This window comes from Castor canadensis, chromosome 5 (genome assembly GCF_047511655.1).
Source record: "Castor canadensis chromosome 5, mCasCan1.hap1v2, whole genome shotgun sequence".
NCBI classification, from domain to species: Eukaryota; Metazoa; Chordata; class Mammalia; order Rodentia; family Castoridae; genus Castor; species Castor canadensis.
Window position 1 is genome coordinate 100,990,628 of NC_133390.1, and position 115,382 is coordinate 101,106,009.

The 115,382-nt window shown below is 36.7% G+C and overlaps 1 pseudogene; it reads left to right on the plus strand.

Annotated features, from left to right (window-relative positions):
• Nucleotides 1-7,551: 7,551 nt before the first annotated feature.
• Nucleotides 7,552-113,965, plus strand: LOC109674483 (dnaJ homolog subfamily C member 14 pseudogene; annotated as a pseudogene).
• The last annotated feature ends 1,417 nt before the right edge of the window (nucleotides 113,966-115,382 follow it).

The following is a 115,382-nucleotide window of genomic DNA, read 5'->3' on the forward strand; positions in this document are numbered from 1 at the left end:
GAGTATGGCTCCGGTGGTAGAGCACGAGCACAAGGCCCTAAGTTAAAACCTCAGTACCACCACCAAAAAAAAAAAAAAAGCCATTTTGATTCTGAACCTAACCACTAAAGATAGTTGATTAACAATTTAATGCTCTCCTCCCCACTAAACACAGACTGAGAGTTATGTATTTCTTGCTGTGGTTTTTCTGCATAGCTGGCTTCACAGTCTAGAAGTCTTGACACACACACAGCTGTGGTTCTCATGGATCTGAACACATATCTGGAAAACTCCTTGCATTGTCCCGTTCTCTCAGTCCTTTCTTGGTTCTCATGTAACTTTGCTTTTTCTCTGTTTCCTTACCCTCTCCTCTTTATTCACAAGTGTGCAAACATTTCTTCTGCTTTGTTCACTGTTCTGCTTTCTGTCCTGGTGCAGAGAAGAGTACCTGCCTCATCCCACTCTTTAACCATAAACTTTAAAGAGTCTCAAATCAAATATCTGAGCCTCAGATCTGCATCTCCAACTTCCTACTTCTGAACGCTGTTTGGAGATTCTGTTATTCATACAAAGGAGAAAATGAAAGCATGCTTGGAACTTTGTAAGACACATGGGCGAAAGGGAGCTTTTCCCTGAGTGCTGGACAGCAGGTTTGCAGATTAGATATGCCAAAAATTACAGTTGTGAGAACCAACAGAGAGGGTTTTAATTCGAGCATACTTGGAACTGACTTTGGATGCAAGAAATACAGCAGGCAGCTTGGGTCAGCCCCTGATTTGACTATCTTTGTCTGTTTTCCATTGCAATAGACACTGTGGTCTTTCAAGAAATCAAATAAGGTTAATCAGAGAGTTAGGGTTTAAAAACTACTAGAGGCTCCTAGTGGTTGTGAGATGTTGATTTTTTCCCCCCTTTTCACTTTTATTCCTTTTCTTTAGTCTCCTGCCTGCAGCTGTTAGAAAACTCACTCTGTCTAACAACTCCCTAGGTATCCCACCTGCCAATGGAGATCTTCAATTAATAAACTACTTTATAAAATGCAAGTACACGGTGTGCTTTGTAAAATTTCTTGGCTATAGCATATCTTTTTGTCTACTTAGTAAACTTTATGGAGAATTACTTGACTTTTAGACATTACGATGGTGAATTAATTATTTCATTTTCATGAAACAAATCACTTAAAAGAATGGACCACAAGTAATTTCCACTTTTCATTATTTTTAAAGCTTCTCTAGAAAATGCCCTTCTCTCCTTAGGCATAGAAGCTCTCTGTTTAAAGCTACAAAGTGAATGATTTTATTTTCACTGTGGAATTGCTCCTGCAAAGCCAGATATTGATTCTTTTGTTAAAAATACAGAAAAGTCATTTTTAAAAGCTTGTTCCTCCTTTTCCCTTAAAGATGAGCATTTTAAATGCATGTTCTTGCCTTTTCTGATAAACCACTGCCTACCTTAAGTCCTCCACAAAATTTCATACCTTCTTTTTCTGACTGTGGCCACAGTAAGATAGAAAAGGAACTTGGAAAAGTGAATATGAAGAAGATTTCTCTTGTGTCAAACCTTATGATTTTTTCCCTAAGAGTTTTGTGTGAAACTATTTTGCACAAAGCACTCTAAGTTAGAATAAAGTTGCAGAGAGATTTGTAGTTAAGGGAAGCTTTGCATTTAATAAAGGAATGGCTTTCTGTATCTATCCTGCATTTACTGAAGAATAATAGAAAACAGTATTTATCTCACACAGAGAAGAATATTATATTGGCTGTGTGATAAAATAGTTATGCATTTAATTATAAATGTTTTCTTCATATTCCCCCTGGAAGTGTACCTTGAAGCATTTATGGAGGACAATTTGACATTCTTTACCAAAACTTAAAACAACTCCATGCCTGTAGATGTAACAATTCTACTTCTAGGTGTTTATTCTGCAAATATGCTGTTTCATGTGCAAAGTGACCATTGAATTGATTGCTGCATATCACATCTCCTAAACTGAAAAGCAATCTACATGCTCATACGCTGAGTTAAATAAAAAAATTACAGCCTACAGAATGGGAGAAAGTCTTTGCCAGTTATCCATCTGACAGGGAATTAATATCCAGGATACACAAAAAACTCAAAAACTTAAACACTAAAAGAACAAATAATCCAATCAATAAATGGGTGAATAAATTGAACAGACACTTTTCAAAAGAAGCACAAATAGCCAATAACTGCATTAAAATGTTCAACATCTTTAGCCATTAGGGAAGTGCAAATCAAAATGACATTAAGATTCCACTTCACCCTAGCCAGAATAGCTAACACCAAGAAAACAAAAAGCAACAAATGCTGACAAGGATGTGGGGAAAAGGAACCTTCGTACACTGTTGCTGGAGATGAAAATTAGTACAGCCATTATGGAAATCAGTTTGGAGGTTCCTCACAAAACTAAAAGAAGAACTACCATATGTTCCATAAATACCACTTCTGGGAATATATCCCCAAAAATCTAAATCACCATTCAGTAGAGACACCTGTACACCATCACAGTACTGTTTGCAAAGTTCAAGTTTATAACCAGTCTAGGTGCCTATCATCAGATGAATGGATAAGGAAAAATTTTATATGTATGTATACGACAGAGTATTATTCAGCCATAAACAAGAAGGAAGTCATGTCATTTGTGGGAAAATGGATGTATTATCATGTTAAGTGAAATAAGCTAGACTCAAAAGATAAGAATTGCATGTTTTATAAGTAGAATCTAAGAAGGAAAAAGGTAGAAGTAGAAGGGAGAAGATTAGAGAAGAGGAAGTGGCTAGGGAAGGGGAGAGAAAGGGTAAGGGGATGAATATGACCAAACTACTCTGTATGCATATATGAAATGTCATAACTAAAGCCATTGTTTTGTACAACTACAATTAATAAAAACTATTAAAAACTGAATGAAGATTCGCTGGTAAATGGATGGAATTGGAGAACATCATTCTGAGTGAGGTTAGCCTGGCCCAAAAGACCAAAAATCGTATGTTCTCCCTCATGTGTGGACATTAGATCAAGGGCAAACACAACAATGGGATTGGACTTTGAGCACATGATAAAAGTGAGAGCACACAAGGGAGGTATGAGGATAAGTAAGACACCTAAAAAATTAGCTAGCATTTGTTGCCCTCAATGCAGAGAAACTAAAGCAGATACCTTAAAAGCAACTGAGGCCAATAGGAGAAGGGGACCAGGAACTAGAGAAAAGGTTAGATCAAGAAGAATTAACCTAGAAGGTAACACACATGCACAGGAAATTAATGTGAGTCAACTTCCTGTATAGCTATCCTTATCTCAACTAGCAAAAACCCTTGTTCCTTCCTATTATTGATTATACTCTTCCTTCAACAAAATTAGAGATAAGGGCAAAATAGTTTCTGCCGGGTATTGAGGGGGTGGGGGGGAGAGGGAGGGGGCAGAGTGGGTGGTAAGGGAGGGGGTGAGGGCAGGGGGGAGAAATGACCCAAGCCTTGTATGCACATAGGAATAATAAAACAATAAAAAAAACTGAATGAAGAAATGCTATGTGCACCAATTATGAGATGAGCTGAGTTAAAACTTAAAGTGCAGAGAAGCATGTACAGAGCATTATGGTTTGCATCACAAAAGGAAAAATAAACAAATGTATATTTATGTAGTGAATGCCAAACTATTAGTTGTAAATGAGGAGCAAAGCTAGGAAGCAAAGTGAAAAATGGGGAAAGACCTTCTTCCAGTGGGTTTCTGATAAATGTTTAATAACTAACAAATTGGAATGAGGGTAGACTTGGTTTACAGCCTTTGAAAATTTCTGTGATGTAAATACTCCCATGATGTCCATTTTTTAGATACCAATGTGATATCATTGCAAGCAGAGTTGTGACAATGGCTCTTGTGAACCATGCAAGCCACATGCAACACACTTTCACTCGATGGTGTTGTAACTTTTGAATGTTGAACTATGTGACATACCTATTAAGAAACAAATAAAACAAAAAAAGGTTCATGCTGAACTATTTGTAATTTCATAACCAGATATTTAAACAGCAAAACCAAGGCATTATGGTATTAATAAAAAATAATGGACCTAGGAAAAACATGTATCTGAGGCAGACATGGTGATGCATGCCTGTAATCCCAGCACTAGGGAGGCTGAAGTACAAGGAACATGAGTTTGATGCCAGCCTGGGCTACAGAGAATGTTCAAGGCCTGCTTAGAAGAGATCCTACATCAAAAAAGAAAAGAACAGAACACAAAAAACAAAATATATGTATCTTTTCACCAAGTTTCAACTATTACTATTAGTGCTGCCAAAACAAACAATGGAAATCTCAGCAGAAGTTTGGAAAGTTTGTGAGGTTTCTGATTTTAAAATATTTACCATCATCTTTATTAAAGTTTTTATCTATTCACCCATGTTTTCTTGACAATCTAAACAACAATCCCTGCCCAAATGGAGAGAGTTATCTTATGGTGGCCAATCAATAGGGTTGCCTTTCGTGTGTCTTTCCATCCATCTCCAGGCCTGAAGATTGGCACTACCTAAATCTAATTAATAGTTCCCTTTTACAAAGATATTAATTCTAAGTTTCACATATTAGGGATAAACAGATTCTGGGGTCTGTCCTGCACCCCACCCATAGCCTCCTTTTCTCCAATCCATACTTTGTTTTTTATTATTGCTGTACTGGGGGGTACATTGTGACATTTCCAAAAGTTCTTCACTGTATCATAGTTGAATTTATCCCCTCCATCATTGTCCTTTATCCTCTCCCCCATTCCTGGAACAGTTTAAACAGGTCTCATTTTTCCATTTACATACATGTATTCATAATATTTTCACCATATTCACCCTCCTCCACCCTTTCCTTATGTCCTCCCCAAACCCACCAGTACCAACTCCCAAGACAGATCTGTTTTGCCTCCCTGTTTTCCATTTTTTGTAAAAAATAATGACATTTTTGTTTAAGATGGCTCTACAGGGAGTTTCCTTGTGACAGTTCCATTATATATGTATTATAACCCAAATTGGTTCATCTCCTCTATTTTTCTCCTTTCTACCTTAGACCCTTTCTTATCATGGCCAATCCATATTTAATGAATGCTCTTTACAAGCTTGAGGATATAAATATAGTCACATTTTTTGCAACATAATCATCTCCACCCCTCATATAGATGTCCAGGAGATTCACTAGCCCTTTGTCCAACTGATCAAGAATGCTAAGGGTTTACTCAGTGCAAGGAAGCCAGTCTTCACTCTAAATGCCTCCAGGAAAGACAACTGGTGAAGGTGATCAACCCAGTTGTCTCCAGGTGAGGATACCATTGTTTCTGTTGTTGCCACACTGTATCCCCTTAAAACTACTTCTGTGCAATATCCTGCATCCTTGTACACTCCCACAACAATGCTATGCCAATCTGAATCCAACCCAGGCCTACCCCAGAGTTGTGCCATTTTTGTGTTTCCAAGATTACAACTCATTTACATCTTGTAGTGGAAACCAGTAGCATTCAGGTACCTTTTATAAGGCTGGGGTGCCATCCCACAGCTGTTTTGAGTGTTGGCTGTGAAGAGCTCACAGCTGCAACCTTCTCTAATTAATGACCCTGACAACACAGGTTCATCTTGTCTAGAAGGTTATACTTGAACCTACCAATCCTGTAGCAACCCACAGCAAATCACAGACCAATAGTAGAACAAAGAAGAGCCTCCCACTGACCTTGAGATGGACTAACACTAGAGCTAGCACAAGGCCTAGAACATAGCAGAAATTCAATAAATACAGGGTATGTGCTTGAGTATACATTGTAACATATGGAAGCAAAAATTTAAGGAAGACATTGTGACAATATTTTCTTCTTTGCTTTCTAAGTTGTAAATCATGGTAAGAAAGATCTTTTGACTTTACAAAAGTACTTCTTCAAATGCTTTTAAGATTTCTTTTCTTACAGTAAACATGTGACTTTTTCACTACTATGGCTAATGCAGGTCATTACACCACCACAGGCTTATGTTTAAACTGTTTTGTCTTCCAAATTTAAAGCCAGCTTTAGTGTAGCATAAATGGAGTTAGAGGCATTTTTTTTCTTTTCCCCTGAAGGTGGCATAAGGGAAGATGTATGTTGCTAGAGCTGGGCACAGTAGCTACTTGGAAGGCAGAGATCAGGAGGATCATGGTTTGAAGCCAGTTCACACAAAAAGTTTGAGAGACCCTATCTTAACTAGTGGTATGTGCCTGTCATCCCATATACTTGGGAGCCAAAAGTAGGAGGATAGCTATCCAAGGCCAGCCCCTGGCAAAAAAGTGCAAGACCCTATGAAATAAATAAATAATGATAGCACTCATTCCTGTACTCATAGCTAGTTGGAAGGCAAAGAGAGGAAGGATCACCATTCAAGATCAACTCAGGCCAAAAAAGTTAGAAAGACCCCATCTAAACCAATAAAAGCCTGGGCTGCTGATGCACCCTTATCATCCCAACCATGCTGAAAGTGTAAGTAGGAGGATCACTGTCTCAGCTGATGCAGATATAAATTTGGGACCCTATTCAAAATAAAACAACCAAAGCAAAAAGGACTAGTGGCTGGGGAAGGGGGCAAGATGGCAAATTGTTGAAATTCCTATAGCTTAGTGGCAACCAACTACCCAAAAAAAGGAAGATAAGAGGACCCCAAAAGACACCCACAGGGTCCCATAACCAGCAAGAAGCAAAATTCTCTCTGACTCCTCAGAGAAACAACTAACCATGGGAAGAATGGGAAGAAGGAACTGCAGCTCAACACTCCCAATCTCCCACCCTGAAGTCACCATGCAGCTACAGCCTCCATTACTCAGCAGTAAGTCCTGTTGCCTGCCACACCCAGGAACTCAGAACTCCACACTTCCCCCCTAAATGTGCAACCTACTACCTTCACTCTGAAATGCAAGGGAAACCAGCACCCCTGTGTAAACAGGTTCCAAAGCTCCCATTGCTTCATGGTAACAGAAGGCACAAGCCAGGAGTCTTGGTTCCTGGGCAACAGAGCCACAGAACTGAGCTCCCTGAAGCCTGTGCAGGAGATTGTCCCAGAACTCTGGCTGCAGGTAGGCTTTGTTCTAATAAGACTATGGCAGCACCATGGGACTGTGCTTCCAAAAGCCTGTGCTGGAAATCGGGCCCCCAAACTCCCTCTGCCTGCTGCTTTGTTCTCCTGAGTGGGCAGCAGTCCCACAGAACTGTGTTCCCTGAGGCCTGTGTGGGAAATCAGGTCCTGGAACGCTCAATGACTGCAAGCTCTGTTCTAAGCCAGCAGCAGCTTCTGGGAAGCCCACACCACAATGCAAATAGACCCCAGAACCTCCGCTTCCTGGTGGGCACCAGATGATTCAAGCCCACTGGCATTGCTACCCCAGGGTACCTTCAACTTGCTATACACTGCCAGGGGCCTGCCACTACACACCCAAGAGAACCCCAGGCTCTAGATTTTGCTAATTTGCTGGCACCCAGGAGGCTTACCTCCCCACAGGGAGGCCCAGCACTCCCCACTGTCCCTGACAGCAAGAGCCCTCACTCTCCCATCCAAGAGATGAATGCAAGACTCCCCAGTTAGGGGAGGAACGCTAAAACCTGCTACTCTGCAGGCAGCACCAGAAGCCCTGTTCCCCCAAGGCACACAGAAGCCCAGCATTTCACACTGCATCTCCATGCAGGTGAGTCATGTCTTTCCTGTTCAAGAGCTGAAATCCTAGTTCCTCCACTGAGTGGCAATCTGCTACCCTGCTGGTGCTAGGAGGCCTACCCCCCACAGTACACAGAGACTTAACACTCCCCATTATGACTGCAGGAGAGTCCTTGTGCCTCCATCAAAGAGCTTGAACTACAGCTCCCTTAGTGTGGGGAGAAAAGAGGCAATTGGCACCACAACAAGAGCCCTTCAAGGGGTAACATATCCAACATACCCCTCTCTGAAGAGCACTGCTGGAGCTCCAGGAGGAAAAAAAAACTCAAAGCACTAACTACAGGAACACAAGAGATTGAAAACATAACCAAAAACAACTCCAGATGCATAAATCTCAACATAGAATGAAACAGCAAGGCAACTGCTCTCCATCAAAAGCCAATTCCACCACTAAGGATTCAAACATCTGTGTAGAATAAGAGCAATCAAATAATGAATTCCAAAAAATAATAGTAAAATTGACTAATGACCTCAAAGAAGAAACACAAAAGTTAGTATTTGACCTCAAAGAGTATGAGAATAAGCAATTAAATGAGCTCAAAGAAAATACAAACAAACAGATGAATGAAATTAAGCAGACTATCCAGAATATGAAAGAGAAAATCAATAAAGATATGGAAACCTTGAAAAATAATCAATACAAAATAAACAATGCAATATCCCAAATAAATATCACAAGCAAAAGCTTAGCAAACAGAGTGGAGAAAGCTGACAATAGAGTATCAGGAACTGAAGACAGAGTAGATGAATTAGACCAAATAGTGAAAGGTCATGAAAAAAGTACTAAGAAAATATTAATGGAACATGCAAGAAATCTGGGACACCATGAAAAGACCAAACCTATGAATCATGGTTATAGAATAAGGAGAGGAGATACAAACTAAAGGCATTGACAACTTATTCAACAGAATAATAACAGAAAACTTACCTAACCTCGAGAAAGAGAGAGTCACTCAGGTGCAAGAAGCTTACAGAACACCAAACCATCATAACCAAAAGAGGAACACCACCCAGACAATTCATAATCAAAAAACTCAGTACACAGAACAAAAAAAAATTCTGAAAGCTACAAAAGAGAAAAGACAGGTCACATATAAAGTCAAACCCATTAGAATAACAGCAGATTTTTCAACTCAAACTCTAAATGCAAGAAGGTCACAGAAAGACAATCTAGGCCCTGCTGTCAACCCAGACTAGTCTATCCAGAAAAACTATCCTTATTAATTGAAGAAGAAACTAAAACCTTCCACAACAAGGAAAAAACTAAAGAAATTTGCAACCACCAAGCCAGCACTACAGAAGATACTTCAAAGGACTTTCACATATAGAAGAAGAAAAGAGAGTAAGACAGGTAGACTCAAAAAGAATAAACTCTTTTGAGCAAGCAGACCAGTAAATAAGGAATAGGTAACACTAAACATCAGGGAAACAAAAATGAGTGGAAACAACAGGCATTTCTCAATACTAACACTGAATATAAATGGCTTCAATGCCCCAATCAAGAGAAATAGAAAAGCAAATTGGATTAAAAAAACAAGACCCAACTATATGTTGCTTGCAGGAGACTCATCTCACTGAAAAAAAAACAAACACTGGCTTAGAGTCAAAGGGTGGAAAAAAGTTTTCCAAACAAATGGACCCCATAAACAAGCAAGAGAAGCTATACTCATATCTGACAAAGTAAACTTCAAACTAAAATCAATCAGAAGAGACAATGAAGGTCACTTCATATTAACAAAAGGAACAATTCACCAAGAGAAAATATCAATGAATAAAGGTACCCATCTACATTCAAAAAATTCTAATGACCCTAAAAGGACAGATAGACAGATAGTGGGAGATCTGAATAAGCCACTGTCACTCATAGATAGATTATCCAGACAAAAGATAGACAAACTTCAAAGCTACTCCACACATTAGACCAAACAGACATGGTTGATAGCTCAGAGTATTTCACCTAAAAACCAGGCAATACACATTCTTTGCTGCAGCTCATGGAAGTTTCTCCAAAATAGATCATATTTTAGGACAAAAAGCAAGTCTCAACAAATTCAAGAAAATCAGAATAACCCCCTGCATCATATCAGATCACAATGGAATAAAACTAGAACTTGACAACAAAGGAATCCCCAGAAAATACTCAAACACAGGGAAACTGAACAACATACTACTAAAAAAACCAATGGGTGACCCAAAGTCATAAGGGAAGAATTAAAAAAATTCCTAGAATCCAATGAAACTGGAAATATAACATAACAGAATGTGTGGAACACAACAAAGGTCATGCTAAGGGGAATATTTATAGCTATAAGTACCTACATTAAAAAACCAGAGATGTCTCAAATAAACATCCTACAGATATACGTTAAGCTCCTAGAAAAACAAGAACAACCAAACCCAAAACCAGCAGATGGAGAGAAATAATAAATCAGGCCTGAGATTAATGAAACCAAAACCAATGAAAAACTGTACAATCAGTGAAAGAAAAAGATGGTTTTTTGAAAAGATTAACAACATAGCCAACATGACAAAATGGAGAAGGAATATGATCCAAATTAATAAAATCAGAGATTAAAAAGGACAAGGTAGCAGGATATAAATTCAACATAGAAAAATCTTTAGCATTTCTATACACTAATAAGGAACAAACTGAGAAAGAATATATGAAAACAATTCCATTTACAATAGCCTCAAAAAAAAATCCAATACCTGGGTGTAAACCTAACAAAGGGGGATGTGAATGACCTCTACAGGGAAAACTATAAAGTTCTGAAGAAAGAGATTGAGGAAGACTATAGAAAGTGGAGAGATCTCCCATGCTCATGGATTGGTAGAATCAACATAGTAAAAATGTCTATACTCCCAAAAGCAATCTACATATTTAATGCAATTCCCATCAAAATTCCAATGATATTCATTAAAGAGATGGAAAAAATCTACCATAAAATTTATATGGAAACACAAGAGACCATGAATAGCCAAGGCAATACTCAGTCAAAAGAACAATGCTGGAGGTATCACGATACCTGACTTCAAACTATATTACAAAGCAATAACAATAAAAACAGCATGGTACTGGCACAAAAACAGACATGAAGACTAGTGGAACAGAATAGAGGACCCAGATATGAAGCCACACAATTATAACCAACTTGTCTTTGGCAAAGGAGCTAAAAATATACGATGGAGAAATAGCATTCTCTTCAACAAAAAGTGCGGGAAAACTTGTTAGCAGTCTGCAAAAAACTGAAACTAGATCCATGTATAGCACCCTATATCAAGATTAACTCAATATGGATCAAGGATCTTAATATCAGACCACAAACTCTAAAGTTGATACAGGAAAGAGTAGGAAATACTCTGGAGTTAGTAGGTATAGGTAAGAACTTTCTCAATGAAACCCCAGCAGCACAGCAACTAAGAGATAGCATAGACAAATGGGACCTCATAAAACTAAAAAGCTTCTGTTCAACAAAAGAAATGGTCTCTAAACTGAAGAGAACACCCACAGAGTAGGAGAAAATATTTGCCAGCTACACATCAGACAAAGGACTGATAACCAGAATATATAGGGAACTTAAAAAGCTAAATTCTCCCAAAACTAATGAACCAATAAAGAAATGGGCAAGTGAACTAAACAGAACTTTCTCAAAAGAAGAAATTCAAATGGCCAAAAAACACATGAAAAAATGCTCACCATCCCTAGCAATAAAGGAAAGGCAAATTAAAACCACACTAAGATTCCACCTCACCCCTGTTAGAATAGCCATCATTAGCAACACCACCAACAACAGGTGTTGGCCAGGATGTGGGGAAGAAGGAAATCTTTTATACTGCTGGTGGGAATGCAAACTAGTACAATCACTCTGGAAAAAAATTTGGAGGCTACTTAAAAATCTAAACATTGATCTACCATGTGATTCAGCAATACCACTCTTGTGGATATAACCAAAAGACTGTTACACAGGTTACTCCAGAGGCACCTGCACGCCCATGTTTATTGCGGCACTATTCACAACAGCCAAGTTATGGAAACAGCCAAGATGCCCCACTACTGACAAATGGATTAAGAAAATGTGGTATTTATACACAATGGAATTTTATGCAGCCATGAAGAAGAATGAAATGTTATCATTTGCTGGTAAATGGATGGAATTGGAGAACATCATTCTGAGTGAGGTTAGCCTGGCCCAAAAGACCAAAAATCGTATGTTCTCCCTCATATGTGGACATTAGATCAAGGGCAAACACAACAAGGGGACTGGACTTTGATCACATGATAAAGCGAGATCACACAAGGGAGGTATGAGGATAGGTAGGACACATAAAAAACTAGATAGCATTTGTTGCCCTCAATGCAGAGAAACTAAAGCAGATACCTTAAAAGCAACTGAGGCCAATAGGAGAAGGGGACCAGGAACTAGAGAAAAGGTTAGTTCAAGAAGAATTAACTTAGAAGGTAACACACATGCACAGGAAATCAATGCGATCAACTCCCTATATAGCTATCCTTATCTCAACTAGCAAAAACCCTTGTTCCTTCCTATTATTGCTTATACTCTCTCTTCAACAAAATTAGAGAAAAGGGCAAAATAGTCTCTGCTGGGTAGCAAGGGGTAAGGGGGGGTAAGGGAGGGAACAGGAGGAAGGGGGGAGAAATGATCCAAACATTGTATGCACATATGAATAAAATAAAAATTAAAAAAATAAATAAATAAAATAAAAAGGAGACATCACAAATACTAATGAAATCCAGAAAATAGAGAGTACTTTGAAAACTTATATTCAAGTAAACTGGAAAATCTAGACAAAATGGATAAATTCCTAGATGCATGCAACCAATCAAAATTGAACCTAAAAGATATTAACCATCTAAGTCATCCTAGTGCATGCAATGAATTTAAAGTAGTCGTGAAGAATCTCCCTACAAAGAAAAGCCCAGGACCTGATGGATTCACAGCCAAATTTTACCAAACCTGTAAAGAAGAACTAACACCAGTAGTCCTCAAGCTTTTCCAGGAAATAAAAAGGGGGAAGAAACACTACCAACTCTTTCTATGAAACCAGCATTGCACTCATTCCAATACCCAATAAAGATATAACCAGAAAAGAGAATTATAGACCAATATCTTTAATGAATATAGATTCAAAGATTCTCAACAAAATACTGGAAAACAGAATTCAACAACACATCAAAAAGATTATACACCACAACCTGGTTGATTTTATTCCAGGGTATAAGGATGGTTCAACATACATAAACCCATAAATGTAATACAGTATATAAACTGATGCAAGGATAAAAGTCACATGAGCATCTCAATAAATGCAGAAAAAGCCTCTGACAAAATGCAACACCCTTTCATGATAAAAGCTCTGAAGAAGCTAGGAATAGAAGGAACATTCCTCAACATAATAAAGGCTCCATATGACAAACCGAGAGCCAACATCATACGTACTGGAGGACAATTGAAACCATTCCCCTTTAAGTCAGGAATGAGACAGAGCTGTCTGCTTTCTCCACTCCTATTCAGTATAGTGTTGGAATTCCTAGCCAGAGCAAGAAGACAAGAGCAAGAAATAAAAGCAGTTCAAATAGGGAAGGAAGAAGTCAAATTATCCCTATTTTCAGGTGACATGATTCAATACCTAAGAGACCCCAGAAACCCTACCAACCTACTAGAAATCATAAACTCTTTCAGCAAAGTAGCAGGATACAAAATTAACATACAGAAATCATAGTTTTTCTATATACTAACAACACAAAAACTCAGAAAGAAATCAGGGAAACAATCCCATTTACAATAGCCTCAAAAACAATAAAGTATCTTGGAATAAATTTAACAAAATAAACCAAAGATCTTTTTCATGAAAATTATAAACCACTGAAAAGAGAAATTGAAGCCTTCAGAAGATGGAAAGACTGTCCATGTTCATGGATTGGTAGAACCAACATTGTAAAAATGGCCATAATACCAAAAGCAATCTATATGTTCAATGCAATCCCTATCAAAATCTCAATGACATTCTGCACAGAAATAAAAAAAGCAATTGTGACATACATATGGAAATGCAAAAGACCTCAAATAGCCAAAGCAATTCTTAGCAAAAAGTCCAATGCTGGAGGCATCACAATACCCAACCTCAAACTATACTACAGAGCTATAACAATAAAACAGCATGGTTTTGGGCACAAAAACATACAGGAAGACCAATGGATCAGAATCGAAGATCCAGACATAAGCCCATACTTCTATAGCCAGCTGATTTTTGACAAAGGAGCCCAAAATATATGATGGAGAAAAGACAGGCTCTTCAACAAATGCTGCTGGGAAAACTGGATATCCATATGTAGAAGACTAAAACTAGATTCCTAAAACTAGATACCAAACTCAATTCAAAGTGGATCAAAGACCTTAATATAAGGCCTGAAACTTTGAAACAACTTCAAGAAGCAGTAGGAAATACACTAGAACAGATAGGTATAGGGAAAGTCTTCCTAAACAGAATACAAAAGGCTCAGCGTCTAAGAGAAACAATGAACAAATGGGACTGCATCAAACTAAAGACCTTCCACACAGCAAAAGAAACAATCACCAGACTCAATAGACAGCACACAGAATGGGAGAAAATCTTTGCCAGCTAATCATCTGATAAGAGACTAATATCCAGAATCTACAGGGAACTCAAAAAAATTCAGTCCCTAAAGAATCAACACCCTAATCAAGAAATGGGCACATGAATTAAGTAGGGAATTCTCAAAGGAAGGGGCACAAATGACAGGTAAATACATGAAGAAGTGTTCAACGTCCCTGGTTATAAAAGAAATGCAAATCAAAACAACACTGGGATTTCATCTCACCCGTTAGAATGGCCAGAATCAAGGGTAATAACAACAATAGCAAATGCTGGTGAGGATGTGGCAAAACAGGAACATTTATATACACTGCTGGTGGGAATGCAAATTAGTAGAAGCATTATGGAAAGCAGTATGGAGATTCCTCAAAAAACCAGAGATAGAACTGCCATATGATAACAACAAACACCATGGAAGTCCAGGAAATCATCAGAGACTACTTTGAGAACCTATATTCAAATAAATTTGAAAATCTAAAAGAAATGGACAGATTTCTAGATACATATGATCATCCAAAACTGAACCAAGAGGAAATTAATCACCTGAATAGACCTATAACACAAAATGAAATTGAAGCAGCAATCAAGAGTCTCCCCAAAAAGAAAAGTCCAGGACCTGATGGATTCTCTGCTGAATTCTATCAGACCTTTAAAGAAGAACTGATACCAACCCTCCTTAAAGTGTTCCATGAAATAGAAAGGGAAGGAAAACTGCCAAACACATTTTCTGAAGCCAGTATTACACTTATCCCAAAACCAGGCAAAGACACCTCCAAAAAGGAGAACTATAGGCCAATCTCCTTAATGAACATTGATGCAAAAATCCTCAACAAAATAATGGCAAATCGAATTCAGCAACACATCAAAAAGATTATTCACCACGACCAGGTAGGCTTCATCCCAGGGATGCAGGGGTGGTTCAACATACGAAAATCAATAAACGTAATAAACCACATTAACAGAAGCAAAGACAAAAACCACTTGATCATCTCAATAGATGCAGAAAAAGCCTTTGATAAGATCCAACATCATTTCATGATAAAAGCTCGAAGAAAACTAGGAATAGAAGGAAAGTTCCTCAACATTATAAAAGCTATATATGACAAACCTACAGCAAGCATTATACTTAACGGAGAAAAATTAAAACCATTCCCTCTAAAATCAGGAACCAGACAAGGATGCCCACTATCTCCACTCCTATTCAACATAGTACTGGAATTCCTAGCCAGAGCAATTGGGCAAGAAGAAGGAATAAAAGGAATACAAATAGGTAAAGAAACTGTCAAAATATCCCTATTTGCAGACGACATGATCCTATACCTTAAAGACCCAAAAAACTCTACTCAGAAGCTTCTAGACATCATCAATAGCTATAGCAAGGTAGCAGGATATAAAATCAGCATAGAAAAATCATTAGCATTTCTATACACTAACAATGAGCAAACGGAAAAAGAATGTATGAAAACAATTCCATTTACAATAGCCTCAAAAAAAATCAAATACCTAGGTGTAAACCTAACAAAAGATGTGAATGACCTCTACAAGGAAAACTATACACTTCTGAAGAAAGAGATTGAGGAAGACTATAGAAAGTGGAGAGATCTCCCATGCTCATGGATTGGTAGAATCAACATAGTAAAAATGTCTATACTCCCAAAAGTAATCTACATGTTTAATGCAATTCCCATCAAAATTCCAATGACATTCATTAAAGAGATTGAAAAATCTACTGTTAAATTTACATGGAAACACAAGAGGCCACGAATAGCCAAGGCAATACTCAGTCAAAAGAACAATGCAGGAGGTATCACAATACCTGACTTCAAACTATATTACAAAGCAATAATAATAAAAACAGCATGGTACTGGCACAAAAACAGACATGAAGACCAGTGGAACAGAATAGAGGATCCAGATATGAAGCCACACAACTATAAGCAACTTATCTTTGACAAAGGAGCTAAAAATATACGATGGAGAAATAGCAGCCGCTTCAACAAAAACTGCTGGGAAAACTGGTTAGCAGTCTGCAAAAAACTGAAACTAGATCCATGTATATCACCCTATACCAAGATTAACTCAAAATGGATCAAGGATCTTAATATCAGACCCCAAACTCTTAAGTTGATACAAGAAAGAGTAGGAAATACTCTGGAGTTAGTAGGTATAGGTAAGAACTTTCTCAATGAAACCCCAGCAGCACAGCAACTAAGAGATAGCATAGATAAATGGGACCTCATAAAACTAAAAAGCTTCTGTTCATCAAAAGAAATGGTCTCTAAACTGAAGAGAACACCCACAGAGTGGGAGAAAATATTTGCCAATTATACATCAGACAAAGGACTGATAACCAGAATATACAGGGAACTTAAAAAACTAAATTCTCCCAAAACTAATGAACCAATAAAGAAATGGGCATGTGAACTAAACAGAACTTTCTCAAAAGAAGAAATTCAAATGGCCAGAAAACACATGAAAAAATGCTCACCATCTCTAGCAATAAAGGAAATGCAAATTAAAACCACACTAAGATTCCACCTCACCCCTGTTAGAATAGCCATCATCAGCAACACCACCAACAACAGGTGTTGGCGAGGATGCGGGGAAAAAGGAACCCTCTTACACTGTTGGTGGGAATGTAGACTAGTACAACCACTCTGGAAAAAAATTTGGAGGCTACTTAAAAAGCTGGACATAGATCTACCATTTGATCCAGCAATACCACTCTTGGGGATATACCCAAAAGACTGTTACTCCAGAGGCACCTGCACATCCATGTTTATTGCGGCACTATTCACAATAGCCAAGTTATGGAAACAGCCAAGATGCCCCACCACTGACGAATCGATTAAGAAAATGTGGTATCTGTACACAATGGAATTTTATGCAGCCATGAAGAAGAACGAAATGTTATCATTTGCTGGTAAATGGATGGAATTGGAGAACATCATTCTGAGTGAGGTTAGCCTGGCTCAAAAGACCAAAAATCGTATGTTCTCCCTCATATGTGGACATTAGATCAAGGGCAAACACAACAAGGGGATTGGACTATGAGCACATGATAAAAGCGAGAGCACACAAGGGAGGGGTGAGGATAGGTAAGACACCTAAAAAACTAGCTAGCATTTGTTGCCCTTAATGCAGAGAAACTAAAGCAGATACCTTAAAGCAACTGAGGCCAATAGGAAAAGGGGACCAGGAACTAGAGAAAAGGTGAGATCAAAAAGAATTAACCTAGAAGGTAACACCCACGCACAGGAAATCAATGTGAGTCAATGCCCTGTATAGCTATCCTTATCTCAACCAGCAAAACCCCTTGTTCCTTCCTATTATTGCTTATACTCTCTCTACAACAAAATTAGAGATAAGGGCAAAATAGTTTCTGCTGGGTATTGAGTGGGGGAGCGGGAGGGGGTGGAGTGGGTGGTAAGGGAGGGGGTGGGGGCAGGGGGGAGAAATAAACCAAGCCTTGTATGCACATATGAATAATAAAAGAAAAATGAAAAAAAAAAAAGAACTGCCATATGATCGAGTGATACCACTCCTGGGCATCTACCCAAAAGAATGTAAAACAGGATACAGTAGAGACACCTGTACTCTGATGTTCATTGCAGCACTATTCACAATAGCTAAGCTCTGGAGACAACCCAGATTCCCTACAACTGATGAATGGATCATGAAATTATGGTATTTATACACAATGGAGTATTACTCAGCCACAAGGAATAATGACATGGGTTTTAAAGGTAAATGAATGCAAAGACATGATGTTAAGTGAAATTAGCCAGGATCAGAAACACAAAAGCCACATGTTTTTGAGTATGTGAAACCAGCAGTGGTCAAGTCACACAAAGCCAAGTTGTAGAGGCTAAATTGCAGATGTGACATGAGCCTGTGTGAACCTTGCAGAGGTTCCTCTGGGTTCTTTATGAAGACTGAACTGCAGTAAGAAGAAATGAATGCCTCAATCAGGGAATTTGCAATAGGAACAAAGGAAGAATGGAAGAGATAAATTTCTTACACTTGGCAGCCCCCTCACTGGGACCAGAAGAAAGAGGAGTACAAGTATCTTAGATTTTGAGCTTAAGTTAGCTGTATAAGAAGATGGGAGGAGATACAGTTTGAGGGGAAACTGGTGAGTACATCTGGGGGCACATGGTGTTTGTTGGGCTATAGACTATCTGAGTAATTTGTAATTTGTTGCTATAATTATGAAAGGATAAAGAGGAATACAGAAATTTGTGAGCCACCAATATAGATATTATCTTGTGGTAGCAATAAAGTGGGATGAGTTGTCCCAGAAAGCAGATAGAAAATAGATTTTTACAGATTGTTCATAAGCAATTATAAATTGGAATTTCTGTGCCTTTTTTCTGGTATGAGTAACTGATGATGTCTGAATATTTAGTTTCCAGCTTTCAATTTAGGAACAAACAATTATTTTGTGGTGCTGGCAGCTTGAAACCTGATTAGAAATTAGATATTGTATTTATGAGACATGGACCTTTGTTTTAAGGAATGCAGAAAGCAGATGAGATACAATAAATATTGCTACATACAATAGGCAATCCAAAAGCATCCTGATTTTGTAAATAAAGCCATCAAACACCTAATGCTTTTGGCAAGAAGAGAGGAAGCTGCAGCCAAATGAGAATTGTAAAGAACAGATGGCTGTCCTCAGGTGACAAATAGTTAACATGAGCCATGGCAAGCATTTCTCACTGGGCTGAAAATATCTTAATGACCCAAAATTTATTTTAACTGTCTCTGCTGCAGTGAAAGAGGACACCAATCTTCCAAGGACCCTTAGGCAGTTAACTGTGATAGCTACACCTCTGAAAATAAAACATTGACCTGAGCCAATTGTCAAGGTAGAAGAAGGCTACAGAACCTTGGTTCCCAAGCTTCTTCCACCCATGAATGTCTATTTATGCTTCTCCACAGCATCCTTAGGCCAAAGGAAATATCTGATAGTTTATTACATTAAGTAGTTAGGTCAAAATATTTCAGTATTAATGTCTTAGGAACTTGGTTGCTATTTGAAAAAATAACATGCATATGTTGAAAGAAAAAAAATTATGTCATTCTTAAATAATCACAATTACTTTCTATTGGCATTGTGAAACCATTGTCACTGCATTTCTCAAACATTAAAATCAAATTGAGCTCCATCACCCTCACTTTCTACTCCACATTAATTTTTGTGTAGTCATTGCTTTTTATCATAGCAACTGTGGAAAAACCCAGGTCCTAAGAGACATGATGGCATCCAAAAGAACGTCATGCAATCTCTGAATTCTTAGCCTTATCATCAATTCATGGGTCATTTGACAAATAAGCACCATTGTATTTCTCTTAAAAATACCAAGCACCACATATTCCCTTCTATGAATTTTCTACATAACCTTGAATTACCTTGGCACATAGTTGGAGAACTGAAGCATTAGAGAACTTGGGGGTATCCAGAAATCAAAATAGGATCAGGGAATAGGAAAACATCTGGGACATATCTCTTTGGATGACCAATTGTTTAATCACCATAAGAAATTAAGATTCATTGAATTCATAAGAGGCCTTATTATAATTCATTCCCAGCAAACATGAGTTTGCATAATTTGCTTTCTAAAGAATATAATTAGATTTCAAGATAAAGTGAAAACCTTTTATCTAAGATCCCTTCAGAATTCTTAAGTATATAAATGAAGCCAGAATATGTCACTATTTTAATGGACAGAATCCAGAATCATGTTGTTCTGACAAGGTGTGATTTGTTTTCCTCTTGGAGTGTATTGAGCTGTTTCTTTGGCACTTTGTTACAGGACACAGTGTCAGAGCCATTATCTATGAGAGGGGATAGGAAATGATTCTGTGTCTAATCATTAGCAAGCTTAGAGATGTTTTATTAGATGAATGAAATATCAGGCTTCTATATCACCTTAATTGTGTTCCAAATTAGATCTCAAAATTAAATCATTGCTTCCTGTGTCTTATTGCTTAACTTGCTTTATTTATGATTTTTATTGCTATGACAACATATTCATTTTAAGTTATAATTTATCAGATATCTAATATAATCATCAGGTTGAACTTGAGTACCTTTAGCTGCTAGGACAATTAGGGAGAAAACTCATCTCTTTTTCCACATTTTACCCAGAATAAACCTGATTCTAGAATATGCTACTTGTGAAAGAGAGCAGAAAAGGAAATAATTCCTATATACCTTACCTGCCTTAATGAATGTAGAGCTCAAACTCTATCATGTAAAAAGAGTAGCTTCTACTTTACTGGTGAACAAAATGTTCCGAAGAATTAGTAAGTGTTAGCATGCAAATTCAAACAATAACATTCCATATTCTCTTTCCTACAAACAGTCTTTTCCTTTCTCTAGGACACTTGGACTAGAAATTTAGTCTATGCAAAGCGTACATCTGAGAAGAACCACTCTGGTCTAGTATGGCAAACCCAGGATTAAGCAGAGTTAGGATTATAGTCAGGGCCACTGGTTTGAATACCCCAAGATTGATATTCAGAGAAATGAAGTTGTGCTTCCTTACATTCCTGGTTGAGACCAAGAGGGGACTTAGAATTTGTTGAGAAAATGCAAAGAAATGTAAGCTCAAAAATGGTTGAGTTTCTTAAAGTGACAGAAGTCAATATGAGAAGGGGTTCAGGAACTAATGAAAAGGTCAGTTAGAGATGAATCAACTTGGGATGTAACACATTTGTACATGGAAGCAATGCTGGGAATCTCTCTGTATAGCTATCCTTATCTCAACTAGCAAAAACTCTTTGTCTTTCTTATTATGCTTATGTCTTCTCTTCAACAAAATTAGAGATAAGGGCAGAACAGATTCTGCCTGGAAGGGAGGGGTGGTAGAGGGGAGAGGGAGGGGATGGAGGGTAGGTGGGGAGAAATGGCCCAAATAATGTATGCACATGTGAATAAATGAATAAAAAAATGGTTGAGTTTGAGTCTGGGAGAGACATTAGAGGCTAGTTAGTTCAGCTCCATGTTGCTGTGGAAGAGGAAAGTGGGAACAGAGAAGTTAAGCCACCACATCAAATTAGGGAAACCTGAGTTTAGAACCCAGGTCACCCTGACACCATGTCTAGAGTTCTTTTAGTTATGTCATAAAGCCTTTGTCTACCATGGGCTTTTATTTTTTAAGCAACAATAATATATGTTCATTATAGAAACTTAAGACTTTTGTTCATATATATTCATACACATTCATGCAATGTGATTCAATTATACATACTGACTACTAATCACCTTAGTTAATATTAAGTGTCTTTCCATCTAAATAAATATACCTATATCATAATTTTTATATAATGACACAGTATGATGTACAAAGTCTTTGTGGTGGGTGTTTATATTCTTCTTAAATTGTTGCTATTATAAATAATATTTCCACAAACCTTTCCTTATGTATTTTATATATACATTTTCTATCTGCCCATATATTTTGTATAAAGTTTGATTTATTTCTCAAATTATATTCCTGCAAGTATAATTATAAGAACAAAGTATGTGTAATAATCAGGGTTCTCCAGAGAAACAGAGCTAACAGGATACCATATGTATATACCTGATGTGTGTAGACATATCATATAAATATGTGATAGATATGATGTTTTGAATATATATATGAAGAAATAATTATAATACTATATATATGATGTTATAGTCTAAATCCAAAATCTTGAGAACCAAGTGAGCCAATGTAGTTATAATCTGAAAGCCAGCATACTCAAGACCCAAAAGTTTCAGTTTAATTCCAAAGGTAGGAATAAAATTGATATCATAGTTTGAATGCATTCAGGCAGAAAGAATTCTCTCAGAGGTGACTCAGTCATTATTTTTCTTTTTTTGGTGGTACTTATGTTTAAATTCAGGGCCTCATACTTACTAGGCAGGATGGGGTCTCATTAACTTTTTTTCCAGGCTGTCCTTGAACCACAATTCTCTTAATTTTTGCCTCCCATTATTACAAGGGATTACAAGGCCCAACCAGCCTTTTTGTTCTACTCTGGCCTCATAATGATTGAATGAGGCCCATCCATGGCAGGATGTCAATCAGTCTATCAGTGTAAACGTTAACTTCAGTCTGAAATACTTGGCATTGAAACAACCAGAATAATGTTTGAATAAACATCTGAGCAATCCATGACCCAGTCCAACTGACACATAAAATTCACACCATGTGATGAATTTTAAGGCTTCTGATTGATATTTCCTAGATTCTGTACTTTCTCAAAAGATACACTCTAGCAGTGAATTATGCTCTCCTTCCCTCTTCCTTGTTAACTCTAGTTTTCTCATTCTTTTCAAATCTATATCAATGTATAGTCAATACTCATTATTCATGAATCAGCCTACTCATTAAAATGTATTTTTAACTCTAAAATCAAGACCGGAGGCACTTTCCTAGTCATTTTGTGAACAAAGGAATGGCAAAAAAATCTGAGTTGCATGTTCCTAGCTAAGGTTAGATGAGACAACTTTTTACCTTTTTGTTTCAATGTTCATACTCTAAGTAAATATCTTCTTCATGGTCAATGTACTGACACAATTTTTGCATTTTTGTGCTTTTGTTGGTGGTATAAAATGGCTCCAGTACTGTCCAGTGTTCTTATGTGTAAGAAAGCTGTGATGTGCCTTCTAGAGAAAGCATGTATCGGAGGTAAGCTTCACACAGACATGAGCTACAATACTGATGACAGTGGGTTCAGTATTAATCAATAATATGGTATGTCCAGGAAAAAAGAAGAGGAAGTTTGCTGATCTCTAGGTGAGGGTGTTCTTGGAAGTGCTAAGACAGTCTGTGATGATGCTCTGGGAAGTGCAGAAAAATAGCAAGTCTGTGCATTCATGAGATGATGATCAATCATATAGTGAGTACACTCATTGAGAGGCTGAAAGCCAATAAAATTTATGTCCATCTTACCCAAGGTTAGCTAAATATGAAACTCTTCTTGGCTAATGTTCTACTAAAAAGTGTTACTTCATAAAATTAGAGAGTTATTTGTCTGACCCAAAGTTTTCAGGAAACTTATCCTATATTTCCCTTAAAATCAATAACTCAGAATTCACTAATTCAGTGTTCTCAGGGTCTTTGTGGAACCCAACTAGCATGAATGAGAATCAACTACACGTGAAATACGATCTCTTCTTATTGTTTTAAGTTACATATATTTTGTTATTATTATTAAAATTAAACTTCCAATGTTATTCTTTGTTGGGAAACATATCTCTCCTCCTCATTTACTTGTCAAGAAATTGGTGTTTTAAAATCTTTTCTGTCATACATATGTGATTGCTTTTACTTCCTGAAATTTTCTTTTCACATACAAAATTAGTGTATAGTTATTTTAAATTTTAAGATTTTTAGTTCTATAATCTGTAAAATGAAGGTGTTAAATTCTACAGTAACTAAATCTATTTCTACCATGTACATTTTGGGAATCAAAGACTGTTACAGTCTTTCTCAGAGTCAAACATGATTGATGGCATGCTGCCTTTAGATACCTAAGATCTAGGATTCTGTCTTGATGGATTGACATGTCTGAAGATTTTTGAAGAGATAATGTTCCTGGTAGCTGTTAATAGATGCACAAATAGATACTTACGTAGTTGGGTTAGACTCATTTCCTGGTGTTAAGTTGTCTCAGATTAGCAAATGGAACCAGGACTCTTCTCTCATTAAGTAACTATTCCATTTTTTCTTCCACATTGCAGAATAGATTTGGACATTTTTTTCTCGTGTTCTTTGTCTTCATCTGTCTCTACTTATGCATAGATGTTTACCCTGGAGACAAATTGATGCTTACCTCTTCCTATAGTTGAATATCATATAATCACTGCTAAATGAGTAGTTTATAATAATTTTAGCTAAAGAAAAATACAATCAACAAGACTCGAATTTAAGTGCCCAATCGTCAACTAATGTCAACATAGTCTTTAGTGTTGAAGAGATAATGCTATCAGTACAAAGCCATTCTTATGCCACAATTCATAACTATTTTCCAAAGGTGCTAAGTTTTTTTTAATCTGGTCTTTTGTACCATTCCACATGACCATATGTCTCCTACTCCTCCTAAGCCATTTTTCAAACTTGCTTTCTTATAAGTCAGCCCAAACTCAGTACTCATCCCTTGAATAGGTTGTGCTTAGTTAGCAATGTCTAGTTTACTAAGACACTTAATAGATTCTTATAAGTTGCCAATTCAGAACTTTAACCTTTCCCTCCTTTGTGAAAAGGAATTATCAATGATGCTTTTCAAATTCTCTGTCAGATCACTCAAATGCCCACCACCTTTATTTTTCATATGTTTAAATAAATGTAATAATTTAGAACATTTGCATCTTCCTATAGACTGAATGTTTACATTTTTCCACAATATGTATGTTGGAACCTAATCCCAATGTGAATTTATTTAGAGGTCTTTGAGGGAATAAGTAGGTCATAAGGGCAGAGGGAGCACCCCTATATGATATTAGTGCCCATACAACAGTTCCATAGAGCTCTCTAACCCTTTCTACCATAGTAGCTTATAGTTCAACAACCTGCAAAGGTGACCTCCCTAACATTGAATCAGCCAGTGCCTTAATGTAGAATTTCCCAGACTTCAGAACTTTGAGAAATACATTTTGATGTTTATAAGTAACCCAGTCTATGATATTTTTCAATTCAAATGAAATGTGACATCCCTGTATCCTTGCTCATCATGCTTCAGTATGCACTACCTACTTTCTTACCTAAGGCATGGCTGCCCTCAGGGGACTCCACTTGCAGTTTTCTTGGTTTTGGTTCTCTATTTTCTAGACACCAGTCTACTTCTTCACACTTTATTGTCATATTTTTCTTGAGCTTATCTTATAGTAGCTTCCTGAAAATGTATGTATGGGATTTTGAGTCCTGTATTTTTGTAAACTCTCTATTCAATTTTCATTTACTAGAGATAAAATTGAGTATATTTTCCCCATATATTTCTTTTTTATTCATAAGAAAGAGTCAAGTTTCCCTGTTAATTTTCTTTTAATTTTCACTTGATTATTATCTCATGGCCATTAATAAAATGAAGATAATTATTGCCTATATTTTTCATGGCCATTTTCATATCCAAAAATATGTTAGCATCACTATAAGGAGCTAAATATTTTGCAATGTCAAATTTGTGAAATAAAGTATATACCACCCAATAATTTGAATAAGATTAATTGATAGGCCTTTCATTATCTTCTTCAAGACTCCCCCAAAATTTAGCGACATCTTCAGAACTATTGGACACATGACTTGTTGCCTATTGCCGGTTGTGAGGATTGGGACAGTTTTGGGATATTACTATTTTTAACACAGATAAATGATGAGGTTCTTATGTGTCATTATGACTTCTTTCATGGTCTGTTCACTGACAGAAATCCTGGCTTCCTTTATTAGTCCAAAGACTTCTTTCTAAGATGAAAAAAATTCAAAACATGAATACTTAGGTTTAAATGTTAAGATGGAAAAAAAAGATATAAAAAGTGCCAAGTGAAATTTAAGAGTTATTTCTATGAAATTAAGATTAAATTACTTAGAAAACTCTAAGCCAATAAGAATCTCTCTGAAGAATTAAGTTGCCAACATTTTTAGATGAAACAAAATCTATAACAAAGCTCACTGAATTTATTGTAGTGTAAAACATGTGATTATGTAAATTCTGCAAAATGGTAAATTAGGAAGTTTTCTATATGTAAAAGTTTTCCTTCTCTATTCTTTCTCAACATCTTACTCAAGCATTAAATTATGTGTCTTTTCACGATCTCTCCCATTGGGTTGTATACTCTATGAGAATTGGGTCTGTGATTAATTCAGCTGTGTATTTATCCCAGCAGCTACCATTTTACTTTGCATACAGAAGATGTTTAATCAGTGTCTGTAAAATTAAGACATTAAGTGAAACTTTGGTTGGCTATCTACTTGGTTCAATGATGTGCTTAGTACCTTTCCAATAAGGGGATAAAAATGGAGTTGCATAGGAAAAGATATTAATGTAAATAAATGGACAATCATGAACAGAGAGAATGAGTAAATAAGGACACATCTTTTAAGAAATTAAAATTTCATAATAATGTAATGTCTGAGGTCTTTGGCAGACACCTTTGAATGTTAGAATGAAGACACTGATTTTTTTACCAATAAGGGATTTGATTACTGCCCTTTTCTTCTTAGAATTAAAGAAAAAAATCACAATATTTTCTTTCACAAAAAGCTTGTTAAAGAAACAGAATTTATAGAACTTTTAAGTCCAACTATGAAAATACTTTGAGGTCAAAAGCATTAGGAAATTGAACAGGTAACTTTTTTATGGTTAGAGAAAGGATGGAAAAAATGAAAAAATGAATTTGAATAGAACTAGTTATTAGGAGAGAAAATTAAAAACCAAAATACAGAAAGATAACTAGATCCTTAATCAAGCGTTAGAATCAAGAATACAGAGGAGGAAGTCATTTCATGTGGAAAACCAAATTGAGTTCTGTCAACTCTCACTATCTCATGTGTCTGCTCATGGAACAAAGGCACCTGGTCATTATAATGTCTTGCAATAACTGAGATGAAGCATCATGAAATTCAATTTGAGACACAATGTCTACTTGAATGACTGTGCTTTAAATTTTTGAATTTTAAATTACACTTATTTGCTGGGATCCAGATTTTGTAAAATCCTGTCACTCCTAAGAAAGCTTTAAGCTGCTTTATGGTATGGGGGAGTGGGAAATGGAGGATTGGGTAGATTTGTTTATGACTCAGAGAGTAAGCCTGTCCCTTTAAGACCACACCTAGGTAGGTGACTCAGGGAGTGAGCCTGTCTTTAAACCCTTGTGGTAAAACTGTTTAAGTTAGTTGCTGTGACAGGTTTGTGGGAACTTTAAGGGCAAGCAGGGGCTGACTCTCAGGATGTAGGTTAAATATAACATTTTTGGATAAAAGAGAGCTTTAACTCATCATTTTACATAAATTGACATTTTTAACTTTGTAAAGTTTGTATCATATTTAAATAAAGTATAGACACAGAACACAGTTATAAGGTGGTCATTTAAGAGACCTTTGTATGAGCAAATACATAAATGAACTCTGATTTGGTAGTAGTTAAGCTTGACAAGATTAACAGAAAACACAAGTAATTTCTTTGATAAAATCCTTTTTTATAACAGTTTTTTGTAGATGTTACTCAGAGCAGAACAATATTAAGATAGCCTTGTTATTTTATGGACATAGAGAATTAGATTTTAGTTTTATATGACTACAAAAAATCTTTTAGGCAACTCTTAGATTATAGTCAACTTTAATTTTGTCACTTTGTAACTTGTATTTGAAATAACTTTTATAAGAATTTTAAATTTAAATTTAAATAAATTTTTTAAATTAGCCTTATTTTTATTATATAGACCCATGTAGAAAGGCAATTTTAGAGGATTCCAAGAAGGCAACAAGAGGGAGGAAGCAGAAAGCATGCTTCCTAAAGTAAAATCTTGGAAAGACACTGGAGATACACCTGGCAGGAAAAACTACCAAGAAGAGGCAAAACTCCAACACCTCCACACCCCCAGCCCATGCATAGCATCTCTACTCCACATTAAATGGAGAAACCAGGAGGGCTCCCATGCCACCAGATGCCAGCTCCTAACCTGATTGGCAGATCCTCAGGTGAGCAAATAAGTGGCATGCAGTACTCCCACAGAGAACCCTGGGACAAATCAGCATAGCCTGCACAGACTGACCCCCCACCCAGGGGGGAAAAAGGAAAAAAACAAACTGAATAATAAACAAGCAGCTGGAAAAAAAAAAAAAGACATGTAGCAAAGAGGGCAGAATGCCTTGAGATCCTGAGAGTGGGGAAGGGGCACTCCCTCATGTGAACTGTAAATAAACAAGCTGGCCAGAGACAGCAAGAGTGATGGCTCATGCCCAGCAATCTTGTAGTGGGGAAAGCTTGTAACAGTGGCTGTCTTGTGGCACACTCCACTGGAGAGTGAGGGAGGGGCACTTCCCCACACGAACTCTAAATAATAAAAGAAAAAAGACTGCAACAGGCAGGTAGAACTGTATACTGGAGGAAACAAAAAGGGCATGCATCCAGGAGAACTCTAAATAAACAAAACCTGTGGGGCTAGGTGAGTGTAAAGCTCATTCCTGAGATCTGTAGTAAATAAAGCCTGCAGGAGCAGCTGGCTGACAGTAGGTGGCAGGCGAGCCACAGCCTCAGATAAACATTCACAAAGCTGTCTCCAGAACCTTTTTTTTTTTTCCTTTGATAAGAAAATGACAAAACTGTGACTCAAACACCAACACCAGGACTGGATGCTGAAGGACTAACTGAAACTGTATTGCATTTGAACATAGGATATTTTTTTTCTCCCCTTTGATGAGACAACAACAGAACTACTACTCAGACACAAACACCAGGACTGGGTGCTGAAGGACTAACAACAAAACTATTAAGACTGAAACTTTATTGCATTTGAACTTGGGGATTTTTTTCCTCTCTCTGTCTCTCTCTAATGCCTGTTTAGCTCACTGTTGATTAGTATACTATCTCTCCCTGTTTATTTCTTTGGCTCTTTTTTCCCCTTTTTTCTTTACCTTCTTTGCTTTCCCTCTCCTCTCACCCTTCCATTCTAGATATCATCACAGTTACTATTACAAGCCAGACAATACTGAATTACACACAGTACAGGGACAGTAACAGTAGCAAGGGAAATGATGGGAAGACAAAAAAAGAGGGAAACCACATTCTCCCCAATAATAAATTAGTACAGGAACCAGAGGGAAATGAAGAAAACAGATACCCCAACAAAACAAGGATAAACTATGCCAAAGAACCCAATGAAGCCCACAAGAACACTCTGAAAGAAGAAATCCTGCAAGTAATCAATAACAATTTTATAGAGAAGATACTGGATATGGTCAACCAAATTGTGCAGGAGACACTCAAGAAATTCCTAGACAACAAAAATAGAGAATTTGAGAAAGCATGAGAACAAATAAAAGAAATTAGAGAAGCACCGTATAAACACCAAAGTGAAACAAAGAACACGATAAATAAAGAGATAAAAAAAACTCAGGACAAAAATAGACAATATTAAAGAGGTTGTGGAAAACCTCAGAAAAAAGAACTAAACAGAAATGCAAAAGAAAATGGAAGGCCAATCCAGCAGACTAGAACAAGCAGACAACAGAATCTCAGAACTCAAAGATGAAATGTCAATTAAAGGAAAAACCAAAGAACTATTAGTTAAACAACTCAAGACCTGTGAAAAGAAAATGCAATAATTCACTGACTCCATCCAAAGACCAAACCTGAGAATCATGGGCATTGAAGAAAGAGAAGAGGTGTAAGCAAAGGGAATGCATAATATATTCAACAAAAAAAATGCCCAAATCTAGAGAAAACTATGCCCACACAGGTACAGGAAGCCTCCGGAGCACCAAACAAACCAGACCAAAATAGAACTACCCCATGACAAATTATCATTAAAACAAGTACAAAGGTACAGAAAGAATATTGAAGGCTGTAAGAAAAAAAACAAATAACATACAAAGGTAAACCCATCAAAATCACAGCAGACTTCTCAACAGACACATTGAAAGCAAGAAGAGCTTGGGATGAGGTCTTCTGGGTACTGAATGAAAATAACTTCAACCCTAGGACACTCTACCCAGCAAAACTATCATTCAAAATAGATGGAGCAATAAAAGTCTTCCATGATAAGCAAAAACTAAAACAATAAATGACCACAAAGCCATCACTACAAAAGATTCTCCAAGGGATTCTGCACACAGAAAGTGAAACCCAACATAACCATGAAAGGGCAGGCAGTACCAAACTACAGGAAAAGAAAAAGCAAGAGAGTAGAGAGTAACATCGATTTAGGTACACACAATCAAACTTTCAAACAACTAAGACAACTAAATGACAGGAGTCACCACATACCTACCAGTACTAACACTTAATGTTAATGGACTTAATTCCCCCATCAAAAGGCACTGTTTGATGAACTGGATTAAAAAGGAAGACCCAACAATTTTTTGCTTACCTGAGACCCATCTAACTGACAGAAATAAGCATAGGCTTAGGATGAAAGGCTGGAAGAAGATTTACCAAGCCAATGGCCCCCAAAACAGGCAGGAGTAGCAATACTTTTCTCTGACAAAGTAGACTTCAAACCTACATTGATCAAATGAGACAAAGAAGAACATTCCATACTAATAAAAGGGGCAACAGACCAAAAGGAAATAACAAATATCAACCTATATGCACCCAATGTCAACGCACTCAATTTCATAAAACATACCCTGAAGGACCTAAAAGCATATATCAAATCCCACACAGTGGTAGTGGGAGACTTTAACACCCCATTATCATTAATAGATAGGTCATCCAAACAAAATATCAATAAAGAAATCCAAGATCTAAAATATACAATAGATCAAATGGGCCTACTTGATGTCTACAGAACATTTCATCCAACTGCTACACAATAAACATTTTTTTCATCAGTCCATGGAACCATCTCCAAAATAGATCATACCCTAGGGCACAAAGCAAGCCTCAGCAAATATAAGAAAATAGAAATTATACCATGCATTCTATCCAATCACAATGCAATAAAACTAGAACTCAACAACAAAAATAAAGACAAAAACCATGGAAACAGCTGGAAACTGAATACTTCATTGCTTAAAAACAATGGATCATTGATGGAATAATGAGGAAAATAAAAGGTCCTGAAAGTCAATGAAAATGAAAACACAACCTATTGGAACCTATGGGACACAGCAAAGGCAGTCCTGAGAGGAAAGTTTATAGCCATGAGTGCATATATTAAAAAGACTGAAAGATCCCAAATCAATGACCTAATGATACATCTCAAACTCCTAGAAAAACAGGAACAAGCAAATCCCAAAACAAATAGAAGGAGAGAAATAATAAAAATAAGAGCTGAAATCAATGAAATAGAAAACAAAAAAACCATACAAAAAATTAATGAAACAAAAAGTTGGTTCTTTGAAAAAATAAACAAAATTTATAGACCCCTGGCAAACCTGACTAAAATGAGGAGAGAAAAAAATCCAAATCAGTAAAATCAGGAATGCAAAAGGGGAGATAACAACAAACACAAAGGAAGTGCAGGAAATCTTCAGAGACTACTTTGAGAACCTATATTCAAATAAATTTGAAAATCTTGAAGAAATGGAGAGATTTCTAGATACTTATGACCATCCAAAACTGAACCAAGAGGAAATTAATCACCTGAATAGATCTATAACACAAAGTGAAATTGAAGCAGCAATCAAGAGTCTCCCCAAAAAGAAAAGTCCAGGACCTGATGGATTCTCTGCTGAATTCTATCAGACCTTTAAAGAAGAACTGATACCAACCCTCCTTAAACTGTTCCACAAAATAGAAAGGGAAGGAAAACTGCCAAACACATTTTATGAAGCCAGTATTACACTTATCGCAAAACCAGGCAAAGACACCTCCAAAAAGGAGAACTATAGCCAATCTCCTTAATGAACATTGATGCAAAAATCCTCAACAAAATAATGGCAAACCGAATTCAACAACACATCAAAAAGATTATTCACCACGACCAAGTAGCCTTCATCCCAGGAATGCAGGGGTGGTTCAACATACGAAAATCAATAAACGTAATAAACCACATTAACAGAACCAAAGACAAAAACCACTTGATCATCTCAATAGATGCAGAAAAAGCCTTTGATAAGATCCAACATCATTTCATGATAAAAGCTCGAAGAAAACTAGGAATAGAAGGAAAGTTCCTCAACATTATAAAAGCTATATATGACAAACCTACAGCCAGCATTATACTTAACGGAGAAAAATTAAAACCATTCCCTCTAAAATCAGGAACCAGACAAGGATGCCCACTATCTCCACTCCTATTCAACATAGTACTGGAATTCCTAGCCAGAGCAATTAGGCAAGAAGAAGGAATAAAAGGAATACAAATAGGTAAAGAAACTGTCAAAATATCCCTATTTGCAGATGACATGATCCTATACCTTAAAGACCCAAAAAACTCTATTCAGAAGCTTCTAGACATCATCAATAGCTATAGCAAAGTAGCAGGATATAAAATCAACATAGAAAAATCATTAGCATTTCTATACACTAACAATGAGCAAATGGAAAAAGAATGTATGAAAACAATTCCATTTACAATAGCCTCAAACAAAATCAAATACCTAGGTGTAAACCTAACAAAAGATGTGAAAGACCTCTACAAGGAAAACTATACACTTCTGAAGAAAGAGATTGAGGAAGACTATAGAAAGTGGAGAGATCTACCATGCTCATGGATTGGTAGAATCAATATAGTAAAAATGTTGATACCCCCCAAAGTAATCTACATGTTTAATGCAATTCCCATCAAAATTCCAATGACATTCACTAAAGAGATTGAAAAATCTACTGTTAAATTTATATGGAAACACAAGAGGCCACGAATAGCCAAGGCAATACTCAGTCAAAAGAACAATGCAGGAGGTATCATGATACCTGACTTCAAACTATATTACAAAGCAATAACAATAAAAACAGCATAGTACTGGCACAAAACCAGACATGAAGACCAGTGGAACAGAATAGAGGATCCAGATATGAAGCCACACAACTATAAGCAACTTATCTTTGACAAAGGAGCTAAAAATATACGATGGAGAAATAGCAGCCTCTTCAACAAAAACTGCTGGGAAAACTGGTTAGCAGTCTGCAAAAAACTGAAACTAGATCCATGTATATCACCCTATACCAAGATTAACTCAAAATGGATCAAGGATCTTAATATTAGACCCCAAACTCTTAAGTTGATACAAGAAAGAGTAGGAAATACTCTGGAGTTAGTAGGTATAGGTAAGAACTTTCTCAATGAAACCCCAGCAGCACAGCAACTAAGAGATAGCATAGATAAATGGGACCTCATAAAACTAAAAAGCTTCTGTTCATCAAAAGAAATGGTCTCTAAACTGAAGAGAACACCCACAGAGTGGGAGAAAATATTCGCCAACTATACATCAGACAAAGGACTGATAACCAGAATATACAGGGAACTTAAAAAACTAAATTCTCCCAAAACTAATGAACCAATAAAGAAATGGGCAAGTGAACTAAACAGAACTTTCTCAAAAGAAGAAATTCAAATGGCCAGAAAACACATGAAAAAATGCTCACCATCTCTAGCAATAAAGGAAATGCAAATTAAAACCACACTAAGATTCCACCTCACCCCTGTTAGAATAGCTATCATCAGCAACACCACCAACAACAGGTGTTGGCGAGGATGCGGGGAAAAAGGAACCCTCTTACACTGTTGGTAGGAATGTAGACTAGTACAACCACTCTGGAAAAAAATTTGGAGGCTACTTAAAAAGCTGGACATAGATCTACCATTTGATCCAGCAATACCACTCTTGGGGATATACCCAAAAGACTGTTACTCCAGAGACACCTGCACATCCATGTTTATTGCGGCACTATTCACAATAGCCAAGTTATGGAAACAGCCAAGATGCCCCACCACTGACAAATGGATTAAGAAAATGTGGTATCTATACACAATGGAATTTTATGCAGCCATGAAGAAGAACGAAATGTCATCATTCACTGGTAAATGGATGGAATTGGAGAACATCATTCTGAGTGAGGTTAGCCTGGCTCAAAAGACCAAAAATCGTATGTTCTCCCTCATATGTGGACATTAGATCAAGGGCAAACACAACAAGGGGATTGGACTATGAGCACATGATAAAAGCGAGAGCACACAAGGGAGGGGTGAGGATAGGTAAGACACCTAAAAAACTAGCTAGCATTTGTTACCCTTAACGCAGAGAAACTAAAGCAGATACCTTAAAGCAACTGAGGCCAATAGGAAAAGGGGAACAGGTACTAGAGAAAAGGTTAGATCAAAAAGAATTAACCTAGAAGGTAACACCCACGCACAGGAAATCAATGTGAGTCAATGCCCTGTATAGCTATCCTTATCTCAACCAGCAAAAACCCTTGTTCCTTCCTATTATTGCTTATACTCTCTCTACAACAAAATTAGAAATAAGGGCAAAATAGTTTCTGCTGGGTATTGAGGGGGGGAGAGGGAGGTGGCAGAATGGGTGGTAAGGGAGGGGGTGGGGGCAGTGGGGAGAAATGAACCAATCCTTGTATGCACATATGAATAATAAAAGAAAAATGAAAAAAAAAAAGAATTTGACACGGATATGAATTATCAATATGCCATTCTGTTCAAGTAACATACTTTGAATGTGATGTGCATATAAATAAGATACAAACAGTCTATTAATACAATAACCTCACAAGTCAACATTTCTTTTGATGATAAGCTAAGGTATTTTGTAACATAATGAATAAGCCTTCCTTTCAAAAATCCTTCAAAATATTATTTCAGGACAATAAAAGTAAGAATTCTCTTTTTCACTTTTTATCAGAATAAAATAATTGTAAAGAGGTTTTATTGTGATATTTCTATACATGTATATAACATACTTTGATCAAATTCATTCCGTCTATTATACTCTCAGCCCTCTTCTTTTCCCCCCTTTTGGAGTAGTATTTTTTTCCTGTTATGTTCTCTCTCTTTTTATTAGTTATTTATATTTTCATTAGCATATATTAGTTGTACAGAGGGATTTCACTTTGACATTTACATATGTGCTTACAATGTATCTTAAATACATTCACTCTCTCCATCATTCTTCCTTGACCTCACTCCCCCCTTCTACAAACAATTCCATTAGGTGTCATTGTTCTGTTTTCATATGCATATACAAAGTATGTGCACCTATTCACCCTCCTTCACCATCTCCATTTCCCCTTCCCCTTCCAATGACACCCACCCCTGGACAAGACCTGTTTTACTTTCCTATTCTTCATTTTTTTAAGTGTATATTGATTGTCCAAGGGGGATTTGCTTTGGTGTTTCACACATGTATGTATTGTGATTTAATCAGATCAACCCTCTACATTATTTACTCTTTCTCTATCACCCTGCCCCCCCTATTATTTAATAGCTTTCAGTGCATTTCATCATGCTATCTTCATACATTGTGTTTCAATATTATTCACTCTCTGTCCTTATGCAGCCATTATCAATAAAACAAAAAACAAATGTTGGTGAGAATCAGAGTGTGTGTGTGTGTGTGTGTGTGTGTGTGTGTGTGTGTGTGTGTGGCTGTAGGGTGGGGAGTAGGTATTTTCTTAGGGTTTGAAATGACTCTTGGAAGTTAGAATGGACTTATGGCTATGGTGAGAGGACTTGAATAAGGCTTTAAATAAACTTTAAAATTAATTTCTTTAGGTAGAGGCTCATGTTATCAAAAGTTGTCTATCAGGGGCAGGTATCTGATGCCTTGGTTAATGACGTTCTTATTTTCTGAAAATTATATTCTAATATCCTCTAAAACAGTCACACTGTTTAATGCAGGTAAACTTTGTTAAAAATGTATTTTCCTATCTCATTTGTATATCATTTTAATTTCTGTAGCTTTATTGAAGATCTTTGGATCTACCTTGGAAGCTATGCCATTCACTATTGCTGTGATCACTTGTTGGCATGTTTTTGTTCATTTGGAATATTTTAAAATACTGGTATGTTTCAAATTTTGTTTTAATTTTGATAAACAATGAGGATTAAAGAGTAGGTAAAGTCCTTTCTGCTAATAAGAAGGATGAGTCATTGGTTATTTTGGTAATATTTTGAAACATAAACAAAAATTATGGAGTGTCTAAGGTCAGACTAGCCTCACCAAACATTATAAGGTTTAGCAGTTCCTTTCCTTCATTGCTAAAGATGACTAGCACCTGGGAATAAGTGCTCTGTTGCTTCAGATATGCACAAGGGCATGCTTACAATACGTCAATTTCAGAATCCAGGGTATAGGCTATGCTGAGCATTAGGATGTAGCTGGTATTAGTTGATACAAAACTCTTCTGTCCATATCCTATTGGTGACTTTATTCTAGGTGGTTTCACCTATCTATCTCATGAATACCACACTGATCCTTTTAGTTGGCAGAAGAGTTTTATAGTCAATTTATAAAATTTTAAATGCCATATTCAAGGGACATTTATAAGATGCTGTCTGCATCATTTTTCCACCCATCATCAAAATTTGACAGGCAGGCTTGTGATGAATACATTAAAGAACAGAGAATGTTACCTTTCACTAAGAAATGCCACCGGTGAGATGAATCAGATTTTGCATAAAACTCCAAGCTTCATCTGTGAAGCATGCTGCTGAGGTGTGCCAAAATATTCTGGTTGTTACATTAATGAATAAATTAAGTTTATTATGGATTTACTGGAAAAATCCTGATTTATTTTTGAGAATTTGCTTTTCCTGTTCTCATTAACAATATTAATAATAATTATAATGAGAACTAACTGAATTAAGTATGCACTATACAAAAGACTGATTGTTTTACTTAATAAGGATACAATATATTATAAAGCAGATAGTGCTTTTATTCTCATTTTATATGTGAGAAAAGACATTCTGTTAGTTCCCTATTTTTTCATGGCAAGCCACCACAAACTTTGCAGATTAAACAACATACATTTATTAGCTCTCACAGTACTGTAGGCCAGAAGTCTAGGTGGAAGTTTGTGACTTGGTTCTCTATTCAGTATGTCATAATGCTAAAATCAAGATGTCAGCTGGGCACTGTTGTGACATAGAGCCTCCAAGGAAGAAGCTACTTTCTAGCTCATTCAGGTTATTGGCAGAATCTAGTTCTTTGAGACTATAAACTATGGCTTCCTTGCTTGCTATCATCTGGAGACCTTCTTAGCTCCTAGAAGGTGCCCACATTGTTTGCCATATGGCAAACATGTGGCCTCTTCTATTTTTACAGAAGAAAATGGGCTTTGGGCTTTGTCTCAAATCTCTGGCTTCTTAGTTTCTGACCACTGTACTTATATTTTAAAAAATGGAAGTTTATCTTTTTTTTTTTTTTTTGGCAGTACGGTAGTTTGAATTTGGGACCTTGTGCTTGCTAGGCACATGCTTTACCTCTTGAGCCATGTTCCCAGTCCTTTTTTGCTTTACTTATTTTTGAGATAGGGTCTTGCTTTATGCTCCATCCAACCTGGACCGCAATCCTCTTGTTTGTGCTTCATACATAACTGGAATGGCAGGGGAAAATATTATGCTTTAAGCAAGAGCTAGCTCGTTATATGTGATCTTAAAATTCTGCTAATTTTACCCCATAATGGCATAAGTAGTTTTCCCAGGTAACAGAGTAAAAACTGGGAGCATGAGGATTTGAACCCTTGGCTAACTCTGGAGCTTTGACCGTTTTACCATGTAGGCCCTGTATATTAAATTTAAAGCTACAGAATAAGCAGAGGCTGTCTGTCCTAGAATAATACTAAACAGACTATGCCTTGCTTCATTCTAAACCCACATCTTTTTGACTATATAACTTTATTTATTTATTTATTATTCATTCATTCACATGTGTGTACATTGTTTGGGTCATTACTCCCCCCTGCCACTCTCCCCCATCCTGTTCCCTCACTCCCCTCCTCACTTCCAGACAGAACCTGTTGTGCCCTTATCTCTAATTTTGTTGAAGAGAAGGTATAAGCATAATAAGGAAGACAAAGCGTTTTTGCTAGTTAAGGATAGCTCTACAGAGAAATTCCTAGATTGCTTCCATGTACAAATGTGTTACAACCAAAGTTGATTCATCTCTAACTGATGTTTACACTGGTTCCTGATCCCCTTCTCATATTGACCTCTGTCACATTAAGGTTTCTGTATTAGTTCTTCTGCAGTGGGGACATCAGACACTTTCATGTTTTGGGTTTTCTACCTATTCCTATATCTCCCATATGTGCTCTCCCCTTGTCATGTAATCCAAGTCCAACCACTTTGCTGCATTTGCCCTAGATCTAAAGTCTGCATATGAGGGAGAGCATACGATATTTGGTCTTCTGAGCCTGGCCAACCTCTCTCAGAATGATGTTCTCCAGTTCCATCCACTTACTTGTGAATGTTAAGATTTCATTTTTCTTCATGGCTGAGTAAAATTCTATTGTGTATAAATACCACATTTTCTTGATCCATTCATCAGTAGTGGGGCATCTTTGTTGTTTCCATAACTTGGCTATTGTGAATAGCTCTGCAATAAAAATGGGTGTGCAGATGCCTTTGGAATAATCTGTGTTGCATTCTTTTGGGTATATCCTTAGGAACAGGATTGCTGGAGCATATGGCAGATCTATGTTTAGATTTTTAAGAAGCCTCCAAATTTTTTTCCAGCTGCTGGTGGGAATGCAAGCTGGTGCAACCATATGTTTTATGTTTTACATTTTATTGCCATGATACATGTATTTGAAATGTCAGATGGTACCATGAAGCTTATGGTTTTTTTTTTTATTTTGAAGTACACTTAGCTTGTGGGAAAGCCTCAGAACTTATAAGTTATATATTTCTATCATTCAGGTTCTGTAATTAAAATTATATTACACTTACCTAATCATTTCTACCTAATAATATGTACATAAATAATATACATAATACATCTTTATATACATATATAAATAATGTGTACATGTTATTTATTAACAACTTTATTGCTACATAATTAATATGCCATAAATGTGTACCTATTAAATGTGTACAATTCAGTGGGTTTTGGCATATTTATAGAGTTGCAAAACTGAATTTGTTTTCCAAAACAGATGTATTGTTTCATACTCTCAGCCACCTATGTGTGAGAATTCTGATTCCCTAACTCTTCACTAACCCTGTGACTGTGTGTGAAATGTTATCTCATTGGAGAATGCTTTGATTTTCCTTTCCCTCATTACTAATGAGCTAAACATCTTTTCATGCTCTTATTGACAATTTGAATATCTTCTTTGGAGAAATGTGTATTCAAATCATTTTCCCATTTTTAAATTATGTGATTTGTACTAGAATAATAAGGTCTTAATATAGGTATCAAGGAGGTCCTTTGAAGCTCTTTCTAAAATTTTGACAGAGTCCAGTTTCTTTACCTTTTTTCTTGGTGGCTTTTGTTTTCAGTATTGTATCTAAGAAAATATTGTCTAACCCAAGATCATAAAGATTAAACTTTCAAAGTATATTCTACTTTAGTTATTACATTTAGGTCTTTGATCTATTGTGAGTTAATTTTTATTGTATTGGTTAAAGTCCAACTTCTTTGTCATATAGATGTTTAGTTGTTCTAACACTTGTGTAGAAAAGACTATTCTTTCCCCCATTAAGTTGCTCAGCACCTTTGCTGAAAATCAATTTTCCATAATCATGAGGGTTGATTGCTGGACTCTAAATGCCCTACCATTTATCTACACAGCATTTATTATTGTGGTGGAACCACGCACTCTTCATTACTGTAGTGTTGTAGCGAGTTTTGAAATTGGAAAGTGCATCTTACAACTTTGTTCTTTTTCAAGATTGTTTTAAGGGGGAATTCCAAGATGGCAACTAGACGGAGGAAGGAGAAATCCTGCCTCCTAAAGTAAAATCTTGGACAGACACTGGAGATACAGCTTACAGGAAAAACCACTGAGAAGCAGCAAAACTGTGACTCCTCCACACCTACAGCCTGCACATAGCATCTCCAAATCACGGGCACTGAATGAAAATAACTTCAACCCTAGAATACTCTACACAGCAAAACTGTCATTCAAAATAGATGGAGCAATAAAAGTCTTCCATGATAAGCAGAAACTAAAACAATATGTGACAACAAAGCCACCACTACAAACGATTCTTCAAGGGATTCTGCACGGAGAAAGTGAAACCCAACATAACCATGAAAGGACACGCAGCACCAAATTACAGGAAAAGAAAGAGCAAGAAAGTAGAGAGTAACCTCAACTTAGGTACACACAAACAAACTTTCAAACAACAAAGACAACTAAATGACAGGAATCACAATATAACTATTAGTACTAACACTTAATGTTAATGGACTTAATTTCCCCATCAAAAGGCACCATTTGATGAACTGGATTAAAAAGGAAGATCCAATAATTTGTTGCTTACCTAAGACCCATCTCACTGACAGAAATAAGTATAGGCTTAGCATGAAAGGCTGGAAGAAGGTTTACCAAGCCAATGGCCCCTGAAAACAGGCAGGAGTAACAATACTTATCTCTGACAAAGTAGACATCAAACTTACATTGATCAAATGAGACAAAGAAGGACATTCCATACTAATAAAAGGGGAAAAAGACCAGAAGGAAATAACAATTATCAACCCATATGCACCCAATGTCAATGCACCCAGTTTCATCAAACATACCCTGAAGGACCTAAAAGCATATATTAACTCCCACACAGTGATCGTGGGAGACTTTACCACCCCATTATCATCAATGGATAGGTCATCCAAACAAAAAATCAATAAAGAAATCCTAGATCTAAAATATACAATAGATCAAATGGACCTACTAAATGTCTACAGAACATTTCATACAACTTCTACACAATATACATTCTTCTCAGCAGCCCAAGGAAACTTTGCCAAAATAGATCATATCCTAGGGCACAAAGCAAGCCTCAGCAAATATAAGAAAATAGAAATTATACCATGCATTCTATCTGGTCACAATGCAACAAAACTAGAACTCAACAACAAAAATAAAAACAAAAAACATGCAAACAGCTAGAAACTGAATAGCTCTTTGCTTAATGATCAATGGGTCATTGATGAAATAAAAGAGGAAATTAAAAAGTTCCTGGAAGTTAATGAAAATGAAAACACAACCTACTGGAACCTATGGGACACAGCAAAGGCAGTCCTGAGAGGAAAGTTTATAGCCATGAGTGCATATATTAAAAAGACTGAAAGATCCCAAATCAATGACCTAAAGATACATCTCAAACCCCTAGAAAAACAAGAACAAGCAAATCCCAAAACAAATACAAGGAGAGAAATAATAAAAATAAGAGCTGAAATCAATGAAATAGAAACAAAAAAAAAACATACAAAGAATGAATGAAACAAAAAGTTGGCTCTTTGAAAAAATAATCAAGATTGACAGACCCCTGGCAAACCTGACAAAATTAGGAATGAAAATACCCAAATTAATAGAATCAGGAAAGCAAAAGAGGAGATAACAACAAACATCATGGAAGTTCAGAAAATCATCAGAGACTACTTCGAGAACCTATATTCAAATAAATTCAAAAATCTTAAAGAAATGGACAGATTTCTAGACACATATGATCATCCAAAACTGAACCAAGAGGAAATTAATCACCTGAATAGATCTATAATACAAAATGAAATGAAGCAACAATCAAGAGTCTCCCGAAAAAGAAAAGTCCAGGACCTAATGGATTCTCTGCTGAATTCTATCAGACCTTTAAAGAAGAACTGATACCAATCCTCCTTAAACTGTTCCATGAAATAAAGGGAAGGAAAACTGCCTAACACATTTTATGAAGCCAGTGTTACACTTATCCCAAACCAGGCAAAGACACCTCCAAAAAGGAGAACTAGGGGCGAATCTCCTTAATGAACATTGATGCAAAAATCCTCAATAAAATAATGGCAAACTGAATTAAAAAACAAATCAAAAAAGATCATTCACCATGACCAAGTAGGCTTCATCCCAGGAATGCAGGGGTGATTCAACATATGAAAATCAATAAACGTAATAAACCACATTAACAGAAGCAAAGACAAAAACCACTTGATCATCTCAATAGGTGCAGAAAAAGCCTTTGATAAGATCCAACACCATTTCATGATAGAAGCTCTAAGAAAACTAGGAATAGAAGGAAAGTACCTCAGCATTACATAAGCTATATATGACAAACCTACAGCAAGCATTATACTTAACGGAGAAAAACTGAAACCATTCCATCTAAAATCAGGAACAAGACAAGGATGCCCACTATCTCCACTCTTATTCAACATAGTACTGGAATTCCTAGCCAGAGCAATTAGGCAAGAAGAAGGAATAAAAGGAATACAAATATATAAAGAAACTATCAAAATATCCCTATTTGCAGATGACATGATCCTATACCTTAAAGACCCAAAAAGCTCTTCTCAAAAATCAATAGCTATTGCAAGTTAGCAGAATACAAAATCAACATAGAAAAATCATTAGCATTTCTATACAGTAATAATGAACAAACTGAAAAAGAATATATGAAAACAATTCCATTTACAATATCCTCAAAAACAATCAAATACCTAGGTGTAAACCTAACAGAGGATGTGAATGACCTCTACAAGGAAAACTATAAAGTTCTGAAGAAAGAGATTGAGGAAGACTATAGAAAGTGGAGAGATCTCCCATGCTCATGGATTGGTAGACTCAACATAGTAAAAATGTCTATACTCCCAAAACTAATCTACATGTTTAATGCAATTCCCATCAAAATTCCAATGACATACATTAAAGAGATGGAAAAATCTACCATTAAATTTATATGGAAACAGAAGAGGCCACAAATAGCCAAGGCAATACTCAGTCAAAAGAACAACAGAACAATGCTGAAGGTATCAGGATACCTGACTTCAAACTATATTACAAAGCAATAACAATAAAAACAGCATAGTACTAGCACAAAACCAGACATGAAGACCAGTGGAACAGAATAGAGGACCCAGATATGAAGCCACACAACTATAACCAACTTGTCTTTCACAAAGGCACTAAAAATATACAATGGACAAAAGAGAGCCTCTTTAACAAAAATTGCTGGGAAAACTGGCTAGCAGTCTGCAAAAAACTGAAACTAGATCCATGTATAGCACCCTATACTAACATTAACTCAAAATGGAACAGGGACCTTAATATCAGACCACAAACCCTAAAGTTGATACAGGAAAGAGTAGGAAATACTCTGGAATTAATAGGTATAGGCAAGAACTTTCTCAATGGAACCCCAACAGCACAGCAACTAAGAGACAGCATAGATAAATGGGACTTCATGAAACTAAAAATCTTCTGCTCAACAAAAGATATGGTCTCTAAACTGAAGAGAACACCCACAGAGTGGGAGAAAATATTTGCCAGCTACACATCAGACAAAGGACTGATAACCAGAATATGTAGGGAACTTAAAAAATTAAATTCTCCCAAAACTAATGAAGCAATTAAAAAATGGGCAAGTGAACTAAACAGAACTTTCTCAAAAGAAGAAATTCAAATTGCCAAAAAACACTGAAAAAATGCTCACCATCCCTAGCAATAAAGGAAATGCAAATTAAAACCACACTAAGATTCCACCTCACCCCTGTTAGAATAGCCATCATTAGCAACACCACTAACAACAGGTGTTGGCAAGGATGTGGGGGAAAAGGAACCCTTTTGCACTGCTGGTGGGAATGTAAACTAGTACAACCACTCTGGAAAACAATTTGGAGGCTACTTAAAAAGCTAAACATTGATCTATCATATGATCCAGCAATACGATTCTTGGGGATATACCCAGAAGACTGTGACACAGGTTACTCCAGAGGCACCTGCACGTCCATGTTTATTGCAGCACTATCCACAATAGCCAGTTGTGGAAACAGCCAAGATGGCCCACTACTGATGAATTGATGAAGAAAATGTGGTATCTATACAATGAAATTTTATGCAGCCATGAAGAAGAATGAAATGTTTTCATTCGCTGGTAAATGAATGGAATTGGAGAACATCATTCTGAGTGAGGTTAGCCTGGCCCAAGACCAAAAATCGTATGTTCTCCCTCATATCGGGACATTAGATCAAGGGCAAACACAACAAGGGGATTGGACTTTGATCACAAGATGAAAGTGAGAGCACACAAGGGAGGTATGAGGATAGGTAAGACACCTCAAAAACTAGATAACATTTGTTGCCCTCAACGCAGAGAAACTACAGCAGATACTTTAAAAGGAACGAGGCCAATTGGAGAAGGGTACCAGGAACTAGAGAAAAGGTTAGAGATAAGGGCAAAATTGTTTCTGCCGGGTATCGAGGGGTCGGGGGGCGGGGGAGAGAGGAAGGGGGTGGGGAGAGTTGGGGAGAGGGTGGGTGGAGGGGGAGAAATGACCCAAACTTTGTATGCACATATGAATTTTAAAAAAAGATTGTTTTGACCATTTTGAGTCTCTTACAGTTCCACAAGAATTTTAACACTAGTTTAGCACTTGTTGCAAAAAAAAGAGCACAAAGCTAGAATCTTGATCAGAGTTGGATTTGTGGATCATTTAGAAAGTACTGCTATCTTAAGTCTTTCATGAACATGGGATGCCTTTCCATTTACTAAGTCCTCATTAATTCCTTTTAATAATGTTTAAGTATTCAGGGTACATATCTTGCACTTATTTTGTTACTTTTATCCCTACATATCTTATTGTTTTTGATGCTATTACAAATGGAATTGTTTTCTTAATTTCATTTTCAGATTGTTCATTGTTAATGTATAGAAATAGATTTGATTTTGCATATTGGCCTTGTACACTGTAAGCTTTCTGAATTATTAGTTCTCATAGATTTTGCTGGATTCTTTAGGATTTTCCATTTTATCTACAAATATAGTTTACTTATTTTTCATCTGGAAATGACCAATTGACTTGTTTATCATTTTCTAATAATGCTTTCATATCAAGTATATTTCTCTTCTGGTCCAAGATTTAATTGGAGCATATGTAGTACATTTATATAAAATGACTTTTTAGTCATTTTTAAACAAGCAATTTTTATACATTTTTAAATCTTTTGCAATGTTGATATTTTATTTTATTTTATTTTATTCATATGTGCATACAATGTTTGGGTCATTTCTCCCCCCTTCCTCCCATCCCTTCCCTTACCCCCCCAGCCCTTACCCCCCTTACCCCTTGCTACCTGGCAGAGACTATTTTGCCCTTTTCTCTAATTTTGTTGAAGAGAGAGTATAAGCAATAATGGGAAGGACCAAGGGTCTTTACTAGTTGAGGTAAAGATAGCTATACAGGGAGTTGACTTGCAATGATTTTCTGTGCATGTGTGTAACCTTCTAAGTTAATTCTTCTTGAACTAAACTTTTCTCTAGTTCCTGGTACCCTTTTCCTATTGGCCTCAGTTGCTTTTAAGGTATCTGCTTTAATTTCTCTGCATTAAGGGCAACAAATGCTATCTAGTTTTTGAGGTGTCTTACCTATCCTCATATCTCCCTTGTGTGCTCTTGCTTTATCATGTGATCAAAGTCCAATCCCCTTGTTGTGTTTGCCCTTGATCTAATGTCTGCATATGAGGGAGAACATATGATTTTTGGTCTTTTGGGCCAGGCTAACCTCACTTAGAATGATGTTCTCCAATTCTATCCATTTACCAGTGAATGATATAATTTCGTTCTTCTTCACAGCTGCATAAAAATCCATTGTAAATAAATACCACATTTTCTTAATCCATATGTCAGTAGTGGGGCATCTTAGCTGTTTCCATATCTTGGCTATTGTGAATAGTGCTTCAATAAACATGAGTGTGCAGGTTCCTCTGGAGTCACCTGTGTCACAGTCTTTTGGGTATATCCCCAAGAGTCATATTGTTGGATCATAAGGTAAATCAATGTTTAGATTTTTTTAAGTAGCCTCCAAATTCTTTTCCAGAGTGGTTGTACTAGTTTACATTCCCACCAGCAGTGTAAAAGGGTTCCTTTTTCCCCACATCCTCACCAACACCTGTTTTTAGTGTTGTTGCTAAGGATGGCTATTCTAACAGGGGTGAGGTGGAATCTTAGTATGGATTAAATTTGTATTTCCTTTATTGTTAGAGATGGTGAGCATTTTTTCAGTGTTTTTTGGCAATTTGAATTTCTTCTTTTGAGAAAGTTCTGTTTAGTTCACTTGCCCATTTTTTAATTGCTTCATTAGTTTTGGGAGAATTTAGTTTTTTAAGTTCCCTAAATATTCTGATTATCAGTCCTTTGATGTGTAGCTGGCAAATATTTTCTCCCACTCTGTGGGAGAAAAAAAGATATGGTCTCTTCAGTTTAGAGACCATATCTTTTGTTGAGCAGAAGATTTTTAGTTTTATGAAGTCTCATTTATCTATGCTGTCTCTTAGTTGCTGAGCTGCTGGGGTTCCATTGAGAAAGTTCTTGCTTATACCTATTAATTCCAAAGTATTTCCTACCCTTTCCTGTACCAACTTTAGGGTTTGTGGTCTGATATTAAGATCCTTGATCCATTTTGAGTTAATATTGGCATAAGGTGATATACATGGATCTAGTTTCAGTTTTTTGCAGACTGCTAGCCAGTTTTCCCAGCAGTTTTTGTTGAAGAGGCTGTCTTTTCTCCATCATATATTTTTAGCACCTTTGTGAAAAACAAGTTGGTTATAGTTGTGTGGCTTCATATCTGGGTCCTCTATTCTGTTCCATGGGTCTTCGTGTCTGGTTTTGTGCTAGTACTATGCTGTTTTTATTGTTATTGCTTTGTAATATAGTTTGAAGTCAGGTATCCTGATACCTTCACCATTGTTCTTTTGACTGAGTATTGCCTTGGCTATTTGTGGCCTCTTCTGTTTCCATATAAATTTAATGGTAGATTTTTCCATCTCTTTAATGTATGTCATTGGCATTTTAATGGGAATTACATTAAACATGTAGATTAGTTTTGGGAGTATAGACATTTTTACTATGTTGATTCTACCAATCCATGAGCATGGGAGATCTCTCCACTTTCTATAGTCTTCCTCAATCTCTTTCTTCAGGAGTTTATAGTTTTCCTTGTAGAGGTCATTCACATCCCTTGTTAGTTTTGCATCTAAGTATTTTATTTTTTTGAGACTATTGTAAATGGAATTGTTTTCATATATTCTTTTTCAGTTTGTTCATTATTACTGTATAGAAATGCTAATGATTTTTCTACATTGATTTTATATCCTGCTACCTTGCTATAGCTATTGATGGTGTCTAGGAACTTTTCAGTAGAGTTTTTTGGGTCTTTAAGGTATACGATCATGTCATCTGCAAATAGGGTTATTTTGACAGTTTCTTTATCTATTTGTATTCTTTTATTCCTTCTTCTTACCTAATTGCTCTGGCTAGGAATTCCTGTACTATGTTGAATAAGAGTGGGGATAGTGGGCATCCTTGTCTTGTTCCTGATTTTAGAGGGAATGTTTTCAGTTTTTCTCCGTTAAGTATAATGCTGGCTGTAGGTTTGTCATATATAGCTTATATAATGCTGAGGTACTTTCCTTCTATTCCTAGTTTTCTTAGAGCTTCTATCATGAAATGGTGTTGGATCTTATCAAAGGCTTTTTCTGCACCTATTGAGATGATCAAGTGGTTTTTGTCTTTGCTTCTGTTAATGTGGTTTATTACGTTTATTGATTTTCATATGTTGAATCACCCCTGCATTCCTGGGATGAAGCCTACTTGGTCATGGTGAATGATCTTTTTTGATTTGTTTTTTAATTCAGTTTGCCATTATTTTATTGAGGATTTTTGCATCAATGTTCATTAAGGAGATTCGCCCCTAGTTCTCCTTTTTGGAGGTGTCTTTGCCTGGTTTGGGATAAGTGTAGCACAGGCTTCATAAAATGTGTTAGGCAGTTTTCCTTTCCTTTATTTCATGGAACAGTTTAAGGAGGATTGGTATCAGTTCTTCTTTAAAGGTCTGATAGAATTCAGCAGAGAATCCATTAGGTCCTGGACTTTTCTTTTTGGGGAGACTCTTGATTGTTGCTTCATTTCATTTTGTATTATAGATCTATTCAGGTGATTAATTTCCTCTTGGTTCAGTTTTGGATGATCATATGTGTCTAGAAATCTGTCCATTTCTTTAAGATTTTTGAATTTATTTGAATATAGGTTCTCGAAGTAGTCTCTGATGATTTTCTGAACTTCCATGATGTTTGTTGTTATCTCCTCTTTTGCTTTCCTGATTCTATTAATTTGGGTATTTTCATTCCTAATTTTGTCAGGTTTGCCAGGGGTCTGTCAATCTTGATTATTTTTTCAAAGAGCCAACTTTTTGTTTCATTCATTCTTTGTATGTTTTTTTTTGTTTCTATTTCATTGATTTCAGCTCTTATTTTTATTATTTCTCTCCTTGTATTTGTTTTGGGATTTGCTTGTTCTTGTTTTTCTAGGGGTTTGAGATGTATCTTTAGGTCATTGATTTGGGATCTTTCAGTCTTTTTAATATATGCACTCATGGCTATAAACTTTCCTCTCAGGACTGCCTTTGCTGTTTCCCATAGGTTCCAGTAGGTTGTGTTTTCATTTTCATTAACTTCCAGGAACTTTTTAATTTCCTCTTTTATTTCATCAATGACCCATTGATCATTAAGCAAAGAGCTATTCAGTTTCTAGCTGTTTGCATGTTTTTTGTTTTTATTTTTGTTGTTGAGTTCTAGTTTTGTTGCATTGTGACCAGATAGAATGCATGGTATAATTTCTATTTTCTTATATTTGCTGAGGCTTGCTTTGTGCCCTAGGATATGATCTATTTTGGCAAAGTTTCCTTGGGCTGCTGAGAAGAATGTATATTGTGTAGAAGTTGTATGAAATGTTCTGTAGACATTTAGTAGGTCCATTTGATCTATTGTATATTTTAGATCTAGGATTTCTTTATTGATTTTTTGTTTGGATGACCTATCCATTGATGATAATGGGGTGGTAAAGTCTCCCACGATCACTGTGTGGGAGTTAATATATGCTTTTAGGTCCTTCAGGGTATGTTTGATGAAACTGGGTGCATTGACATTGGGTGCATATGGGTTGATAATTGTTATTTCCTTCTGGTCTTTTTCCCCTTTTATTAGTATGGAATGTCCTTCTTTGTCTCATTTGATCAATGTAAGTTTGATGTCTACTTTGTCAGAGATAAGTATTGTTACTCCTGCCTGTTTTCAGGGGCCATTGGCTTGGTAAACCTTCTTCCAGCCTTTCATGCTAAGCCTATACTTATTTCTGTCAGTGAGATGGGTCTTAGGTAAGCAACAAATTATTGGATCTTCCTTTTTAATCCAGTTCATCAAATGGTGCCTTTTGATGGGGAAATTAAGTCCATTAACATTAAGTGTTAGTACTAATAGTTATATTGTGATTCCTGTCATTTAGTTGTCTTTGTTGTTTGAAGGTTTGTTTGTGTGTACCTAAGTTGAGGTTACTCTCTACTTTCTTGCTTTTTCTTTTCCTGTAATTTGGTGCTGCGTGTCCTTTCATGGTTAAGTTGGGTGTCACTTTCTCCGTGCAGAATCCCTTGAAGAATCTTTTGTAATGGTGGTTTTGTTGTCACATATTATTTTAGTTTCTGCTTATCATGGAAGACTTTATTGCTCCATCTATTTTGAATGACAGTTTTGCTGTGTAGAGTATTCTAGGGTTGAAGTTATTTTCATTCAGTGTCTGGAAGGTCTCACCCCAAGCTCTTCTTGCTTTTAATATTTCTGTAGAGAAGTCTGCTGTGATTTTGATGTGTTTACCTTTATATGTTATTTGTTTTTTCTCTCTTACAGTCTTCAATGTTCTTTCCCTAGTTTCTGTACTTGTTGTTTTAATGGTAATATTCCGTGGAGTAGTTCTATTTTGGTCTGGTCTATTTGGTGTTCTGGAGGCTTCTTGCATGTGTATGGGAATAGATTTCTCTAGTTTTGGGAAATTTTCTGTTATTATTTTGTTGAATATATTTTGCATTCCCTTTGCTTGCACCTCTTCTCCTTATGCAATGCCCATGATTCTCAGGTTTGGTCTTTTGATGGAGTTAGTGAGTTCTTGCATTTTCTTTTCACAGGTCTTGAGTTTAACTAATGGTTCTTTGGTTTTTCCTTTAATTACCATTTCATCTTTGAGTTTTGAGATTCTGTCTTCTGTTTGTTCTATTCTGCTGGATTGACCTTCCATTTTGTTTTGCAATTCTGTTTAGTTGTTTTTTTCTGAGATTTTCCATATCCTGAGTGGCTTCTTCTTTAATGTTGTCTATTTTTGACCTGAGTTCATTTATCTCTTTATTAATTGTGTTCTTTGTTTCACTTTCTTGTTTATACAGTGCTTCTATGGTTTCTTTTATTTCTTCTTGTGCTTTCTCAAATTCTCTATTTTTGTTGTCTCGAATTTCTTGAGTGTCTCCTGTACATTTTGGTTGGCTATATCCAGTATCATCTCTATAAAATTCTCATTGATTACCTGTAGGATTTCTTCATTTAGATTATTCTTGTGGGGTTCATTGAGTTCTTTGGCATAGTTTATCTTCATTTTGTTGGAGTCTGGGTCTGAGTATCTGTTTTCTTCATTTCTCTGGTTCCTGTACTAATTTTTTCTTGTGGGGAAACTGGTTTTCCTATTTTTTCTGTCTTCCTGTCATTGCTCTTGGTATTTTTATTGTCCCTGTACTGTGTACAATTAAATATTTTTAACTTGTAATAATAACAATGGTGATATTTAGAATGGAAGGGTGAGAGGAAAGGGAAAGCAAAGAAGGTAAAGGAAAAGGGTAAAACAAATATACAGACAAGTAAAAAACAAAACAAAACAAACAAAAAAAGTTTCAAAGATATAAAGAGGGAGTGATTGTGTACTAATCAACAGTAAGCTAAACAGGCATTAGAGAAGCAGAAAGAGGATTGAAAGAAAAAAAATCTTCTAGTTCAAATGCAATAAAGTTTCAGTCTTAATAATTTTGGTTTTAGTCCTTCAGCCCCCAATACTGGAGATGGTGTTTCAGAAGTATTTCTGTTGTTGTCTCATCAAAGAGGAAAAAAACCAAATAAGACAAACAAAACAAAACAAAAACACCACAAAGTGTCCCACGTTCAAATGCAATACAGTTTCAGTAAGTTTTTCAGCATGCAGCTGTAGTTCAGTTGTTGTCTCATCAAAGGAAGAGAGAAAGAAAAATAATAAGAGTTTGGAACCAGTTCTGTAAATGGCTACCTGAGGCTGTGGCTTGCCTGCCTGCTGCTTTCAGCCTGCTGTTGCTGGAGGCTTTATTTATGCAGATCTCAGGAGTGAGCTTAACACTAACCTAGCCTCTTAGGCTTTGTTTAGTTAGAGTTCTCCTGGGCATGATGCCACTGCTACAAGCTTTCCCCTTTCCAAGCACACTGGGGGAGGTGACACTGCACCTGCTTTCTCAGGCTGGCGTGTTTATTTACAGTTCACATGGGAAGTGGGCCTTTCCTCCTCTACTGTGGAGTTTTCCTCCCACCACACTTATACAAGCTTTCCTGCTCCTGGTTGCTGGGTGTGTTCCACTGCTCCTGCCTTCTCCGGCCAGCTTGTTTATTTACATTTCCTTGAGGGATTGCTCCTCCCCACCTCTTCAGCACTCAGGGCACCTTGCCCTGTTTGCTGTGTGTCTTTTTTGTTTTTATTGCTTATTATTCAGTTTTTTTTTCTTTTTCCCTGGATGGGGTTCTGTCTGTCCAGGGGGCTATGCTGATCTGGCCCAGAGTTGTCTGTGGGAGTACCACATGCTGCTTAGCTCACCTTTTGGTCTGTGTCCCCAAGCAGTCTGGGCGCTGGCTTCTGGAGCATGGGAGCCTCCTGGTTTCTCCATTTGACATGGAGTGGGGATGCTATGCACAGGCTGGGGGTGTGGAGGAGTCTAAGTTTTGCCTCTTCTTGGTGGTTTTTCCTGTAAGGTGTATCTACAGTGTCTCTCCAAGATTTTACTTTAGGAAGCATGCTTTCTGCTTCTTCCCTCTAGTTGCCATGTTGGAATCCTGCTTCCTCCCTCTAGTCGCCATGTTGGAATCCCAGTCTGATGTTGATATTTTAAAGAGTATAAGCTAGTTGTTTAATAGAACATCCCTCTATATAGACTTGTCTGTATTTTATGATGATTAAATCCAGGCAATGACGTTTGGGAGGAATTCCATAGAAATGATTATGATCTACTTGAAACCTAAAATGTTGCTGTATTCCATTACTGTGAATGTTAATTTTGATCATTTTGGTAGAGTCATTCCACTCATCAATCTACCCTAAAGTTTATAAATACACCACACACACACACACACACACATGCACGAGCATACACATGAATGTTTATACTGACACTTAACAAATTTTCACTCACTTGATTTAGCATTCATTGATTATTCATTCCTAAATTAATTATTACTGTGATGGTTCCTAAATGATTGTTCTTATAATTATCATTCTTTCTAATTATATTAGTTGGTCTTCTATTTTAAAGTTCAACTTTCACTTCTTCAGTTAAAATGTCATTCATTCACTCACTTTTATATCAGTATATAATCATGGGTTCTTTTCTCATTCAATGGGTTATAATCTATTATTACTATTATCTGTTTTGGTGCTAAAATGATTTCATGTATGATTATTGGGAAGCTCTTCATGCTAGCTCTGTTATGTTTGTGATAACCCCTTGAACCATTTTTTTAGCACCTTTTGCACAAAAAAAGATGTTCTAAGCTCTTTGTGTTCCTTCTCTACTTCAGCCCAGAGCAAGCTATTTCTCCATGGAGTCCTGAAACATTTTATTAATAATGTTATTTAGAAATAAAGTGCTAATCACTAGCTGTTCTCATTGTTCCTGAGGTATTATTTTTAGGCCTTTCCAAGAACAGAGGTAGAGAATATTTTATCTTCACAGACTCATATATGCACATGTACTACATGTACACATAAATTTATATATACTTCTATATCTATATTATTAAAACTGAATTTACAATGATTCATCCAATTACAATTAACCATTATACTTACTCAAAGAGGCTACAATACCTCCTTTAACAGGATAGTATACAATCAGATAGCAAGGCAGAATTTTAAGAATAATTGACACTGACTCTTTAAATACCAAAATGAGACTATTTACATAATAAGAGGGGATTAGAAAATTAATAAGTCTGAAAAAATGCATTTTAGGAGATATTATGCAGCAGAAAAGAATGTCCAACATGGAGGAAATTTTTTTTAGATATGTTTATGAAATTTCAGTAATCTGAAACTAAAAAAATACCTGGTTGCATGGTGAAATATGGGTACTCTAGAGTATACATCTACTCAAATTAAGAAAAGACAATGGATTATGGAGGTGCTCTAAATAACAGAAATGCATGAGCAAAAGAGTTCAGCCAGGAATCAGGTGGTTTAGGGCAGGTGTCCATTCATAATCCTAGTATATGAGGTGGAAAGATGAGGAGGGAAACATATGCTCCCAGTGTAACAATTATTCTAAAACCATTCTTACAGACTACTTTCAGGGTAGATGGAACATGGTCTGATAAGACAACCTTAAATAAAGTGCTGCTATCAAATGCACACTTGCTGGCTGGCAGTGGCGGTGGCAGACATTAAGTATCAAACCCACCTGAATGTTGGTAGGACTGAAACCAATATACTTTTTTATTTTTATTTATTTTTTTGTTGGGACTAGTGTTTAAATTCAGAGCTTCCCGCTCATAAAGCAGGCAATCTCAAAGCAGATTGCCTGAGGTGAGCCACACCTCCAGTCTATTTTGGTCTGATTATTTTTGGAGATGGGAGTCCCATGAACTATTTGCCTGAGCTGGCATCAAAGCATGATCCTCCTAATCTCAGCCTCCCAAGTAGCTAGGATTAGGGGCATGAGCCACTGGCATTGGGCTTCCAATATACTTTCTATTCCTGGTACAATCAGGCAAACATAAATTATCTATTTGTAAATTAGCTAATTTACAAATTAGAAAGTAATTACTACTACAATCTAAAGGTGAGCCAACTGAAATATAAGTATCAGCCAGATGACACAGGAAACTGCATAGAGATTGGTTTTCCAAACATCTTTCCAAAGCATAACTAAATCACAAAGTTTCATACACTGCTTGCCAACACAGTTGTGTCAAACAGCATCATGTATTATTATTACATTAAGGATTGCCGACATGGGAACCATGAGACACTTGTTAAAAAAAATTTTAAACCTCAAGTTACAGACCAATTGGGTGACCTTGGGCAAGTGAGTAACAGCTAGTTTTTACTCACAGTTGACTCAATTTCTATCTGTGAAGAATATCTGCCTTGTAGGTTGTTATAAGTATTAGAGAAAATATCCTAGATCATGCCTACATTGCAATAAATGATAATTGTTAATAATCTATCTAATACAAAGACAAAACATAATAAAACTCAATATACAAGCAGAGAAAAGCTATGACGGGTCAATTTATTTGCAAGTCAAGAATTTGAGAAATCTCTTATAAATCAGGAAGAGTGTTATTAATTTTTTCATGAAATAGTGCATCAAAAGGCAAAAAGGAAGATTCCAGAAGTTTGCTCCAGCCAGTGAGGCAGGTGTTTACCACACCTCTTTTGCACTACTCATTAGGAAATTTGTACTATGAGCTTTTCCAGTCAGATTTTACCTGGTGTAACGGAACGGAAATAACAAATTTGAAACATTTTGGAGTTTTTGCCTTTCTATATTACTGGGATATGGCTCATAGAAGAAGATGAAGCAAAGTCTGGAAATAAAATATAAAAATTTAGTTACATAGAAGAATCTCATAGAGGTTTTTTGGAGGAACTTTGTCAAATCCAGTCCTTTAGAGGACTTCAATTTTAAGAAGTCCTCTAAAGGAACCAACTTATCAGACCCTTCATAACTCACAAGATTGAATTGTCTACTGTTATAAGACACTGAACACACTTGTCTTAAAACCTCAGGGAGAGAAACAAGTCCAGTATTGATTTGTTCAAAGAGATGGCAGTTCAAATTTAAACCAAGTATGTATATAGCTGGTATACTCATGAGATCTGAAGCTGAGTGCCCTGCTGGAGTCAAAACATGACCAGGCACATCTGGAGGACAAGTGTCCTGGATTAGCACAAATCTTTTTTGAAGAGGAATGAAACACTTCCTAGAAATAAATGGAAAGAGTGTGACTTTTGTTATTTATGTTCTTAACTTCCTCCAATTTCCTGATATTCACATAAGTTTGAGGAACAGGGAAGGCTAATTTAGGTGTCATCTTGACTAGATTAGGAGATACTCAGCTGGTAAAGCACTATTTCTAGATATGTTTGTGAGGAGGATGTTTCCAGAAGGACCTGGCATTGGAATCAATGGACTGAGTAGATCTACCACCACCCAGTGTGGGGAGGCTCTGCCCAATCAGTTGAGCACTCAAAACAAAAAGAAAAGGGAAATTCTCTCTCTCTCTCTCTCTCTCTCTCTCTCTCTCTCTCTCTCTCTCTCTCTCTCCCCCTCTCGTCTTGTAACTGGAGCTACTCATCTTTTCCTGCCCTTGAAATACTGAACGCCAGGCTCTTCCACTTTGACACTGTAGGACTACACTACAGCACCTAGCATATCTCATTATACTCTTTGGGAATGAGTGAATAATTGAACGAATACTATGAAGATATGTCTGGGGGGCTGAAAACATTGAAATCACTTGACACAAAGCCAATAATATCAAAAATATTTGTAAATCTCCTAAATGTGAGACCTCTTTGCTGGCTGTTATTCTGTAGAAATTGGAATGTGTGATGAATGTTATTTTGCAAATCCTAATAGCTTTTCATTTCTTTTAGATTGTATTTCTGTTCTGAGAACTTATCTGGTCAAAATGGTAGGAAAGTCAGTATTTTTCGTTGTTGGGACAATTTCTCCTATGCCAGTGTGGCGCAAGGTCCTGGGAACCTAATTGGGGCTATAAAACGTGTCAAGGACCTTATGGCTTCTCACTCCTGATGCATTCTACCTGAGGAGCAATACACTCCTCTGTGTCTCTGCCAAGGTTGGACGGCAGAGTCATTGCATGGTGAGGACCCCTGCCGTCTTGGGCCCAGGCTCCTTCAATTCACCATGCCATTGTGCTTCTTGTAGTCTTGACACCTTGTGTGGTTGCTGCAAGAGAATGGGACATGAGCTCTAAATTCTCACAAGACACTCACATTTCTTCCTGTTTAAATTCCAGAGGAGGACTAAGGATGACGCCCAAGTGGTAGAGTTCATGTTTTCTCAGTACTTAGCAAACATGAAGCACTGAGTTCAAACCCCAGTACCATCAAAGAAATAAATAAATAAAAATCCAAGGGACTCTACTTCTTCCAAGGATTGCTTTTTCTTTGCCCTATGGAAAAATCCTTCATGATCTCTGTTCAAAACTTTCTTTAAAAGGAATATTAGTCCCTGTCATAAAGAGTGGGAAAAGAAGATTTGAAAGAGATGGCTTTTTTCTTTAAGAAACATTATTATAATAAATTACTTTCTCAGTTAGTTGTATAACAGGAAGGTGCTGAGGTGAAGTTAGGGACTTTGGTAAATGAAAATACATTTCCTAACATAAAAGAGAACAAGGTTTGGATAATGGCAATGTTCAAATAATTCTACCTTGTCCAAAGCCTACTAAGCATAGAGTGAGAGGCAATAAGGACAAAGGTTAAGTCATAGCAGAAAAGCGTATTACCGTAGTGTGAAAGTAAATTCATTTTAAAGGAAAAATGCTAGCAAAGTATTTTAAAGTAAATAATTTGCTAACACATGTTCAAGTAAGAAATATTTCTTAAAAATCATCTCCACAGTCTTTTAAAAATATAAATTAACTTTATTTTAGTTTAGAACATGAAAATATAAAAGTTGTAATGTGTGATGTTTCAATTCATATGTACATTGTGTAATGTATAAATCAGATTAAACATATCTGTCTTGGGCTGGAAGAATGGTTCAAGTGGTAGAGTGCCTGCTTGGCAAGCATGAGGCTGTGAGTTCAAATACCAGTACTTCCAAAAAAACAAAAAAAGAATGAAGCTCAAGCATATCTATCTCCTCAAATACTTATCATTTCTTTATAGTAAAACCCTATGGTATTCTTCAATATTCTCTCTTCATTATTGTTATGTATAGTCGTCCAACTATGTGATAAGCACACAAGAGTTTCTTCCCCCTACCTCTGTGGCAGACATGAATCTAAGTGCTGTATAATTATTTTCCAATTCAAGCAGCCAAGGTCTGTATGAGAAAGTATGATTACTGATGAGGACATTTGCCCAAGACTACAGACAGTTTCCATCACAGTCTTACTCCAAGCCCTATACATCCCTTACATCTTACAAAGAGCTCTTGCCGTATACTTACTTGAATACTGTCCTTTACTCTCCATGTAATGATTAATTTTATGTGTCAATTTAGCTAGATGCCAGTTACCAGTTGTTTGGTTAAACACCAGTATAGATGTTGGTGTAAGTATACTTTAAATGTGAGTAACATCTATAATCAGTTGATTTGAAGTAAGGCAGATTATCTCCATATGCAGGTGAGTCTCATCCAATCAGTTGAAGGCCATAACAGGAGACTAGGGGCACTAAAGATATAGCTTGGTCATTGAGTGCCTATCTAGCATGCTCAGTGCCCTGGGTTTTATCCCCAGCACCACCAAAAAGGAAGAAAGGAAAGAAAAAGAGGAAAGTCTGAGGCCTTTCAGAGAAGAAAAAAACTCTTCCCAGATTGCAACACAGAAATTCCATCTCAGTTTCCAGCCTTTGGATTCAAAATTGCAACATCAACTCTTATCTGAGCTTCCAGCTTCCTGGCCTGCCCTGTGGACTTCAGACTTGCCAGTCCCTGCAATAGCTACATGAGCCAATCTCTTAAAATAACTCTTTCTCTCAGTCTCTCTCTTTAAAGGCAGATAGATAGATAGATAAACAGATAGGTGCAAGGATAAGTCTTATTGGGGCTGTTTCTCTAGATAACCCAGACTAGTAAACTCTGCTATAGTTTGGTTCTTAAATGACCCCGCCAAAGGCCCATGTATTGCAGGTTTAGTGTCCAGTTGGACAAGTAGGAGGTGGTGGAGTCTTTGAAATGTGGAGCTTAATAAAAGGAAGTTAGGTCACTGAGGGTATGTCCCCAAAGGAGACTGTGAAATTTTGGTCTCTTCCTCTCTCTTTGCTACCTGGCCACCATGAGGTAAGCAGTTTCACTCTTCTATGAGCTCTTCAACTCTCTGCCATTGCCACAGGCCCAAATTAATAGGGACAATCAATATGGGCTGAAACACCAGAAACCATGAACCAAAATAAATATTTCCACTTTTCAATTTGATTATCTTAGGTATTTTGCACAGTTATGGAAAGTTGACTCACATGTATTTAATATGATACATTTGAAATAATGATATAATTTTCAAAGTGAATTTTGCATTTGGTGCCAATGGGTAAACTGTTGATTACTAGCTTATTAATACAAAAAATGTAGAAACTAAGAATGTGCACTTAGAAACAATTATAGCAATTTTCCTACCATGCTAACAAGCTCATGGTCAGTGAACTTATCTTGTTTAATACAATGTAGATCAGTATGGGTGCTGTTAGACTTGTACTTGTGTGATTTCTGTGAGATTCAGCTATATTCCACCCACACGGGATGCTTTATGTTTTTGGTGTGGCCCACCCTGTTCAAGAATAAAACCCTGAAGCTCACTGCAAAAGAGAGAGAGAGAGAGACAGAGAGAATGAGGGAGAGGAAGGGGAAGAAAGGAAGGAAGGAAGGAAGGAAGGAACAAAAGAGAGTTTGTCAACTATAAACTAAATGTTTAAAAATCTGAGACTAAGTAAACATTAAATATTATAGCTTATTTTTTACTTTTTAATTAAAAAAATTGAAATTTAACATAGCTATGCTTGAGAAGTAGATTTTTTATTATTTATGTTTAACCCTAGTTTACAGATGTCCTTTTTCACTGGTCAAGGGACCAGTGAAAGAAAACAGACACTTTTTCTGCAAGTCACAACAAAACATAAGTGATTCCCAAGACAGACCAAATGAATCCATACTAGTTTTGGCTGGAATATCGCAATCTGATGCCTCATGTATAGAATTGAGTTCTGTGACTACCGTTGATGGAAAAGTGCTAAATCCTCGATGAATACTTGATGAAGCGATGAAATTTTTAAAGCTGAAACAGGATTTGCATTCAGAGAGTCAAAAATTATTTTCCAATATTGAAATAGTTCTTTGTAAGAAAAAAGCATTGAAATAAAAACTCACCAGAAGGAGATATTCACTGTTTCATATATGTACTTCATATGTCTTATGGATTACTTGTAAAGTAACACTACGATAGTATTAGGATTTTTGCTTGGAAATGTTGAATGACTCTAAGGCAAGAAAGGAGCTTAAGTAGTTTTCAATGGCATTATTTATGGCTTGACAAATTTAAGAACTAGTGAATGATACAGGAAACCAAGTTAGAAAAAATAAAGTTAGCAACATATTTTTCATTACAATTGAACAAATTGTCTCACATGGAAATTATATTGCATATGCGTGATTTGAATAAATATGGTTCGTGATTTAAGTTTAGTATGTGCATAAATTCTGATATCACAACAATGAAACCCATTATATTTGTACAATTAAAATACACTAAAAGTCCTAAAATAACTTTTGGTGCTATGGTTGTAATGACAGGAAAATAATCTGGATTGATTACTCAGATTAAGGACTTTATGCCAGAATGAAAATCAATTTACCACTTACCACATTGATAAACTCTACTTCAAAGGAAAAACAAAGTCAGTGGAATGGAATAGTGAGGTAAGTAGTAAAATCTGTGAATTACACCAAAGAAAATATATTAAGTTCAGGATTACTCCCTTTATTATGTGATAATAAGGAATGTGATAATAAACAAGAATGTTTGAAGGGACGACAGCAAGATGATGACAGAGTGACACTGTCCATCATAGTTCCTCTTGGTACACCTTATTAAGCAGCAATTCTTTCACCTGACTACCTGCACAACTACTAAAGTAGCAAGCACTGGAGTCGAGTAGTTTTGATTCCTTCAGCAGCCCTGTACCTGTAACTGTGGGCAAAGCAGATTAACCCAAGAGCAGTCTTTTCCAGAAGGGATGCCCCAAGGGCAGGCACAAAAGCCTCAGAGTGTTGCAGGCTCTGAATATTAATTTTCAGAGAATCCAGCAAGAACAGCAGCAGGAGGTGGACACGCCTACATAGAAACGCTGCAGAGACAAAAGATTGAACTGCTAGCTACAGCTAAGAAACCAAAGTGGTGTGTGTGTAAACCCAGTTTAGCAGCTTGCACAGGAGAGGACCACCAATGGGGCACACATGAGTTCTTGGGGATGTGAAAGAAAAAGCTACTAGTGGGAACTGTGAGATTGCCAGGCTGAGGGCTCAGTCCTCAGGATACTTTTCTGGAGATTGTGTTCAAATCCTCTGCCCCTGTGCTGGAAACAAGCCTGGAGTCCACTTCAGTCAAGTCTCAAACTAGACTGCCATCTACTGGTTTGAAAGCCTCTGAACTAAAAAAGCAGTCACTCAGGAGAGTACCTGAAAATTTTAATTTAAAAAAAAAATAGGTTTGCTTGTTTTATCTCTGTTGGGTTTTGACTGTTTCGATCTTTTATTCAGTTGTTGTATTGGTTTTTTGTACATGTGATTAGTATATACTCTCTTGTTTCTTTTTAGTTCTGCATTTTCTCCCTTCCTTTTCTCTGCAGTCATTGTATATTAACCATAACACCCACCTTTCAGTATTCAATCATAAACCACTCCTCTCCATCATTTTCCTATCACCCTCCATCATTTCTACTTCATCCTTCTAACTTAGAACTGTTCTCTTGATCATATTTTGCCTTTCTTTCCAGCCATAATCCTAGGTTACCTATACTTTTAGCAGGTTAATTAGATTGCCAGATCATCTTGTTTTCAATTTTTTGTTTAATTTTCGCCACCTCCTTCTTCCTTTCTTCCCCAATACAACATTAACTAGATCTTTCCTACCCCTTTCCACTTTCTCACTAATCCCTATTAGTTAGCTAAGGTGATATCCCTTCCTACCTTAAAAACCATACACTCTGTATTATTAGTTAGTGTTACCCCACTATCTCTTTCCTGTTAACACCCTTATTAATGAAGGTCTTCCCAGATCATGAAGATTCTTCTTTTCTCCTACATTTCTCTAAATATATTGAACAGAAGCAATTATTAGACTTCATTAATGTCTACTGTAATCTCAAGATTCTGATTTATCACTTGTGATACCTCTTGCAGGTAAGCTTTCTCTTCTTGGGTGAAGTAGGGAGCTGCACCTAGGGTCTTGAGCACTGAAGACAAATGTTTGATTACTGAGCCACACACCACCAATCTAGTGATAAGAAATACACCACAACTCAGTCTCTACACAGCCTTAAATACTCTATGAGAAATTCCCAACTGAAAGGACACAGAGAACTGAAATCCCCAACCAAAAACTCAGTCCTGGATGTATAAATCCCAGCATAAAAAAACAAAGTTCATGACAAAATAAGCCAATATTTGTCCTCCAAAAGTCAACAGCTCCACAAAAAAAGCACTTAAATGATAGGAAAGAGGAAGAAATCTCAAATAAAGAATTCAGACAATGACAAGAATGATCAATGAAATTAAAGAAATGAATAAGCAACTGAATGAATTTGAAGAGGATGCCAAGATGAATGCAGATATTTCAAATAGCTGAATAATATAAAAAAGTAAACAATGCAGGACATGAAGGATGAATTCAACAAAGATACAGAAATCCTAAAAAGAAAAATAAATAAAAAGAAAGAAAACAAACAGCAACAAATTCTGGAAGTGACGATGAAGGGAAAAAGGAACACTTTTTTGGGGGGGTGGGAAGAGGAGGTTTGAACTCAGGGCTTTCTGCTGGAGCTCTGCCTCTTCAGCCACATCTCCAGCCCATTTGTGCTCAGGTTATTTTGGAGATGGGAACCATTTGCCCAGGCTAGCCTGGAATCATGATCCTCCTAATCTCAGCCTCCAAATTATCTAGGACCACAGGTGTGAAACACAAGCTCCTGGCAGGAAAAAAAGAATCCTTATACACTGCTGGTAAGAAGGTAAACTAGTGCAACTGCTGAGGAAATCAGTATGGAGATTCATCAAAAAGACTCTGCTGTACCACTCTTGGGCTTATATCCTAAGGAGTATAAGTCAATGTACAAGAAAGACCCCAGCACACCCATGTTCATCACAACACCATATACAACAGCCAGGCTACGCAATCAACCTAGGTGCCCAACGGTCAATCAATGGATAAAGAAAATGTGGTAAATATACACAATGGAGTATTATTGAGCCATAAAAAATGAAATTATGTCATTTTCAGAAAAATTGATGGAACTGGAGACTATCAGTTTGAGTGATATAAGCCAGGGTCAAAAGCTAAACCCTGCATGCTTTTATTCATATGTAGAATCTAGGTCTAAAACTACAATAATAATGAAAATGGGACAGGAATGAAAATGAGGGATGGTGGTGAAATCAGTGAGAAAGAACAAGGGGATAAGAGAGGGAAATACCTGGAGATGAAGAGGTTGGAAGTATACCACACGTATACATATGAGCATAGCAGAATGGAACACACCAAACACAGAAAAGGGAGGGCAGAATGGGGCTCTAAATGAATATAATGGAAGTGTGAACTTGTTCAGAGCACACCATACACATCGATGAAATTTTTAGAATGCACTCCCTTGTACTACTAAGGATAAAAAATTTTTAAAAAGAATGTTTGAGTTATAAAAAGAAAAATCTCTTAATATTTCTACAATGTTAGGAACCAGTTCTGCCTTAACTCTTAAAGACCATTAACAAGATGCTAAACCTATTTCTTTGTCTGAAGTCTGTTGCATTTTAATGATCTTTAATTTTTCTATCCAAGGAAGGAATATAGCATGTTTTCTAGAGGAAGATAAGATCAAAGGGGGAAAATAGAAATTGAAGGCTTGAAAGAACATTTTCTATAGATTGAAATAGCAAGTCTCACAACCAGCAATTATGTATGCAGTAGCCAATAACCTTGGTCAAACACATGGAGTAACTGAAAGTTCCATGTGCTCTTTTTGGAGGTGGAAAGAGAAGGCGTGTCTGCTTTAGGATCCAGATAGGTCTATCATGTGGACAGTTACTCTCTATTTACCTTCGGTCTCCTTTCCACATTTCTTGGTTCTCAAGTTGAATTACTATAAAGACTAAAGAAAGTATAGAGAATATTAGTATTGTCTTCTTTTCTTTATAAAAATATTCCTTCTTTACTTTTTGGTAAGCCAAATTTTCTTCTACTATGCTAGACAAACAATGATGATGTGGTGGTGGTATAAACTGTTAATGTTACAGTTCTAGATCATTATAATTTAAAAACCTATAATGTGTGCCTCTTTTGTCCTCTTCCTGGAAAAGCATATTTTACACCCAAGTGTGCCATTTGGCTGTCTCTAAAAGTGATGCATTTAATCTTTTGAGATTCTTGGTGTAATGTCATAAGTCACAAAAGCTTTTAAAATGGCATTTTAGTAAAGAAAGATGTTCTAGAAATCATGAACTACAGTTAGGTACAAATTATTGCCCCAAATTTCTACTTCTTGCTTTTCTTATTCTCCAACCTGAAACCTATTAGGAAAAAATAGCCTGATTCATTTATTAATTTAACAATCCATATAAATTTATGAGTGATTACACCACAAACAAATGTGGTTTTCTCTAATGTTTCCTTTCTTGGGGAAAAAAGGATCAGTGAAATAATCTGATTACTGTTTCAGGTATATGGTGTCAAATCTTACCTTACTAATCCATAGCAGACACAGCAGAAATAGTGATATTTAGAGATGTTGAAACAGGCCAAGTTATAAATTTTTGTTCAGTTCTGTAAATTAGAGAATAACAAGTTCTATTACCACATTTCATCTTGAATCAGCACTGTACTCAGTTGTACCTTGCATCCTGCCTCCCTCTAGTTATCCTAGTATGAATGCATCTCTCCAGGTATTTACACTTTTATAGGCTTCAAAGATTTGTGCTGTTGAGATGACACCAATAGGAAATGGCAGTGCCAAGGCTTTACATATTTAGAAATGATGATGATGATAATGAGTTTCTGCCCTAGACACCAGATACAGTGAAAGAATTTATTTGGGACATTGATCTTGCCAACTGGACAGCAGGCAACCAATTTACTACTGGGCCTATAGTGAGCTCCATTCTTATTGAGGAGAAAGTACTTTGGGTTTTTGGAGAAGGTTTATAAAGGGAGATGTGGAAGAGTCATAGTGACAGCTGTAAAGACTGGTGGTTTAGTGGTCACCAGATCTAGATTGGGGCCAGCTTCACCAAATTCTTTCTAGCTGTATGGTTTCAGAGAAGATACTCTAACCTCTCTGAGTCTGTTTCCTGAAACAAACAGTAGGAATAATATTACTGGACAGGAAATGTATGATAATTACCTATAATAACATGAAAAGTAATGTTTTAACCAATGTACACAAATATATAACTTCATATAACAGGTCCAATAAATTTACCATGTGTTTACTCTGCAGTTTGCCTCTGAAACTGCTGGATCAATGAGGACCTCTCGCTGAGAAATAGCCTTTCTTGAACTTTGTATAATTTTTTAGACCTTTCTTGACATTTCTAAAGCCTTTTTAAATCGCTTTTGGGTTCCCCAAAGAGACTCATTTCAAAGCATTTCCCAGTGCATGCTTCTTTCCTCTGCCATCTCTCGGGAGCTGCACAGCACACAGCTTCCTGATGTCCCATTTCACAGACTATACTACTGAATCCAGCTTATCATAACAGGCTCTTGTCCTGTTGACAGAGATTATTTTACAAGGGCCCTCTGGAACTTCCTCCAGTCTATCAGCTCTTGTCTTCAGTACATATGAGACTCAGACTGTCTTCTCCAAGCCTCCCAGGCAGTGTGCAGATCTGATGGTGCCTAAATGCTGGTGTGTATACCAGTAAACTGCTCATATGCCAAAGAACCAGAACCTTGCATAAGAACCACACTCACTATAAATAAGTGGAATGGAAATAATTGTTTGGAAAATAAGCATTCTGTTAGTTAGATAAGTAGTATCAGAATAAGCAATTCTTCAAAAACAAAAAGTCCTTACTTAATGACAAATTGACTCTCTTCCCATTGTAAAATGTCATTTATCATCTGTAGTAGACATCCTTATCTTAAAGTTAATTTTTTATATTAGTATAATAATTCCAGTTCTCTCTTAGTTACTGCTAGTATACATGTCCACTTCTATGCTTTTATTTCCTATTTACTTGTGTATTCAAATCCATACAGCCTCATGTAATTAGGTCCATTTTAAAAATAAAGCTTCATGCCTTTGGATTGGGGTATTTAATATATTGCAATTATTGTTAAGTATTGATAAGGTAGAATACAGAGATCCAACCAGTCAACCTTTATTGTTCAGCTTCTGACTAGAGACATTATCACTTCTGACTTTGCATGTAGATTAGTCAATAACAAAATAATATTTCAACACCCAAATAATATTATGTTGCCAATTTTTTCCTTTAAATACTTGTATAATTTTTTGTGCTTATTTTTGGTCAGCCTGCCCAGTTAAAGTCTGACTGTCATGTACCTTTCTTAAATAAATCTTTTCTCAAAAATTTCATCTGAATCTTTTCTTGACAACTTCTTTATTTAAATAAACTACTTTAAAGGAAAACTTTATGCCTTTACTTAAATAAAAACCCTCTATTTAAAATAGAGTGAAAATATAACATTGTCATCAAATATTAGTTGAAGTTTTTTAGCCTGTTTGAGCTTTTGAGTCTGATATTTACTCTCTCTTAAAATACATTGGAATGTAATAAAGATACCCCTAAACTAAACTAAGGTTTTGTTCTTGACTAAATAAGAAAGCAGAATTTAAAAGGAGGAAGTTAGTACTCATGTGGTACAATGTTACTTACTGAACCACTCAAAATTCTCTAAAGTGGTACATAGCACATTTTGCAAAACACTGTCTTAGTTCATTTGTGCTATGATAAGAAAAACCCAAGACTGAATAATTCACAAATACTAGAAATTTCTCACAGACCTGAGAGCTGGGAAGTCCAAGATAAAGGTCATTATCTGGTGTCCATGAGGCCTTCATGCTAAATCTTCACACAGCAGAAGTGAAGAAGAAAAAGAACCCACATGCTCAGTCAAGCCCTTTATAAAGGCCCTAATTCCATCCAGGATTTAATTACCTCATGAACACCTCACCTATTAACACTATCACATAGGCAATTAACTTTTAACACATGAATTTTGGAGAACATTCAGACCACTAATGAGAGACTGATAATTTTTTCACTGTTCTACACATATATTCAACATAAAAAAAATACTTGGGGCTTATCTCACTGAGCTTAGCTGAGCACCTAAGGGTGTGGAACTGTGTATGGTGCTACTTCTAAGTTGATGTTAGTTCCTAAACAATCCAGCAATCTATGAAGGGCAAGACTATTACATGGAATGGACCACAGGTTTCTTGTAGTTACTATATATTACTTTAATACAGAGTAGAAACCTTATTTGTGTGATTCAACTTTTTTCAACATTCTGATCAGCTCCCATTTAGTTTTCACAGTAATTGATTTACAGAACATTTATGTTTGTGTTAGATTTTAGTCACTGACAAAATTCCTGAGATGAGCAACATAACAAGAGGAAAGGTTTATTTTGGCTCATAGTTTCAGTCCATGGTCAGCCAGGACTATTGTTTCTGCCTGTGAGGAAGCAGAACATCATGCAGGAAGGGTGTAGAGGAACAAAGTTGCTCACCTCATGGCAGACAGGAAACAGAGAGAGTGAGACAGGAAGAAGCCAGGGACAAGACACCCTTCAAAGACATGCCCCTTGTGACCTAATTTTTCCAGTTAGAGTTGTGTTTTGGACAAAAAATGTTTTAAAACCAAAGAAAAAGCCAGGCGCTGTGGCTCATGGCTCTAATCCTAGCTATTAAGGAAGCAGAGCTCAGGAGGATGGTGGTTTACAGCCAATCCCAGGGCAAATAGTTCGTGAGACCCTATCTTGAAAAATCCCATCATAAAAAAGGGCTGGTGGAGTGGCTCAAGTTGTAGGCCATGAGTTCAAGCCCCAGTACTACATAAAATAAAAAGTAAATAAAAGCAGAGAAAATGTATCTAAATATTGAATAGGTATATGCTTGCAAAAATGTAGTAAATGAACATTTTAAAACAGTTTTTCATCTAAATGAGTATTAGTTCTAAAATGTGATGAGGAATATACCCTATGGATACTTAATATAAATTCATTTGAAAGACATCTTAGATCTTTTCACCTAGTGATTGCTTTTTCTTTATTTTTATATTAGGAAGAGAAAAAGAGAAACAATAATCCCTCTGAATAATACAAACATATACCCACTGTTGGCTTGGATTTAATAGCTCTGTGTGAGAATAAATATAAATTCACATTAGATCCTTATTTTCATTCTTTATTTAGGCAACAAGGGTTTGCTATGTTATCTTTTGTGTTATGCGATATGATAAGGAAGCTCTCTTTTACCTGTGACCATTTTGTCAGCAGGTTAAGAATCATTATGATTGGCATCTATAAGACTTAAGGTGTTTCATTATTTATATAGATTTTGACTTAGATCAATTTCATCTTAATGTTTAATATCGAACCACCAGCATACATGCATTGATTTCAATATTGAGACTATGGTGATATTAGCACACTATTAACATATTTTGGTCACAATTTTCAGGAATACTAGAACACTTCCGTAGAAAAATACTTCCCACAGTTTTCTGGAAACAGAAAATTATGATGGCAATAACCAGTTAAATAAAATAACATTTTGTTACAAATTAGGTCTGTGTCCCAAAAGCTATCATCCCAAAAGTCTAGGACTGAGGCTTAATAAAACTCATGTCTGACCTAGATACATGAGTGGCTACTGTCCTACTGAGCCCAGAATTGATTTTTAGCAAATAACTACTCCTATAAAATAAAAAAGCACACACACCTACCAGCTCAGAAAAACAGGGAGACAAGAAAGCAGAAAAATTCTTGCTCCATTTTTCTAGCAGAGTCAGCCTAGAATACCTACCACAAACCTTCCAAGACCAGGTCAGAGTCTCCCACACAGAGTGCTGTTGTATGAGAGAGCAAGAAAAACCAAGTTGTTTGTGTATGTGTGTGTGTGTGAGAAAGGGAGAGACAGACAGACAGACAGAAAGAAGAAACAGAGAGGCCAAGATAGAGAGAAACAGAGTGCAGAGAGACAGAAATAGAGAGACAGAGACATAGAAAACTTGTGCCCTTAAACATTTTCTAAGTGTAGACAAAATAGAATTAGGAAAAGGAAAACCAAAGCTCCTTTGAAGTCCCACCTATAGAAATGTCATTAGTTGGTGTCCACACACTTTGGCCTCCTCTCCTTGGATGGGGACAAATGGAGAGGGAGGGTAGAAGAACCTCTCTGCTTTGGTCATAGGGAGGAGGTGAAAAGCAGCTCAGTACAATCCAAAGGCTGATATCACTTATCTCAAAGAGAAGTGCATGACTCAGGGATGGTTTCAATTTTTAAAAAAATATTTTTCAGCCTATAATTTTATTTTGCTAGACTTGTAAAGTATAGTTAAAATTTGTTCAGCACGAGAAATCCAATCTTGAGTATACAATCAACTTTTACATATCCACTCAATAGTCATTGAGAATCATGCTTAGTTCTCTGAAGGATGTAAAAAGGAATTAAAATGAATCTGCCCTTGAAAGAACTTATATTTTAGTAGACATTGCCAAAAATAACTAGAATACAAAATATAAAGTGAAACGTGCCATAAAATATTCATAGCTCAAGGACATTGAGACTTTAGAGAAAATAAAGATTTTTTTTAAGCCACAGATATCACTACAATTTTTATAAAATCGTATTTTAGGTTTGGTATGTGACCTTTTAGAAAATCCTAAATGAAACTCATATAAAACTTTGGTTGAGGGGGAAAAGACAGATAAGTAAATATACACCTGCATGATTCAAATATTGATGCATCTGCTCCAAAATCCTAAAACTAATTAGAAATTTTGTTTCATGGCTGCAATTAGCTTTTAAAACGATGGGCATCCGTTAACACAGTTTGGTTGTATAAGGACAAGCAATTAGTTATAATTGTTCTATTCTAGAAAGAATAATTGAAAGTAGATGACTCCTGAAATAATTAGAAAATAAGTTTGCTAACTTTATCTCAAAATTTTGGTTCAGGAGGTTCTCTTTAAGAATCTTCTACTTTGGATGTTTAAAAAACTTCAAGAAAATAAAATTATTTTTCTTGCCTTGATTTTTTTTTCTAGTTAGTATCTCCCTAACCTTCCTCCATTCTGCTAATGTCATGGAATCTTAGTTTAACATTTTAGATTCCCAATGTAATAAAAGACAAACTATCAGGATACTTTAAAGAACCTGAGTGCTGAGAAAAATTCTCTACAAGATGGAACTGTAATTGAAAAATTTAAACAACTTGTTGGAAAATGTAGATAGCACACATCAGCTCAATATAAGGAAAGACTTCTTAAAGATTAAGATAGATAAAAAACAGTTTTTTGGGTGTTTCTAATAATTGGCTTTGTTCCAATGTGAACTGGAAAATTTTCTACTGAATGCTGTAGTTTATACAAGCATTCGTTGGGGCCTGTAAGGAGCTAAACTAGTTAATATGTAAGTTTTCTTCACGTACTGCATGAACTTCTGTCCTAAGGTTATTTTCTAATGAAGGAGTTATTTGCATCATGCTCATCTCTCAGAAAATTGTAGCACTTCCACTATTTAATCCCTGAAATCATTTTGAACTGAGCCATCCAAATAATAATGAACTCACACACACATGCTCTTCAGAGGAAGAATGAAATTGGGACTCAAAATTAATTAAATATGAGATTGTAAGTGGCTAAAGGACATTCCTTTTATGCTCGATAACTCTTGTGTATTGGAGAAGAACTGAGTATTTCAGAAGTATAGATGCAACTTAAAGTTTTGGAATGGGAGTTTGATATAGTTCTGTTGAATTAGATTGTGACTTGAAGTCAGCAATGTTTGTTACCTATGTACAAAATTTCCCATGTATATAACTTTATTACTGATAAAAAATTGGGGAAAATTGACTCTCCAATTGTCCTTGTCCTCATAACCTCTATTTCCAAAGCCATTTCCCTAATTAAAGTTTTTCTTATATTTCACTTAAACTCTTAACAGTTGTATCCTACCTGATAATAATGCCATTTACTCACAGTTTCCTACAATAGTCATCTGTGTATTCGTTTAACATTCTGAGTGTTTACTATGCAGTTTGGGGGTGGGGAAAAGCACTTTATAGAACAAGGTATGTTACAGTCCCTAATTTATGGAACTGTGCTAGTTGAGCACAGGTGAGCGCATGGTGAAGCATCATGAAATCCTAGAGGCCAACAGCACAGATATCTTCTTTCTTCCTGCACGTCTCCTGTCGGATGACTGTGACTCTGCTCAGTTTTCTGTAGGCCTATGCTGATGGAGCAGACTGTTATCTGGAAACTTGCCCACTGGTGTGACACAGAAAAAGAAAATGTGACAAAGTACTTACTATTTATAATTTCTGCCTACAAGTGACCTATATCACACTCACTTATATTTCACAGTCAAAGCAAGTTGCTTGATATGTTTGACTGCAAGGAGTAGAAGAAATATAGACCTTTTCCAGGGAAGGCAAGTGGATATTGGCGAAGAGTAATGCAATCTACTACATGACTTTAAAATTTGGAACAGAGCTCAGCAAACTACAATCTGCTACATTTTTGTAAATAAAGTTTTATTGGGACATTCCATACCCATACATTTACATATTGTCTATGGCTGCTTTTGCACTACAGTGATTGAGATTAGTGTTGTGATGGACAGCATATGGTCAGCAAAGCCTAAAATATTTACTATCTGGTCCTGGTCCTTTACAAAATATATTTTTCTAATATCATTTAGAAGCAGAATATATATATATATATATATATATATATATATGTATATATATGTGTGTGTGTGTGCATATGTGTGTGTAATATTTAATCACGCATTTCCTGTGTTTATTAGCTTTTAGCAGCATTGGTGACTGCTTTCCTTCTACATAGATTGCATTAGGAAACAATACATAGTTTTGAAAAAATATTGGGTTCTGAAGGTGAACAATCTTCTGGTTGCTTTAAGATCCCATCCAACATCTTCAAGTTTGGCAAACAGGAGAAGACTCTAAAACAAAAGTTTAAAAAAAGTAATTATATTGAACAAAAAGATTTTATTTCACTTACTCTTTATAAATGTTGGGACTTTTGCCTATTGTTACAATAAAGATGAGTGACTATCACTTTATCCTATTTTCCTTATCTTTTCAGTAAGGCTAAGTAAAGTATTACTCATGTTCACTGAACTCATGACCCTGTCGTAGTTTACCCTCTTAGAGATCTAATGGATCTTTCAGCAGATGGTAAATATTGATCAGAGAAATGAGACAGCATCCAATCTGTTTTTATAAGAGAATTTCATTCCAGGTTTTATGAAGTCTTATAAAAGAAAAAAAATCAATGATCAGGTTTAGCCAACTGACCATAAGAAAGAATGAGATCATGATAAATGTGCCCTTTACAAACTTAAAAGTTGAGAAGGAGAGAGAGAGAGAGAGAGAGAGAGAGAGAGAGGGAGAGAGAAAGCAAAGAAGCCCATGTTGTTTAGTGATAGCTGAGAAGTATAAAGGAGGGGAATATATTGAGTTGAGTTATTTTCTCTTGACAGAGAGCACTTTTGAAGCTCACATTTCAAATTTAGAGAGTCACTTCTAGGGTCAGGAAAAGATCCTTCAGGTCAATCCATTTAATATATAGCTAAGTATAGCTTTATTATACTTATATTATATTATATTATTATATTATTATACTTATATTATAGTATATTAGCAGGTCATATACATAGCAGTGTTAGAAAGCTGCATTTTCTTTTAAGTGGGCAGTTTTCCTGGATCTGGGAATTCTGAGGGTTCAGGCCAGAGGAACTTATGGAATTCAGATAGTCAAATGAAAGACACTAAACCTTTCAGCAGATGTGCAAGACAGTTAATGGCGATGGCAACCTCATCAAAAGCTCCAATTATCTGCCTGACTTTCTTGGAGCTAAATGTTTTATGTATATTATCTTATTTAATGTGCCTTATCAAGTTGTCCATTTTAAGTAACTTATCAAAGATCATAAAGTCTGGAAGTGACAGAGCATAGATTAAAACCTAAGTCCTTGGGCAACAATGTTCAGACATAGCTAGCAGGAATGCCTAACCACTCTTAGTTGTGAGACACCAAGCAATGGTGAAATAATATCACATTGACTTCTGGAAAATTATAGAGAAATGTGCCTGTTGGTGTTCCAGCAAATAGGGTACCCCCCACCTACTGGGACTTACACTATTAGCTCTATCATTAAGTCCTTTCTCTTTTGAATTGTGCTGTCTTCTCATTGGAGGATCTGAAACAAAGGAGGAAGGGAAAGGCAGTCACATTATAGGTGAAAATGATCAAGAAGAGCTATACTAAAATGACACTGAGCATGGAGTAAAGAATCATTATGATCTGGTCCAAATTCTTGGTATAGATAGCCAGTGTAAAAGTGAATGCAATTATAATCTTAAAAGTATGGATTACTGCTTTGATAACTGAACTGAAAGTTGGATGAGCTTTGAACTTCGGTTAGCATGAGAGGAGGCTTAAATCCTTTCTTCATACTTTAAAACCATCATCTCTTTCTATTCTAAGCAAATCTGTACCACCTAGATCAGTATAACCTACTTTTATGTAGTTTAAAAGTCAGTATGCATACATCTTGGACACAAACCAATGGAGTTAATATGGGAAAAATAGGAGAAACTCATTCTCACATAACTTTATACAACATTATGAATTCTGAAGACCAAATTATACTCATACCTCAGGGAGTATCAGATTTCAGACAATCATAGCTATTGTTGTAAAGCATTCTTTGAAGGAAAGCAAATGACTAATTTGGGACCAAATGCTTTATAAAATTCCACATATAAATTAACAAAACTGAAATATAATAGTCTTAGATTATTCTTATGACTAGAAATTGCTTTCTTATGAATGATGTTGAAAAGTCCAGCTAAACCTCCTCTGACTGCAGGAAATACAATTTTAAACTTCAAAATGTTATTATGGTTAAATATTAGTTCAATATTGAAGCAACTGTGATGCCAGTTTTCACTGTTATGTAAGAACACTTTGAGAATTTATGATCACAGACATGAAGTTTTGATTTCAGACTACAGTCATAAGGGAGACAACTGCAGTGATGAGATTTATGTAGTAACAACAGAGGTTAGAATTTTTATTTTGACAATTTTTCATTGTACATCAGGAATTGAAGTGCCTAACATTATATATGCCTCTGGAATATAGTTGCTGTCATGGAAAAATGGAAATACGAGAAGTGAAGATAATAAGAACCACTTCTATCATTGAAATTGGTATAGATGAAGGACTATAGTCATAGAATGGGACTGGACTGACCCTAGAGATGATGAAACACTATGTAGGACAGATTCTACTGAGAGGTGAGATGACCTGTGGTCATATGGGAGCAAATACAGTTTAGAATTCAGTTGCTTGTTTTAATCCCTCTAATTCCTATCAGTACACCAATAGTGGCACTGAGAATTAGCTATTGATAAATAGCTGGGCATTTTACTGAATGCACAACCCAAGGTTGTTTAGATTTGCATTATTGTCATTAGGAACATTCCCAATAATGACAAAATAATAAAAATGGTTTCTTCTTGGCAGATTTTTGAGCTCTTTCAACCACTGCAGTAGGATGAATCAATTACTTCTTTGTAATCTCTTAATGGTGCCCTTGTGGACAAAAGCAGTGAAAATAAATCCAAAGGATAAAGAATTTGTAAGACTGTCTCATACAATCTAATAGGAATCTGTCTTTAGTATATTTTAAAGACATATCTATTAAACATATAGTTATAGAAAGTATATAGAATTTAAATGTCTAAAATGAAACATCTATGTACAGTCACATTACCAAAGTCCTGTGACCATAAGTAATCAAAACAGAACAATTTGTAAAAAGATAAAAGAGATGAAGAAAATAGAAAGACTGGTTCAAAGTTCTTTTGATGTTATTAGAAGTAAGAATTGTTCAAAACATAGTAAATATAATAAATATTTGCTTACATGAATTTAAGCAAGTGGGGGCCAACATAAAAGATAGTTAAAAATGCTATAGTCAAGGAAGTACAAGAGGTGACATAAGGCATTTGGGGTCTTACCGTTTCCTGTAGTTTTGGTGAAACTCACACGGGTTCCTCCTCAGTGTAAGGGATTCTAATGGAGTGTACCGTAATCTGGAGAGCCCAGCCAATGTGTCAATGTGGTTTTCAGCCAGGGATAAATTCTGTATCTGAGGTATTTTGGGCAGTTGTTTGAAAGATGTGAGATAGCTTTTGTTCATATTTGAAATTCTACAGCTGGAAACAAAAGGTCAACGTCTTGTCACTTATCTCCTCAAGAGGATGCTTAACTACCAAGACCCCCAGAGGCCTAGGTTGCCTCTCCTAGACCATAATTTCTCAAGAGAATGACAGTGATGTTTCCTACAAATGTGGTTTGTAAAAATATGAGAAATGTTTATTTAAGTATTAAGAGAAAATCAAGAGGATGCAGAGACCATCAGCTTGCTGAGTGGAGGAATCTGTTTTCATTTCCAGTATGTATACTAGACATGTAGCATGGTATTTGCCCACGGTAGCTTCTCAGTACACCCTGAATGGAAGATTGTCCTCACTCACTGTAAAAGTGTACACTGAGAAACATAACTTGGGAAGAATATTGCCTCTGAGTAGCGAAATTGTTATTTTTCTTTCTACTTTTTTGTACTGAAAAAATTCTATATTGATAAAATAACACTTTAAATCAGAAAAAAGCCTCTTTTATATAAAAGAAAGCTAGAAAGTACCCTTAGGGGAAGAAAAGTATGTTAGGCATTTAAGTTCAATACATTTTCCTGATAGATAATGTTTCTTAATATTTTTGCCTTAAAACCATGATTGTGTAAGACTATGTGAATGGAAGAAATAATTCAAAATCTATCACTGGCACCTTGCCTTAAAGAAAAAGTTTCTTCATGTATAAGTTGGGACTTTCACACAGGATGTGTAAGAAAAACAAAAACTTATTTATGATCCTTGGACTCCATGATGACTTTGGTAAAAATATTGCTCATGTAAAAACATGGAGATAGATCCAGAGAGGACTGCAACACAGAGACATTAGAAAAACAATTTTGTTTTGAACCCACCAAGCTCACTAAGATTTCATTGCCATTTTTCATACTGATTATTCTGTTTTCCTTGTTTCTTCCCAATCCCCCTCTATATGTATATTTTATACAATCCTAGTCATATTTTTGATAACTTTTTTCTAGCAGTGATGGGGTTTGAACTCAAAGTCTCACATTTGCTAGGCAGGGTCTACTCTACCACATGAGCCATGCCCCCAGCTCTTTTTCACTTTAGTTATTTTTCAGATAAGGTCTTGCTTTTTTGCCAGCCTTAGGCCTCAATCCTCCTCCCTGTGCCTCTAGTTTAGCTGGGATTACAGATGTGCACCATCACACCCATCTTGTTTGTTGAGATGGGAGTCTTGCTAACTCTTTGACTGTGCTGGCCTCAAACCATCATTCTCTTGATCTCTGCCTTCTGAGTAGCTTGGTTTATAGGTATTGAGCCACTACACCTATTCAAGAGATATACTTTAATTGCTCCAGAATTTGCTCTTTTTATGGAGGCTTGATTTCCTTCATCTCTTAATTAACTCCCAAGGACTTTCATATGCCCTTCATTGCTTCAAAAGCTCACCCTACCTACCCATTATTCTAGGGAGACAAATAGCAGCTGTCTACAAAAAGTGTCCTCAAACAATGCTGAGCAGGAAGGCAGAGTATCTGCCTTAATCATAGGAGTTTGGTCTGTTTGAGTGACCAAGGAATTCTTAAAAGATTTTTTAAAGTTTTAGTTTGTTTCTGCTACTAGTCTGATTGTCAAATTTACACTAACACTCTTGTCAACTAACTTGTAGCATCTTTTCTCATGGGTATTCAATAAATATAGCTCAATAAAATTACTATCTTACAGCTATAGTGTGTATGTAATAGAATTACATTCTCCAGTTTATAACACAAGCAAAAAATGGCAAGATTTTCTGCTCATAGATTCCATGATTACAAAGTACGCGCTCTCAACAGTTGGTGATAAAACTATCAATTTGAAAATGAATAGATTTGTCCCTCTAAAATATAACATTTTGATACAAAATTTTTTGCCTTCCTGTATGTGTCGCTTTAGCACAAATGTTCATTTTTAAGACGTGATCACATAAGGTAAGACCCAGTATGTATAGACAATGGTCACATGCACTCAAATATCAGATACTAACTTTAACATGGTAACTAGGTACCTTGGCAATCTTATGGCACTCAGATCCAACAGTGAATTATCCACTAACCAGAGGGTTTCCACTCGAATTAGTCTTCTAAGAATCCTTTTAAAATTTTCAACTTGGTAAGGGTCCCCCAATTCCTGAAATGAAATGTTCAAATTCTGAAGGAAAAACAGATGAAAGGAAAAAAGTCAGCTGTTAATTTTAAAGCACTTATTAATCAAAAATATGCTGTATAAACTATTCAAACTAGCAGTTTTCACCCTTTCTTTTGCTCTCCAAAATACTCGCCCATCTAAGCACTCACAATTATGTTTCAGGGATTCCCAAGGCAAGGGCAAAGTTGTTACCCAGAATTACTGGCTGGTGTATATCATTTTCAAGGGAGATCCAGGGGAAAAGGATTCTAAAGGTAAAGGTGCAGTGTGGAGGGAATAAACTTCTGTTTGAGAATTTCTGGTTTCAATGATCAGTTATCACCAGCCTCATTTGAAAATTCAAAGGAATCATATGCATAAGAACTTCAGAGTACATAACATAATTTAAAAAATGAAAACTTTGATTTTGCTTTAAAGCAACTAGGGAAACATAACAACAAATGATGTCACATATTTCAAAGATAGTGGATATTTTGTTTACTATTCTTATCAGCCAACTTGATGTGAAGGAAATTAAGATGACTCTTTGTGGTAACATTGCTCTCGTAAATTCTATTCCCAAAAGATAACTTTTTAATCCATATTTTGCCACCAGTTGCTGCCAATAAAACCCATTACATTGAATGACAATCCCTTTTTTAAAACTTTCATGCAGAATAATTTGCTATTTAAGGGAACATAGCTATCTCTATCTTTTGAAACATTAAGGTCTTGATATTTTTAGACATTAAACATAAAATTTGACACTTGAAGTTCCATTTTCCAAATGTATAAAAGGTATCCATTTTAAAATAAAACTTAAGAAATTATAAGTGATTGTTTCATTTATACATTAAATGTCATCTCTTTAGAGAAGTTTCCTTATTTACTATTGTTTTCCAATTAAATTTTCTGATAGTTTATCCTTATCTTAAGCTAGCAAAAATGCTATGTCTTTCTTATTATCTCTTATGTCTTCTCTTCAACAAAATTGGAGAAGAGGGCAGAATAGGTTCTGCCTGGAAGTGAGGGAAGTGGGGGAGACAGTGAGGGGGCGGGGGAGGGGGTAAGGGGGAGAAATGGCCCAAACAATGTAGGCACATATGAAAAAATAAAAGAAATAAAAAATAAGGATAGTTTAAAGTTTATGTAACCATCCTCGTAGAGTGTAGTTATTGAAAGGTCAATTAATTTTTCTACAATAGTTTATTAGAAGGCTCTGTTGGCCTTTACAACATTCCTATACTATAAATTGCAGGTATAAAGAATGAATATACATATATACCAAAATGATTACTTCTAAGGAGAGTCCTGGGCCTGGAAGTCAAGGTCTTGAGTGTACTGTTTACATTTTTAAAATAAATAAGTAGGTGTATTATTTAATTTTTAAGAGCAGCAGGTATCCATTTATTCTATGTGAATAATTTAAAATTAATTTTAAAAAACAAAAAGCACCATTCTGGCCACACACTTCTATTTTCTTATATTCCACTAACAAGTGGTGTAAACTTGGGCAAATAATTTCTCTTTCTGTACTTCTTTTTCCTAGCTCCTTCTCATCCCCTGATATTATAATTCTATGGTAAGATGAGTCTGTAGAGCTGAGGAGGTTTCAGGAGATCCTAACAACAAGCTCTTAACCTCACTTTCATCTCTGGAAGAAAAGTTCCTAAAATCTTCAAGTATAAATTGATAACTTCCTCTCTGTCATGAAGAGGTTGATTTACTCTTTTATTGCTATGAGTTCTTATCTTTCCCAGTTAAATCTTCAATCCTCTGCCCAAACATGGTTTGATAGAACTGGAATTAGAAGACTGATAGCCTGGTAGTTGTCAGGTGATTAATGCTAGAGGCTTTTTTTAAATGCCAGAGACTCAGTCAGATGGAGGGTCTTCAGAGCAAGAAAACAGTGCTCATATCCTTTATTTGTTATGGGATAGCTCCATTCAGACCAGGCTGGTATTCCAGTTGATCCGAACTTTTGCCCTGATACATTAATCAAGGGATTCCAGATTGCATCATAACCTCATTTATATAGATACTTATCCTAAATTTGACATTTTTAAATCAGAAGGCATAATTTCACCACTATTTTAAACTTTTTCCAAAGTTCGGCAATATCATAATAAAAAATAGAATATATGTAGCATGTCATGATGAAGAGCAGTGTGTTAAGAAAGGAAGCCCAAATGCCATGAATTTTAGAGGAAACTGAAGAGATGCTGAAAGTTTTGCTACTTATGCTGCTAATTGCCCCCTAAAAACAGTCATAATTTAGTCAATGGGGAATATAGACTCTTTTTAAGGCCCTCACCTTGCAGTCTTCCCAGTTTTCTTGTAGCCATGTTTCCCATTTGTTTTTTTCAAGGACTCTTTTCTCTGGAAGCAAGGTACCCTTCACCTGTCTGAAATATAACTCTTCTTCAAAGGGTCCTAGGCAAAAGTAACAACTTTATGGAGATTAGGAATGGTAACTTTGCTTAATATTTGGCTAATTGTTTGAAGATTCCACTTGCTATCAGGATTGAGAAATATGTGATTCCACCCATATTACACCTACATTGTGTAAGCTATAAGGGAATGTGATTTAACTCATTACTCTTTGTCTAATAGCTGGGAGGTAGGAGGCAGAGAAGATACTTAACTTTACTACATTAAGTGCTGAAAGTCATTTTAGTGAAATTTGCCATCTAACCTTCCTCTCATATCTTCTAAACAAAACATAGTTAGTTCTCTGGTCCTCTGTAACTATAGGTTTTATATCTGTTGGCAGAATCCATGAATGCAGAATCCGTGGGTATGCAGGGCCAACTGTGGGGCAAGACCTCTGATTTGAAACACTGAATCAGATTCAATGATGACACTGAATAGTTAAGCCATCCAGTTTCCTGTTTCTCCCCCTCTGCAGCATTGTTTGATGGTCTACTACGTCGACCCACCTGTCATAAGATGAGTTGCATGAGCAGAAATATTAAAAACATCAACAACTTTGACTTTTTTCATCAGTTTTATTTTTTAAGAAAGTTTACGAGAAAGTGAATGTAGTTAGCAGAAATAAAAATTAGGGTTGCAGATAATTTAAGATTTAATTGTTCATATTTATGTTACCAATGGTCTAGGTTTCTAAAAATGATTGAGAGTAAGTGTTGGCTTAAATTTTCACCTGTGTGGGCTGCAGATGTAGCTTACTAGCAAAGTGCTTGCCTATCATGTATGAGACCCTGGATTTAATCCCTAGCACAGAAAAAATAATAACCTATAGATTCTTTTTTTTATTATTATGCTGGGTGGGTGTACATTGTGGCATTTACAAAAGTTCTTACAATATATCAAATATATCATACTCAAATTCACCCTCTACATCATTCTCCTTTATCCGCCCCTCTCCCCCATTCCTGGAATAATTTCAACAGGTCTCATTTTTCCATTTACATACATGTGTACACAATATTTGCACTATATTAACCCTCCTACATCCTTTTTAAAATCCATTTTAGCACATTACTATGAAAAATGTGATAGCTGAAATAAATAACATCTATTATTTTATTAGACCATTTTAAATTCTGGGCATATATTTTGTAGTTCAAGATAATTTGATGATTTTTCTAGAACTATTAAAAGAAGAGAAGAGTTACTACTATTCATAGAGAAAAGAATCAGCATGTAGAATTAACTTTTAACCCTTCATAAATTATATCTAGTCCAGACAAGTAAGAAAAATCACTAGTACAGTAACTTTAATCTTCCAATAATCCCTTTTGGGAACTGTCACGTCATTCCCGATTTTCTCTCTCTTTTATCTTTCAACACAATGAGTTCCCTCATCAGATCAGTCTTCACCTTGAGAATCTGTCCTACCTGAACTGCAACTGCTTCATCGGAGATCTGCTTGCTTGCTTCTCTCCTCCAATATAAAACATATAACTGCCCATCCAGCCTTCCTAAGACCCACATGCTTAAAACATTACAGAAATGTCTGACTGCCTACAAATCCTCCCTTGCCAAGCAAGCCTGTCCACAATCTTATCCCAATTTCTTTTCTGAACTAATTTTCCAACCTTGTACTTCAAATAAGTTTGTTCACAATTCCCAAGGTTAGGAAAGACTGTCATGTTTCAAGTTTGGAGTTGGGTGAGAGGTAACTGTATGACTTCATAATTTTCTAGGCTTCAGTTATCCACATTTGCAAAAATACAGAGGAAGCCTGCAGCAAAGGGCCAACATGAACTGAATTTGGGAGAAAACATGTTTGTTTGGCATTCATAGTGATTTATAAAAACACCAATCTCTAATACTTTCAGACCAACATGTGCTTTCTTATGGCCACAGATCCAGGCACCTTTTTTTGAGCTACCCGAAGCAAACTTCACTCTCACAATGTCAGCCAGGTCTCTAAAAGCAATTCTATACTAAATTATCTCAATTGCCTCCCAGCTGCAACTTACTGTAGTTCTATATGTCATTCCTGGTACCACTCTTTTTCTGGAGGTAAAGAGCACCAAAAATAACAACAACAAAAAAAGAATGCAGAAAGCATCAAGAACAAACTTTAGTGGCATGTCTATCTCAACTATGATGGGAAATAATGAGTCCATTTGTGAAGGATTTATGGAGGGCAATAAGAGAAAAAAGCCCAATATTTCATTATTTTGACACAAACATCAGTTTTTTCACCAGAGAGAGGGGAAGTCCAAGGTGTTGTCTGAGCTATAAAGCATTGCTCTCATAATGAACACCCAGGAAATCCTTTGACCTTAACATAGTAGGGTCAACCAATTTAAAAATAAGATATCTTTACTTTTCTTCACTGATGAAATCAATATGGAAAGCTGGAACAATCACATAATTAATGAGGGATGCCCTTGAGCAGTACTAAAGGTCTTTAACCCAAATGCTTCAAAATTTGATAGTTTTCTTTGTGCACTACATACCCCAGTTATTAAGCTTTGCCCTGTATTGTTTGCTTGAGTGCTATTGATGCTCTGATCTTTTAATTATTTCTCTTTACAGTAGCTTTCAAAGATTTATTTGACATTGGTGCCCAAAGGTCACTTCCTTTGTGAGGAGTTGTATTAAATTGAATTCTTCTTAACTCAGACTTAGTTGGTAATTGAAAATATATCTTAGCAGCTAAGCACTGCAGACTGGAATATGAGACAGCCCAGTGATGTTGGCTTTCACCTGCTATCTCTGAGCTTGTTCTTTGTCCCCTCACTGGATTTGTAACTTATAACAGAAATCACTGAATTATCTTCTGGGATATTTTCAAACAGAAAAAAATCTATCCTTTAAATGAATTCTGCTGAGTGTTTTCTCTTATTCTACATATAATTGGGAGATGGTTAAGTCTGTCTTGATGGAAAAGTCAAAGCCTTGGGAAACTGCTATTGATTGCACACAAGATAATCTTTCTTGCTTTACAAACTCTTCCTAGATGTACAATTGGGGCAATTAAGATTAATTGAAGGAGTTTCAATGAGTGGCTCAGAATATAATCTGGAAGGAGGGTGATTCTTATCAGGATGCTTTTAGACAAACTTAAACCGAATTAAGGGTAATTAGAAAAAGGGACATCTGTTTTTCTATAAGTTTGAGATGATGGGATTTTTCCAGTGTTGTCCATCCCTTAGAGCATGCTCTGTTCCTTTTTATGACTAGTCACTTAAGAGAGATTGGGTGTTGTCAATGATCTACAGGAAAGAAATGCACCTTTATCTTTGCAGAGCAGTAATATCCTCTGCATGAATGGGCACCATGGTCATTACGTGGGATTGGTTTTGCTGAGTGATGACCTCAGCACATGATCTGGTCACTTGAATCAGGGAAGGAGGGAAACTTGTGGACACCCTTCACCAATGTTCATTTTCAGTTTACTTTCACATTTTATTCTCATCACATCCTTGAAATTTCTTTAGTTATACAGTTCTGTGTAAATCTCAGCCCTCCATTTGTACTTAGAATACAGCTTGTTTTATGCTTCACTATGGCTATCAAAATTATAAAGAGTCTCCCCTCCCCAAGTACATACAAACACATGCTGTCACCCTCACTTTATCATCTTTTTGCTGACTATTCAAACATCTTCTCCCCTCAAATTTCTCAGTGTTTCTCATAGGATGGGCCTCCGATCATCTGAAACAGAATTTCCTGCAATAATTTTTTACAAATACAGATCTTAGAACTCCATCCCATACTAATTAGAGAAGATTCTTTGAGTGCAGGTCCTGGGAACCTGAATTTTTCACATGCTACACTTTATGATCCAAATTGAATCCTGCTCATTTTAACCCATGACATAGCTCTCTCTTCCTTTTACTGTCACCTGGTAATTTCTCTCTCTTTGAAAAAAGCATTTTAAGGTCCACCAAAAATAATTCTAATTTATCTCTAGCACTTAAAAAATGAGTCAGTGCTTAGCTGCAAATAGTTAACAAAGTTAAAGCATAAGAACACATTTTACTCAAAGTTAAAGAAAATGGTGTTGTTTCATCTTCCTTTGTTAACTAAGTTTGAGGGAAAGAAGATAGTTTGGGTAAAGTAATGCTATCAAGAAGGGAAATGGACAGGTAAATAATGTAAAGTTACTTTTTCTAAACCAATAGTGCAACTGTGCAATATACAATATCACTGCAATACTTCAAGTACAAATGGAAGAATGCCAAGATACTTGATATTCCATAAAGACTAAAAACTCCCTGAAACAGGAATTATATCATATCATTCCATGGCTTATAGGAATACAAAAAGACATAGGAAATGCGTAGTCCATTTCTTACAGTTTGAAAGTCCATGACCAAAGACCTAAGAAACTTGATTTCTGATGCCCAAGGGCAGGAGAAGATGAGTATTTCAGAAGAGGAGCCATTTCATCTTTACTCTCTCTTTTTATTCTTTAACCAATTGAATGGCCCACTTGTGTTGAATTATGGCAGATCTTCCTTACTCACTCCACTGATCCAAAAATCAGTCTTTTCCGGAAACACCGTCACAGACATATCCACAAATAATGCCTTACCAACTCTTTCGGTATCTCTTAATCCAGTTAGACTGACACTTAAAACTAACACCACAGTCTGTGAAGGTGTTACCGAAGAAACTAGCTTTTGAATCAGCAAACTGAATGAAGATCTGCATTCACCCTGGCATCATCCAGTCCATTGAGGGCCAGACAGAATGAAAATGTGGAGAAAGAACGGACTTACTCTCTTTTGGAGCTGTGACATTCATCTTGTCCTGCCTTTGAACATCAGAACTCCAGGTACTCTGGTCTTTAGAGTCCAGGACTTACATCAGCCATCCCCAGGTTCTCAGGCCTCTGGGCTCAGACTGAGAGATACATCACCAGTTCCTCCAGTTCCAGGTCCTCCAGATTCAAAGGGAACTACACCACCAGCTCTCCTGGTTCTTCAGCTTATAGTTAGCATTTTGTGGCACTTCATAGTCTCCATAATTACATCAGTCAGTTCTCATACTTAATCTCTTATATATTTATCCATTATTTATATAATCATTTTAAGAATATGCTCTTACAGGTAGCTTCACTATATAAGCAAGTCTATGGTATTGAAAAAAAGAAATTTCTCAACTTCCAAATTATCTCTTTCATCCTCCCCAAGCAATGTATTTTATTCTATACACATAAAAATAAACCTTCTCAGAGCAAGTGCACAAAATACATACACATTTTACCTTCTCTTACTCTTGGGCAATGCAGTTGACTTCCTTGAATGTCATGTTGTTCTATTTTGAGCCAAGTGAGGTACTTACAAGAATCTGATGGAAGCTTTAAAACAAAAGAGTAGAGAAATATCACTTGGCAATCTGCAGTTCATTTACTTCTTGTGAAAAAACAATGCAAACTCAGGCCAAATGCTCAGCCAAATTGAATTCCAAATATCCAATGATATGCTAATGGAAACCATCTTAGTCCAGTCTAAATTTTGTGTTCCTATTCATCTTTGCATCCCTAACACCTGCAACAGATTTATGTTTGATGGGTCAATGACAGAATGAATAAATATATGTACCCATCACGAATCCACTTTACAGCTCTAATAAGTCATCCTTTAATATTTATGGAGTGTTTCATGAGGAATCTCATTTGATTTTAGAATAATTCTAATTGGTAAGATAGCTTCATTATATGGAACCTCTGTTATATAAATCCCCTAAGATGGCCTTTGTGAGGTTATATGAAAGAATCATCCTCATATAGTTACTATTTTAAATGTTTGATCTTTTATAATCTTCCTAAGTCATTTAATTGTTACAGGTCTTGGTTTATAAATTATTAAATATCCTGATAGCTCCTTTTGAGAAGGGTTCCAATTTATTAATATTATCTTTAAAATGTGTAGCTAGTATTGGATGAAATATTCCAGATCTTGTCATCTTCCATGTTCTGGACATGCCCCAAAATCACATTTGAGGCAATTTTATAGTGCTTTCTAATACTAAGCTTGTAATCAACCAAAATCCCCAGTATTTTATATAGCTGATGATAGTTTCAAGGTTAATGCATCAAACAAATATAAGTCACATTATTTGAAAAAATATTATTTTAAGTACATTCATAACCATGGATTAATTCTTCTGTTAGCCACATATAAACACAAACCAACCCAGAATATTTGGGCTTAAAGAAATGTCACTAAAGTACTTGGAACAACAGTATTCATCTCACTGAGCAGCATTTTACATAGATTAGGCTTTGCTTCAGCTTAAATTTGTGTAACTAATCCAAACATCAAAAATATTTCCACCATTGGATAATAATATAAGACTTCAGATTAAACAAAATTAAATATTTCTCTTTCCTGCAGGATTCCTCAGAATCTTTAACATGCTAATATACATGGGAGTCTATACTATAAAGTGTTCCCCAGACTTTTAAGTCAAAGAACTTTTTACTCTTGGTCCAACACAGAACTAGGATATTCTGAAGAGAACAACTGGGAAAGCCTGCCTCAAATTAAATTGGGAAGTGGTGGCTTTCTAAATAATTTAACATTGATCTTGTAGCTTCATTACTTACTCACTTAATGGCCTTAGTTGTTCCAGTAAATATACCAGGATCTTCACTTTAAAAATAGAACTAGTAACAATTTTGATGAACCAATTAATTAATCTAGTGCCTCATAAACTCTAGATTTCTTCAAACCAAATACTAAAGGCTTATTTATTTGTGTATGGATATAACACTGGTAACAGTATTCTCCATTTCATTTCACTTATTTATTCTAAAATATATACTGTGCCTCTGTTATGTGACAAGCACTCTGTCAAGCATTAGAGATACAAAGTTGAGTAAAATATGGTAATTATGCTTGAAAAAGTTATTTTTTATAATTTGTGAAGCAAATATGAATAACTCATTCTAATCCAGTGGGTTGAGTAAAAAACTTATAAATGAAGGGAAGGAAGAAATTGCACTTTTGATTTATTTTGTAATGTTAAATATAAGATAATGTATACTTAATAAACATCATTAGGTGCAGAGCTAATGAAAAATATTTACCAAAGATGATATTCCAGAGTCTGAATATCAGTGAAATGTTCTGTTCCTTGACACAGTCAAATGAGTTTGAGTCTCACTTGGATCAGAGGAATATGAGGAGCTGGATGGACAAATGTCTTGGCTACTTGTGTTTTGAGCTGAGGGGCTGAGTGAAAAAAAAATGCTCAAAGTGTTTATACAACTCTTTCAAATTCTTTAAAAGTAAATGTCTTTCTTTAAAATCACAACAAATTATAAGCACAAACTTTTCCATTTAGAAAAGAGATAAATGATACCCTAGGATTTTTGCCTCTATCTTAAAAGGACTTTTATTTATTGTTGTAGTCCTAAGCATAGTTTTTTTTTTTTTAACTAACAGACACTTAGGGTAACCTAAACTGTGTCTACATAAACTGTGTGTCTTAGAAAAAGAAATCTAACTGTTACACGCACATACACACACACACGCGCGCACACACACACACACACACACACACACACACACACGACAGAAGGAATTTGGCCTTCTTATTGAAGTTTTATTCCTAGTGGCGCTATAGCAGCAAGTCTGGCACATACAGCTTTAAACTCTGTTGGCTCCTCTGAATCTGGGCTTTAAATGTTCCCTGAGATTCCTCCTTAAAGTTGGTGGCAAACTGAATAAAAAGCCAGATTCTGTATATTCAGTTTAACTCACTTTGAAATGCTGCTCAACCATTTCACTCGACAATGGTCCAGTTACCCCTGCATTCCCATTTTCATACTGCTGAGATGGAAAGCATCCTTTTTGTTCTCCCTACACCAATTCTCTGGTTAATATTCACTGGTATTCTTATATTTTTCCCTCCCTCTTCAGCAAAAGTCCTAGTTTTTCTTTCTATAGTTGAAGCTGTACATGATATTAGGCAAATAATTTTTAAAACATTATCTAAAGGTATTTTTGTTAAGAAAAACTAGGAATCACATCTCTATTTCTTTCTCTTGGTAGATTATTTTTCAGGCTCCAAGAATCTTAAGAAAAAGCATTCTCCTTTTTACAGCACAATTATGAGGTCTCTAGAGCAATTTAGCTCTAATTAATAAGAAAATATATATTTCTTATTTATTGAGGTTACCTTCATGAAATACAGTACAACTATATCTTGTACATTTTACTTAATAACTGAGCTGATATAGCAAAAGAGCCAATATAGTCATTATTTTCTAAAATTGCATTACATTCTAAACACAGCATCATATTTTAAAAATGGCATTTTAATGTCATGCCATTGAAAAATTAAAACAACACTGCTCATTATTATTTCTCTGTCTGCTACTGAAATTTTGAAAAACAAGTATTTGCTCCTAATATGTGAAAAAGTCAGAAAATACGTGCTTCTCATATCTTTCCACTTTAATAGTTTGTACATTTTTTTCTTGGAATTACCAGAGTATCTTCTCATAAAAACAAATTAACAAACATCAGAACAACATTAAATTCTCTGACTATTATTATTCCTAAAGCAAATAAATCCTGCTACCTATAATTGGGATTTTAGCAAACAAACACAGGGGAAAATGAAGGGAAATAGAACATTTTGGGAGGTGAATAGAAGATAAAATTTCCAATAAATTTTTAGTTAATTTGGCTTCATTTAAATATACTAGCTATTTTCTGCCAGAGTGAAAGAGGAAAATAAGGGTAATGAGCATGACTGAATGGTGTCTTGTGATTCCAAACCCCAGTAATGGTTATAAAACAAGGGGTAGAGTTCATAGACTATCCTATAAGTCTCCTTTTTTCTTGTTTAATTTTTTAAATCTAGAATATGAGAAATGGCTTTATTTTACTTCTAAAGTAGGATACAGAGAAAAAAGTGTTCACATAATTAAAAGACCTGATAAGAAAGATTCAGTTGAGTGGGTTTTCACTGTACCTTCTTTAGTGGTGTTATAAGACCAAGTATAAAAACAGCAAGGCTAAATTAAGTTTAAAAGTGAAAGTTATCTCACCATCTTAGGTTACAATAGTTTTTTCTAGTTTATTTATTATTTATTTGTGAGGCTGAGGCTCAAGCCCTGGGCCTTGCCCATGCTGAGTACACAATTTAACACTGAGCTGTATCCACAGTCTCATTAGAAAAAATTATTAGCATCTGTTAATTGTACAAAATAATGTTTCATAATGACATTTTCAAACATGTATACAATGTACTTCAATCATATTCACCCACCATTACCCTCTCTTGTCACCCCTCCTACTTCCTGCTGGTACCCTTCTTCTCAGATAGTCCCTGTTCTACTTTCATGTCTTTTTAAAATAATCTAGATCTTCATACAAGAGAACGTATGTGATATTTGTCTTTCTGTGTTTGACTTATTTGCTTAACATGATGATCTTCAGTTCCATAAATTTTCCTGAAAATGGCTGAGTAAATACTCCATTACACATATATGTCAAATTTTCCTTTATCATTCATCTGTAGATGGATATCTAAACTGATTCCGTAACTTGGCTGCTGTGAATAGTGCCTCAGTAAACTTGGGTGTTCAGGTATTTCTATTAATATTCTGAGTTTGATTTCTTTGGATATAAAACCAAGAGTGGTATAGCTAGATATATGGCAGTCCATTTTTAGTTTTTTGAGGAATCTCCATACTGATGCACTAATTTACATTCTCATAATCAGTGAGGAAGGATTCCTGTCCACCCCCACCATTCTCCCCAACATTCATTGTTTCTTCTTTTCTTGATGATAGTCATTCTAACTGCGGTGAAATGGAATCTCTATTTAGTCTTAATTTCATTTCTCTTATTCCCCGCTCCATTTTAGGTGGTTTGAACTAGAGGTCTTTGTAACATTATCCTGCTAACAACTAGGCATGTATCAATACTCAAGGTAATTAAAACTTTGGTAATACAAGTAAGTAGGCAGTCCCTTTTCTTTTTCCTGTTTTTTATGTTGTTGTTGTTTTTAAGAATAAATTATAAAATGACCAAGTTTCAGATAAGAAAATTCTATCCAGTAGAAAATTCATATGACTATGCTTGAAAATGAGATCTCGAGACTCTTGCTCTAGCACTCCTGTCATTCCTGGGCATGAGAAGGGGCAAGATGCTGTGGGAATCTTATGGTGAAAACCTCTGCGACATTCTCAAAATCTCCTGTATTGTGTTGCTTCTATCACAAATCCCACATGGGATTTTTCTTCATTTTAGAGGAATCTCAGCAAAACAAGAGAATTTCTGATCTTTTAATTTAAAAAAGAAAAGAGAAACTAAGACATCATCCAGGTACTATTACTAACCCAAAGTCTTGTTCCATCTACAACTGCTTTAATGTGCACACGCTGAAATCAAAATCACAAGACCTGATGGTCTGAGGAGTCTGGGAGATGGTGAGGACTGTGACCCTGGCCAAGACAGCACGGCACTGTGAGCTCCTCTTCTTTAATATTCAGAGGATGGTGTAATTATTATGTCAATAAACATGGCGTACCTTTCCCTTCATGTAGATCTTCTTTAGTGTCTTTCATTTAAGGAGTGTAGTGCTCAGTGTACTGATCTCCCACATCCTTTGTAGAATTGATTCCTAAATATATCGTAACTTTTAATTATAAATGGTATCTTTTTGAAAAAGTATGCTTACTCTTTATGTCTGATACATAGAACATAACTTTATATTTTGATGCTATATGTAACATCTTACTTAAACTTATTTTTTGATTTCTGTCAACTTTTTTATGTTCCTTATCTAGCATTTGCAAATGACCTGCAAATATTCCATTCAATATGTATGCTTTTATTTTCTGTTGCTCATTTTATTACAATACTAGTTTAGCAATAAGAATGAGAATAATTTTTCTTCTACTTGATTTTAAAAGAAATACTTGTTTTCATCCATATTCAAAAGGTTGAAATTTTTAATGTCTATTTATTCTTGTCTTCAAACTTAATTGCATTATGGTCAGAAAAAAAGTGGCCTACATGATACAGATTTCTTGAAATGTAAAAAGTTCCATTATAACATATATAACCAATTGCAAGAGCCATATTTTAAAAAAGATGTAGACTCTGAGTGATAGGTTTTGTTGTGTTGCGTAATAATTCTGCTGCTAACATAATTTTACAGCTGATATTTGTTGAACACTTGCTATGTGCTAAGCATTGTTCTAAGAGCTTTACACAGCATAATGCATTTAATTATTCCAAACACCTAATAGAGTGAGGAATGCTATTATTTTGACATTGTAGATCAGAGAGCTGAGGAACAGCAGGGTGGGGTGACTTACCCAAGATATGCTAGTGAATGACTATGTGTTAATCACTAGGACTTAAATAGAATTCTGTGACAGTGCTGAGCTGCTGTAAATAATGATAAAGCTCTGTCATTATTAGGATGCTGTTGTTATTAAGGAAAATCACTTAAATTGATTTTTTCAATTCTGATTATTCCACTTAAACATGTATAAATAATTTCACTAGTAATTAAAACCTGTAAATCTGAACAGTTCTTATTTACCGAAAACAAAAGTCAAGTCTTCAATTAAAGAACCTATGGTATGAGAATACCAATCCAGATTTCATCTTGCTGTTTGTAAAAATGCTCTCCCGACTCCAGATAAAACCGGACATATGCAGTTTAGTTGGTATATTGGTTTACTCATTTTTAATCTTTCTGCCTATAGTAAATAGTTATCATAAATTACAAATCTAAACCTTTATGAAAGAGGAATTAATTTTATTAATTCTCTAATATAAAGCTGCCATGGAGAAGGTGCCATGAATGAAACTGTACAGCGTCAATCACCATGATTTATAATGCCTTTAAAATAGGGCACGTTTTCTGAACTGGCCATCTTTCCTTGGTTTTAAAAAGTGTAGAATTACTAACAAGAAGGCATCAGGTGAGCTGAGATTGTGGGATGAAAAACAACAATAATAAAACATATCAATTCATGAGCACCTTTCATCAGAAGATTTCAGTGTCCTCTACAATCACAAATTTATAAGCCTCATAAATTGTCTGCAGCGGCAAGTGCTATCTGTTTAATTAAAATGTCAAGTTGGTGATTATGTAACCGTGTAAGGTGAGTGAAGGAGGAAGTGGCAGATGGCCTCATTTCTGAGGTGAAGCTGAGCTCCTGAGCTGAATGAAGCCATGGTGGGTGCACATTACACAGAAGGCCAGGGGGCTCCTCTAAGACACAGGGTTATCCAAATAGTACTGAATATGACTAAATCTCTAAACATTTCGTTTATATTCACTGCTGCATCATGAGAGCTTTGTATTTAGGAAAGAAGTTCAATTTTGTTTTCTCTTAGCAAAGGGTATTCTTCAAGCAATTAAACTCCTCTTCCCCTTCAAGAAATATTGAACTGGTCTCTCACATCCAGTGAGACCTTGCTAACAGGAGACACTTCTGAGGCATGAGCTAGAAGACAATTACTATTATCTCTAGAGTATTACTTTTGGAGAAAAGGAGATTAAAAAAATCAGCCCTTTGATTTCATAATCTGTTCTTTTTAATTTTTTTCACCCAGTATTGCTGTCCTTTTTATATGAATATTTTATTCACTTGTAAGTGGGTATTGATTATACTATCTGTAATCCACATAATAGTAAAAAGTACTCTGAATGGTGTTCTTATAAAATCATGAAGAAATTTTATACTATAAATTGTTAATTTCTGAAATGGTAAATGAAATATACCAGGTTTTTAATTTGAAGACTATTACTACTTTCAGATAGCTCTAAATTAAGATCCTAGAACTAAACCCATAACTGAGTAAATAGTAATTTGTCAATGAACACTTCTGGAAACAAATGTGACTTAAAGATATTACAAAAAAGTTTTAATTATACCAAAGTCTGGGATTTCAACAGAAACATTTAAAGTATTCTGATCGTTACTATACAAGAACATTGAATTTTGAAAAAGATACAAGTATAATTGCTTTTTCTGTTCTTCAGTCTTCAGTCCGAATGAGTCATGTTAATTTTATGTCACCCACTTTTTATAAACACATGTGCTCTTTGCTCCACCATTGAAATTTTAACCACATTCCACAGTACAACAGAGAAGAATACACACTAAAGGATAATAATATGTGGTGGATATAGATCTTGTGAGCAAAGATAAAACTATAAAATCCCAAATGAAATTGACTGTATTTTAGAAATCTGCGATGCCTAATGATGTCAATGCAGAGTGATTGGTAAAATACTGGCATAAGAAAACTTTCTCTTTTTTTTTTCCTTTCCTTTCTTTTCCTCTCCTTCTCTTCCTCTACTTTCCCTCTCTTACTTACTTCCTCTCTTCCTCCTTCTCCATTCCCTTCCTTTATTACTTCCTTTCTCTTTTAAGATTTGAACATTGAAATTAAGTTGTCTCCTGGGTATCACTTTTCATGGTGTCTCTAAAATTTCTTCATACATATTTTTCTGATTGAAAAATAACAATATTGGTAGTAAGAATCATTGTATGCAGAGTTCACAAACACATCTCCTCTTGGTATAGTGTATTAGACAGTTTTAGCAAGTGGGGAAAAGATAAAGTTCAGAATTCACAACAGAACTTCTACCTATTTAAAAAGTATGATTTTGCATGTCTGTTCTTCCAAATTATGACACATTTAGAATTTAACCAAATCAACAGAATATCTTGACACTGCTGCAAATGTACAGAGTAACAAAAATAGAACTTCTATCACTCATGCAGCCCCCAACCTTTACCTAAGAATAATTCTCTTCTTAACTATAGGCAGCAAATTGAAGCAATAAATAAGTTTCATACAGTCTTATGAAGTCATAATGTACTTAATCTTAAAAATTGAAAGTGCAAATTTCATTTTTAAAAGATGAAAAGCAATTTACACACCAATATAAAGACAAAAATCAGCCAAGAAACCTGCAAACCACTAAAGTATATCTTGTTTAATTATCAGCATTCTTTGAGAAACACTTATGAGACAGCTATAAAATGTAGAAACAAGGAAACACAGATTGGGTTTTGGCTGCTTACTTAATCTGACTGTGGCTTTAATGAGCAGTTACTAGTCATGTTTTGGTGGTAATAATTTCATTTAAACCTAGTTAGGTAACACTAATAGATATTGTGTTTTATCTGTTGTTTTCCTCTGAAATCCACACATGCTTCTTAATGAATCTTGTATGTGTAGACATACCCTTACTAAAAGAGTAAGTCTACCTCTCTCAGAATCGTGTAGTATTTGTTTCCAACCCATAGTATTAAGAGAGAGTGTGGTGGTAAGCTTTGCTTTCTCTCTCAAAGCAGCCATCATCTGTCAGCATGTCTCATGACTTCACATCTTTAAGTGAAATTTAATCTGGTAATACTATCTGCTTTACTTTTTTTTTCTCTCTCCAGCAATAACTATGTTTACTTTTAATTTCATTTTCCTACCTTTCAGACATGTCTGGCAGGTGAAAAAAAGTTCCTCTCGTCTTCATAAAGCTATTTTTCTGAAGACATTTTTCATCATGTTCCCTGGAGGGGATAGGAAAGCTCTCCAGAAGAATCTGCAGCCACTTTTGGGGGTCTTCCATGGATTCACTGTGACCAAGGAAACAAGCTGTTACCTAGCAACGTGGCCCATTAGGAGGTATTGTTACCAATCTCTTAGCGCTCATCAAAGGAATCCCTGTGCTTCCAGAGCAACGTTAATGTGAACATTGTTTACAGGGAGTTGTCTAAACTGTGGTACAACTGAATTTTAACTTCAGAAATATGATGGCAGAGGAGATAAACATCCACAGCATCCCTGAAATGTTTGCTATCTTCACTCCCATTATCTCTTGAATTGTGTGCATCTGGCTTGAGATTTTTTGAAGTGGTACTTGTACAATAAGCCCCTCGGTATTTTGTTTCTAGCTAATATAGTTTCAGAACTAGCAGAGGGAACAAAAGAGAAGACAGCTTTTTGGCTTGAACTCTGCTTAAATAAAATAAAACTCCTTTGAATTGAAGACAGTGAATTCTCTTAATAACAAGAAAGCAAATATTCAGAACTTTTCACAGAAAAGGGAGACGATATCATATTACATTATGATTATTGTTGGTCCAATAAGTCTGTTCTGTGCGTTTACTAGGTACATAGGTAACACTAATTTTTTAACTTCATGAGCCTATAAAATGAAAATTCTGTAAATCTGCAACTCATGTGACTTCTTCCCCCCAAATAGAAAATTTTAACCATTTTTGAGGGCTGATAAATTGCCATTTGTCAAAAGCACAGTAAGATGTTCTAAAGGGGGATCATTTCATTCTATAATCTAGCTTCAAAACAAGATATTTGGCATTTCTTGGAAAAAAAGCATTTCTTTTTATCTTTTTTTTCCTGTACAACAGTAGTCTATCTATAGATGAATAAAGTGTCAGTAACTTTATGAATATGTTTCATACAAAAAGATTGAAAACATTTTCCTCCACATTAAGTTTCTGTCAGAATTTCAATATTACATACTAAATGCTTTGTGCTAAAATGTGGCATAAAAATATTCTATGCTAACAAATATAATTTAACATTTTGCTAATAATTCATGAATTGATTTGTTTCAATCCATGTCATATTTTTTAAAATATGTATATACTTTTTAAAATGTCAAAAACTGAAACTATTCTGGTTGATTTTTTATCCCATGATAGGGATGGAGATGACAAATGTCAGACATTTCTTTACTCTTATCTTTTCTCAGTGTGCTAGGAATTTCCCTGTCTTAGTCAGTTTTTCACCACAGTGACAAATACCTAAGAGGAACAAAAGGAAGAGGGATTGATTTTGGTTCATGGTTTCAGAGATTTCAGTCCATAGTCAGATGGCTCCATTGCTTGGGGCCTGAGGTGAAGCTTCTGAGAGCATCATGACAGGAGCAAGATGGGGGGAGGGGGAAGAGGGATGCAGGGGACAGGATGCAGATATATCCTTCAGGGCACACTCCCAGTGACTTCTCCCAGCTATTCCTTCCCTAGTGATACTTTCATACCCTCAGTAATGCTATCAAGCCCTCCTTTGTAAGAAGAACAACACACTTTCCAAGATGTGCCTTTGTAGTACCTAGAACCTGTATTACCTTATATGCAAAAGGGGAAGTAAGGTGGCAGATGGAATTAGGGTTGTGTTGGGTCTGGAGACCTAAGGCAGATGAGTGAATATCCCATCCCCCGTGGAGAGCAATATCATTCCTGCATCCTGAGGAGATGGAGGCCTGCATTCCTGCATCCTAGAGAAGAGATACAGATCTGCCACAGGGCTGATGAGCAAAATGCTCAAGATTGTTCCCCTCCCCCAATAAAGGTGCAAAGCAAACCAGTTCACCTGAGAAAGCCCTCGAATCCATGGCCAATGAGAAAAACCCACCAACACAGAGTTAAAACGTCCATAAAAACCCCAGCCTTCAGCGAGTCACTGGCTTCCAGGCTCCTCTGCAGTTCCCTAACTGTAGCCTTTCCTTTCTCTCTAATAAATTCTACTTTAGATACCTGCTTTGGCTCATCATTCAGCTGCCTCATGAGCCAGTTCTCTGGCCTGTGAGGGCAAGGACCCTCAACACCGGCATGTAACATTTTGGCAATGCATGAAGGGACACAATCTATTCTGAACCAAGGTCAGTATAGGCTCTGCCAAACTGGGAAAGGCTGCCTAGGAATGTGACCATGAGCGTCTGGCACTCCAGTGGAGTTGTTTTCCAGGAGAGATCCCCCCACCATGGCCTAGCTACAGTGGAACTCTCAGGCTGACCCTCTCTCTCTGTCTTGTTAAGGAGGATTTCTCCCTTGGGAAACTGAGGAAAAGCTCTGAGCCCATTACAGCTGTATAGCAAGCAATCTGAGGAAACTCAGAGGCCAGGCAGGGGTTTATACTGCACTGCCAATGCTACGTGGGCAGAACGCGATTTCAGTGCACTGAGGCTTTTTCTTTTTTCCTCTCCTTAAATGCTAACACTCTCTTTCAAGATCTGACCAGCTTAAGGGAAGGTTCAAAAACAGCTGGTGGAAAGGAAAGTGTCTTCAAGCCACAAAAGGTGTTCTGGCCGGGGAACTCCCCAGTGTCACCCAAAGGCTGGAGACACAACTTCCTGACCCACCCTGAGGCTCCAAAGGTGGCTAAGTCTCGGACCCCTCCAGCCATGTCTGTGGCAAACAGACAATCAGATCTCTATGCTTCCTTCATGGTTACCATGGCCTGAAAGTGGAGGTCACCCCTTGCTTCCAGAGCTCCAGTACTGCCTTTGGTCAGGATCGACCTGGACAGCAGTGGTAACCAATAATCCCTCATGCATTGAGTCTGGAAACTCTCTTTTCCCCCAACCCTAAGCCTCTCCTTCCTCTTTCCCAAGCAGTTCTAAATAGCTGTGGGCTTCCTTCAGTGAGTTTGGACAATATACCCGTTCTGCTCCCTCCCTTGCCCTGGCTTGTGCTTTATCTCTGTCTTCCCCTCCCTGGGCTTACTGGGATCCTGGCTTCCCATGAAAAATTTGTAGCATGGTACGTTATGACTTAAGTTATCCCAACTAGTTTACCAGCCCTCTCAGTCTGCCCTATCAGTTGCTAGGCACCAGCAAGGCAAAAGCGCTTACAAAAAAACTGCAGCTACCACACTCATGCCCTAACTCTGCCCCCACAGGGAAGAGGGAAAGCAAACAGGTGCGCACATGCACAGGGATGCTGGCCCACTGGACACAGCGGGAACACCTGCCATAGCTAAGAGAATCCATAGAGAGGACCCAGCACATCCTAGGCTGCCAGCCACACATGGTGATGGCTGCTGCCTGCCACCACTTCCCCAAAATGGATGAAAGGAAAAATAAATGTGCGCAGGCGCATGTACACAGGAAGGGGGGAGAGGTGACAGGCCGCGGGATGGGATTGCTCATCCCAGGCATGGGAAGGAGCAATGGTGCTTTGCTCAAGCCCGATTCCTGGCCCCACCTTATGCCTTGGACCTGACCGACCCAGCCCTCATAAGTAAATTGTTATCTCAAGGTTATAGTCCCAGAAATAACAAAATGGACGTTACTGTGGTCTAAACTTCTCATTTAAAATTTCCTATACTTTTGGCCTCAGCATAAATTTTCTCTCCAAATATTAGCACTAGTCGTCCCTTTGGTACTGTTATTGCCCCGGGACACCCTCTAAATGCCCTTCTCTAACTTTACAGACAATGTATTCCTTTGTTAAAAATGTAGCCTTTATTAAAGAGGCTGCCTGCTGTTAGATAAAAGACAGGATCCTAGCTTTTTTTTTTCTCTTCTCACTGCATTGGTCAGGTGGTCTAACCCGACCAGGTCACTTTCCCCGACCTGGTCACTTTCCCCGGTCCTGACCACAGATGATCGGGAGGAAAGTCATGAGACAAGGACACCTGGACTCCTTGGTAAGGTCATTCCTAGTCAGGACACTGACAAGAAGGGAACTGACCCAGTTTATTGTTGCCATCTTTCTAGATGGATCTGCCCCCTTCCAGTCTTCTGGCTTGTCTATTAAAATGTTAAAAGGAAATGTTAGAAGCTTTGTACTGAGGGCTGGCCTCAGTATACCTTAGGTGACCAAGAGAAGAGGCCTTCACAGGGTTCCTTAAATTATAATACTATACTCCAATTAGACCTTTTCTGTAAAACAGAGGGAAAAATAAACTAAGATCCCTTACACAAATTTTCTTTTATCTCCAAGACCACCCAGATTGGCTCTACAATCATTATTTAGATACTCAAATGCTGGCCATTCTTTGTAAGCCACAGGATAAACATGGGAAAAGAGGACCAGAAATTCCCCATATCAGTGACAAGGCCCACCCCTACTGCTCCACTCTGTGCCCTACCTTCTAAGCCATACTAATATTCATAACCTCCTAATGGGTACTTCCCCCTTCAACAGGTAATGGTAGAAAGAGGGCGAGTCTATGTCCCCTTCCAGCTATCAGGTCTAAGGGAAATTTAAAAAAATAAATCTGGAAAGCTATACTGATGCATCAGATCAATACATCCAAGCCTTTATTTCTGTGATCCAAATCTTTAAATTGGCATAAAAGTATATTGTGCTTCTGTTATACCAAACTCCTCATTAGAAAAGCAGTGGGTTCTGGCCCATGACACTCAAGTTGGAAATGATTACCATTTACAATGAGCTTCAATACCCATGGCACCTGGAAATGTGAGAATGAATATGCCTATACCTACAGGGGCACAGGTAGTCCCCTTAACAGATCCACACTAAAAGGGGCTGATGATATGGCTCAAGCAGTAAAGTGCTGCCTTGCAGGCACAAAATCCTGAGTTCAAATTTCAATGCAGCCAAAGACAAAAAAGATATTTGGGGCTGAGGACATCACTCAGTGGGAGAGTGTCTGCCCAGCATGTGCAAGGCCCTGGGTTCAATTCCCCAGCATTGCTAATCAAAAATAAAATGGTAAGGAAGATAAATGACATCAATGCCACTTAATCCATCTCATAGTGGAAGGGCTAAAAAGGACCAAAGTCAAATCTCTAAACTATTCCCAGGTGGCTGTAGTACAGCAAGGCCCTGAAAAAAAAAAAAAAAACACAACTTTCTGAAGCATCTTAAGGATGCTATCAGAAAGCATACCACAGGGGACCCAGAGTCACAGGTGGGAGAGGTTCTCTTCAAAGATAAATTTCTAACAGTTAGCCCCAGATATTCATAGAAAACAGTATCTGTGGCTGAAGGAAAAAAGTTATTGGATCAACTAATACAGCTAGCCATGTCTATATATTATAACCAGGACATTACTAACAAAGAGAAAGATAAGAGACATCATGACCTCATTGCTGCCCCCACCTGACTGGGGCCTGCATCCTGAACTTGCTACCATGGTGGACAGGAGGAGTACTTCCATAGAGAATGCTCAAAAGGGGGGACAATATGGGAGACAGCCCTACCCCCAACTGGGACCCTAACCTCTCTGCAAATGTAACCATTGGCGGTCTAAGTGCTCCCCCCCATCTCCAGATGGAAGGCAAGGTGCCACCTCCTATGGATTGATGGGTCCTGGCATCCTGTCCACGCTCCACTTCTTGGAGCCTTCGGGTAGCCATAATGGCAGAGAAGCAAAAGATCATTTTCCGGCTAGACAGTTGAGCCCATTTCTCTGTCTTACCATTCTCTCCTGGTCCCCAGACCAATGACAAGGTAATCATTCAGGGCATATCTGGCCAGCCCCTAGAGCGCTACTTTACCCAGCCTCTGGCCTGCTCTTGGGGAGACCTCTTCTGTCACTCTTTCCTCATAGTTCCTGAAACTCCAGTGCCCCTGCTGGGACGGGATTTACTATCTCAACTAAAAACTCAAATTCTCCTCCCCCCAGGTGGCTATTTCTGCTGCCCCCTCCTTTAGGAACAAATAGATTCCACAGTGTGGACTGATGAGATGAGTGTAGGGTGAGCCTGGATGACCCTACCTATTCAAATAAAACCCAATCCTTCACAGTTTCCACACCCAAAAACAGTATCCCCTCAAACTGAGGGATGACGAGGCCTTATGCCTATCATAAATTCCTTAAAAAAAAACCAAGGTCTACTAATTAGTTGCTCCAACCCCTATAATAAATTTTAAATTCTTGTAAAAGTTAATTTTAAAATACAAGTTACAAAGTAAACAACTGGAAAGGATATAGACAGGTATTGAGTGTATTTTTTAAGAAGTTAAAGGAAAAAAAAGGAATTTTATTTTTTGGATGAGAAAGGATTTTATAAAAAGGGTTTGTCTTAAAGATTGTTCCAAATATGGAGAGGAGGGATAAGGACAAACTGTCAACGGGTTGAAAATATTATATGAAGGTTTGAGTAAATTTTAAAAGTGTATAATAAAAGCTTTGGTGTTTGATAAAGTTAAAGTTGACTATAATCTAAGAGTTGCCTAAAAGATTTTTAGGGTCATGTCAAACTAAAATCAAATTCTCTGTCTATAAAATAACAAGGATATCTTAATATTGTTTTCTCTAAGTAACATCTTCAAAAAAACTGTTATAGGAAAAGATTTTATCAAAGAAATTACTTGTGTTTTCTGTTGATCTTGTCAAGCTTTAAGTAATACTAAATCAGAGTTCATTTATGTATTTGCTCATGTGTCTTAAATGACCACCTTACAACTGTGTGGTGTCTATACTTTATCTAAATATGGTACAAACATTTACAAAGTTAAAAGTGTCAATTTATATAAAATAATGAGCTAAAGCTCTCTTTTATCCAAAAGTGTTACATTTAACCTAAGTCCTGATAGCCCCTGCCTCCCATAAGTCATCTACCTACTCCCTGAGTCATGAGGGAATTGACCCAATTCTCCATTTCCCACTCCCTCATACCATAAAACAGCTTAGAGCTTTCTTGGGAGTTACAAGATTTTGTAAAATCTAGATCCCTAGATATACAGTCCTTACCAGACACCTTTTTATGCTCCTACTAATATTCCTATTTGGGTCTTATATAATAAATGCTCTCTCCAGATTTATATCTCAACCAGTCCAACAGATCAAACTCCAGCTTTTAGTCAAGGAATACTCACCTCTGCCTAGGCATAAGCCCTCCATCCTGTTCTACTGGGGGCCCCTAGAGACTATACAGGTCAACCACTAAGGCAAGTACCCTCTCCCCTATTGCCTCCGGTGCCCCATTGTCAGCATGAAGCAGCTAGATGAGTAATCATCACCCTTTTCCCCAACAGCAGTTGGGTGCTTGTCTCAGAAGGGGGATTTGTTGGGTTTGAAGACCTAAGGCAGATGAGTGAATATCCCATCCCCCGTGGAGAGCAATATCATTCCTGCTTCCTGAGGAGATGGAGGCCTGCATTCCTGCATCCTAAAAGAAAGATACAGATCTGCCACAGGGCTGATGAGCAAAATGGTCTCAAGATTGTTCCCTTTCCTGATAAAGGTGCTAACCAAACCAGTTCACCTCAGAAAGCCCTTGAAATGCAAGGCACCCAACCCAGAGTTAAAACGTCCATAAAAACCCCAGCCTTCACCTGTGCAGCAAGCCAACAGCTTCTGGGCTCCACTGGACTGCTCTAGCTTTAGCCTTTCCTTTCTGTCTAATAAATCCTACTTTATATACTGGCTTTGGCTCATCATTCAGCTACCTCTCAAGCCAGTTCTCTGGCCTGTGAAGGCAAGGACCCTTGACACCGGCACATAACAGTTGCTACTATAGTTTGGATCTTAAATGTCCCCGAAGGTGAATGTGTTAAAGGCTTGATCCTCAGACCATGGCAGTATTGGAAAGGGGGAAGAGAACCTTTAGGAGCTGAGGCCTAGTGGGTGGTCTTCCAACCATTGTGGGCATTCTCTCGAAGGGGATAGTGTTGATCCCAGTCCTTTCCTCTCTGTCTTTCTCTTTCACTGCCCAGCCATTAGGAGAACCATCATACACTCCTGCCATAATACACTGCCTTGCCACAGAACCAAAACCAACAGGACTAAAACCTCAAAACTCTGAGCCAAAAAAATTTTTTATCTTTTAAAGTTGAGATCTCAAATATTTTTTTATTGACAAAAAACCTGAGAGTTGCTAACCTTTTTAAGAGTGAAAGTTTTTCCTAGATTCACCTAGATATAAGAAGAGGAAAGAAGAGACTATCAGAATGACACAATTAGAGAAAAACTCCATTAGCCACTGCTGGCTTTGAAGATGGAAGAAGACCATGAGCCAAGGAGCATAGGCAGCCTCTAGAAACTGAAAATGGATTCTCTTCTACAGCCTTTAGAATGCTACCTTGCCAACACCTTGACTTTGGCCAAGTGAAGTGCATTTTTTACTTCTAGCCTCCAGAACTGTAAAATAATAAATGTGTTACTTTAAACTGCTAACTTAGTGATAATTTGTTAAAGCAACAGCAGGAAACTAATGCACTCTGTCTGTACACCACTGAGACAAATAAGGCAAAACTTGCTAAGTGATTGGATTTTACTTGGATATTGACAGAACAGGGAACATTAAACTAAGATTTCTGACAAAAAAATTCCCTGCCTCAAAAATGAAGGTCCACAAGTCTACATAGAACTATTGCTCAAAAAAATCAAAAAATGAAATGTCACAAATAATAATTCTTACCCCCAGGAAAAAAACATGGAAAAGAAGGTAAGTACATTTCTACTCTCCAAGTAGAAGTAAATACACAGTCATGTCACTTACTAATGAGATATGTTCTGAGAAGTGATTAGGTGATTTTATTGTTGTGTCACTCTCACAGATGTGTATTTACACAGACCTTTTTTTGTGATATTTCCTCATTTTATTTATTTATTTATTATTGTTTTATTATTCATATGTGCATACAAGGCTTGGGTCATTTCTCCCCACTGCCCCACCCCCTCCCTTACCACCTACTCCACCCCCTCCCTCTCCCCCCCACGCCCTCAATACCCAGCAGAAACTATTTTTGCCCTTATCTCTAATTTTGTTGAAGAGAGAGTATAAGCAATAATAGGAAGGAGCAAGGGTTTTTGCTGGTTGAGATAAGGATAGGTATACAGGGAGTTGACTCACATTAATTTCCTGTGCGTGTGTGTTACCTTCTAGGTTAATTCTTTTTGATCTAACCTTTTCTCTAGTTCCTGGTCCCCTTTTCCTATTGGCCTCAGTTGCTTTTAAGGTATCTGCTTAGTTTCTCTGCGTTAAGGGCAACAAATGCTAGCTAATTTTTTAGGTGTCTTACCTATCCTCACCCCTCCCTTGTGTGCTCTCGCTTTTATCATGTGCTCAAAGTCCAATCCCCTTGTTGTGTTTGCCCTTGATCTAATGTCCACATATGAGAGAGAACATACGATTTTTGGTCTTTTGGGCCAGGCTAACCTCACTCAGAATGATGTTCTCCAATTCCATCCATTTACCAGCGAATGATAACATTTCGTTCTTCTTCATGGCTGCATAAAATTCCATTGTTACACAGACTTAAAAGGCTACATCACTATGTGAAGGAATCTTAATAGAACACCATAAGAAGTCTGGAACTAACCAAATGATTAAATGGTACAAAGCTGTATTCAGAAAAGCATTTGAGAATATATACTGAGGCTTAGAATCTGTGGTTTGTTCTTCCATCCTCATGTTGAAATTTGATTCCCAATATAATGTTATCGAGAGATGGTGGAGCCTTTAAGAAGTGATTAGTTTGTTAAGAGAGCTTTCTGTTTTTGTGGGAACTCTCCCTCTCCCTGGATGAGATTACTTATGAAGAGAGTAGGTTGTTATAAAACCAGGTATCCCTTGTGTTTTTCTCTCCTTTTGCACAAACCTCTTTGTCCTTCCAGCCTCTGCCATGTTGTAAAGCAGTTGAGGCCCTTTCCAGACATAGTTACCTAATCTTGGACTTCACAGTTCCCAGAATCAAGATCCAAAATAAATTTATTTTCCTTATTAATCATCCAGTCTCAGGTATTGTGCTATTGCAACAAAAAAAGATGAGCTAAGAAATACATAAAACCACCTTAAACACAAATTCAAAGGCTAAAAAGAGAAATGGAAACAAACGTGGAGAAATGTAAAAAGATTAGATTGAAGTGATTGACTAAAAACACAAAAATGATCTCACAAGGAAGGAAAATTACAAGATGCTTAAGGGAGAATAGACTAAAAGAAAAATTACTGAATGAAGAAATAATAAATTTGCAAGGAGGAATAATAAATTATTAGAATTAATAAATTTTTCAGGGTCTGGCAGACAACCATCTTAACTGAGTGATTGAATTTACCACCAAGATTAACATTACATATTGACATTATGTTCCCTGATGTGATACACAGTGTTTTATTCTTGCCAAAACTGAGTAATGTCAATCAGCCATGAGCAGACAACTGGGAGATGGTTTGCCATAACTTCCCAGTATTCTTCAAAAGTCACAAAGACATGAAAGATAAGAAAACACTGTCACAGGTTGAAAGACTACTAAGTGCAAATCAAGACCCTGTACTGGATCATGGAACAAAAAAACCCATATTATTGAAAAACTGTTGAAATTCTAAGTTTATTTAATAATATTATTTCTTGATTTTTGAATAATATACTATGGTTATGTAAGATGGTGACATTAGAAAAGCTGGATGATAGTCATACAGGAACACTGTACTGTTTTTGCAATTTTTTGTTAAGTGTAAAGTTATTTCATAGTGGAGCATAATGGTAGGTTGAGAAAATAGGCCTATAAATATATGACCAATTAATGTTCTGTGCAGGTGCAGATATATATTAGCAATAAAGGATACACTTTCAGCCAGTGTTGCGGGAAAAAACTGGATGTCTACATCACCTGCTCCCCACCACCCCAATCATCTATGACTCACACCTTGCATCATATACAAAAGTTAAATCAAAATGGATCATAGATGGAAGTATGAAACTTAAAGCCATAAGACTTCTAGGCTAAAACATGATTATCTCTTTCTGACTGTGGGATATGCAAAAATTTCTTAGATGTAATACCAAAAGCACTCTCCATAGAGGAAAAGCATTATTAAACTTGACTTTATAAAAATTAAGAACTTATGCTCTTTAAAATGCTTTTAAGAGAATGAAAAGACAACCTGCCAGCTAGGAAAAAATATTTGCAAATAGCATATGTAGTATGTTCAGAATACATAAAGGACTCTCAAACTCAATAATAAAAATAACTCAACAAACTCAAATAACTCAAAAAACAACTCAATAAGAAATAAATAAGATTTGGACAGTTAACTAAAAATAATATATGGATGTTCAATCCACACACAAAAAAGATGCTCAAAACCACTAGACATTAGGGGAATGCAAATTACAGCCACAAGGTCATGCATTATAACTTATTAGATGACTAGTATTAATCTAAAATTTTAAATGCTGATCATACCAAGTGCCAAGGAAATTATAATTCTCATATACTTGAGGTTGGAATGTAAAGTAATACAATCATTTTGGAAAACTATTTGTCAGTTTGTTAGAAAGTAAAACAAGCATCCACCATATGACGCATTTATTCTACTTCTAGCTATTTACCCAGGAGGAGTGAAAACTTATGTCCATACAAAGACTTATAGATTTATATCCATATTAGCTTAATTTACAATAATCAAAAACTAAAAATAAATTAAATGTCTATAAAGAAGTAAATGGATTAAATTTGTGGTATATCCATGTAATGAAATGTTATTCAGCAATGAAAAGGAACAAAGTATTAATAGTGACAGAAAGCATTTCAATATTTGCTTGGGCATGGGAGAGGTAAGAGAGTGAGATTACAAAGGCAGACAGGAAAGATTTGTGGATGTTGGATATGTATATCATCCTGATTGTGGCAATGATTTCCCAGGTGTATACATGTGTCAAAACATCAAGTTATTTGAAATGTATGCAGTTTATTACATGTTAGTTTTATACACACACACACACACACACACATACACACATACAGAGTGAAAGGAGGAGAAGAGGAGGGAGAGAAGATTGAAAAGAAGCATGAACAGAAGTGAAGATGAGATTACAAGGAGGAAGATACAGATGAAGAGGAGGAAAGGAAGCAGAAGCAGAAGGAGTAGAAGAAAAGTGAAATAAATGTAGAGGTATTTAAATAAATTGACTATTGTTCTGACCTGTTTTTTTTTCTTTTATTATTCATATGTGCATACAAGGCTTAGGTCATTTCTCCCCCCTGTCCCCACCCCTCCCTTACCACCCTCTCCCTCTCCCCCCCCACCCCCTCAATACCCAGCAGAAACTATTTTGCCCTTATTTCTAATTTTGTTGTAGAGAGAGTATAAGCAATAATAGGAAGGAACAAGGGTTTTTGCTGGTTGAGATAAGGATAGCTATACAGGGAGTTGACTCACATTAATTTCCTGTGCGTGGGTGTTACCTTCTACTGACCTGTTTTTTATACCAGAATTTCCACGAAAGTTTTCTTAGGGGGTACTGCACTTACACATTTGAAAATCCACTGGGTGTTTGACACTCAGAAACCCTGCCAAAATGAAACTGTGCATTTACTAGAGGTCATGCTGATATGTTTTAACTTATCAAATTTTGCCATGAAGTGGCAATTTTCAAACTGTCCTCGGAGCCCTAGAAAGGTTCATCTGAGCTCACTTCAGGCAGAGTTGTGCTCTTATATATTTTATAAATTATTTTGTGCATAATATTTAGATTGATAAAAATTTTTAGTCACTGGAAATTTCCATGGAAAAGGTAGTCAAGAAACAGTGGGACCAGAGGAAAGGAAAGATATTAGAACATTGCAGACTTGTTTCAAACAACTACAGTGGAGGAAGCAGAGAGGCATTGGAAAGTGAAGCACAAAATGAGGAGGACACAGGAAATGGTACCCAATAATGATGTCTAACACACAATGTTACCAGGCAAGGCCTTAAACTCTTCTACCCAATCTCTAAACATATAATATATAATTTTCTAATCTTTCTAACTTTTCTGTGATCATAACCTGTTGCTTTAATAATCTATTTTAAATGAGGTAATTGTATAGAACAGTGATATAAGTACTTTGGTGCCAGTCAGATTAATTAGACAACAGCTGGGGGGTGTCAGGCACTATGACATGTTCAGATCCATGTTTTCTCCCAATTCCAAGTCTCAGTTTGTTTTGAAATCCTCTGAATAATAAAATGACTCCTACTTGCCTTTGCTTGGGAGGGTAAGTAAAGATACTATAGAAGAAACTGAATACTCTCATTCCTGGAACAAAGTTTCTACCACCAACCCAACATGCATGTACTGAGCCACTACAGTATGTCAGAAATTGTGTTGGTTCTCCAACACAATTTTTTTTGTTCCTGAGAACAAAGTGGAGAACAAACACAGTCTCTACCCTCATGGAACCACATAGAGATTGCATCAAATTCACAAGTAGTTCATTATAGCATAATATGAAGCAGGTATATTGGGCTATGATTTAAGAGATTATGGCAGAGCAAGGGGCCTATGTAATCAAGAAGTCCAGGATAGTGCTCCTCTTTTTATCTCTCACGCTAAACACAGTGACTGCCATGTTATCAGCATGAAGTAAGCATTGATTAAATGAGTGTCCCAAAGTACAAATGTCCAAAGTCACCCTGCTGGTCAGAAGGATGAAAACAGTTCACAGCTACCCGAGAGGTGGGCATTAAGGTGAAAAATGCTTCCCAGTGCAGCTATGAGGAAAAGTTTGTGTTCACAAATGTGGTGCTCATGAAAAACATTTCAACAGGCTTCCTTCCTTCAATACAAATTCCTTTTAGTTCCCCCAAAAGAAGATTTATTTTTGCACAACAGTATGAAAGATAGGTCAGAAAACATGGCAAAAACAGAAAACTCCCATAGCACATTTTTAACACATGCCTGAGATGCCATTTTTTTTTTTTTGAGGAGTCAGCGGTAGTCATGAAGACAGCCTGGTTTTGTCCTTTCTTCTCCTGTTCGGTGTAACAGAGTTCTGAGTTCCTGGCTCTCAGTGCACATGAGTCACTCAGTGGTGGAGTGAAATGAGTGAGCACACTGGAAGAGCGTGGAAAGGCTGACATTCCTAATTAGGAGTGAAGAAACTTTACCTTCAGGAGTAAACAGACAAAGAGTTTAGCAGCACAGACCAAGAGAGCTAAAACTTGAAAAGGAAGAAATTGTTATTAGATAATAAACTTGACAGGAAGTATAAGATAGGCCAAGTTTCTGTTATTTTATGTTTGTTTTAATATCCTTGTATCACATGGAATCTTCCATCATAGTTATATATGTATATGTGTATATGTATAGATAAAATATAGTCATACAATTTTTTAAATGAACTTAAAGCATATTTTAACATAAATTTGTAATTTGAGTGTGTTTTAAATATTAAAAAATTTAATTAATTGATATAAAATTGAGTGTTTTTGTTTTTTAGATAAGGAAAAAAGTCCTCTATGCTTTCATCATTTCTAATGTGAAAATATATATCAAGTAATCAAATAGTATAAACACTATCTTAAAATAAAGCATGATTCTTTAACAAACTATCTGTTTATAAGCTTGACTTTGTTTTCTTTATTTTCCTTGTTTGCCCTTGGCTTTTCTGATAGTAACCTGTGGACCAAGTTTTAAGTTTTTGGGAATCACAGCTCTGGAATTCATTCTAGAGAAGGAACTGGAGATTGGAGTAGGAACAATCTATTTATTCAGCAGATTTACTATCTTTGAAACCCACAGAGAGGCACAGGGCATGGCCTCCTAATACAATTCATGTGTTGTGGTAAGATAACACTGTACGTGGACAAGGGATTATATGAGATACAAGAAAGGTTTTCAGATAAGTAATGGTATGCTAACAACAGCCCTACTCTAGAGACCTGAAGTTTGAGTAGAGAATGATTTTGACAAAAATTCTAAGAGAGTAAACAAAATAATTTTTTGGGTTGTCTCAAATCTGATGCTGTAGCACTGCTGATTTTTTTTCTCATACAAGTATCATCTTGTTTAGCCTCACACACACTAATAAGTTCTAAAGATGTTACTCTCTACAGTGGAAATAGCAGCTACACATTTGCCAATGTGACTCAATTTTAAAATTTTTCATATGCAAAAAAGATAAAATAACAAGATATGTTCTAAAGGTTCAACTTTGCTTTGATAAAACCTCTTAAATTACTGGTTTCCCAACCCTAATGAGGTATTTCTTTAGAGGAAGAGAGACTAATAGATGTCTGACATACAAGGCCACTGTATATACTTCTTTCCTGACATTCTGGTTTTAATCTCCAAATTTTGGTTGACACATTGGTACTTCCCTATATCACATCACTCTCCAACAAACAGCTTGTTCTTATGAAACTTATAGTGGTTTTGTTACTATCCATTTTCAAATCAATTAACTTGTCATTACTAGTAAAGCCACTGTTAAGTGCTTCATTGACAATCCCTGACAATGAAACCTCATTTCTGACTTTACTGTATTGAATGTCCTCTAATCTACTAATGTACTTTCTGTTTTAATGTGAGCCATCTGAGGTGGTAGAAATAAATCTAAAGATACCAAGTAGTTTTACTATCTCTGAAATAATTTTAATTACCTGGGGTTACCATGTACTTTGGTGGTTCAGAGAGAAGTAAAAGTAATACTATGATAAATACTAAAGAAAAATTCAAAATTATATTTGAAATAATTTATTACTATTTTCTTCAATGAACTACAGGGTTGATTGTTCACTCCATATTCCAATAGCAAATTTTTACAGCATGAATATGGTAAATGAGGCCCAAATGCTGAAGGATCATTGCTCATTAAATCATAGGATGAATAAATTTTATCAAGAAATAGCATCTAAACTTAAATAAAACTATGTTTTATTTAACATAGTAAATTTGATTAAAAATTCTATTACAGTTCATTAGGAGGCATTTTTGAAACCCGAGATTTGGACCCAAGGCCCAAACTTCCTGAGATTCCATATGCCAGGTCTGGCCACCTGCCCCTAAATGCCAAATAAAGAAGCATGGTAAAGGCAGTGAAAGAAATTTTATTACATGGCTTGGGACATGCTGTGGGAAGAGGCAGAATAAGCATTGATCTCATCTTCAGCTATTTTTGGGATACAGATATGAGCTATAGGTTTGAGTAGACAAAAGAACTGGGGGCAGGGAACAAAGGTATGCATAGTTAAACAGTCCCAGTCACAGGTGTGTTCTGGTTGACCATTATCTCAGTCCAAGGGTTCTGGGAGAGGTTCTGGAGTTGTTATATCTGGATTTATTGTCACTGGCAGGTGGCTCATCCAAAGGGAGGTCTACTATTGGGTGTCTTTCTGTCCCTTGTCGTAAAGATGGTATCTGTCTTTCCTGGAATCCAAGGTGATAGTAAAGTGAGTGCAAAGAGAATAGCTTAGAGCAAAGACAGATACAAAATGGAGACAGGGATGTTTTTAGTTAATTCACATGTCCAAGTAAGGAGTCTGTGCTTTTCAGCAAAAGCAGTTTGAGCACCTCTTACATTTTGGCTTCTTCTGTATAGAAACATTGTGCTGTGTACTAGAAATACAGTAGTGAACAAATCAAACTTTTTCAAAGATGAAACATTGTAAAGGTGAAATAAGGAGATGAAAAAGACTACTGAGTATGAAAGGGCTACAATAAAAGTACTACAGAATAGGATGGAATCACTTAGAAGGAACACTTAAGCTATTGGTGTGGGAGTAGCTAATTAGAGAAAATTTTCTGAAAAAACTGGCATGTAGATTATTATCTGTCACCTGGAGTTTAAATAGGAGTCAGGAACACAAAGAAAGGGAGAGCACCAGGGCTGAAGTGCCTCAAGTGGTAGAGTGTTTGCCTAGCAAGCATGAGGACCTATGTTCAAAAAAAAAAAAAAACCCAGGAGGGAAGTGAGGAAGGGAGGGAAAGAAGGAGGGAGGGAAGGAAAAGGAAGGAAGGAACAAAAAAGAAAGAAAGAAAGTCTGCTTGTTTGGACCCTTTATATTAAATGAGTAACACAAATAAAATGTCTCCCTGAGTTCTGTGAGCCTTATAACAAGTTATTGAAACTGAGGAGGAAACTAATTTATAGCCAAGTGTGTCAGAAGCACCACAATGTCTGGACTTGCAATTAGCATCTGAAATGGAGCCCTCTTATAGGACCAAGCCCTTACTTAACCTGTGGATCTGAGGCTAACCTCAGGTAGTGTCAGAACTGAACTGAATTACAAGACTCCCCTTTGGTGTTGGGAGAGTTAAAGAACTGCTTGGTGTGGAAACCCACATTTGGTGTTAGAAGTGTTTGAAATATGAAAGAACTCATAGTTATTTTTGTAGGGTCTGTAAATTACAAATGGCTTTTATATTTTTGTTATAGAAAACAAACAACAAAGAAGAATATGTGACAGAGGTTATATGGCTTCCAAAGCCTGGAATATTTGCTACCTACAGAAAAAGTTTTTGCTGACTCCATTTGTTGACCCTTGCTCTAATCCAGAGGTCACCAAAAAATGCCAACAATCCAATCCAAATGGCTTTCTGGCTGGTGAAGTGACTCAAACAGCAAGAATGCCTGCCTAGCAAGGGTGAGGCCCTGAGTTCAAACCCAGCATGGCCAAAAAAAAAAATAGGTCCCTGAGCTGAAGGTGTGGCTCAAGTGGTAAGATGCCTGCCTGCATACATGAAGCCCTGAGTTCAAGCCCAAATCCCACCCAAAAAAAAAAAAAAATTTGTTTATAAAGCCAGGCTCCAGGAGCTCAAGCCTATAATTCTAGCTACACAGGAGGCAGAAATTCAACACCATTTCATGATAAAAGCTCTAAAAAACTAGGAATAGAAGGAATGTACCTCAAAATTATAAAGGCTATATATGACAAACCTACAGCCAGCATTATACTTAATGGAGAAAAACTGAAGCCGTTTCCCCTAAAGTCAGGAATGAGACAAGGATGCCCACTGTCCCCACTCCTATTCAACATAGTCCTGGAATTCCTAGCCAGAGCAATAAGGCAAGAAGAAGGAATAAAAGGAATACAAATAGGTAAAGAGGTAGTCAAGGGGAGGCAGAGGCAGGGAACTGCTCTGGTAGCTTCCCCTGGCCTCAGGCCCAGCTGCTCCAATGGGAGGAGTTACCGTCGCTCTTTGATATTAGAACTTACCATGATGGCTGTGACCAAAAATCCTCAGGAAGTCCCAAGGTCATGGTCCAGAAGCACCCCACCATAGTGGTGGTGCCTCTCTCAAGACTTCAGGACCCTCCGTGGACCCTGAAATAATTTCATTCTCAGGACTCAGGGACTCGGCAGGGTCTGCTCCTAATGGTACCCGCTGCCTAGCAGAGCACTCTGGTCCTAAGTATACACAGGCCCCAAACCCAGCCCACTGGTCGGATTCAAGCCATGACCCCACAAGGAAGAAGAGAAAAGGATCCTGATCAGAGTGAGGCATCCAGAAAAAGAGTCAGGAGTGGACCAGGAACTTTCAAGAGAGAATGGAGCTGGTTACTAGGAGGATGGGAACCCTTCTTTTCTTTCCATTCCATCTGCTTGCAATTGCCAGGGAACCCCTGGGATCCCTGAAGATCCATATTCTGAAGGAGGAGATAGTTCTTTTAGCAACTTTTGCCACCATTGTACCTCTCCAGCCTTGGGAGAAGATGAAAAGTTGGAAGAGGAATATAATGAGGAGGAACCTCTTAAATTCCCCACTGATTTTTCACGTGTGTCCAGTGGAAAGAAACCCCCATCCCAGAGATAGCGGCACCGCTTTCCAGTCAAGGAAGATACTCGGGATGGTGGAAGTAGAGATCCCAGGTCCCCTGTTTGACATGGCTAGGCCGGAAATGAAGTCAGGGAGATTAGTGCAGAGGCCTGGGATTGTGGGGAGCAGAACTATGTCAGCTTGGACAGGTAGCTTTTGGTGGCTGATTGAACTGTTGGTATTGGTGGGAGAATATGTGGAAACTTGTGGCCATCTCATCTATGCATGCAGGCAGCTGAAAGGCAGTGATTTGGACCTTTTTCGAGTTTGGGTGGGAGTCTGGGCAGGGAGGCTGGGGGGCTGGGCCCAGGTGGTGTCCCAGTTTCTAAGCCAGGGCTTTTACTGTGGGGCAGGGCTGTTCACTCCTTTCCTTAGGCTACTGGGTGCTGTGCTGCTTCTAATTTTGGCCCTCTTTTTGGGCTGTCTGCAGTTGTGCTGGTGATTTCTGGTAGGACTAGGTGACCGGTTTGGCTGGAGGGATAAAGCCACCTGTATCTTCTCTTGGCTGGATTCTCCAGCCTTGCAGCATTTCTTGACTTTGTTGAGAGACAGCAGGCCATGGCAGCAGCTGGTAAGATTGGTTCAGTGGAGTTGGCTGGAGTTGCCTTGGGTCAAGCAGAGGACTAATAGGCAGAGGAATGCATCTGTAGCTAGTGGGTGCTACTGTCAGCCCAAAGAGGAAGTGGCTTAAATTTTGACCATGGCTGGGCTTCCTGAGGATGAACTAAATTCTTTCCATATGCTGGGGGTTGAAGCCACAGCTTCAGATATTGAACTGAAGAAGGCTTATAGGCAGCTGGCAGTGATGGTTCATCCTGATAAAAATCATCATCCCTGGGCTGAGAAGGCCTTTAAGGTTTTGCGGGCAGCTTGGGACATTGTCAGCAACCCTGAAAGGTGGAAGGAATATGAGATGAAACGAATGGCAGAGAATGAACTGAGCCAGTCAGTGAATGAGTTTCTGTCCAAGCTGCAAGATGACCTCAAGGAGGCAATAATACTATGATGTGTAGCCGATGTCAAGGAAAGCATAGAAGGTTTGAAATGGACCAGGAAGCTAAGAGTGCCAAATACTGTGCTGAGTGTAATAGGCTGCATCCAGCTGAGGAAGGAGACTTTTGGGCAGAGTCAAGCATGCTGGGCCTTAGGATCACCTACTTTGCACTAATGGATGGAGAGGTCTATGACATCACAGAGTGGGTTGGATGCCAGCATGTGGGAATCTCTCCAGATACTCATAGAGTTCCCTATCACATCTCATTTGGTTCTCGGATGTCAGGCACAGTGGTCGGCAGAGAGCCACCCCAGATGCCCCTCCTGCTGACCTTCAGGATTTCTTAAGCTGGATATTTCAAGTACACCCTCCCCCAGGCCAGATGTCCAATGGGAACTTCTTTGCAGCTCCTCAACCTGGTCCTGGGACCACTGCAGCCTCCAAGCCCAACAGCACAGTACCCAAGGGAGAAGCCAAACTGAAGCGGCAGAAGAAAATGAGGAGGCTTTTCCAGCATTGACACCCCTTCTCTTATTTCCTCAAATCAATGTCAGGGAGTCAAAAAAGGCTGTGTACAGCATAGGATGGAGTTTGCTTTGTTTATTTTTAACTATTTTAGAAAGGGAAAATTTTAAGCATAAATTATTCACTCGGTACTTGTAGGAAGCCTCTTAACTACTTTACTTCCTCAGCACCCAGGAGTTGAATCTTGTCTTCTGACAATACCAAAGTAAAAGGGGGTGACTAGAGCAAAGAACCTAGGGGCTTGGACCTAGGCTGGACAATATTTTCCTTTGAGGTGTGGAAACTGGGTATTTCCCTGGGGTCTGCAAGCCTTTGTCTCATCATTTGCTTTTAGAGCAGATGATACTCCTCCCTTTTAACTTACTTCTTTCAGGGGGAGCCCCCTCTTTTACCCTGATAAAGTAGTCAAAAGACATAATGAGAAAACATGAAGCCCTAAGTTTGGAGATGCATAGAGTTCAGAAAATGGAAACTGAATTTTTTCCTCTGTTACTGTGTGGGTAAATAACTCTACTTCAGGCTTGTTTTGCAAGGGTGGCCAAAATTAATAATTTTTAAAAAGCAGACTCATGCCCTCTACCCTTGGGTGAGGAGGAATGACAAGAGGGTTTCCAGAAGCCCCCTGGTGATCCAAGGGTTTGTATTTTTTTAAGTTTGTTCATATTTGTGTGTATATATCTATTTAAAGCCAGAGGATTATCTTTCTATAAATATATAACTGGCAACATAAAAAAAAGAGGTAGTCAAACTCTCCTTATTCACAGATGACATGATCTTATACCTTAAAAACCTCAGCCTAAAAATGCCTAGACACCATAAACAGCTTCAGTAAAGTAGCAGGATACAAAATAAACTAACAAAAGTCAGTAGCCTTTCTATACACCAACAATTAACAAATTGAGAAAGAATATAGAAAAACAATTCCATTGACAATAGCCTCAAAAAAAAAAAAAAAACAACCCAAACACCTAGGAATAAACTTAACAAAGGATGTAAGTGACCTTTACAAGGAGAACTACAAACTATTAGAAAGAGATTGAAGAAGACTACAAAAGAAAAAATCTCCCATGCTCATGGATTGGCAGAATCAACATAGCAAAAATAACATACTACCAAAAGTAATCTACATGTTCAATGCAATTCCTATCAAAATCTTGATGACATTCATCACAGAGACTGAAAAATCTACCCTAAAGTTTACTTGGAAGCACAAAAGACTACAAATAGCCAAAGCAATACTGATTAAAAATTGTAATGCTGGAGGTATCACAATACCCAATTTCGAACTATACTACAGAGCCATAGCAATAAAAACAGCATAGTACCAGCACAAAAACAGATTTGAAGACCAGTGGAACAGAATAGAGGACCTGGATATGAATCCATGCATCTATGTCCACCTAATTTTTGAC